At 36.4% G+C, this 144,179-nt stretch overlaps 3 protein-coding genes across 4 annotated transcripts; 2 read left to right on the top strand and 1 right to left on the bottom strand.

Annotated features, from left to right (window-relative positions):
• The first annotated feature begins 11,641 nt into the window (after positions 1–11,641).
• On the top strand, positions 11,642–40,349 carry e2f2 (E2F transcription factor 2). Of its 2 annotated transcripts, none has more exons than XM_030127078.1 (8): positions 11,642–11,906; positions 12,069–12,423; positions 28,181–28,280; positions 31,234–31,453; positions 34,028–34,189; positions 34,296–34,410; positions 36,509–36,704; positions 38,496–40,349. In XM_030127078.1, exons 2-8 carry the CDS (start codon positions 12,133–12,135, stop codon positions 38,768–38,770), a joined length of 1,359 nt encoding a protein of 452 aa, XP_029982938.1. In that variant the 5' UTR covers positions 11,642–11,906; positions 12,069–12,132; the 3' UTR covers positions 38,771–40,349. The 2 variants fall into 2 exon arrangements, with proteins under 2 accessions (XP_029982938.1, XP_029982937.1); XM_030127077.1 differs by having other exon boundaries at positions 11,647–11,906; positions 36,506–36,704.
• A 20,278-nt stretch (positions 40,350–60,627) lies between these two features.
• On the top strand, positions 60,628–115,914 carry asap3 (ArfGAP with SH3 domain, ankyrin repeat and PH domain 3). The gene is made up of 26 exons (XM_030127073.1): positions 60,628–60,978; positions 67,881–67,953; positions 71,201–71,346; positions 77,696–77,770; positions 78,427–78,476; positions 81,264–81,387; positions 86,116–86,201; positions 86,569–86,644; positions 89,854–89,940; positions 90,652–90,761; positions 94,912–94,981; positions 95,088–95,175; positions 98,529–98,577; positions 101,084–101,250; positions 102,455–102,588; positions 102,730–102,821; positions 103,262–103,442; positions 106,573–106,658; positions 107,413–107,528; positions 107,613–107,680; positions 109,137–109,244; positions 109,389–109,608; positions 111,323–111,605; positions 113,535–113,745; positions 114,928–115,059; positions 115,173–115,914. Exons 1-26 carry the CDS (start codon positions 60,853–60,855, stop codon positions 115,245–115,247), a joined length of 3,033 nt encoding a protein of 1,010 aa, XP_029982933.1. The 5' UTR covers positions 60,628–60,852; the 3' UTR covers positions 115,248–115,914.
• A 10,726-nt stretch (positions 115,915–126,640) lies between these two features.
• Positions 126,641–130,286, bottom strand: LOC115413940 (microtubule-associated protein RP/EB family member 1-like). Its single transcript, XM_030127079.1, has one exon. It carries the CDS (start codon positions 129,765–129,767, stop codon positions 129,150–129,152), a length of 618 nt encoding a protein of 205 aa, XP_029982939.1. The 5' UTR covers positions 129,768–130,286; the 3' UTR covers positions 126,641–129,149.
• Positions 130,287–144,179: the final 13,893 nt, after the last annotated feature.

The raw sequence follows: 144,179 nt of genomic DNA, 5'->3' as shown, positions 1-144,179 counted from the left end.
TTACTGATAAATTGTGTGAAAACTACAGGGAGGGCTTATGATTCTGGGGGTTTATGTTCAAGAGAGATCTACATAATGTTACCAATTCATGTCAGAAAAGATATGTGGTGTCTTAAAACTTTAATAAAGATATATGAAAAAAACAAAACAAAACAAAAAAAAATTTTTTTAAAAATGAAAAGAACAACATATCCATGAATATACAAGAGAACAGCTGTAGAATAGCTGTCCACCGTAGTGACCAGTATGCATGAAAGGGTTAAAAAATATATGTATATGTGTATATTATTTACAGTGGATTTTTATATTGTACTATGTACAGAAAGTGCAAATTGAAGTATTTATACAGTGAGTGGATATGTACAGGAATACAGTCTGTAAAAATATATGTTTATTTATATATATATAAATTGTTGTAGTGCAAATACAGTTTTTTACATAGTGCAAATTAGACAGTTTTATAAAGATCAATCCTATCACTACATAATTTGGGTAAAATGCAGTTTCCCAGCTTTTCAGCACCATCAGATATGACCCATTTGGACGTTCAGAGGCTCTGTAGTGAACATGAAAATGGTGTCTTTTTCTGCAACACTGATTCACTAATAAAACCAATGTAGTTTGACAAATGACAGTGGTTGTATCTGCTTGTTTTTACATTCAATTAATGATATATTTTGCTGAATTTATTTTTTTCTTTCTTCAGTTTGCATGTGAATGACACATGCAAACTGAAGAAAGAAAAAAATAAATTCAGCAAAATATATCATTAATTGAATGTAAAAACAAGCAGATACAACCACTGTCATTTGTCACTAATAATCTTTGAATTTTCTCTGATCACTTACAAACATCTACATGGCCAGTAAATGAAATATAGAAAAAGACACAATTGCAAAATGCAAAATGCAGTGGACTTTACTATAATAAATGGTGATAAATCACCTTGTAAAATGTAAAGAAAAAAATATTTGGAAGTTGCCACAAAAATAAAGTAGTTTTAGGGTTTAAGGGTTAATTAACATCCCAAACATAATATAGAAGATACTAAAGGCACAAATGGAGCAGAATTCACCGGAATTCATAAAATAAAGTGCTTGATACTTGATAGTTTTGGGGAAAACAATGTACACATGGGAGTAAATTACCAAAACACCAAGCAACATACAGAAGAAGACAGAACTAATGAAGAACAGCTTCAGAACACTGAGCTGTGTTTGTTATAATGACTCAATTCCCTTAGTGTCTCATTAAACTACCTCCCGAAACAAGGTGACGTTAAAGAAGTCTGGTTCAATCATATTTTTTTTTTGCTGTAATCCGCTCTTAATGAGAGGGAGGGGTCTTTAACCTGTCAGAGAAACAAAAAAAAAAAAAAAAAATCCCCAAAAATCTACAACTCCACGACATCTCAAGAAAATACTGAACTTTTTCACACCTTCACTACATTTGTCTGACAGCTTTAGAGGCTGTTTATAAAACTGATAAACCCTTAAAGACCCAAACAGCCACTGGCGACCAAAACCACCTACTGATCTAAACTGTTTAATACCTGTTGATCCACTAATCCTATCAATACATGTAAATAACTGGTGTAAAATACAGTTTGTCATCTTTTCATGGTAATCAGATATGACCCATTTGGACGTCCAGAGGCTCCGTAGTTACCATGGAAACACTGTCATCTTCTACAACATTGATTCACCAGTAAAACCCATGATTATTTAAATAGATGGAGTTATAAATGTGCGTTTTTTACTGTTTTTTACTGTTTTAGTTTTTATTAATATCTTTTTTTTATGATAACGTCAGCCTGCTTAGGGACTACAGGTGGAAATTAGCACTGCTAGAACCTGGCACACTACATCTCTCCTTTTTAAGGTTAATGTATATTATGCATTGTCCCTGTCTAAATATTTAAATAAAATGAAAATGAAAATGAAAAATTCAGTTATTGATATCTTTGCTGAAAAAGTCACTTCTTTTCAGGGTTTTATTTTTCTGATATAATAATCTTTGAATTTGCTCGAGTTTTTATGAACATACATGATCAGTGAATTAAATAGAGGAAAATATATGATTTACACTGAAAAAATGCAAAATACAGAGGATAATGATATCATAAATGGTGATAAATCACTTAAAAATGGTTAAATATAAAAAAATTCATTTGGAAACTGCCACAAAAGTAGCACTGAGTCTTTATGGGTTAAAATAAGAATAAATAAACCTGAAAATGTTCTTCTGTCATTCATTGCATTAAAACTGCAGATGTAATATTAACAGTGCATTATTGATAAAGAAAAACAAATTTTTGGCTTTGGAAATCGACACTGATTGGTGTGTTTTTCTCTTTCTGCTGGAAATATGGATTTATGACATCCAATAAAAACTCACACTACTGAAATAGTAAAAAAAAAATAAAAATTAATTAATTAACAAAGCACAGCACAAAAAAACAACAAAAACAACCCAATTTTCCATCTGAAATCTTAAAAAGCCACAAACATGAGTGTTTACTATTAGTTTATATTGATATTTGTGGATGTTCTCAACTTTATTTGTCAGTCTCAGAGAATTTATTAAAAAACTAAATGTCACATTAATGAAGAAACTATATTAGTTACATTATTTATTACGTTTCAGAAATGGAAAACAATAATCTATTACCTGTCACATTTGAACAGCAACCTTCCAAACACTGATTCTGATATTTATGTGTTGTATTCTTCATTTTTACTTAAAATTCATATGAAGTTTGTAATAAAACTGTAAGGAAACCTGACTTCCATCTGCTTGAACACATGTATTTCTATCCAAATCAAAAAGCGGAACACTATTGGACAATTTCGGCACAAAACAACTCTTCCTGGTTATATTGTTATTTCGGCACTTTTAATTTCTTTCATATCAATGTGCAAGATACGGTAAACATCAAATGTTAAATAAAGTTCTAAACAAATGTTTCAACGTGTGCTTTAGTTTAGAGTGCATCTTTATGTGTGCATTTATCATCTTTACATGTTATCAAACAACACTGAAAATGTATCTTACAAATAAAGAAGTGACAGCCTATAAAATTTTGGTATTTCTGCCTGAAATTTTTACATGTCGATGTACAGTTGCGGAAAAAATTATTAGACTACCCTTCGTTTTCTTCAATTTTTTGTTAATTTTAATGCCTGGTACAACTAAAGGTACATTTGTTTGGACAAATATAATGATAACAACAAAAATAGCTCATAAGAGTTTGATTTCAGAGCTGATATCTATCCATTTTCCATGTTTTCTTGATAATAACCAAAATCACTTCAGTTCTTACATCAATATCTGTGACATTGTACTGACAAAAACAGTGCTTTTAGACATTCCATGTTTGCTTTTCTGTCTGTTTTAGTCACATGATACACACAGGAGTTAGTACTGGACTGCATAACCATTGTTTCTAATGACTTTTGATGGTCTGATATTTTTAAGTTGTACTGGAAGCTGAGATGCAGGTGTAATGTCACTACTCACCACAAGATGGCAGTACTGTGCAGTGAAGCTTCTGTCCCTCTGACATTCCAGGAATGTTGACTGTCTAAACTCAAGTTAAGCCTGGCTTTGGTGTCACAATGGACTCCTGAAGGTCAAGTGCTGCTTTGATACAGAAAAGAAACTCTGTGACCGTATGACAAACCCCAATGGCTGTAATGCAGACAAAAAAATGTCAGGATTTCATTAGTAACACAATAAAACTGAACCATGGAGTCGATGTCAGGAGTCAGTTTTGATGAGTTAAAGGCCCGTCACTGCTATAGAAGTTTGTGTATGTTAATTTGACAGCACATTTTCTGTGTGTTTAGCTCTGTAAACTATCATGTGATGTGAGGCAGTGTTGCATAAAGTACTGGAAAGTCACACTTGAGTAGAAGTACAGGTCCCCTACCAAAAATGACTTTGGTAGAAGTTCAAGTCACCAACTGAAATACTACTGAAGTTAAAGTCTTTAAGTATCTAGTATTTACTGTACTTTAGTCTGTCGAGTAATCTACAATTAAATGTACTCAAGTAATGAAAGTAAAAGTACAAGTACAAGTACATGTTAATAACAACCAAAGGCAGTCAGAATTTGGAGTATTATAAAGTTTATCCAGGATTTTAAAACATGGTAAAGTACAAGACAAGCTGTCAAAATACTGAAAATGATGCCTACGTCGCACTCTTCAAAAACAAGGTTTCAAAAACCTAAACAGGAGTGGGATACTGATGGGATTAGAAGTGTCAGGATTTTGAAAAAGAAAAGAAAAGAAAAGAAAAAAGAAAAAAAAAAAAAACTATGAAGCTTATGCTGCACCTCAAAACATGGAGCCTACATTATACTTCGTAAACAAGGAATCCAAAGTCCAAACAGTTGACTTAAAACCAGCCTGTTTTTTGGCAGAGCTTCATTCAACTCTCCCTCACATCAGCAGATCGCCAACAAGTTGAGCGTGGACGGCCGTTTTGCACTTGTGCGTTACAGAATTAGGCCCAATGACAAATCATCTTCCTGACTTTGTTGCAGTCACATGTAATCTCACTCTGCTGAGGATGCTATATCCACTGCACTACACCTGACACTGAAACACTTGGAGAACAGACATGCACTGGTCCAGATGCTTTTTGTGGATTTACCATAATCCCACAGCACCTGATCAACAAACTGGGACCACCGGGACTGAACACTCCCCTGCAAAACTGGTTTCTAGACTAACAGGCCTCGATTTGCATGAGGAGGAAACAACAGATCTGATATAATTACACTTATGCCGCGTTTCCACTACGTGGTACTGGCTTGGCTCGGCTCGACTCGACTCAACCTTTTTGCGTTTCCATTATAAAAAAGGACCTGGAATCTGGTACCCGGTACTAGTTTTTTGGTATAACCTCCACCGAGGTTCCAGGACTGGGGACCAGATACTAAAATGTGATGTGTAAACACTGCAGACCACTGATTGGTCAGAGAGTCGTCTCTGTGACCCACTGTTTTACAAAAAACAGATGTGGAGGTTGACAGTAAATATAGCGGTAGGTGAATCCACATGATGACAGCCTGTAAAACTATACCATGGTCGGTTGAGATTCAGTCTTTGGTGGCAGACGTAAAAATTCAGCATGAGCTTGACAAGACAACATGCAATGAGTGAATTTATCAACAACTCTCTGAGCAGACGACACGGAAGTAACACGCTGCATCACTATGACGTCCAGGTACTGTAAAGTCGGTAGTATCCTGTAATGGAAACGGTCTCCTGGAATAGGACCTGGTACCCGAGTCGAGTCAAGCTGAGTTGAGTCGAGCTGGTTCCACATAGTGGAAACATGGCATTAGTACAGGTGTTCCACAGGGGTGTGTTCTCAGCCCCCTACTCTACACCCTGACGACCCACAACTGCTGTGCAAAGTACAAGATGAATCACATCATCAAGTATGCAGACAGCACAACAGTAGTGGGTCTCATCCATGACGGTGAGGTGGAGTACTACGGGGAGGAGGTGAAACTGTTTGAGGACTGGTGCAGAAATAACCTGATCCTGAATGTTGAGAAAACTAAAGAGTTGGCGACTGACTTCAAGAAAAAACAGCCCCATATACATCAAGGACTCTACCGCAGAGATTGTATCTCACACGACATTCCTGGGAGTTCACATGACTGACAACCTCACCTGGTCTCTACACACCTCCTCCACTGTAAAAAAGGCTCATCAGGGCCTCCACTTCCTAAGGAGACTTAAGAGAGCCCACCTCAGCCCACTGATCCTCACCACCTTCTAGAGGCGCCGTAGACAGTGTGCTAACCACTAGCATCCCTCTGTGGTATCAGAGCAGCAGTGCCTCTGATAAAAAGACACTAAGAACTGTGGTGAGGACGACTGAAAAGGTTATTGGGGTCACGCTGCCCCCCCTTTGGGATTTGGCAGAACAACGCTGCCTGTCTGAGGCTACGTTTAGATGGTAACAATATGAACCGAAAACACAGTTGCATTCTCACTTTTAATTTTGCATTTAGACGTTGTAATGTAGCAAGTCCATTACTGAATAAGAAGACAGGCACGTTATGTTTTAAAGTGTTAATTGTTCGTTGTGTCGCTCTTGGTGGCGATGTGGTCTGAAAACGGAGGAAAAAGAATAGGTAAATATGAAGATGGATGGGGTAATTGCATGAAATTAACTTACCTGTGTCTTTGTGTCTGGTCCCAGGTGTTTCAGCAAAAAAAGTCCCTGGGGGAGCCGGAGCACCTTTAAGAAGGTTCCGGGAGCAAGGTTATAATCGTTAACTAAAACTAACGAAATGACGAAAACTAGAATTGAAAAAACATTTTCGTTAACTGAAATAAATAAAAACTATAATTAAAAGAAAAAAAATGATAACAAACTGAAACTGTATTGTGAGCTTACAAAACTAACTAAAACGTATAAAAATTATGGATGAAATTCCCTTCGTTTTCGTCTTTGTTAATGTCGGATTGATACGAAAGCAATTTATTTTGCTCTAGCAATTTTAGCTAGCAGCACCATACGACACTTCACAGTCCGTCACTTGTGGTCACTTGTGGTTTACAGTCGTCTTCTGGTCCCCACTCTACCTGGAAACATGGAGACCAAAGTTGAGAGAAAACAGCAGAGTCCTGTCTGGGATTTATTTGAATAAGACTGAGAAGAAGATGAAAGATATAAAGAAACTAAAACTAAGCATTTAGAAAAAAAAGAAAACTAATAAAAACTAGCAAATCTGCTCTAAAAACAAATTAAAACAAACTGAATTAGAGAAAATAAGTCAAAACTAAATAAAACTAAACTATAATGAAAAATCCAAAACTATTATAACCTTGTCCGGGAGGGACCATTGGGGCAGGAATAGCAGGGGTGTTTTAATTGAATGACCTATTAAAATTATCTTTGGATATTTTAAAATTGTTCACTATTGATTTAATAAGTACATATTTTTACATGTTGTTAACGGGGTAAATATTGGAACTCTTGGGATATTTTTATCTTTAAATAATCAATTGGTTGGATGGGAAACCTATCTGTGTAGTCAGCATAGGGTAGGCTGGGGGATAGGGCAGCCTATAAAACGCTGCTCTTTTTCACTGTGTGGTGTGCATGGTGCCTGGACTGGACTCAGATGATGCTTTGCGCAGACAGTATATTTTAACTTCTTACCTGTCGCTTTTTGTAAATATTTTTTCCCCGCATTTGGTGAGACGAATAAAGGAAACTATGGTCTGCACCTGGACATGTTTCCTCAGCTCTGCTCTGTTCCTCCGTGCCACTAACCAATAGGCCTACCGACGACAGACGTGTGTTTTGGGGGCAAAATCTGCATGCAGACAAACATGCAAAAGTGTGTGAAATTTCCTATTTATCGATGTATGCATGCCAGATGGCTAGGTGACATCACCACAACCACAACCAAGCATCTACGTAGAACTTTTCTACGTCTCTTCCTGTTCTGTCCTAGCATGAAATATGACCCCAGAACAAGAAACAGAACATGGCGATGCAACACACAAAAACTGACAATTTTGTTTGGACAGACGAGGAGCTGGAGTAATTGCTTAACATCTCGTTAGATTAAAATAAATAATCTGACATGTTGTTGTTTTCCTGTGCTGGCGCGTGCCTGTGATGTAAACTCTATTCATCGAGAAAATGCAGTTTTGCGTTTTCAACCCTTTCGACAGTGACACAAGATTTCTAGTCTGGAAGGAGGTTTCACTTTTTTTGTTTTCAACTCCCAAAAACATGGTTGTTGTCTAAACGAAAGATACATTGGTTAAAATATTATGTTGTTTTCAGCCGATAGCGTTGTCGTGTAAACTGGGCCTAATGCACTGAGGATCATCAAGAACCCCACCCATCCCTGTCATGTACTGTTCTATCTTTTGCCCTCAGGAAGAAGATACAGAAGTCTAACAGATTCCAAAACAGTTTTGACCCAATGCCATCAGACTGTTAAATAAACTTACATAAGGTCAGAGATAAACAATACAATATACTGTCAACTCAGGCCATATTCAGTGCAATACATTTCAACATCAACTAGTATCGTTTTTTATTACAGATTTTATTATGTGCATTATTTATTTATGGATATTTATATACTTTTATGCTAACTATTTCATTTTGTCTGCAAGTGATTTGTCTACCAATGCATCGTCATTTCGTTTTTGCAGTACATCTATAATGTAATGTTTAAACGACAAATAAAAAATGTAAATCTGAAAGAATTTGGCAGAACATATCTTTCTTTCTTAGTGGAAATGACATATATGTATAATTTCTTAGATAAATAAATAGATTTCCTTTTTGAGCAGTACATGATGAATTTATTTTGTTATTACTAGTGTACATGGCAATTGCAACTTTGTCTCGATCATCTTTATTTATTAACGTATTTGCTCGGACATTAGTTCCTTGTACACAAAAAATGTTTTAATTTTTCTTCGGCTCAAAGCAAATAAATGAATGAGTGAAGCCCAGGGTAAAACATAACGCATCTTATAATGAATAGTAAAATAAAAATAGAATAGAATAAGTAAAAATAAAAGCAAGATAAAAATCATAATGCACATTACTCATATCCACAGCTCACTCACACGTTCATATCCATACGTCTTCAGTCATAACCTTATGGACCATTAACCCTTAAAGACCCAAACATACTCCATCGACCAAAATAATCTACTGATCTAAACGGTGTAATCTCTTCTGATCCATTAATCCTATTAATCCATGTAAATAATTGCTGTAAAATGCAGTGTGTCATCTTTTCATGGTCATCAGATATGATCCATTTGGATGTTCAGAGCGAGGCTCCATAGTTACTGTGGAAACACCATCATCTTCTACAACATTGATTCACCAGTAAAACCCATAGAGTTGGATCAATGACAGTGGTATGGAGACACTTGGTTTATATTCAGTTATTGATAGATTTGACAAAAAATGTCACATTTTCTTCAGTTTTCTCTGTTTCTGATTCTAACCCTCAACTTTAATCTGAGCTTTTATGAACATCTACATGATCAGTAAATTAAATATAGGAAAATACATGATTATCAGTGAAAAAACACAAAGCAAAGAGGATAATATTACAATAAATCGAAGAATAAATAGAGAAAAATTCATTTGGGAATGGCCACAAAAGTAGCACTGGGTCTTTATGGGTTAATGCACATATAATTACATTTCCAGGTAAAGTTAATTCAATGTTTATGTGGACTTGTGTTCAATATTGTGATGGCTTTTGAGTATAAACTGTTCATCAGTCTGGTCCTTCTGGTTTCTTGCAGGGTGAATTTATCTAATAGGTTAGTTTAGTGTCTCTTTTTTTGGTTATCCCTTTATCAGGCAAGTGACTATTTTTGGTAATTTCTGCAAACATTACAGGACAATGACAACAGCAGTTAAAGTGAGGACAGTGAGTCAACAATCTCAGGTCCAATGTGGTCTACAGGGTCTGTAAGGTCCACCTCTGCATGAACAGTGAGTGTACCTGCTTTGTTAGGTACCATGAAGTAATGGTACTAATGTAAGGAATGATGTTCAAAGGGATAATGTGGATGTGGACAGGTGTCTGGATCAGCACTTACGTTGGTCTAATGTTCTAAAATGCATGTTCCTTTCACCTTATGTATATTTTTCTTGTTTTTTTTTTTCTTTTCTGTATTTACTTATTAGATTTGTTGTTTTTTTTTCCACTTGATCTTGATTTTCTGCGTAACAATGACAAATTTTGAAAAATTTCACAAAATTCCTAAAGTAATAGTCGAGTTAAGTCCTCCAATAACACACTAAGGTTTGAATTTTGAATGTCAGAGTATGACCTATAAAGGGTTAAATGAGCTTATTACTGATCACTAACCCATTATGATCTGAAAAAAGACAGAAAATTGCATTATGAGGTAAAATATATGGCAAATGTCATTTAAACTCTTATTTTTGTTACAATTTTGTTACAATGCTGCATAAAACTCAATGGAGTTTTAAGTTACAAAAAAATAAACTCTTATTTTTGCATTGATTTTACAGATGTTTTTCATTGGGGTCATGGGACTTTAACTTTATGCAATATACAGATATATTGCACAACCGATCAAGCAACGTGAACAAATGAAACTAGTCGATTATGTAATATAACTGATCAGATGTTTTGCTCTGAACATAAAAGAGGAAGAACCAGTGGGTGGAGATGACTCTTTTACGTTAATGCCTGGTGTAATGATCATGTAACTGTTTCAGCTTGTTCTTCATTCTTTGATGAATTTAATATTCAAAGTGTCCAATAAGCATTATCTGAAATGAACATTAATTAACTCCTCTTTCATTCAGAGCCCAATAACATTTAACGATTCCACTTATAATGTTACTTGAATTGAGACACGACAATGGACCTTCTTTGGATGGGAGTTGCCCCGGCCGATGGGGGTCATGTCATATGGCTTGCGTCTGCTTGTAGCTGTGGATGGGGGGAGGGGTTGTTTTCTTTCAATATCTCCTCTGAGCCAATAAGCAAGAGTGGCACTGAATGAATCCAATTATCATCTGCACAACTACCCCAGGAACACCTTGCATCAGGCCTTTCAGCCCACAATAAACTCCAGGAATAAACAGCTGAATCCCATAGAAACAACAACACAGCTTTTCCCCTTTTATTCCAAAACAGCTTGTACACATATACGTATTATCAGTGTGTAGTTTTACCAATCATTTTTTTAACACTTTACTCAATATTTCATTTACATTAACATTTCTTACAGTTTGTTGCTTAAATATGACCTGTTATAGCCTTGATCTGTGGACAACAACCAAAATACATAATTTCTACACAAATTAATGAATAATAAATAATAATAATAATAGTAATAGTCCCAATTGTGGTTACAATATCTACACTGAACATGCCATTCAACATCATTGCAGCTCTTATTCATTACAAACCACTTCTTTAATATCAATATAATAATTTTTTAATGTACAGCATGGACGTTTTGCAAGTACTAATGTGTTTATATGAAGTTAAAGTTGGAGTTTTTCTATCATTTTTAGACATCAGTTAACACTATTACTGACCTAACAATTGTTTCAATGGCCACAGCCAGTATATTGATTTCAACTTGAAGGAAAATGCTTAGAATTGCTCCTGTACATCACCACAGATTTTGGTTTTTAGTTAAAAAAAAAAAAAAAACTACAAACACAAACTTCACATTTGTACAGAAATATACATAATTGTTCCTTATTACACTTTTAAATATGATCTTATGTGACACTTCAAAATGCTTTATATAGGTTGGATCACAATAATATGTATGTTCATCATAGTTTGGGATAATCACAAACAGTGTAGAAACCACCAATAAACTCCAATTATCAGAAAATTACAGCTGATTTCTTCTTATTCAAAGTACAAATGTTCATTGTTTCCAACTACAGATGGAAAATAAAAGAACATTATACTCCAGTATTACACTCCTGTCCCTTTAAGGAGACCGGTCCCATCCGCAAACAACTGTTTTATGCAAATAATGACAAGCCGAACGTGCCGGCAGCCAATCAGCGACGAGCTCGTACCGCGGGAGATCTAAATTTCGCGGGATGAAGTTTGGCGGCAAAAAAAGGCTGTTCTTAGCAGCAGCGGCTCTTGTGTGTCTGCTCTTGTATGGAAAAGCAGCAGCAGATAAGAGGTCTGAGCTGGACCCACTTATAACGGATCGGATTGTGGATCAGACGGACACAAAGATTCATTTCAACCCGGAACCAGACTTTCAATGAAACCGGGACGCCTCTTAGAGGGTTGTGTTGTATATTTGTTGCAGTTTTGCAGCTTTTAAGGCGAGTTTGTTGCACTTTGTAACCGGACAAAGACTATTTGTGTAAGTGACTGTGAAGTTCTGGGTCTGGGGTGGATTTTAACTCATGCATTTTGTATTTAAAAGCATCAGTTCCGTGCGTAACTCTTCTTTTTTTTAATTGCTTAATTGTATTTGTACACAAAAGCTGCAGCAGTTTGATAAACACACACACACTTTGCACAGTTTGACTCTTCAAAGCCCCAGCCTTCCAAACCGAACCGATCCGGTACCAGCTGATCCCAGGAAGATGATGCGTCTGCCTAAAGGCGTCTCTCCGGCTCCGGCTCGTCCTCCGGTGTCTCTGCAGCCCTGTTCCCACCACAAGATCAAGAACATGTCCGGGAACGGAGGCGGAGCGGCGGCCAAGACCGACTTCTTCAGCACCGGACTGTCAAGCCCTCCGATGAGCTCGGTACCGGCCGGATACTTCACCCAGATCTGCAACACGGCCGTGGCGGAACAAAGAGCCCACAGCCTGTACTCAACCCCCCACGGACCCGAGGCTAAACCCATCAGATCATCCTCCGGCAGACTCCCGGTAAATACACCCACGGATCAGAACACACACACACTTTATTCCAGGGATGTCAAAGTCATTGTAGTTCAGCTAAATTTGATCTGAAGTGGGCTGAAAAAGACAGATAATAACATAATAATATAAGAATGTCAACTCCAAAATGTTCTCAGTGTATTAGAATAAATAAAATTCAACAATGAAAGTGTTTACATCTACAAAGTATCTTTTCAAACAATGTGAATAACATGAACAAAGTCAAAAAAATAAGTGTAATTTTAACAATATTCTGCTTCAGTTGATCATTTTGGTGTGAGTGGATTAGAGTGTGGGCAGATGTGAAGTCTACATGAACTGGGATTGTGAGTGTGAAATTATGGATGCATTTAAGTTATCCACTCCTTTGGCCAAGTTAAAAAAAAAAGAGTACATTAAGTTTAAATTATTCAGAAATATTGAATTGAGATGGTAGATGTGTTTTTGTTGTTGATTTTTTTTTTAATTATTTGTTATTATGGTGTGAATGCTGGATGCTGTACACATTTAAGTTGATGTAAGCAGTGTATTAGTTGACAAGGATAGGCAAATAAATAAGCTTTTGCCTCTAGCCTATTCCTTTTTTGGTTTTTATGTTTATTAATTAATGTACTGAGTACAATGATTGATGTAAAACCGAAAATAAATTCATTCATTCATTCATTTTCACGTGTTCATTATAACTTACAGATCACAGCGGGTCTACAAATACACAAAATATTTAATATCAGGCGGAATATTGTTAAAATTGTACTTACTTCTCATAAAACACTTCAGGTTGTTCATATTTGTTCAGGTTATTCACATTTTTTGGTGAAATTATGCTTTGTTTTAGTGTAAATACATGAAAATATTTACATTTACAAAGATAAAAATTTGAAGTTGTGAGTATTTATAGATTATTATGATAGTATTTTACTGATCCGACCCACTTGAGATTGAATTGGTCTGAATGTGGAACCTGAACTGAAATGATTGTTAATATCTTAGTGTAATTTTTGCATTTCACAAATTCATCCCAAGGGCCGGACCGGACCCTTTGGTGGGCCGAATTTGGCCCCCGGGCCGCATGTTTGACACCTGTGCTTTATTCTGTCCACTACTGACTCTTTCGTGTGTGTGTGTGTAGAATAATGTGCTTTTTTACTTATGTTTTGATGTGATAAATCCACAGTGGAGTCCCTGACCCACTGTAAATCCCTTTCTCTGCCATATTAACTTGTGTGACATTTTTCCCCCGCAGTCCAGCTGTAGTTGTACACACAACCAGACCAGTGTGTGTTTGATTTTGATGGGTAAGGGTGAGGGGTGGGGGTGGGGGTGGGGGGGCAGTTGATACTGTTTGGGGCCCCTCTGTTGAAAAAGAAGAATGAGTGGCCCCCACAGTGAGAGCTAGAACACAATTAAACAATGCACAGACACAGGATGAGCAGGACAACACTGTAAACACAACACTAATGTCTTTTTTATTCACCAATCTGACTGGAAACTGTGTTTTATTAACCGATTATTAACTGTTATTCTGTTATTTTTCTATCGTATAAGTTATTTGACCAAAAATATTATTTTCTAAGACTCATGTTTGGGACGTAAACACAACATTTTTCACTAACCTGACTGGAAATGCGCTACAGGGCTCATATTTGTACTAAAACACCGTATTTTATTAACTGATTATTAACTGTTATTCTGAGATTCATATTTGTAATAATATTTTATACGTTTTTTGACAAAAAAATAATCTGCTAAGACTCATGTTTAGGATGTAAACACAACATTTTTCACTAATGTGACAGGAAGCGCTCTGCAGGGCTCATATTTGTACTACAACACAGTATTTTATTAACTGATTATTAACTTTTATTCCAAGATTCATACATGTAGTAATATTTTGTAAGTTATTTGACAAAAAAAACATCTGCTCAGGTTCATGTTTAGGATGCAAACACAACATTTTTCAGTTTTATTCCCTAATTTGACAGGAAAAGCTCTGCAAGACATATATTTGTACTAAATCACAGTATTTTATTAACTGTTATTCTGTCATTCTTCTGTTTTATAAGTTATTTGGCAAAAGACTAAAACTCATGTTTAGGACATAAACACAACCTTTTTCACTAATCTGACTGGAAATGCACAGCAAGACTCATATTTGTACTAAAACACAGTATTTTATTAACTGATTATGAACTGTTATTCTGTTATTTTTCTATTGTATAAGTTATTTGACTAAAAAATAATTTGCTCAGACTCATGTTTAGGATGTAAACACAACATTTTTCACTAATGTGACAGGAAGCGCTCTGCAGGGCTCATATTTGTACTACAACGCAGTATTTTATTACCTGATTATTAACTTTTATTCCAAGATTCATGCATGTAGTAATATTTTGTAAGTTATTTGACAAAAAAAAATATCTGCTCAGATTCATGTTTAGGACGCAAACACAACATTTTTCAGTTTTATTCACAGCGCTTTCTCTATTTCTTATCGACTGCCTTCAAGACTCAATGAATCACAGTTCTTTTTATATTTTATAAACTATTTGATATGGAATTGGACAAGAGATCATCTAATACACATGTTTAGGATGTAAACACAGCATTTTATTGAAAATGTGATTAACTAATATGACAGGAAACAGTATTTCATTCTATTTTTTTTTGACAATTTATTAACAAAAAAGGACTAGAAATGTTACTCTGAGACTCATTTTTGTAATAAATGACAGCACTTTTTCTATTTTATTGGAAATTTCAGTAACTAATATGACATGAATTCCTCTGGCATGACCAGAGGTCATGTCAATTCACAGCATTTTTCTGTTCTATTTACCAACTTGACAGGAAATACTCAGCAGAAATTCATTTTTTAATAATTATACAGCATTTTTATTAACTATTTATTAACTGATTTGATAAAAAAAATACTCAACCAAGACTAGAATTTGTCATGAAACACAGCATTTTTCTATTTTACTGTCAAATTTGACTAAAAATCTAAAGCTAAAATGTATCTATCTATTTGCGTTTTCCTATTTTATTAACAGTTTTATTCACTAATTTCATTCAGGACTCATGTTTCTATTCAAACACAGTATTTGTTCTGTTTTATTACCAATGTATTAAGTCATTTAACAGGAAATGCTCTCCTGAAGCTCATTTTTCTGAGGAAACAAAGCATTTCTATTCTGTTTCATTGACTGATTTGAACGGAAATGCTAAAACGTCATGTTAGGACAGCTTTTTTCGTCATTACACCCATGTGACAGCTGCTTCAAGTTAGCACCTGTCATTATAGCAATTCAGAACCTGCGTAACCTGTTCGTATCCCTGTAGGAAAGAGGCAGAGGTCAGAGGTCATTACCAGACTGCAGGGGAAAACACAGTGAGAAACATGATAAAACACAGCCAACGGTAACGTCATGTTGCAGAATTCTGTCCGAGCAGCATTCTGACATTCACCTCCTGAAGGATTATTTGAAAAGCTCGATGATCTGAGAGGATTGGATCACACAGTGGACAGTGTTTAGTGCTTCACACCTGCTGTTGTTTCTGATATTGGTCTTCTCTTCTTTTTTTCTTCGAACCTGCCAGCGCTTGCACTCTTGTAGATTTAGTGAAGTGCAGTAAAGGGGCTAAAGGGGTTAGAGTGCGTTCAGGGTCTCCAAATCTCAGGTTAACCCCCTGCCCTTGTGCCTGTATTCGCTAATAGGTCCTACAAGAGGATTACATGGATATAAGCAAAAATAAGCTACCACCTGGCCCATGCCCAGATAAACTTTATTACCAATACAGAGCAACACTGTAATTGTGTTTATTATGGCAGTCTACTTCTTTTTTATTCATTGATTTGATATGACCTTAACCCATAAAAACCCAGTGTTACTTTTGTGGCAGTTCCAAAATATTTTTTTTCTTTATATTTGACATTTCTTAATTGATTTATCACAATTTATCAAAATTCAGTGTCGATTTCAGAAGCTGAAATTGACTTTTTTGACTGATGATGTGCTGTTAATATTACATTTGGGTATTTTAATGCAATGAATGAGAGAGGGACATTTTTACTTTTATTCATTCTTATTTTAACCCATAAAGAGCCAGTGCTACTTTTGGGCAGTTCCCAAATGATTTTTTTCTTCATATTTAACCATTTTTAGGTAATTTATTACCATTTATGACATTATCCTCTGTATTTTGCACTTTTTTCAGTATAAATCAGGTACTTCCCTATATTTAATTTACTGATCATGTAGATCTTCACAAAAGCTCAGATTGAAGTTGAGGGCTATTATATCAAAAACAGAGAAAACTGAAGAAAAAGTGAGTTTTTCAGCAAAATGTATCATTAACTGAACGTAAACCCAGTGTCTCCATCCACTGTCATTGATCCAACTCCATGGGTTTTACTGGTGATTTAATGTTGTAGAAGATGACGGTCTTTCCATGTTCACTACGGAGCCTCTGAACGTCCAAATGGGTCATATCTGATGACCATGAAAAGATGACAAACTGTATTTTACACCAATTATTTACATGGATTTGTAGGTTTAGTGGTTCAGAAGTTGGGTGCTTCTATGAAACTGGGTTCATTTTGGTAAATAGACCCAATAATAAAAGAGAAATGTAGACATATTTCCCCCCAGGATGTACCTAATGATGACCTCAGATAAATGCACAAAAAAAAAAAAAAAAAATTAGACTCTTGTTTTGAGCCATCCCAAAATTAATGAATTTTTAATCAAATATTGGGGCCAAAAACAGGACCAAAATTGGGACGGGAAAAGCTACCTAGTTGTCAATGCATTTAATTTGGTAAACATGTCTGGAAATGGTTTTATATACCACTATAAATAAAGACACTGTGTTAAATTTGATGATCCTAGTGGTTTTTCTAATCCAGACATGTGGGTTTTTCATGAATTTCAGTCTCATTCCAGGTTTCATGTGTAACCCATTGTGTCCACTCGCGTTACATGCAGAACCTGCCCATTAAAACACTGGTTTAAATGCAACGGCGGTCATTTTTATGAAACACTCTGCCTTGCATAATTAAATTTACCTGTGAGAGAATAAAAAGGTATTTGAAAAAATAGCAGCGCGTAATTTTCGTCTCCTTTAAACTGTGTTACATGCGGATTTTTATATTAAAAAAATTTAATAATTTAAAACTGTTTTATCTAAAAAATAGTTTCTCTTTTATCTCAGTAAATGTTTATTTTTAAAACAAACCCAAAGAGCTTCCAAACTTGCTTCATAACATTAGTCTACATCTTGTTTGAATTTGTAGCCCCCATGTCCTGTTTTGAGGGACCAGTTTCATAGAATCATCCAGTTGTTATTAAACATTTTAGATCAGTAGATGGTTTTGGTTTCAGTGGCTGTTTGGGTCTTTATGGGTTAAAACCAATGTCTGTCTCAGGCTACAATAAATGAATACGGACTGATTCATTACACATACACACACTGTATATTATCTTTTAAAGATGGCAACAGCAGGTAATAGGACCATTCCACTATAACAGGATTGATATAAATAAAACTGACTCTAATAATGGCTCAGAGTAAGGTGAAATAATCGCTCAAAATGACCACTAGAATGACAATAATCATCACTATTGTATCTGCCCTTAAAACTGGCCGCTCTCTAGCAGATAAGAAGCCGTTATACTGAGTGTGATTACACAAAAAATACAGATATTCTTCACCAAAATGGGAGCTTGATGAAGGTGAGAGTAATGATGCACCTTTAGAAATTACAGAGCAGGTTTCAAAACCCCCAAGGTCCCACGATTATGAAACTTCCTCTGCACATTTCAGTAAATTGGGTAAGATTTCCAGACAAGGGGGAAAAAGCAATTTAGCTATTATTACTCTACAGAAATATACGGGGGCTGAGCTGTGTGAAGCAGCTTTTAGCTTCAACTGGGGTTTATAGGGGTGGACGCATACTTTCAATCACTCAGCATCACAGCACAAAATACATGTAGATGTAAATGTAACATCACTGCATATTCAATAAAGAACCTGTCAGACAGATTTATTCACTGTAGCATTAGTTTTACAGAACTGACTATGCTAGCTTAGTTCTTACTTTCATGTATTATGAGGAAAGGGCTAATTTATAGAAACTGGAAAAAGGTCAAACAGAAGAAAACGACAACAAACATGAACAAAAGTCACACATCAGTTTATTATAGGAAAAATAAAAGCAAAACTGGTTTAAAAAATCCAATCCAACTTTATTTATAACACACTTTAAAACTACTACAGTGGACCAAAGTGCTGTACAGAAGAATAAAAGCTAAATACAAATTAATAAAAGCATCAAAATCATTAAAGAAATGGAAAAAATCTAAATCTTACCAAGTGTATTTTTCTCATTTCTAGTCAAAATATCTCATCACACTTAAAATAAGACATAATCACCTAAAGAGTAACTTTTCAGTGAGATATAAGAACTTATTTTTAGACAATAGATCTTGAAAACCTTATATCAAGAAAGATTTATTTACTATAGCATTAGTATTACAGAATTGACTATGCTAGCTTAGTTCTTACTTTCATGCATTATGAGGAAAGTGCTGATTTATAGAAACTGGAAAAAGGTTAAACAGAAGAAAACACAAACTATATATGGAATTGGACAAAAAATCATCCTCTAATACACATATTTGGGATGTAAACACAACATTTTTCTATTTTATTGCAAATTTTATTCACGAATTTGACAGGAAACAGTATTTTATTCTATTTTATTAACCATATATTGACTAAAAGGACTAGAAATTTTACTCTGAGACTCATATTTGTAATAAAAGACTACTTTTTCAGTACTTTTTTCTATTTTTTTGGAAAACTTCATCTGCTAAGGCTCATGTTTAGGACACAACACAACATTTTTAAATTTTATTCACTAATGTGACTTGAAATGCTCTGCAAGACTCATATTTGTACTAAAACACCATGACAACAAACATGAACTAAAGTCACACATCAGTTTATTATGGGAAAAATAAAACCAAAACTGGATGAAATCAAAATCTTACCAAGTGTATTTTTCTCATGTTTACTCAAAATATCTCATCACACTTAAAATAAGACATTATCACCTAAAGAGTAACTTTTCAGTGAGATATAAGAACTTATTTTTAAGACAATAGATCTTGAAAATCTTATTTGAAGAAATCTTGCCAAGATGATTTTCACTTGTTCCATTGGCAGATTTTTTTTGCTTAATTCAAGCAAAAAATATCTTGTATAAATTTTTATTTAGAACTTGTTTTTAGAGGGGCATTTTTTTCAGTGTGTTTTGTTTTGGTTCAAGCTACAGTGTTAAATGGAGATTTTATTAAGTTTTTGTGTGTTCAAAAACCTGTTTTATTCATAATATTTTCAATAATGAAATGTAATAACCCCAGTACATGAACAAATACAGAAATTAGAATGCAACTAAAAGAGGGAATTAAAAGAAAATAGAAAGTACATGGGATTGTTGCAGAACATATGTGCAGACTATTCAATTGGCAGGTTAGATTTCAAGTAACTTCAACATCTGAAATTATTACCAAACTTGAAATACTAATCTTGAAGCTGTTGCTGATGCAGCACGTTCAGTCTTCTGTCTCTAAAATAGAGGAAGTGACTTTCAGCCCCATCATCTACTGCTCACTTCCTTTAACAAAACCACATTCTTTTTTTTTTTTAAGGATGTTTTTCAATCCTCAAGATGTGATTTCATGAAATGATGCCAAACTCTGCGACAGAGTCCGACCGACACCACATGGGGAAGGTCTTACCAATGTGACACATGTTGTGAAAGGGTTAACTGTTACCTTCAGCTGCAGGGTTTTTACTTATTAATCATCGTAACTGTAGTAAAAGACGATGAGTCCATGATTGGCAGGAGAGTTTTTACCAGGATGTGTAAACTACTGATAATGTTGTGTTTCCTTGATAGTAAGGACTTTAACCTCAATCCAAAGTCCAGGAAGTTCTTTTCCTGTGTGACAACTTCTGTCACATCAATCAACCAGGTCCTTAACAAGTCTTATATTCAGTTTTAGGAATATTAACATTTAGGAGCCACGAAGTAGTCCTCAAGGTGAATTTGTTGAGTCTTAATTACTCAAAACATTTGATATAATGTCATTTATCACATCTTAATTTCTTTTTATCAATGTAAGTTAATGTCCTCTGTGTGAATGTACATATTTCTTATGTTTCAAAGTGTTAAAGCCACCAAAAACTTGACATGAAGCTTTAAAACAGGATATGACGGTATAATATCTAAAGATGAGAATCCACAAACATCTAAATAAAAATAGACATCCATAATATAATTCTAATCACATCTAATTAGCTGTTAGCATTAGCTACACCATCACCCAGGCTAAACTAGTCAACAAATTCCAACTGTGAGCTAATAGTAAATATAGTTTAATAATATACTGATGAAACAGTTACACATTTGTACAGTAAATATCATATTATTTTACTGTGTCAGTGGTTAGGTACTGTTTTTATGGTAGGGATGTAGCATGTAAATGGAGACAGAGTGCAGTGTTAGTGAGAACAAAACCATGAAATAAAAGTAATAAAATGTTTTCGGATTGTTTCACAATATTTATGCTCTAAGTCATTGTGGATGTTAAATTCAGTGATAAACAAACAGGCATAATTCTGCATTTAGCTTAGCACTTAGCTAGCGAGATAGTTAGCTAGGAGCTACACTGACTGAAATATTTTTTAGGATTGATCCAGAAATATATTGCATATAAAAGTCCAATGTACCGACAGCTATTTGAGACCCAGTCACAGAATGTTTACATAAACTTGAATCACATTGTGAATTTCAGTTAAAGCTAGTTTCAGATACTTGTTGATACTTGCTATTATGGCATTAAACTACAGTTAGACTTAGTTATTGTGGCTTTAAAACTAACCAACCAAATGTTGTCATTTTTTCCTCACACTTCCATCTAAGTGTTGGCAAAACATGGCTTAACATAACTCCTAATATTCTAATATAAACCCTACTTTTATAAAGAGTTAGGGTTACTGACCGCATACACTACTTATATTTATATTTAACCTCCTAAGACAAAGCTATGGGTTTTCTGCGCACATTTGTGGACAAGAGTTTCACAACTTTATACAAAAAAAAAAAAAGAAAACTTTCCACCACAAAGGACATTCCCTAAAAATTTAAAAACTGCATCTGCAAAAACTGTTGCATCATGATGTTTCCAATAGAGGCACTTATTTAATAAAAAACAAAAAAACCTTGTACTTTGCTGATATTTCCTGGGTTTTAGGAGGTTAAATGCAAAGACTGAAATGATTATTGGTCCAAAAATCTGTGTTAACCCTTTCATGCATACTGGTCACTGCAGTGGACAGCTATTCTACAGCTGTTCTCTTGTATATTCATGGGTTTTGTTGTTTTAATTCCATATCAGCCAACACAGTGGACACTTATGCATATGTAACTTTGCTGTTCTTGATAAACCTGATCTGCAGTAACATGTTTGAGTGTAAATCAATTGTTATTAGCCTGTAATTATCATTTTTTTCTTTAACAAAATGTTTTTTTTTGGTATATTATCTCCATGAGGTGAGTAATAACTAATATTAAAGTATATTTAAATATGAGAAAACATCAGATTAGCAGCATTAAAAGTGTTTATATTTCATAGTTTTCACTCTATATCAGTAAATACATGTTTCTTTGCTTCAAAAATTAAACGCATCATATCCATTTGAGTGGACATTTTTGCAGCTCCATGAAAAACAGGTTCATAAAAAGCTGTCAATTGCATTTTTTTTCATGCCTAAAGAGGAATAAAAACAGGGGGGATAAAATCATGATTAAGGTTCTCATAATTCATGCATGAAAGGGTTAAACTTGGTTACAAATAATCATGTAATGTTCTTAAAAACATAACATTTAATCAAAGTCTATCTGGAAATGTCTATTCACATTCTGGTGACAAACACAAAGCTTTTTGAGAATTACTGCAAGGTCCATCTGCATGATGTTGACCAGAAACAAAGTCCCACTTATTCTCTGCTTATGTCACATGTACGTCTTCACAGACTTGTATGGAATGTGCGCAATCTGCCAAAACTGTGGACATTAATACCAGCTTTAGACCGACTCTCGATGCAGATACAATACTTCTTAATGCAGCTCTGTAGGGAGAAACAAAACCCTCTTCTACTAGCTCCTTTCAAACCCCTCCTTGGGATTTCCTCCTGCTTTAGGAGGTCTGTCGGAGCCCCTGTGGTGATCTTCCCTTTCACACTCATGCCACTTGAATGTGACGTGGACCAAATTGCCAACTGTATGGCTTCACTTCACTACCACACTTCACTGTCCCTTCTCCTTCACCTTATTTTACCCCAGGCCAGACTCGACCCTGGAGCCCAATATCCTCAATAGGGGGATTTTTGCATTTCAAAGCAGTCCGCAACCCCCCCCCCCCCCCCCCCCCCCCCCCTCCTCATTCTCTCTACATCATCAACCCAAATGGGCAGATCCACCCTTGTCTTTTACCTCTTGAGGGACACACATTGACATTCTCATCATCGACACAGACATTGCTTTTGTTTGACTTCCCCAGGGTGTGGTATTGAGGGGTTTGTGTACAGAGGAGTTATTTGCAGGCGTACTGTAACTTGCCCTTGGCTCGGATGGAATCTGAGTCCCACGGTAGCCTGATCGACAGGGTTTTGTTATTTCCAGGAGTGGCTCAACTGCAGAAGTCCTTCACGTGACTATTTTGTGTGTGAAATGCCACTGTGTAGATTGCACCGCTGCCTAGACGGCGGGAATCAGGCAAAGAATGTGAAGCAAACAGAAGAGGCCACGTGTAGTGTAGATGTTGGGTGTAACTGGGCAGGCAGGCAGGGTGAGGTTATAGTAAACGTGAGTGGAATGATACAGCAAGTCCTCGAGATAAAAAGCAATAGGAGTGTAGCTGACTGAGGCCTTTCTTGTTTCCTCCCACTGCTGTAATCCTACACAGTGGTTGGCCACAGCAGCAAAACCTTGTGTTTAAAATGCTGCTTACTCACCGTTATAGCACACACAAAATGATCAGATGTGGTCTTTTAAGCATAGTTTCTTCATCCTTTTGTTTCCGCTAACATGCCGGTATGTTAACATAACCCGTGCATGCACAAGCACATGTAGTGAAAGAAAGGCTGATGAAGTTTTGTTTGTGTAACATGGTTGACTCACCAGAGAAATCCCTCATGCAAAAAAAAAAAAAAAAAAAAAGAGGGCATGAATCCCCCGCCCTGACCCATACAGCTGCAGGGTGAAACCGTTGTTCCCCTGTGAAAAGGTGTCATGTCTGTGGCTGTAATCTGTGAGTGTAGCTCTTCAAGCCTCAAGTAGGTTGCATTCAGCTTAAACTGCACTACTGTGACAATTCTGAAAATGGTTTATATGCAGCAATTTATGGTGGACAGAGGGTCTTTTGTGTTGGGTTTAAACCCCTGACAGGTAGATAGTAGTGTTGTGTAGAAGTGTCTTACATAAAACCACTGACAGTTTCAAATGGCCCCTATACTAACTGTCAGGAGTCATTATAGGTTTATTTATTCAATTTCATTCAAAAAACAAAACAAAGACAAATCTGCTTTTACATGTCAGTAACATGACCACACCATGAATGAAAAGGAACAGAAAGAAAACCAATCTGTTTTCTGTTCCTCTTTAACAACTACTTGCACAGTTACAGTGGCAATAAAAAAAATTTAAAAAAAAATAGAAAAATAAATCAACCTTTTAATATAGTACCTTTCATTCAACTTTGTCTCAAACCATGACTTAAATTTCCTTTAGCATAATTTATGATCCTCTCACTTTATTTGGACACTGTAATCAATCTACTGGTCATTCTGTTCTAGATTAATCACCTGTTAGTAATATTTTATTTTAGCATGAAGAGAATCTTTGACATCTATAGGGGATTGATTGCCTGCGAAGTCTGAGCTTCTTGAGACACAGAAGTAATGTTCATAGTGCTGTTCCTTCCTGAGTGCTGTATATGTTATCTAAAAGTGGAAAAAGTGGTAGTAGTGGTAGTAGTAGTAGTATTTAAAACCCTACTTGGTTTGTCTAATAGTAGTAGTAGTAGTAGTAGTAGTAATAGTAGTACTATGGAAAACCCAACTTGGTTTATCTAGTAGAAGTTGTAGTAGTAGTAGTAATAGTAGTACTATGGAAAACCCCACTTGGCTTGTCTAGTAGTAGTAGTTGTTGTTGTAGTAGTAATAATCGTAGTAGTTGTAGTAGTAATAGTAGTAGTAGAATGGAAAGCCCTACTTTGTTTAATAGTAGTAGTAGTAGTAGGAGTAGTAGTAGTAGTAGCGTTTAAAACCCTACTTGGTTTGTCTAATAGAAGTAGTAGTAGTAATAGTAGTACTATGGAAAACCCAACTTGGTTTGTCTAGTAGCAGTAGTAGTAGTAGTAGTAGTAGTAATAATCGTAGTAGTTGTAGTAGTAATAGTAGTAGTAGAATGGAAAGCCCTACTTTGTTTGTCTAATAGTAGTAGTAGTAGTAGTAGTAGTTTTTAAAACCCTACTTGGTTTGTCTAATAGTAGTAGTAGTAGTAGTAGTAATAGTAGTACTATGGAAAACCCCACTTGGCTTGTCTCGTAGTCATAGTAGTAGTAGTTTGGAAAGCCCTACTTGGTTTGTCTATTAGTAGTAGTAGTAGTAGTAGTAGTAGTGGTAGTAGTATTAGTAGTAGTTGTAGTGGTAGTGGTTGTAGTAGTAGTAGTAGTAGTAGTAATAATAGTAGTAGTAGTTGTAGAATGGAAAGCCCTACTTGGTTTGTCTAATAGTAGTAGTAGTAGTAGTAGTAGTGGTAGTAGTCGTAGTGGTATTAGTAGTATTAGTAGTAGTTGTAGTGGTAGTGGTCGTAGTAGTAGTAGTGGTGGTGGTAGTAATAGTGGTAGTAGAAGTAGAATGGAAAGCCCTACTTGGTTTGTCTAATAATAGTAGTAGTAGTAGTAGTAGTAGTGGTAGTAGTCGTAGTGGTATTAGTAGTATTAGTAGTAGTTGTAGTGGTAGTGGTCGTAGTAGTAGTAGTAGTAGTAGTGGTGGTGGTAGTAATAGTGGTAGTAGTAGTAGAATGGAAAGCCCTACTTGGTTTGCCTAATAGTAGTAGTAGTTGTTGTAGTAGTAGTAGTAGTAGTAGAATGGAAAGCCCTACTTGGTTTGTCTAATAGTAGTAGTAGTAGTAGTAGTAGTAGTAGTAGTAGTAGTAGTGGTAGTGGTAGTAGTAGTGGTCTTTTGCTTTAGGTAGTTAATACCGATGCCTCAAACCACCCACTAACCCACTAAAATTGTCTTGATCATTAATTAAAATGTAGTTAAATGCCCATCCCTTAAACAACCTGTTGAATTATTATCCCTATTTCATGTCCCCAGGTTCTTGTCAATACTCCATGATATTTACTCCACCTCCTAAGTCCAAATATTTGAACAGTTTTTAAATACAGGACTTGAATAAAACCATCTCGTCAGTCGTCGGTGGACCGTCTGACCACTAAATCTTTCTCCTTAAGCTCTGGCAGGACTTTTAGAGCCAACAGAAACCCATTTTTTAATCCACTAACAGCCATTCAGAAGCAGCCATGGCTGTTCTGAGGTTGTGCACGCCTGTCTGTGTGCTGTAGGGATTATAGAAACAACCCAAAGGACAGCACATTCACATGGTGCACTGCTCCAGATGTCGCGAGTCAACAGGTGGACATGTCAGGGAACACACTGGGACAATGGCACCTTTCACCGTCCCCACGCTTACACAAGCACTTCCACACGTGGTTAGGGCAGTTCAGTAACACCGAAGGAGATTTACCACTAACACATATTAGAACAAGAAAAGAAAGAGGCTGTGAGACGATATGCAAATGAAGTTTAATAAAAGGCAGTGTATTTATGTGGCCTGGTTACTGGGTTCGTATGGGTGCTTGAAATCCTTGAAAATACTTGAATTTCAGTGTTGTGTTTCAGGGGCGCCACTACCATTTGTTGGCCCCATGAAAGCATAAATGTTGTGGACCCTTCATAAATTCAGTATCTTCTCAATCTGTTGGACTGGATTGGATGCTAGCGTTAAACGAACCAAACTGAAACATGCTTTAAGCGTCCGACTCCCAACATTATACAGCGGACCTTACACCAAATTTTCACAACTTCTTACCTGTGTCCACTGGACCCCCTCCACTTCTCTATGGGGCCCCCACAAATCCTGGGCCCCATGAATTTGTCACCTTCACACACACCCCTTATCGGCGCCCCAGTGTGTTTTCAAGGTCTGAAAAGTGCTTGGAATTTAGTTTAAGTTCTCGAAAGTGCTTGCAATTCTAACTCTAATGTGATTTATTTATTTATTTTTAATATTAACTCAGCCAGTGGTATAGTACAGTTTGAAGAAATGGTGCCAGGCACAACAAACCCCACCCCTCGCACGTATTTTGGCAATTGTAAGTAAATGGGAAGGTTTTAAAAAAAATCGTAAAAAATTTGAACTTTGACCTACCTTTCCCAAAATGTAATGACATCTGTTTTGGGTCACTGGTAATCTATAAACCCAGTTTGGTATGAATTCAACCAATAGTTTTGCTGCTGATGTGTTAGCAAAGAAACAAACTGAACCAAAAACAATACCCCTAGCCTCTCCTTTCGGGGGGTGGGGTAAAAATAAAAAAAATTCGTGTCAAAAAAGAAAATTAGCAGGTGTTCTCAGGTCGACTCCAGGTAAATTTTTATCTTAATCTTTGTCTCAGTTCAAGTGGGTCTGAAGAAAACCAAGTGGCTTCCCTTTTTTTTTTTTTTGATAAAACTTGTCTTTTTCTTTAATTTCTAAAAGTTTTGCTATTATGACGCATAATTTAAATTAAAAAAAAGTTAATTCACAAATACTTTTGTTTGTTCTCCGCCATGTTTCTTTGACGTGCACAAGTTTTCATTTCTCACTTCCCCATCCATTTCTCAATCCTGAGGGGGAGGGTGTCTTCTTCTGACTTTTGCTTTTGTTATGTTAGGCTGATGTAGGTCATTGAAAGTGTAATGGAAAGTGAAAGAGTAATGCTCACATAAAGACATTAAGTTTACACTGGAGTCCGAAGGTTGTGGGTGTGATGGATGGAGGCTGTGGCGTATGATGCATTAAAGTCCTGGTCAGGTAGTCGTCACTTTTAGCGTGGAAAGCCCAAGTGTGTGTGTAGAAGAAAGAAACAGAGTGAGAAAGAGAGAGAGACGTCGAGAAAGGCTTGAAAAGGGGGAGGAGAGGTCATTGAGCGATTCCAGGGATTTCCTGGCGTTTTGCATGCAGTGGGTTGAGAAGTGATTACCCCCCTCTCCTATCCACCCTCAAACACACACACACACACACACACACACACAATCAGACCTTCTTGAAGTGCTTGGGAAAGTGTGAGGGGGGTGTTTTGTTCCTGCACTTGAGGGCTGTTGGCACATTTACGACACGACACTTTTCAACAACCCCCTATTTAGCGCTTTCGCCTGCATTGATGTCACAGTTTTATGAATAAACTCAACCCATCTTACTCACCTCAATAATATTATTTCACTTATTTACAGTTAGTTGGGTTTATTCAACATGTAAGATAAAGACTTCAGTTGGTTGCTGATATCAGAATGGGTTATAACTGTACAAACAATTGATTTTTATTAAAAGTTTTTTTTTGTTTTCAAGGCTAAAAGGAAGCTGGATCTAGAGGACCCTCTGTACCTGCCAGAGTTCCGTACACCAAAGGGCAAAGGCAGCATCGGAGCCAGGATACCAAGTCCAAGAAGTGAGTAAACTACCACAAAAAAAAAAGAAAAATTGTGGGTAGATAATGAAGGTAGTGTTTAGAACCAAACTCATTACTCAGATGGGTCAGAAGTTTTAGTCTGGGATCAAATTAGGCATAACTTGGACCAAGACGTGCCTTAATTCCACTAAAAAATACCCATAAATATCAGTGTGGGAACTCTAGTCCTGCAGGATCTTTCCTCAGGAGCTCAGAACCTTTTGAAGAACTCAGTGTGATTCCACTGCAGGGATCACGGTCTCAATTTATTTTACCCACAAAAAGGTCCCTGCTCAGGGGTCGGACTTTCTAATAGCTCCAGAACTTCAGGGACAGGTCTTGCAGCGTTGAAACTTTCTGATTGGTCAGTATTTGGGCCATTTTTGTTCCAGCTGCCATTTTTGTTAAAAAGCTCTAACGGCATACAGTGTTTTATTGTCCCTTAACACTTTACCAGAAAACATGTGACAGATGGACTAACACTTGCAGATTTTATAGTATAGTCAAGCACAATGAGTGTAAAAATTCTCACCTTTTATTACATCCACAACATAGCAACTAATTTACCAAATAGTCATTGATTTTCAGGCATTGGTGGAAAAACACTTGCAAAGCTGAAACATGAGAAGCAGCAGTTTTTGCTTCATTTTTGCTCAAAACTATACAACAAATACACAATAAGGCCTGGACTTTGTCATTAGTCCATCTGGCACTTACTCTTTTTTATAAGTCCTTGATGATGTGTCGAACCACAGCTAACCCATAAAGACCCTTTGCTACTTTTGTGTCAGTTCCCAAATACTTTTTTCTCTGTATTTTAACCTTTCTTAAGCGATTTATCATCATTTATTATAATATTATCCTCTATATTTTGCACTGTAAATCATGTCTTTTCCTATATTTAATTTCCTTTATTTAATTTATATGTTCACAAAAACTCAAAGTAGATCCAAAGGTTACATCAAAACAGATAAACCTGAAGAAAACTCTTTATTTATGTGGATAAAGCCCCATGTCTGACTATTAAATTACCAGAGAATATTGGAAAATGCTGACTACAATAGGACTCAGGAAAAGGAAATGAAATGAAACATCATTAGACAGATAGGTAAATATTTTAAAATATGTTTGTCGTTATTTAGAACATTTTAATTTATTAAAGATTATAATATAAATCGTGTCTCTCATCACATGTCAAAGGGGACCCATTTATAAACTAAGGACTGCTTCTGGGGTGTTCTATTACAAAATGTATCTTGTAAATGAAGAAAAAGTGACTTTTTCAGCAAAATATATCAATAACAAAACATAAATCCAGTGTGTCCATCCACTGTCATTGATCCAGTTCCTCTGGTTTTACTGGTGAATCAGTGTTGTAGAAGATGACGGTGTTTCCATGGTGACTACGGAGCCTCTGAACGTCCAAATGGGTCATATCTGATGACCATGAAAAGATGACAAACTGTATTTTACGCCAATTATTTACATAGATTGATAGGATTAGTTGATCATAAGATATTAAACATTTTATATCAGTAGATGCTGTTGGTCACCAGTGGATGTTTGGGTCTTTATGGGTTAAAATATGCATACAAACCTACAGCTTTTAATAAAAAATGGAGGCTAAACAGACTAACCAATCTGATTTTTTTATCACCAGTTAAGTAAACTACCAAAATTACTTCCCTCCGAGAAGGGACTTTGTTGGGGAAAAGAAAGTCCCCAGAACTAAATTTAGACCTTGGCCTTCCTCCAATGACTCGTAGTTCCTGAAGTGGAAATGCAGTTTCTCTTATCTTGGCGTTGGTCCCTTAGAAGGAAAAAACAGTAAGAAAGACTGACCTTGTAGAAAACGGCCGACGAATGAAAATACTCATTTTCATACACCACTAGGTTGTCATTAAGAGCAGTTTGATTATATAAGGGTCTGAATATAAATAAAAGGAGTGGGAGAGTGGAGCAGATGCATTGGGAGTGAAGGAGGGTAAGTGGAGGAGTGTGTTTGGTTAATTCTCGGTGGTTGTAAGAGGCATCTCGGTGGGATGGGGGGCAGGGTGACTCATAACAAGCAGCAGGCCCAGAGATGAGAGCAGCATATTGGAATGTATCAACACAATCTGGAAAAAACACCTAAAGAGTCCAGGAATGAAATGAACCAAAATATTCAGATCAATCAATCAATTTATTACGAAATTTTTACAAACAGTCAAAATCGACAATTCATTTACAAGATACATTTTGTAATAGGACACCCCAGAAGCAGTCCTCAGCTTATAAATATAAAATTTGACATGTGATGAGAGACACAATTTAAATTATTATCTTTAATAAATTGGAATGTTCTAAATAAATACAAACATATTTCAAAATTACCTATTTACCCATAGACATGTGATGAGAAACACAATGTACATTATAATCTTTAATAAATTAAGATGTTCTAAATAACTACAAACATATTTTCAAATATTTACCTATCTATCTAACGATGTTTCATTTCCTTTTCCTGAGTCCTTTTCCAATATTCTCAGATAATTTAATAGTTAGATATGGGGCTTTATCCACATAAATAAAGAGTTTACAGGATTTTTGAATCAGCTATGCAGGGTTTTGGGTCAGGCATATTTTTAAAGTAGCTCTGTTTGTTTATGTTTCATTTTTTTGTGTGTGTGTGCTTTATTAAACCGTGTGGGATAACACTAAGCATAAAGCAGCAACAGTTTTTGCTTAAGACACTTTTAAAATATATTAAAAGAAAGAGATTGTTTTATAGAGGTTTCAGTCTCATTCCAGACCTCCGCACCCCTGCACGCTACACTTCAGTTTACGCATTTTCCCTCTTAACAATGATTTTCTTTTAGTATTATGTTCATGAGACAACCAAGAAATATAAAATGATGTGTTTATGGAACATATGATACTTACATTGGTTTGTCTCTGTCTTAATATCCAGCTCCAAAGTCTCCAGGTGAGCGGACACGATACGACACATCGTTGGGCCTGTTGACGAAAAAGTTTGTCGGTCTGATCGCCGAGTCTCCCGATGGAGTTCTGGATCTGAACTGGGCCACCGAGGTTCTGGAGGTCCAGAAGAGACGCATCTATGACATCACTAATGTCCTGGAGGGAGTCCAGCTCATCCGAAAGAAGTCCAAAAATAACATCCAGTGGCTGTGAGTGTCTCATACAGAAGAGAAGGGATAATGATGGGAAAAGTCCAGATAACAGAGAATAGATATTAGGATGGGCAGGTTTCAGAAATCACAAAAAACGTTCTGGATAAGTGAGATATACATGTCTAAAATAAAATGTGTATCAGTTAAAGGAGGAGTCATTTTACACAAGTGCAATGTTTCGACTGAATTAACAGAAAAAATATATGGTAACATTATTGAAGATTAAAAAAAAATGGACAATCACATAAAAAACAGCAGGAAAACAGATGTTCCTGTTCGAATCAATGACAGTTTCTTTGTTGAAAATGAATGAAATGATAGAAATTCAACCACATCATAAAACTCAAGTCAGTTAAATCAGTGACTTAACTTTCTTAAACATACTTAATACATTTCTAAAAGGCAGCCATTGCAAAAAATTAAGCCTTCTCTAATGTAAGTTTAAATTTAAGAATAACATACTGTTCAGATTTTTATGCAGTTCTATTTAATCGAAGTTTAAAGTAGCTGACATGTATTTATCAGCTACTATATACAGTCGCAGAAAAAATTATTAGACCATCAAAAACAATGGTTATGCAATCAAGTACTAACTCCTGCGTGTATCATGTGACTAAAACAGACAGAAAAGAAAACATGGAATTCCCAAAAGCACTATTTTTGTCAGTACAATGCCATAGATATTGATGTAAGAACTGAAGTGATTTTGGTTATTATCAAGAAAACATGGAAAATGGAGATATCAGCTCTGAAATTAAACTCTTATGAGCTTTTTTTGTTGTTATCATTATATTTGTCCAAACAAATGTACTTTTAGTTGTACCAGGCATTAAAATGAACAAGAAATTGAAGAAAACAGTGTTCTAATAATTGTTTCCGTAACTGTATCTCGTCCAAATGTTTGAAAAATGGAAAACATCCCTATATTTATTATTGCTGTTAATTTTAACTGTCCCCACAGTATGATGATGATTGTTTCCTCATATATCAGAATGTGTTTTCAGTTTTCTATATTACTACACATGCTTACTTATGTATTGTTTAATGCAAGCATTCAAAGCAGAGATACCATGTATGAGTAAAATGTCAAGAGCGTGTGATCACAAAGGAAATGGTTCAAAAGAACAGTATGAATATTAATACTCATATGCTACTGTACTGTATATAACAAGAGAACTAATTCAGCTTTGTCCTTTACATTGGTATGTGCATATTGAAGCATATTAGAATAATATTTCAGAGTAAAATGTTCCAGTACAACAGCACTTTAATGTCACAGTCTGAAATCACTAGTGTGTTAATGTAAATTCTTCTCAATGGCTGCTGCTTTTCAGACCCACTTACACTGATCTGCCACCTAGTGGCACTAAGGAAGGAATGTAACCTCTTTAGAAAACGTCTCATCATTTTCTCCATGTAGTACTGATGAATTGAACTGCTTAACACTTATTTATGATTTATTTGACCTCAAACTAATTCATTTAGTAGTAAAACTCCTCTATTTGCACATATCATTTTATACATGCCCTGTATTTCATATGATGTCTGTGTATAATATATGTATGTTTGGTTGTTACAGTGTCTATGAGGTGGTTAACTGCTACCTGTCTTATTTACTGAGTGAATGGTTGGATGTGAATGAATATTTTATATAGATGGAGTTATAGAAATGCATTTTTTACTGTTTTTTAATATTTTAGTTTCTATTAATGTCTGTTTTTTTTTTTTTTTTTTTTAATGATAACATCAGCCTGCCCAGGGACTCCGGGTGGAAATTAGCACTAGTGCTCCAACCTGGTACAATACATCTCTCCTTTTTAAGGTTAATGTATATTGTGCATTGTCCCTGTCTAAATAAATAAATAAAATGATAATATTTCATTAACTGTTATTTAACCAGGAAAAAAATGATTCTTTGCAAACTAAAAATCTCTTTTGAAAGTGTCCTGACCAAGACAGCGGTGGCAGAAGTAGAAAGTAGAAATTTCAGCCATACATCCACACTAAAAATGTACATAAAACACAAATCCATACATAAAACACCATACTAAAAACAAACATATAGAACACCACCAATAATTTAAAATGCACCAAAAGTATACAACTATGTTCCTTCAAAGTAGAACCTAATTCAATCAAAAAACAAACAGAAGATTTTTTGCCTCATTAAGTCTTTCCTGGTTAAATAAAGGTTGAATAAAATAGAAATAAAGCTTGATTAATGACATTCAACAACCAGTATGTTTTCATTTTAATTCATTTGAGCTCTCTTATATCTCCATGTTGTCAACTTCCCCTTGTGGATCAGTGAAGTTCACCTGTATCTGGGTCAAAACACAGTAATGTCCCATCAGAGAGCGAACTTTAATTGATTGCCATTTCAACATTTATTTCAATATAAAGTATAGTTCCTTGTTTGGGATAATCCCTTATGGTCCAACTAAAGCAAAAATGAATTTAAAAGTAAAAATGTGGGTCATTTAGCAAAACTAATCTGTCAAATTGTCTCTAAAATGTCCCATCAGAGTGATTTTGAATACCGTGTTTTGACCCATCTGTGTGTTCTTGTAGGGTTGGCGATGTGTTCGAGGGCAGTGCGGGTGGAGGTGAGAAGGCCTGTGCCCTGAGGAAAGAGCTCGGAGACCTGGAGAGAGCAGAGAGGTCCCTGGATGACCTGATCCACTCCAGCAGTGCCCAGCTCAAACAGCTCACCGAATACAAAGACAACCAGAGATATCCTTCACTCACAGCCTCCCTCTATGATACTTTTCTGTTATAATCTCTTTTTTGTGTAAATACCTGCTTATTTTCCGTTGTTTCCTTAACCGCATCGCTGTACATTGGGCTATGTGACGTACCAAGATATCCGCTCCATCGCCAGCCTCCGGGACCAGACAGTCATTGCTGTCAAAGCCCCCGCAGAGACCAAGTTGGAGGTTCCAGACACAGCAGGGGTGAGAAAATGTGTTTGGATCACAGAGTTTGCCCTTCTTGTTTTTCACCTCAGATTTAGACGGCTGCAATTATGTGGATAATTTTGTGTTGTTGCTCCTGTCAGTTCACTGAACCTGTGCAATGTCTTTACAAGCAAATTACTTAGATAACAATAAGTTGATAAATAGTTGTGTAAACTGCCTAAACATAAAAACTGTAACCTTAATAGATAGTATTTTTCTATTACTGTTTACTACTATTATGGTTTATCGTAGTGAATGGCATCAGAATTGTGTACAGTGTCATCCATTTGCAGATTTTTTTTTCCGTTACTTTACAGGGTGGGGAAGCAAAATTTACAATATTTTGAGGCAGGGATTGAAAGACAGTGTATGACCAATTAGTTTATTGAAAGTCATGAGAATTTATTTGCCACAAGAAAATTTACATAATAGAAAATGTTTTTATTCTGTGTCCTCCTTCTTTCTCAATAATTGCCTTCACACGCTTCCTGAAACTTGCGCAAGTGTTCCTCAAATATTGGGGTGACAACTTCTCCCATTCTTCTTTAATAGTATCTTCCAGACTTTCTCGTAATAGTTTTGCTCATGGTCATTCTCTGCTTTCCATTATAAATAGTCTTTATGGACACTCCAACTATTTTTGAAATCTCCTTTGGTGTGACGAGTGCATTCAGCAAATCACACACTCTTTGACGTTTGCTTTCCTGATTACTCATATGGGCAAAAGTTTCTGAAAAGGTATGGATAATAGTGTTAGGTATGATTATGACATCAATATATGTTTGGTTTCAAAACAATTGATGTAGTGCCTGCTGAGAAAAAACAACTACATGTTCATTGTAAATTTTGTTTCCCCAAAAAATTTTGTTTATTGTTTTGGATTTTGCACAAGACAAACATAAGGGGCATTTGGGATACATTGACCATGAAAAACCTTTATGACTAACAACTGGTTTTAGTAATGTGACATTTAAATCAAAATTATCCATTTCTCTCATTTATCTCTTTTTGAGTCCTCAGTCTATGGGTCACAATCTCCATCTCAAATATTCCATTCACAGTTTGTATCCAGTCTTTAGTTGTAGGTGGTTCTAATCTGCACCATTTTTTGGTAATAGCCTTTTTACAGGCTGCTAATAGTATTTTAAACAAATATCTATAATTTTTGATTACATTATTACCAATAATACATCTGAAATATATCACCAAACATGTTTTAGGGATTTCATAACTCAATATCTTAACTATTGTTAAATATACATTATCCCAGAATGATGCAAGTTTAGGGCATAACCTAAAGACATGTGCATGATTTACATTAACATCTCCACATTCTCTCCAACAAGGTTGAACTCTGGACACATATTTAGCTGTAATTTTAGGAGTAATGAAAAATCGAATTATATTTTTCCAGCAAAGTTCCCTCCATATTCTTGAAGAGATGGTTGACTGTTGAGTTCTCCACATATTGACCCATTCCTCCTCTGAGACAGCAATTCCTAGTTCTTTTTCCCATTTCTGTTTCACATCCAAAGTGTTACAACCATTAGCAGATTTGATGTCTTTTTTCCATCTATTTCGTATAGATTCTCGTAATAAAGGTAGAGAATCTTCCAAAATATATACTTTTTACAGATGAAAATTAGCCCTGTTGGCAAATTCTGGCTCATTTACAGTTTAAAATTGTTTTGTTGATGAATGAACACTGTCCCAGCCAAATAAAGGAATAAATACATTACAGATAACAAAGAAGAAGAAGCCATCCCAGCCCCAAAGCTCTACATAAAGCAAACTTTAAATGCTCAAAATAGAATTCTAATAATTATGAATACGCTTTTCACTAGCATTTCGCCAAGTAGTATAAATGTATTAAAGGTGGAATTTGTTAGACATCTCATGTAATTCTTTTTTTTTTTTTCCATTTTTTTGATGAAACAACAAAAAATTACCATAAAGAGACATGAATTCACATGCATAGATTTTTACATGTACAACTCTGTGGTCATTTTCGATTAAATCATCATAACGGGGTCAGAATATGTGTTTGTAGTGATATTAAAATATATGTGTTTTGGTGTGTTTCTCCTTGCAGCAGGGGTCGTTACAGATCTACCTGAAGAGTAAAAACGGCCCCATCGAGGTCTATCTGTGTCCGGAGGAGGGTCTTGAAGATGCCAGTCCTGTTAAAAGCATGGTCACCCCTAAAAAGGAGTTCCCTCCACCCCTCGGCCCCCCAGCTGCTCCCACAATGACACCACATACCTTCAGCATCAAGGAGGAGCAGAATGACAGTAAGTGGGAGATATTTTCACAATGGAAGCTGATTTGTTTGTGGGTCGTCTTATTCTACCTGTAATGGCATTTTGTATTGTTTAAAGAGTAATGCTTTTGACAACTGATTATTATTTGATCTAAAAAAAACCCCCTGAAAAATCCATCGATCTTTCCTTTATATATTAAGCTAATAATTTTTTGTTTCTTTTGTAAATTCTGGCCCTGTTGCTAATATTTTAACTTCTGTTAATGAATAAAGCATTGTAGTTGTGCATAAAACATTACACTAACAAGATTTACACAAACAAGTATTTTTACACAAATATTTCCTGTAATAGAGAGCCAAAGTCCCATCCCTTATTATACCCTATGGGGTATAATCAGAAAGGAAAATAAATTTGTAATACATTTTTTCATTACAGTCAATAGGGACAAGTATTTGATTTATGCATTAACACATATGATGTTTGTCAATTTAAACAAACATTTTGCAAGTCAAAAAAGTCAGTTTGCTGTAAAATTGTTGAATTATGATATAATGTAAAAACTACACACCTAAAAGTCATGGATGTGATGCCATTGAATTGCTTAAATTTTCTCTGCAGCTTCAACATGACTGGACCTGCAGTGATTTTCACCTCTTGTAGTAGAGATGCAATACATGAAGTTGTTAAACACAAAAATAGATGTTATTTTATTATCTTTGCCACCAACTGCAACTTTCTTGGCTCATAAAAATAACTTTTCATTTCATTCATTCATTCATTCATTTAATTGTTTTGAGCAGAAGAAAAAAACCCCACAACTTTTAGGTGTACAAGGAACCAATAGCAGAGCAAATACATTAATAAATAATGGTAATCAAGACAATATAGCAATTGCCATGTACACTAGTAATAACAAAAAGGAGTGCGAAGAAGAAAACTTATTCATATCACCTCCATCTCACACTTATACAACATAACACATTACTTTTGCGTCAGATGACACATAATGTATTAAAAAAAAAATTAGAAAGGAGGCAGTTTAACAATTAAACTAATATAAAATTAATGCTAACATTAGCTAATGTAGCGTGCATACTTGCATAACTAAGTAGACAAACATAGAATGAGGAAATAATGACACAGTTCAAAAGGAATAAGAAGTTAGTTGTTTGTAGCCACTGACAACTGTATATTTTTTTCTGAAGTTAGCTAACATTGGGCACAACTGGAAGGTCATTGCTACATTAGCTAATGTTAGCATTAATTTTGTATTAGTTTATTTGTTAACCTGCCTCCTTTCTGTTTTTTTTATACATTTTTATATGTCATTATCTGACACAACTTTATGTTAAGCAAGTAGCTGAAATTACTCAGTGGCATTTAGCAACAATCTTAGCAGTATAATGTAGGTGTTTGGAGTAAGTTAGCAGTAGCATTAGATTAGCGTGTTTCATATGTCCACCTTCTTCTCCAAATATGTCCACTTCTGTCTCCAAAAAACCATAAAAGTGAGAGAGAAGAATAAACTTAAAGCAGTAGTCGAGTAAATGATGTCACTCTTTTATACAGTCTGACAAATGCTAAATTTTGTCACTTTAGCCACTTTAACATACATGTTTATATTTATATAGATTATTTTCTATTGTATTGACGCATGCTGTCTTGCACTGCTGTACACCCTTGAATTTCCCCCTTAAGGGATCAATAAAGTTTATCTTATCTTATCTTATCTTAACTTAATATTTCCACAGCAGAGGTTCTTATTGAGTCTGCTGCAGTTACACTCTCTGTAACATTGTTTTCTCACTGTGTTCCAAACAGACAGTGTGTCCACAGCCCCCCCCACCGCCTCCTCAGCTGCCACATCCAGCTCCTCACTCCTGGATGTGGAAGGTCTGCTGGGTTTACCCCCCAGTCTGCTTCAGATCACAGAGGACCAACTTCCTGGCACCTCTTTTGTCCCAGATCCCAACACCCCCTTTGTCAGCTTCTCCCCACCTTTGGACCATGATGATTACCTCTGGAGTTTGGAGGACGGAGAGGGAGTGTCGGATTTCTTCGACACCTATGACCTGGGTGATCTGTTGAAAAGCTGAGGTTTCGATGAAGGAGAAATTGGGGGGGGGGGGGGGGGGTAATTTAAAGAAATGCCTTCTTGGGAGAAGGAATCATTACACTATGAAGCCATCACTATGTTTTTGACATGCCTGTTTTAATGCCAGCAATTCCAAAGGAGGATTTAACCCCTTTGTTTATCTGAAAGAATCATTTGTAGATTTTGCAGAAGTCAAACTTTGACAGAGGAGTAGCTCTTTACAGTGAAAAACTGATTAAAAGCAGGGATTTTGGGGATTTTCTGTCACACTTTTTTGGTTTTTGCAACAGTAACAAAAAGTCTTATTTCATACAAACCCAGGAAATATTATGTATATCATATCACAAGCTAAGCAGTGTTTACAGTGTGACAACTCAGGATCTACTTTCTTTCCAAAGTGTAAGTATGTGTGCCACTGTTTGGCCCATAGGGGGCAGCCTTGTATTATGCCAGCTTTAACTGCCATGCAGCTTTACAGGATACAGTCACTGGATGAGAGTAAGCTAAAGCCATCAGGAACAACACACAGGGTATATTTTAAGGAATCTTACCAAATTAAGCTGTGAATAACAGGATTTGAGCCACATGTGTTTACATCTTTAATGCAGCTGTTTCTAAGGTGCTCACATTTCTTTCGTCTGATCAGGTTTGCTCTCATGCCTTAAGCTTTATGCCAGGTCTCGTGCCTGTTTGGCGATGCATTTTGTGCCAAAATGTGCAGATTCTGACAACTCATCACAGACCCAGAGTCAGTTTGAGTTTTTAACTGATAATGTGTCGTCACATACAATCTCAGACAAGGCAAGATGACTTCAGTGTCTCTTGTGAGTTTGGCAGCTTTTTTCCAAATCCACTTGGTTCCTTTGCTGACGTTTGCATGATTTTATTTGGTAATTTTATATGAATTTCTGGTTGATTAATGTAAATTTGCTGTTGTATTTCTAAGGAAATAACATAAAAGGATTTAATGCAGCATCTTTGTTGCTTCATTAATTGATATAGTAAGATTTATAGAAATTAAAAGTAATTTTTTTCTAATTTTGTTCTGAAATTAATGAAGCTTTTTGATGCAACACAAACAAAAACTGATTGATTCTACTGTTCAGTACTTCCATACATGTCAAAGGGTGCATCCCAGAGCCGCTGGTGTTCATCTGTTAAATGTTATTTTTGACGTTGTAGACATTTGGAAAATTTGGATTTCATGCTGACGTATTTTGGGCTTTTCCTCTACTCTGCAGAGATAAGCTACCTGTCCTGTCCTAACAAAACTTGAAAACTGTGTGTTTGTGTGTATTTGACAGTTTGTGGGAATTGGGTGCTGAGTTTGTGTTTTTTACAGCGTAGTTTAGACGATGTGAATTCAGAGTTTGTAGTTTTTTTTTTTAATGAGCATTATTTTTCTGGTATTGTACATAAATTGACTTGTATTTATACCTATTGTTCTGAATGTTTTGGAAGTTGATGCTTGCCTTTGTACAGATTCATACCTGTTTTTGTATGACATGCAGCACTTAATATTTTTGTAATATTGTGTGGTCTGTTTGAAATGATTAAATAAATACAGAAGCCATTGTTAACATGTTGTGATGTCAAGTTTGTCTTTCATTTATGTTAGTCATGACTAAAACAAAAAATACACATGGGGCTGCACATGTCGCCTACATCTCTCATTATTTAAGTCAGTACATTCCCTTAGGCCTCTAAAGTTAATGTAGCTTAATGTTTTATTTGACAGGAACAGTACTCTTTAATACACAGAAACACAAACAACTAAATGAACCAGTTAGCCAACAAGGCTTATTTTTCATCAGTTAGCCATGAATGGCGTAGGCAACCTGAAAAGAGAACCAATCTGGTAAAGAAAAATAATAAAAAGGTTTTATTTTGTGTAACACAGCTAGTTATCCTTGCAGGTTTCCACAAATCTTTAAAAAACCCAAGTAAGTCACCTCAGTAAATGTATATTAGCATTAGCTAATGCTAATGAATGTACGTCACTAACTATGGCGAGAATAAAATTTTATTGGTTTGGTATTTACGCAAATTTCGTCTGAACCTATATGTGGGTTTCCATTGAGCCTAATGCTAACTTTAAGTGAATTTTCAGAAAATCAGCCAAAGAAAGTCCAAATATATTCATATTTCCATCCAGTACTGTAAAGTTGGTTTGTTATGAGGGCTTAAAATGAATAAATTAGAAAATATTTAACAGAAAATATTATACACTGTTTCAGCTGTGGATTGAGGATCTTAAAGAAATAAAAAGTATGCTGTCCATAATAATAAAATAAAATAAATACTGAAACTGACGTTTATCCCCTGACTGATTGTTTACATTAACAAACTTCATTTCTAAGGTAAGAATAGCAGACATTGAACACTGTTCCTGCTGTTGAAGAGCTGAAGAGAGGTTTTACAGAACTCCCTTATGGTGACATCTAACATGCAGAAAAAGAAATGCCTTGTTAGAGCCTGAGTTTGGATTGTCTGTCTTCTGTGAATAACATTTTGTGTGGGGTTTTTTTTGTCCATACTCCAGCATAGGTGGCAGTAGTGTGCCTTAACACTGGATGAGGCCATATAAGATGGAAAAAAGAAGAAAAAGTGTGATTCTGGCTTCTGTGCCACATGGAAGGAGACATGAGTAAATACAAGGCTCATTCTAAGGTAATGAAAACACAGTGATTCTTATTTTTATGTGATTATACCAGTGGTTCCCAGCCTTTTTTGGCTCGTGACCCCATTTTAACATCACACATTTCTGGCAACCCCAGACATTCAAAACTGAGCCTTTTTTTTGCTGAAACTAATTTGTTTTTGACCATGTAATAGTTTGCTATACTACGTTGCAAATAAATGTTAATTTTCGACGACATTTAGTCTATATAATGTATATTATTATGGACGGAGGCAGAAAAGCCAGGTGTAGATTACTGCACAAAGTGACAATTTGATTTTCCTTGGTCAGGATATGTACAGTCAGTCCAGCTTGGATTTCCAAGGCTGACAATTAATGCTGAACAAACAAGAACTCAAACTATGAATTATGAAAGAGCTGCAGCATCTGAAACCGACCACAATGAACATTTGACAGATAAACAGTACCACAGTGCTTCAGTTTCAGCTTCAGTTTGTCATGTCTGTTATGGATTGGGATTGTCTCTCTCAACTCACCATATATTTTTTATTAGTAAGTTTTTATTTTTATCAATTACTAGAAATTCCAGGCGACCCTACGTGGTGTCCCGATCCCAAGATTGAAAAACACTGGATTATACACTAATGAAAATAATAGGAATATTACTTTTTCCTGCAATTTGAGTTTCCTAATCTTGCTCATGGAGCCTTTAAGTTGGATTCATGACAGTCTTAAAAATGGCCTTAAATTTAACTGAAATCTGAAGAAACCCTCCTGACTCCAGAAGCTCATGTCCAGCTCTTATGTGGAAGAAGGCGTGTTTTCTGTCTGAACAGCCAGTCGTCAGCTATTGAAACGACTGACTTAACATGAAGTGACATTCCCCAAGGAGAGAGAATGGGTCGACACGAACAAAGACAATGACACCGTCTGAGCCATAAACACATTCAGACAGTTCGACAGAAACTCAACGTCATCCTTTGAGATGGTTGCTTTGGAAACAAGCTCACAAAAGAGAGCGGATACTCCAAAGGTCAAAGTTCAGTAGGTCACATTGGATTTCTACAAATGCAAATTCTAAAGGGATGCAATGGTGAACATTTCTTAAAAAAAAAAAAAAAAAACTACATTTTTGCAGGTTTGCATGTGTTTCTTACCCTGCAAAAATCAAAATCTTACCAAGTGTATTTTTCTCATTTCTAGTCAAAATATCTCATCACACTTAAAATACGACAATCACCTAAAGAGTAACTTTTCAGTCAGATATAAGAACTTATTTTTAGACAATAGAGTTTGAAAATCTTATATGAAGAAATCTTACCAAGATAATTTTCACTTGTTCCATTGGCAGATTTTTTTTGCTTAATTCAAGTAAAAATATCTTGTATTTTTTTTTTTTTTTAACTTGTTTTTAGAGGGGCATTTTTTCCAGTGTGTTTTCTTGTGGTTCATGCTAGTGCTATGGAGATTTTATTAAGTTTTTGTGTGTTTGAAAACCTGTTTTACTCATAATATTATCACTAATCAAATGTAAAAGCCCCAGTACGTGAACAAATACAGAAATTAGAATGCAACTAAAAGAGGGAATTAAAAGAAAATAGAAAGTACATGTGTTTGTTGCAGAACATGTGTGCAAACTATTCAATTGGCAGGTTAGATATCAAGTAACTTAAGCACTTATTTTTAGACAATAGATCTTGAATATCTTATGTCAAGAAATCTTACCAAGATAATTTCCACTTGTTCCATTGGTTGATTGTTTTGCTTGAATTAAGCAAAAAAAAAAAAATCTTGAATTAAGAAAAAAAAAAATCTGCCAATGGAACAAGTGAAAATCATCTTGGTAAGATTTCTTGAAATCTGATTTTCAAGATCTATTGTCTAAAAATAAGTTTGTGTATCTCCCTGAAAAGTTGCTCTTTAGGTGATTATGTCTTATTTTAAGTGTGATGAGATATTTTGACTAGCAATAAGAAAAATACACCTGGTAAGATTTGGATTTTTTGCAGTGTACTTTGTGGCTTCCTATCAGTGCTTCCAAAACCACTGTGACCCAGTTCACAAAAGGCCTTACCTATAAACCGTGAGAAGTAAATAATCATGTTAATGTTGTCATGACACAGCAGTGAATATAGAGATTTATGGGAAGGAATGTGTTTGAGAAATCACAGCTTTGTTTTATATGTGTGTGAAAAAACATACATCTTATATAGCTACTGTGTAAAGGGAACAGGCTGGTTTTAGTTCCTTACATATATAAAGCAATTTATATTTTAGATACTTTATAATTTAGTAAAGAAAAAGTACAGTCAACCACTTTATTTTATTTTTTTTCTACATTTACTTTTTTTTTTTTTTTTTTTTTTTTTACATTAGTCATACCTAATTTGTGTGAATATTTTACTGGTAATAGTTGCATATTTCAGTATTTTTACATACTTCTGAATGCATCTGTCCAGAGCTGTCAACATGCTGTACATTTTATTGGTTCCTTGAGAAAAAGAGGAATGTCTTGGCAGTGTTTATTTAGTTATGAACTCCTGGATCTGTTCCTTCTACTTCACTGAAACTGTAACTGAGCCTCAACTCAAGGTCTACTTACATTATTACACGCAAAAACTAATTCAATGAAAAGCACTGTTGTATATAGAGCTATTCCTTTATGGAACACTCGTCCTTTAAATATTAGAAACATTTCAAGTAAGAAAGCATTTAAAAAACATGTAAAGTTGCTATTCAGGCTTGAGAGTTACTAGTCGTTTTATGTTACCATTTTGTGAATTGTTTTTTTTTTTTTTTTGTCTGTTTTCTTTTCTTTCTCTCCTTTCTTTTTACTGTAACTGGATCTGTGTATTGTGATTTTGCATCCTGAACCTTTTCATTTTTTAGCGGACCCCAGGAAGACTAGCCTGGCGTTTGTGCGTTGGCTAATGGGGATCCTCAATAAAGAATAAACAATAAACAACTGTAACCGTCAATTACCAAAAATCAGCTCTCTACCAGCTTAAAATGTAAACAGAGTTAAGAGTTTTGTGTCCCAAAAAGACCAACAGAAGCTCGTCCACGCCTTTGTCTCCAATAGTCGATTACTGTACTGATCTGTAATGGAGTTAAAAAGTATAAAACAGCTGCAGCTCATCTAGGAGCAGGACGAAAAGAACTGAACACATTACACCAGTTCTTAGTCACAGAATAGATGTTAAGTGCTGCTACTACTCAACAAATCAGTGATTTAGGCCCAGACTACAATAAGAATATGCTTATATGAATATGGTCTTTTGTCAGTTCCCAGAGTCAGAACCAGACATGGAGAAACTGCATTCACCTTCTATGCTCCACATTCTGGAACCAACTCCTAGAAAGCCTCAGATCAACTGAAACACTCGGTTTATTTAAATCCAGGTAAAAGACCCACCTGTTCTCAGCTGCATTTGAATAAAGTTTTTATTCAGAAGTTCAGATCTGTATGGAAGCAAATCCGTGTCATCAGATTTTGAATTATAAAAGAAGATTTGTAGCTGAAGAAAAGTTTGGAACACACGTAAAAAAAAAAAAAAAAAAAAAAAAAAGAGGTTGTAAAAATAATTTGTGCAAGTGTAGACCATATTTGTATCATTGGGAATGTTTTGTTCACGTGTATAACTAGAAGCACTCGGAGAGCGCAGACCTCCGCCAAGGCTGATCAGTGGCCCCCCCCGTTGGCCCCCCCACCCCCGATCACCACCAAAATTTAATCATTTCTTCCTTATCCCATTTCCAACAAACCCTGAAAATTTCATCCAAATCTGTCCATAACTTTTTGAGTTATGTTGCACACTAACGGACAGACAAACAAACAAATAAACAAGCAAACAGACAAACAAACAAACCCTGGCAAAAACATAACCTCCTTGGCGGAGGTAACTAAATCTGACAGAGGCACAACTCTGCCATCCTCAGGTACAGCGCTGAAGTTACGAGTTTCAAAACTGAAGTTACGAGTTACGAAACTGAAGTTACGGATCACCAAATACAAGTTACGAACTAGAAGCACTCGGAGAGCGCAGACCTCCGCCAAGGCCGATCAGTGGGCCCCCCCGTGGGCCCCCCCACCCCCGATCACCACCAAAATTTAATCATTTCTTTCTTATCCCATTTCCAACAAACCCTGAAAATTTCATCCAAATCTGTCCATAACTTTTTGAGTTATGTTGCACACTAACGGACAGACAAACAAACAAACAAACAAACAGACAAACCCTGGCAAAAACATAACCTCCTTGGCGGAGGTAATTACGAGTTTTGGCCTTGTTCTGATGTCCGAGCGAATAACCAATCAGAGCGTTATTCACTGACCTGCCAATCAACATTACCCCACCTATATGCAAATTTCCACCCAATCAAATAGTAGCGGCAAATTTCCCGCACACACTTGAATATCAAATATAAACTCGGCGGCACTAAGGTACCGAGAAAAAGGGGGCGTTCCCGTATATCGCATATTTTTAAAAAAAGGGCTCGAACTCGTCCATTCGATCCCCTCAGTTCAACAAGCACGACACCAACACTATAACCATTAGCCTAGGACAACATTTAGAGTCTAATAATAAGATCATCTAGGCCTATTATTGATCGATCACAGCCTCGTTGGTTAGATTAGACTCTTTTTTTTTTTTTTTTTTTTTTTTTACGCGTGTTCAAAACTTTTCTTCAGCTACAAATCTTCTTTTATAATTCAAAATCTGATGACACGGATTTGCTTCCATAGATCTGCACTGTTTGTTTTAAGCTTAATGTTTTTATGTTTGATCTATTTATCTGTTTGTTTGTTTGTTTTTTTCTCATGCTTATGCTTTTTATTGCTTCCCTGCTGTAATGCTTCAAATGTTTTATGTAAAGCACTTTGAATTGTCTTGTACATGAAATGTGCTATATAAATAAACCTGCCTTGCCTTGCTTAGTTAACCCATAAAAACCCAAACATCCATCACAGACCAAAAGCATCTACTGATCTAAAATGTGTAATACTGTTAATCCACTAATCCTATCAATACATGTAAATATTTGGTGTAAAATGCAGTTTGTCATCTTCTCATGGTCATCAGATATGACCCATTTGGACGTTTAGGAGCTCCGTAGTTACCGTAGAAACACCGTCATCTTCTACAACATTGATTCACCAGTAAAACCCATGGAGTTGGATCAATAACAGTGGAAAAAAATGCTTGGTTTACATTCAGTTAATGATATATTTTACTGAAAAAGTCACTTTTTCTTCAGGTTTCTTTGTTTTTGATATAATAATACTGACCTTTAAATGTGAGCTTTTATGAACATCTTCATGATGAGTAAACTAAATATAGGAAAATACCTGAACTCATACTGATAAAATACAAAATACAGAAGATAATGTTGTAATAAATGGTGATAAATCACTTAAGAAAGGTTAGTTATAGAGAAAATTTCACTTGGGAATTGATGCAAAAGTAGCACTGGGTCTTTATGGGTTAAACATGAAGAAGCAGCATTTCACTGTTGTGCTGCAAACTGGAACAAACTGCCAGCAGAGCTTAGGTTTGTAGACATTTTTAATTGCAGGTTGAAAACATTTCTCTTTTCATGTGCCTATGAATGAACTCTATAACATATGCTAACTTTTTAATGACTTAATTTGCTCTTTTTGCAATGTAAATCTAGTGGACTCTATTAGAAACCTGAGCAGCAAAGACTTATGATCATCTTCCTGTTTTTATTCTAATATTATTTATTGCATTCACATTATTTATTGTTTTTAACAGTGGGTTTTATGACTTCATGGTCCTATGTTTTTATGGTTTATCAGTGCAATAATATTGATGCAATAGTGGCAATAATAACAGATCTGCATTATGTAGCTTGTGAAATATCTGGTCAAACACTTGTTCTCCACCCATGGGCCACTGCTTACATTTTTATTTGTTTACTACTGGTTGCAGAATACAATATGCCCTAGGAAAATTCCTCCAATGGGACAATAAAGTATATCATATTGTATCATACTGTATATTTAAAAAAACAACAAAAAAAAAAACAAAACTTATTTTATAATAGAATTCATAAAAAATATATCAGTCCTTTCCATTATTGTTTATATATATTGTGATCTTTTTAATATTTAAACACTTTTTATTTTCCACTTTTCTTTATGTAAAGCTCAGTGAATTGCCTTTGTGAATGAAATGTGCTTTTAACCTTTGTGTGGTGTTTATATTTGTGTTATTCAGCCAGTGTTCGTGGGTGTGGTGGACCCACTGCATTTGTGAGTTTTCAATTCAACATAATCAAACAATTTTACATTAAAATACTCAACAGATGTTGACTTCATCCCAATTACAAGCAACATAAAAAGCATATATGCTGAATATTTGCCTTTTGCCTTTGCTAGATCACATTTAAGAATCAAAGCTACTCGTTTGTAGCTTGTTTTTTTAAATTAATGTAATATATTCAAGATATGAGAGGAAAAAATTCCTAAAAAAAAATAATGACTTATCTTTTTTTTTTTTTTTATATAAAAAATAAAAACGGTTCCCACAGACCCAAACACTATACAAGGGTTAAATGAAGCTGCCTTGCCTATTAATTACAACAGCAAAATATATGGATAAAATGAGTGTATAAAATGAAAATGAAAACAGCCAGTGAACAGAAGCACATTGTTTAGCCAGAGTCAGTTTAAGGCTTTTATAAAGTGAGTGACCACTGATCGCTCCATCCCTCAATTATAATAATAAGTCTGTTATGTTTCCCATTAGCGGCTGAGGCCCTAAACCACAGGCTGGGGCTGCTCATTAACCTGCTGTCGTTTCATTTATGATGAACCAACACAGGGAGGCATTCATGTTTTAGCATCCAACTAACAGTATTTACGTGTCACAACAATTCGTCTGGAGGTGCGATGCAACAGCGTCAAGGTGGCCTTATGTTTTGATAGCACATAAACCACATAGTGAAAGCTTGTGTGTGTGTGTGTGTGTGTGTGTGTGTGTGTGTGTGTGTGTGTGTGTGTGTGCAGTCTGACTTTTCGGTTTATGACCTCTTATTAAACACATGAGCTGATTTGTGCAACATCTGTTAATAGTCACTCAGTGTTAACAGGCACCTGGTGTTGTGGGTGTTTGCAGTAAAATGGTTCTGGTGACGAAGTTCACGAAAAAACAGTTTATTCCAAAAGGCTGCAAACATACACGTCAACAAATCAACTGTTTTTTGGCTCCTTATTTGACCTCTGTTTGCATCCAGAAAAGATATGTGGATTTTCTGTTGCCATTTGCACATTTAAAACTCCGTGGGTGATTAACTTTTAGATCTATGCAAAATTACTTCAGGAACAACTAATCTGGCAAACATCTGCATTACATTTTAAAATAATTACAATATGTTACTTTTCCTCTGTATTTTGGTAAACAAAACCTAAACTATGTGCTTTATCTGACCACATTTGAAAAAAACACAAATATAATTTCATTGTTCTGGTCAGAAATCCAATCCCATCCAATCCAACTTTAATTGTAAAGCACTTTAAAACAACCACAGCAGACCGAAGTGCTGTACAGAAGAATAAATAAAATCTTCAATGAAAGAATAAAATACAAGAATAGATTAAAAACATAAAAAGCTGCACAGAAATGACAGATACACCATTTATTAAGGATTTGTTCTCCTTCCTCTGCTCTGTAAAACACAATTGTTTTAATATATTTTGTGTTGGCAATAAAATGTACAACTGTTATTACTAAAAAAAAAAAAGAAAAAAAAAAAAGAAAAGAAAAACTGTTTCCATCCTTCCGTGTTTTGTTTGTATCGTTATTGTTTTTAATCATTTTGATATAAATTAGAGCTGCAACCGATTAATCGATTAGGTGCTTGAAGCGAATGCAAAAATTCACGATTCGATTAATCGACTCAAATTGATTGAAGGGAAATATCCTCTTGCAGTTTTCCTGAATTGAAGCTTCTTTGTGCGTCACAATAAATGTCCGTGTGAAACGTAACAGTGGAACCAATGTTTAACAGCAGAGAAATGAAGGAAACAAAACTTTGATTCAGGAGAATTGTGGTTGAATGATTTTTTTGGATCACTTTGAGTCGATTAATCGGTTGCAGCTCTAATATAAATATTAATAATGAAACCTGAAAACTAAATTAAGTGCTTTTACATATGCTGACTCAAGGGCCAAAGATTATGACTTGAAAGTGAAGCTAATGTAGTAATAATAATAATAATAATAACTATAATAATAACTAGCACATTGACCAGTGGAGATCCATTGGTTCCAGATGTGGTAGTTTTTATACTGTTGTGTATTCATGCATGCTGTACCACATTTGTCCAGCAGTCACTGCCAAAGTGGTCTGGGCATAGCAACATGATTGTAAAGCTATTGTATTTCAAAATTACTAATATCTCCCCAAATATTGGTCCTACCAACTTGCCATTTTTGCTACTGTCTTCCTTGACCAAGTATGCCAAACTGCAGCAGTCAGCTCTTTCCGAATTTTGTGTGATTCCTGAGACACACATACATACACACAGAGGCCACTTAGCTTTTATAATAATAAAAATTATTATTATTATTATTACTACAGAGAGCTAAACAATTAAAATAGTACATAAAGCTAATAAGTAATAGTTTATATAATTGTAAGTGTAATACAACTGGTGGCCACTAGATGCTGGCTACAGAAAGCCATAGACATGGACCACTTTCCACTGACTGTTTCGGCTTAACTTGACTCTACTCCATCAAATACTATTTCTGGGATCACCTTTGCAGAGGGAGATAACGGTAGATAAAGTGATGCTAAACATGATATAAAATCATGTAGGTCACAGACTGGTTGATCCAGAATTGTTACTGCATTAATACTGATGTGTGTCATCATGCTGCAACATGATCCAAGATAACAGGAAATATCAGAAAATGCCATGTAATTTTCTAGTATGCTCTGTCACAGATTTACAGTCTAAACAGCCATATTCTTAACTGAAAAGTCCTAGAGTAATGTTTTTCCCAGTTAGTTTCATCGTCCTCCTTTATTGTATTGCTTATAGTTGCAGTCATGCCAAAGACAAAATAATACAATAGAAAATGCCGTGTCACTATTAAGATCAGACATGCTGACGAAATACAGTGGAAACCAATACACTTACAGGGAAATAGAAGTAAGACGTGCCCAGTTGAGTTGAACTGATACAATCGAAAAGCGGCAAGAGCTACGTTAATGATATGAACATTTTCTTATTTTTTATTTTATTGTTGTCATTGTTGTGTGGGTCCTATTATTTGGACCCTCTAATAAGTGTTCTGGTGGTCCATCTTTAAATTTCTCCTTCAGATTTTTTTTTTCTTGCTTCAGTTTGAGAACACTTGTAGGTAGTAAGTTAAACTAACAAGACCGTAAAATGAATGTATTTGCTTTATGAAGTTTACATTTATACTGTATTAGCATGCTAGCATTTAGCATTAGCTTGCCCATCACCACTTGCAGTCTAAAGGGCAGAGATGGTGACAGACAAAATACAAACTCCTGCCTTCACAGTTGGTGTTCAAAAACCAATAACACATCCCATTGGCCATTGTCAAGGTACGATTTGAGTCTCCGGATGATGTGAGTCGCGCATGCGTAGAGGCATTTATCTCTGTTGGCCATCTTTTAGGACTCGCTATGCAACCTCGTTAGGACAAATCACTGTTGTATGAGTCAAATTATGATAAAGTACAGAGACTTGACTTTACTGGGAAGGAGGATCTTTCTAGCAATCAGAAGTGATTTTGAGAGTCAATTTATATGCCTACTGTACTTTTGGGACTATTGGCCGCACCTGACTATAAGCCGCACCCACCCCATCTCCAACGTTTTCACACACATTTTGGTTATATAATGTTAACACTGTCGGATGAGTTCATTCTAATTTGGTATAGGCCTATTTTGTTCATTGTTCTGGCTTGAAGTCAAAGGACAGGAGTGAGTATTTAAAACGTTATGTTAAGTTGTTTGATGATGAGAATGGTGGTGGGATTAAATAAGTTTTTTTTCTTCCCACTCCTTTTCAAGTGTAGATGAATGATTTTGGAATTTTGAATTTGCATGTATTCTGTAAATGCTCGAAATAAACAATGAATGAATGAATGAAATTAAACATCTCCCCATCGATTCACTGATGCCAAGTTTACGTGCAGCACCTCTATTTCCTTCAACAGCCGGATCGATCGTTAGCCCAGAAAACATAAATTAGCCGCATCATTTTTGAGCCGCGGATTCACAGCATGTGGAAAAAAAGTAACGGCTTATAGAACGGAAATTACAGTACTTTCGGTGTCTTTCACAGCTGAGAGCCTATCCAGCTGAGAAACGTTTTGATCTAAATCTGGGGGAAACTGAGCAGTGGAGGGTAATAGTGGCTCTATGCCAATGATAGGACCTAGCAAGGTTGCCGTAGAAAGTAGTTTGACCTAGTGATGTTGCTGTAGAGAGTCATAAAAGATGTCCGATAGACATAATTGCTTCTATGTGCGCGCGACTCACATCGTCCAGCGACTCAAATCGTCCTTTGACAGCCAAGTTAACAACAAAATGGAGGGAAAAAATAGCTCCTCCCAGAGTCATAGTTGAAAACACAACATTTTTGGATGCATTTCTGTCATTCTTTAGTTACCTCTCATATGTACTCTGTTTTTCCTTGTTTCATTTTGAGAGCAGTTGTGGGTAATAAGTTACACTAACATGACCGTAAATGAACTTATTTGTCTTTTGAAGTTGATATTTATACTGTATTAGCACGCTAATATTTAGCATTAGCTCACCATCACCCCTTGCACTTTAAAGAGCCAAGATGGTGACAAACAAAATGTAAACTCCTGCCTTCAAATCAATGATACATTGCAGTGGTTAAGACCATCAGAAAATGAAAACAAAATCTCCTCCCACAACATTTTTGGATGCATTTTTATCATTCTTTCCTTACCTCTCATATATACTCACTGAGTAACACTAAAACACTTGGAATTCTACATAATTTTACATATATCATGACTCATCTGACCACTTGTTGACATACTGACTCAAAAACAAGTACAAGAGGTAGTGGGCAGGGCTTATGGACAGGTTGCTAGTTTAGACCAAACCACAGAAGACCTGAATGATGATGCAGTGATACTAATACTGTAAAGTCAATGAGTCAAGGATGATGTATTTTTCCAAAACAGTAGCTGTCACTAAATGTCAAAGCTCTTATTGCAGCAGATGTGGTTGCCAGTATTATTTTTGGTGCAGTTGCGCAGGTTGTTGGGGCAGTTTTTGACATAAGCCCTGCCCTGTTTCAAGGCACTTCATATGCTGGTATCGCCAGAAGACTGAAGTCATACATTAAATGGTGAATTAAGCTGGCTGGTTCCCTCTTTCTCCCTTCAGTCCTCCCATTTTCAGTGATCCGTGTCGACCAGAAAAGGGGTATTTTACGGAAAGCCTGGGCCTCCTGCTTTGACAGGGGTAGTAAATTGATAGCAGGACTCGTGGAGCTGAGTCAACAAGCAGAGCGGAGAGTAGGGGAGATGTTTTTTGGTAAGAGGGGGGAGTGTGCTAGTCTTCTGGGCTGCTGGGAAGCGGCGAGAAAATCTGGCAGCCAAAATCTTTACTGGAAGATGTCGCTGCGACCTCTCACTACTGACTGCCTGTGTGCGTCAGAGAGAAATAAAAGGGGGAAATTGCATTTGGTTTTGGTTTCCTCGTAGACTTAATTTCACTGCTGCTAAAAGACTGAATTCACCGTGCTCCAAAACAAGACACGGCGTGTTTGACACAAATGAGGAAGAAACTCCTGTTGTGTATACTGTATATATATATGATATGAGCAGTGAGCAGAGATTCTACAAATAGTGACAGATGGAAAGTATGCTGATAGAGGAAATTACAAAGAATAGGTACGTGATGCAAAGGAGGGAAAAGGGAGGAGAAAAGGAGGGAAAGCAGCAGACTGACAGTTCTTATTCAGTCCGTCTTGGTCTTTGCTTGTCTTACTCGCTCTATCAGTCGTGTAATATAACCACAAATCCAATGCTTTTGTGCTTTCTATTTCCATTTTATGAGGCAAATATTGAACTGTGCTCCACTATATTCATCTAACAGCTGTAGTTACTGCACATTAGAGCTCAGTCTTCATCTTATCTTACCCATGACTGTATCTTTACTCTCTATCTCTGTCAGGGTTTTATGTGAAGACCATAAATGCAGCAGTAACTGTAATGTAAAGATGCACTGTTTGACTTACTAATGTTATTACTTTGATTTGATGCAATCAGTAACTTGGCTCATCAATACTTTGTGCTAATTTTGACTTTGGTGTATATAATGTTTTATTCAGTCTAACCCTAATGCTTGAGACATTAGCCAAATCCTCTTTGCAAGCTAACAGTAGCTAGTGTTGCACACTGTTGCTGCTGTAGAGGAGCAGAAGAGGAATTCAACTCCTTTACAGAGAAAACAGCATACATAGATGTAATATCAAGAATGTGTAGCTAAGGTAATTAGCTCAGAAAGGAAGTTTATTGACCCACACAAACTTCATCTCAAACTTTCAATTCCTGTATATAGTAATTATACATTCTAATTTATATAATTTTGTATTAGTATTAATCAACCAAAGGAAAAATACTGTATATGTATAAAGTACAATATAATGCTAATAAATAAGATAAGATAAGATATGTCTTTATTAGTACCACAAGGGGAAATTCCAGTTTTACAGCAGCAAAAGTACAAAAACACACAAGAGCAGAAGAAGTGCCAAATCAAGATAAACACAAATCAAGAATATACACTATATATACTATTTAGAGTTGTACACATGCTGAATACTTGAGTAAAGAACAAGTCCCTCATATTTCTTTATATCTATATTCTATAATATTCTTCCCATGGTTGTTTGCTTGGAATGTAATTCCACCTCTGGATGGACTTAAGCAACTGGAGGTCAAAAGTCAACCCAAACATCCCATTAGCGCATGTGCAAATTTCACATATTAACCCTTTAAAGACAGCAGTAACATGTAACATGTGTATTAAATCAGCAGTAAAATGGACCCAAACACATCCTATCTAATATAAAGACAGTGAAAAGGACCATTTTACTGCACAATGGCTACTTTTACTTTTCGTGCATCATGTTTATTTCATTGATAATATTTACATACTTTCATTTAGCATTTCTTTACGCACTTTTAATACATTTACTACTGTTACTACAGATCTGAATGCATTATCCACCTTCCAATACTATCCCCCTCTGTTGAGTTCTGCTTTGCTGCCTATCTCCCTCCTTTCTGTCATCACGTTGGTGTTTTCCACCATAAACTGCATCGCTTGAACAGACCGGTTTGCTCAGTTTTACAAAAGGGCCCAGGAAGGCTGGAAGGCTGGCAGACGCACAAAGGCTCTGCTTCTTATAGAGGCTCTGCAAAGAAACTGAAGAAGGGTATTGTTGGGACGCAGCATTACATCAGCCCTGCTATGTATGCATGCAAAAATGACTGCATGAGAAATGAGCAAGCACACAAACACATATGTTGGATACAGAGAACAATAATAATCAGATAAATGTTTTTATGCTAGCCGTTTATGTCCATCCCTTTCCTCTTTTCCCCTATAGTGTCCTCTGATGAACACACAGGCATTCCACAGAAACAATGAGTGAATGAATGAGGCCCTGTAAACTGGGTCAGCAAAGCTTTTTGTTTAGCCGAGGCATTGTTTAGAGTTTGTCGCGTGCCCTCACTTCCTTATATGAGGAGTGATTCCTTAATGATTAATAGGTTAAAGAGAGATTTTCCTTTGACCTATGTGTGCATTTAGTGCCTTCGTGTGTATGGAAAAACACAACACTTGCAGTTTCACTTTGTTTTCAGTGGAACGTGTTTGATAACCACTCCCTTAAGCCTCTACTTTAAAGGCGTTGTGTGTTTACATGTGCATCTGCGCCCAAGTACAACGCAACAATGGTATCAAATGCTGTGTTTGGTGCGTCTAAGTGAAGACAGCAGCAGCACAAAAAGGAGTTTGTCTATCCTTGTGAATATAAACATAGAGCTACTATGAGTGTGCACAGGCGCCCATTCTGCACTATTCACAGACTGGTTATAAGTGCTTACAGAGACTTACAGATAACACACTTATACAACAAAGCAAGTCTATTTCTGTGGAGTGAAGTATGGTCAAGATAACCTCAAGCTGCAGATAGAGATGGGACTAATTCACTGTTTCCTTTTTAAAAAGCTAATGTAGGCAAATATGTGGTTTTGTGGTAAAACCAAAGGGAGTCATTGTATTTGATATGGCTTCCTAAAACCACCCATCTGCATTTGATAGTGTATTCTATCTATCGCTTTTCTCCCTGAGGCAAGGTTGAGTGATACACCTCTTTTCTTTGAGCTGACAGCCTGAACAATGCCAGGCATGCAGGACTGATGTTCTATACACAGCTGTTGCAGCTTTTCCCACCTCTCCTATGCATTTGCTCTCCTTTTTCAGAGGTGATTTCATTGGGAAGAGACTTCAAAAATCCAGGCTCACCATTGTCTTTGTCTGAGATGAGAAGGGGAAGAGGGAGAAGCAGCAGCTTTAGAGGCTCAGCCAAGAGGATCAGGTTGCAAATACCTAATGAGGCGTTACACGTCCTAAACGCCTGATTAAAAGGCAGCACATATATAAAAGTATCTTCTTGCCTTTCAGAGCAGGCAATTATCAAAGCCTCGATGAGATCTTCTAAATGTGAGGGTGCGTCGGTGTTTTGTGCAAAAAGAGGCTTCTTGACACCTCCCGTTTATAGCTATTTTGATTTTATTTTGATATTTGCATAAGTAAAAGCACTAACAGCACACAGTGAAAATGCTCTACTAGTAAAGGTTATGTATTCAAAGTCTTACTGAAAGGAGATTTACATATGTTTGTGTGTTTACATCACCTCAGTGTTGTGCTAAGACCCGGTTGTTTGTTGATATTAGCTTAACACAAAGCTAACACTTGCTTCTAGTAGAAGATTTTTGGATTTCTGCAGAAAATCCGGCCAATTTCCTTCACATAGAAATTAATCTCCAGTTTGTTTTTGTGTTTGGTTACTATAATATAGTGAGTTACTTTTACATTTATATGTATTTCCTCCTTTAGGGTATGTTTTTTGTTGGTTTGTTTAATTGCTATTGCACGACCTCATGGACAGTTCTCGCATTTTGCTGTTCATATCATGAGCATATGAAAAATCTTGAATCTGTTATCATGAACATAGGCAACTGAGAAGGTTAAGGAAGTTCCTTATTTGTTACGTGATAAAAAATCTGTTCACACACTGGCAATGGAAAAGCAATTAATATATCAGTGTTTAGTGCAAAAAAAAGGCTTATTGACACCTCCTATTCATAGCTATTTTGATTTTATTTTGATATTTGCATAAATAAAAGCACTAACAGAACACAGTGAAAATGCTCTACAAGTAAAGGTTATGTGTGCAAAGTCTTACTGAAAGGAGATTTACATATGTTTGTGTGCTTACATAAACTCTGTTATGCTAAGAGTCAGTTGTTTGTTGATGTTAGCTTAACACAAAGTTAACTCTAGCTAGCGTTGCATACTGCTGCTGCTGTAGAAGAGCTGCAGAGGCATCCAGGCATTTTGGATTCAGCAGAAACATTACCTTTTGGATTTCTGCAGAAAATTCAGCCCATTTCATTTACATACAAATCAGTCCAGAGTTTGTTTTTGTGTTTGGTTACTGTAATATAGTGAGTTAGTTTAATATTTATATTTAGAGTATTTAGACTAAGTTAAGACTAATTTTTTTTGTATGTTTGTTTAATTTCTATTGCATGGCCTCGTGGACAGTTCTTGCATTTTACCGTTCATATCATGAGCATGTGAAAAATATTGAATCTGTTATCATGAATGTAGGGAACTGAGAAGGATAAGGAAGTTTCTTATTTGTTGCCATGTGATAAAAATCTGTTCATACACTGGCAATGAAGAATCTATTAATATATGTAAATCTATTCACAGTTGTTATATATTGTGCCTTTAAATGAAAATGTGTAGGTATTATCAACAAAATGCACTTAACCCTTTATAGGTAACTCATAGAAATAATCTGAAATTCAACATTTCAACCTTAATGTGTTATTGGAGTACATAACAAGACTTTATTACTTTTATGAATTGAACATTTGAACATTTTTTAATGTTATGTGGAAAATCCAGGTCAGTGAAGTTACCATATTTGGTTCCTTACCTGTAAGTATAAAAAATTAGTGGAAATAACCAAAAATAGTCACTTGCCCCATATAAAGGGTTAAAATATGAGCATATTTTACTTCTACATTTGATATATTTGGACTCATATTACTGCTGCGTGTGTAGACTGCTGTAGATTTGAAGGCTGAGCTAATGTGAGGTACTTTAAGCTGTTGGTTGTTTAATCTACAACAGTTTTTATTCTATTCTATAAGGCTATCATATGTTTGGAGCATTGCGTCCTGTCCGATACTACATATCTCTAAGGTTTACACATCGGCTCCCTCGTGTCTGACCTTTTAATTCCCATCAAGGTCCCTCATGTCGTTTTAGCGTCACTTCTGGTTGTTTCTCAGTCCATGTTTTCTCAGTTGAGGAACAAACTGCACCATAACATCAGATCTGCTCCATCTAGTGTGTCACTTGAAGCTCAAGGCTCACATGAAGGTTGTTTTATTTGTCTCTACATTAGTCACTGGTTTTTAATCTTGTTTTTACATTATTTACTGATTATATCTGAAGCCTAGGTTGTGCATGGCTTGAATTGTCTGTGGTGAAAAGCAGTCATGTCAACTAATGTTAAATGTGCCATAAAAACACATCTGGCTTGGCTACAAATTCAACTATTCATGAGCTCAGAAAACTAGGCTTGTTTTCAGCTTTGTGGCAGCGTATTTTCTATCACATCCAAGAGTTAATTTAGCTAAAGAATGGCCAGAAATTTAAAAAATATTTTTAATTTATATGACATGGATAATACATACAAGTATAATAGTAGGCAATTTGTAGACCTTTTACCTGGCTCTTAAGAAACACAACTAAAACAAACATAATTATTAAAATCAGCAAAGACTAAACAGATCAGAAAACAAACAACAGTGCAAGTTTAAAAAAAAAAACAAAAAACAAGTTTAACTGATACAACAGCCAAGAGACTATCAACAGTTTAACTTTTGCATAAATCAGTACTGGATATGACTCAGTGTTCACACATTTGTCTTTGTTTAAGCTTTAGTTTTGCGTGATTGTCGGAAAAATATTAAATTAGTTAATGTTAACACTTTGGATGACAAAGTATTCCAGATCAGAGGACCTTTAATCAAGAAAGAGGACTAATTTAATGTAGTTTTGCATTTTCCTGGTTTGCAGTCACCTATCACTTAAAGAAGAAGCATAAATGTGAAGTTTATAAAATTATATAACAAACTGCATTATTTTCAGCCCATACAGAAGCATAGATAGATAGATAGATAGATAGATAGATAGATAGATAGATAGATAGATAGATAGATAGATAGATAGATAGATAGATAGATAGATAGATAGATAGTAGGGCTGTACGATATTGGCAAAACTTGCGATATGGGTGTACACCATTGCGATACTTCTCGTTCACCTAAAGAAATACCAATTTCATCTACTAAGAAAAATGTTCCTTAACAATGTTAAAATGAGCCAATTGTTTGTATGCTGACTCAATTATTTATAATTTAAGACAAAATACTGTACTACTACCACAATCAGTTACACAATTCTGTCTAAGAACCTGGTGATGCTGATACCATAGACCTTCAGACACAAACAGAGTCAAATATTTTGTCATTTTATTCACATATAACAATGTGTAAATAACATGGATGTATTTCATAATAATAAAAGTACCATAGTAATGCCATGTAAGAGCTTCAACAAAACACTATTCCATTGCTTGCCTGGTTCGGCAAATACTGCATATAGGAATAAAATCTTTAAATATAAGTGTTCAGGCCTTGTCCAAAGTTGTGCTCTGAAAATATTCACATCTTTTTAAGATTAATAACATGTAAACTTGAATTCAACCAGCAGCAGTAGCATTATTTCAATTTTTTTTGCCAGAAAAATGTGTATGTTAGAGTGATAGAGAAAACCACTCTGGTACCCCATGGTGTGTAAAACAGAAAGTTAATGAAAAAAAAAAAAAAAGAATTGCACATCTTTGCGATATGAATACGGCACACTGTTATCGTGATAATGATAGTTTTTCATTATATTGTGCAGCACTAATAGATATCTAAATACAGTTCACTTCTTTAATGAGTTTGTAAAGGAAATGTTTCACATGTCATTTAACATAGATAGATAGATAGATAGATATTTCCTTTTCTTAAAGATCCTTAAAAGAATTAACTCCTTTTCCATTTGTCTGACAAGAAAAGGACGTGTATAAGTTCTAGTAGACAGTATGAACCTGGATGGATGGATAGATAGATGGACAGATAGATGGATGGATAGACTTTATTGTCATGGCTGTAAGACAAAGTTTAAGAACTACACTCGGGCATTAAAAACACCCCAACATCATTTTTTTTTTTTTTTTTAAATGATAGAATTTCTTATTTGGGGGGGAAATGAAAAGAATATTGTGCATTTGAGGTGTATTTGAGTATTAGTATTAAATGGAAATATTCAAGTAAAGTAGGTACAAGTAAAAGTCCCTTCTTATGTTCCAGCACTGCAAGCAACAGTGTGTCATTTTTATATGCAAAAAAATAGTTACTTGATACCTTATTTCAACTAGATTGCGTAATTACTTGATTAAACTCAATGAAAACTCTCTGAATCTTCAGTTGTGCTCCTGCCTCCCTGCAGAGATGTCCCTCACTCCCATCTTCTTCCCATGCATTGACATTCCTCTCCTTCAGCTCGGTGTGAATGAGTCCTTCTGCATATCCATGGAGACCACACCGAAGCCTCTCTGGAGTGTGAATAGAAATGAGAAAAAGTGAGGAAGAAAGCCCAAAGACACACAATCTCTTTTCTTTCGCTCTCTGTAGTATGCCAGAAAGCACAAACATTCCCACGTGATGATGGAGTTAGTTCCCTCCCTAACTTGGCGCACATTAACGCGCCGGCGCACCTCCACGCGCACATACACACACTCGGACTCGGAGCAGAGCAGTTTTCATTTCACAGACTGAGTTTCCACCTAGAAGAGGCTGGTTTAAGGAAGCACCCTGCGGAACAGAGTCCTCTTTGAGCAGTTTTCTGTTTCCACACGATGGATGAGTGAACGCGTTTGTTCATAAACTTTCCTCAAATGGGATTTACATGCGCGCGTGAAAACTTTGGCTGACTTTGATCCTCAGTGATTTACCTTTGGTTTTCACACAATGCCTGAGCGGATAAGCATTTCAGACTTTGTGGTCCTGACAAACGAGGATTTATCTTCGCCGGGGACGTCAAGTTTTCAGTCCAAAATGAGCGACTGTCGGAACACGGTCACCACAGTGGAGGAGGTGAGACAGAGCGCGAGCTGTGGGCGCGCGCAGACACGCACCTTTGTCTGTTTACCTGTTCATGTTCCACTAAACCCACCTATTGAATAGCACTATTTACTTTAGAGATAAATATAACACGGTTTATTGGAAAGTTGGCGCAATGCATATGAAATCTCTCTGTTTCCTTCAACATTTCAGCTTCATTTCCAGGTTAAAAAAATGGCTGAAACGTAAACCATAAACACTGAGACTTTGCCCCTGAATATGAGGAAAACTATTTACATTCCAAGCACTCATTCATTTTCTGATCAGCTGCAATATCCAGAAATATACAGTTTCATAATTATTTGCAAACAAAATCACAGTCAGAGCATGATCCAGATGGTATCAATAACATTTACCAACAATGATAAAGGAACATTTCAACTTAAAACAGCCACTTATTTGCTCTTTACTGACTGTTGTACTTGGTTTACTGTGTCTACTCCAGTGGATCCCAACCTTTTTTGGCTTGTGACCCCATTTTAACATCACAAATTTCAGGTGACCCCAGAACGGAGACATTTATTAGCTGATATTAATTTGTTTCTGATCATGTAATAGTTTGCTTTTCTATGTTGCAAATAAATGTTAATTTTAGACGACATTTAGTCTATATAATGTATATTATTATGGACGGAGGCAGAAAAGCCAGGTGTAGATTACTGCACAAAGTGAGAATTGGATTTTCCTTGGTGAGGATATGTACAGTAAGTCCAGCTTGTATTTACGAGGCTGACGATTAATACTGAACAAACAAGAACTCAAACTATGAATTATGAAAGAACTGCAGCATCTGAAACTGACCACAATGAACATTTGAAAGATAAACAGTACCACAGTGCTTCAGTTTCAGCTTCACAGTTTGTCATGTCTCTCTCAATTCACCATATAATTTTTATTAGTAAGTTGTTGTTTTTTTAATAAATTACTAGAAATTTCGGCGACCCCACATGGGGTCCCGACCCCAAGGTTGAAAAACACTGGTTTACTATGTCTAGACTGACTGTGCTTATGCAGTTTGGTATGATAGACCGATTTTATGTGCTTTTACAATGTATTATGAATGCATTTGTAGAAAGTCAGCTAATACTGCATATGCAAAACAGTCATGCATGTTGTATCCTGTTTTTTTGTGTGGCCTTGCTGCTGTCAAAGTATATAAGTAAGTACAATGTATTTATATAGCACTTATCACAGGGAAAACCTCTCAAAGTGCTTAACAGATTAAAAAGATACAAGACAGCAACTCACAAAGAAAAGTGCAAAAATATGAAGTTCTAAAATATCTGATAAAATCAAGGAATACCAATATTGGATTGAAGAGTTTCAGAGCTTAATGTGTCTGAAACAGAAAATATGTCTATAATACTTGCCAATCTGTGCCTGGAACTTGGGAGTACTGCATTTGTGTCGTCTTCTTGAAAGGCTTGATATCAGCAGATCATGTGCAGCTTGGCCAAGATCAGCAAAAAAACTAAAGGTTACATGAGGTACTGTCTTATTTTCTGTCTCTCAGGAGTCTGACATGCACACATTATGCCTCTGCTGTGCCAGAAAGAAACCTGTGAAAATCTTTTGAGAAAAGTGGGATTATGTTGGAGTATGTGTGCACATTTGTTCATCTGTTTGATTTGGTTCTTTGGCTCGGTGCCAGTTTGAGGGTCTCTGTGTGCACGTTTGTGTTTGTTTGAAATCTGTTCTCCAAAGCTCTCCAGGGCAAGAGGAAGAAACAGGGCGGCTGCCATGAACTCTGGTATAAAACAAATAATCCAAGTGTGCACACAAGTCGATCCTTCCTTGTCTGTCTTCCTAGTGACAAACGTTAGATTTACTGTTATGCAGCGGTGCAGGATGGGTATCCGTTTTCAGCAGGAGTTCACACCAGTTTGCTGTTACAAACTGAAAGCTGTGGAGAGTTATAACAATACGAGGCATACATGTGGAAACAGTTATGTAGTTTTTAATGCGATGGTTGCAGAGTCTATAACCCCATTGTGCTGATATTTTACATTATCAAATAAGGGAAAGCAATTGATACTTTGCTCATGGTGTCTTTTATGAAGCCGATGAGAGGTGAATGTGTTCATTAGGACACATGCAGAGTCCACAGTTTACAAAGGGAACACTTTTTGTCTGAAGTTTTTATCTTGAGCTAATGTTCGTATTTATGGCTGTGACACGCTGGAAAAAACATAGCTGGAATAGCTTCTCTGGGGAGGGACATGTTGGAATCCTACACATGTGCACAGACAGACAGACGCACACACAGATGTAAATATGTGTCCGTCATATTATCATGTTTAGTCTGTGAAACAGGGGTAAGCTTTATTAATGGCTTGGGTAATGTGTGGGCATGTGTGTGTGGTTTATGGCAGTAAACAGGCAGACAGACACACCATTTACCCCCCCCACCCCCACCCACACACACACACATATACACCTCTGATTGTTACTTATAGGTCCTGATTACAGACAGTAGTTAAGTGAAAATGACAGGGAATCCCTATAAGCAATAAAGTCACTTTCCTGTCTCATTCCCAGCTTTATTTATATAAAACATTAAAGGTACAATATATAATTTTTTTTTTTTTTCCCCAGTACAATATTTAAAAACAACTTGATCTTGGATATATATTCTGTTGACTTGTATATTTATATCACTACTCACAGAAAGTCACAGAAATCTATCATTTTAATTAGCGTAATGATTTTATTTAGTTGACATCATATCCTTTTGCAGAGAAACATCCAGCGAACAATAATTAGTAAATGTAATTCAACAGAATTTCAGCTTGACTGCAATTTTTTTTATCGTGTGTACACTATTTTCAAACATAAATCCAGGACAAAGTTATTTTATTGATATATTTCAATATAAAGCTTGCTTAACATGATGTACAACTAGGGCTAACCCTAACCCTAGCTACCAAACTAATGTTTACGTTGACCTCATGTTAGTAATTCACTTATTTAAAGGTTCAATATAGAATATTTTTTCGCTTGTGTAATGTATTTGTTGGAGTTTTGTGCTGAGAGTTAGTTGCTTGTTGAAGTTAGTGAATGCAAATATAAGCTAAGTTGTGTTAATTTCTCTGTATTCAATCTGCTGAGTCCACAAAACACCTTCAATGTAATGATAAAAAGCAGCAGAAATGGATGAAGTTTATGAGTAAAGTTCTTTTAATGTGGAAAAAAAGTTTGAAGTCAGTGCTTTAGCTAATGTTATTTTCCTTTGCATCTGTCAAACTGTCTCTTTATGGATTCCCCTGATACAGAACAAGGCTTTGATGAGGTGTTTTAAGTCTTCACACTTAGTGGTTTGTTTGTCAGCCCTTTGTTTGTGCTGTCCAGTTCAGAGGGAAAAAAGTAAGAACTGATGTCAACACACACAACCGTTAACGGACCAGGAGCATATAACACTTAATTCAAAAAGGCTCTGCTGGTGTTGACTCTTTGCACCTGGAAATGACTTGTACAGCACCATGACGTCAGAGAAGTGGATAGTGGCAAGACAATAGTGCAAGACTAGCTACCATTAGAGTCAGCGAATGTCAACAAACTGCTCCACCATGGACTTTACATAAGCACATGTAAAGCTTACTTATTTAACCTTTAAGTTAGCATTTAACATTATGATTCCTAACATTATTTGATGTTTCATTACCTTGTTTTCATTGGGGTTTGTTTGTTTGTCTGTTATCAAGATAACTCAAAAAGTTATGGAAGGATTTTGATGAAATTTTCAGGAAATGTTGATATGGCACAAAGAACAAATGATTAAATTTTGGTGGTGATTGGCGGGGGGAGGTACTGATCTGCCTTGGAGGTCTGTGCTCTCATTTATTATAAAAAAGACAAAAAAAAAGCACAAACTTTGCATACTGTGAATGACATTAATACATTACCTTGGTCAAAACATGATTTCTGCCTGAGTCGCATCAGATACGTTTTCATCTCCCACTCCAATAATCCCAAACTACTTTTGTTATCGTGTTAATTGCAGGTGGTAGAAATTACATGCTGTGCATTTGTTGGTGAACCCTCAGATTTCCCTACAGCAAAGTGTGTCATCATGCCTTTTATTTCAGCGCCCGTCGAGCAGGTGCACACAACCTCTTCTACAGGCAAAATAAGACACTTAAAAACAAACACTCACCACATGTGCAGGTGAAACTCTTTCCAAAAGGGATAATGTGTGTTTTTGTTAGATGATCTGTCAGTCCTGACTGATACATTGCCTGTTTTTCTGTTTGTGTGCCCATTTATTTTATAAAATCCAACAAACGCAACCTGTTTCATTGACTTGCACCAGCTTGTTTCCACTGTTTATCCTCTGCCAACCAACTTAGAAAAGGAAACTATAGCAACAACAGGAGCAGTCAGCAACTCCTGTCTACTGTCTACTCAACTAAATCACTTTCCCCATTCATTGTCTGCAGAGTCACATTACACAACGACGCCTTTTAATTAGTGAACTAACACTTAAGGGAGTGGACTTGCCCAGGAAGGACAGGGTCGGGTAAACAACACCATCTAACAAGACAGAGTCTCTGTTAAGTCTACATTATACTGCCTCATTAAAGCTATTTCTGGTGGCAGTAGGTGGAGTACTGCATGTCTAGTTGGAAACAAGTGGCCTGTGTGAAGAGAATAAACAGGATGTTTCAGACCTTGTTGGTTTGGAATAGTTTAATTATGTGAATATAATGAAATTAATTCACTGTCTGCCTCCTGTCTGTGTCATACTCTCTTTTTTTTTTTTTCCCTAATGCTAGCGTCATTCTGGTCTCAATGAAGGAAAAGTTACTTCAACCTGAAAAGTGACAGTCAGTCAGACAGGTAGAATAAAAGCAGTGACATCATTAAGGGTTGTACACAACACTGTTAGACAGATGATCGTCTGACAGGCATGTGCTGACTCACAGCTTCACCTTAGTCACACACCGTGAGAAAATTCCACTGTGCACTTACAGAAATGGAAATCACATACAAATCACACGTGGGCGATGCCAATTAGTCCTATATGTTTGTAAACGCAAGAATAAAAAAAGAACTGGCTAATATGATTATCTATAAATAAATAAATAAAAACTCAACCGTCACAGATTTTTCAGAACTGTTTATATCAAGGTTTTTTTCTCCAGTGAGATAAAAAAAATATAGGCTTATGTATTGAATGTAATATAATATAAATATATATGTACAGGGTGGGGAAGCAAAATTTACAATGAACATTTAGTTGTTTTTTCTCAGCAGTTGTTTTGAAACCAAACATATATTGATGTCATAATCATACCTAACACTATTATCCATACCTTTTCAGAAACTTTTGCCCATATGAGTAATCAGGAAAGCAAACGTCATAGAGTGTGTGATTTGCTGAATGCACTCGTCACACCAAAGGAGATTTCAAAAATAGTTGGAGTGTCCATAAAGACTGTTTATAATGGAAAGAAGAGAATGACTATGAGCAAAACTATTACGAGAAAGTCTGGAAGATACTATTAAAGAAGAATGGGAGAAGTTGTCACCCCAATATTTGAGGAACACTTGCGCAAGTTTCAGGAAGTGTGTGAAGGCAGTTATTGAGAAAGAAGGAGGACACATAGAATAAAAACATTTTCTATTATGTAAATTTTCTTGTTGCAAATAAATTCTCATGACTTTCAATAAACTAATTGGTCATATACTGTCTTTCAGTCCCTGCCTCAAAATATTGTAAATTTTGCTTCCCCACCCTGTATATATATAAAAACATTTTGCATCAACTGTGGACCTTGGATTATCTTTAGCTACTTTTACACAGAGACCCTGGAAAAAAGGTGAGATGGTGATCCCACCTTTTTTACACCTTTAACTGATTTCCACAGCCAAGACAAAGGAGTAACAGAGGTGAGACAGGCTGGACTTTCACACAGCAGACGTGGTGACGCAGCGCCGCGTATAGTGTGACGTATAACTTGCACCTCGGAAATACCCAGAGCATAGCGGTGTTTGCTCTCAAAACAACAATGGAGGACGAACAAAGTTTGCATGGTTAGAGTCCTCCGCCCGAAGTGACAACAGCTTGTGGATCTTGGCGTCTCCCCAGTTTGACATCTTCCTGGTCACGTTCATATGTTTGATTACTGTACATGGCCCACACTCATTTTTAAATCCCCCCGGCGTGGGGTCGCACACGCAATACGTCATCAAAATGTCACACCTTGTTCCTTTTACATAGCGTTCTGGAATCACGATTCCACGTTTATCACGGCTCTGTTACTACCTTCAGAGCCGTTACAGAGCCATGACAGGTGGGAGCAAATGATCCACCATTTTGTTTATACAGACGTCATTCTGGAATAAAGGTGAAAGATTCCTGGAACAGAAGTGCTGTGTAAAAGGGGCTTTAAACATTAATACATCGTAGGAAAAGCAGTAAATGTATCATGTCTCAACATAACTGACAATATGATATTCTTGGAGAGTATAATCCCCTGTCCACACCTATATATATTTTTGCAAAACAGATATTTTTCTCTACATTTGTGCATCTTGTTCATACATTTATATCACAAAAACTGACAGTTTTACAAACTCTGGTTTGTGTGTATCTGTATGTACAGGGCTTATAAAGTAGTCACCTCCCATTTTGCTCATGTCTGTTATTGGTTTGTGTAATGAAGCTGCACCTGAAACATCATATCCAAGTGTACACATCAGCAGAGACCAGTGTTTAGGCCAAATTGCCATAATATAGAGAATACACATAAACAACTCCCACCAACACTTAAATATACAACTTATCTTGTTGCAGTTCATCATCATGACAGATTAAAGCCTGTGTGTTTTGATTAAGTGATTTCACATACTTATTTTTGTCTGTTTTATTACAGTCCCTGGAGATGGACCTCACAACTTTGCAGAGGATGAAGAAGATGATTAAAGCTATTCACACCTCTGGACTCAGTAAGTGTCAATTAATTGTAAATTAAAGTGTCATCTCACCATATGGCTCATCCTTCATTTGTACATTCATCAGTTTCTATGGAAATTAATACGTTAATATGCAAGATTGGTAGCTGCTAGTTCATTAAACTAATCTCATTGAAGATTAGAGCTGATGTCAGTAGCTTGATTACGTGCATCATGGTTGGATTGTTATGTTTCAAATTGTATTTGACTGCACAGATGGTATATGTGATCCTCAACAATAAGCTACTTTGCAACCCATACCCCTGTTACATCAAATATGACAATATTGCAAATGGTTACATAAACGGTTTTATTACCCTGCCCCTCGAAGGGGGGGGGGGGGGGGGGGGAATAAATTTCTTTGTTTGTTTGTTAACACTCTAGTAGCAAAACTGTCAGTTGAATTCATGCTAAACTGAGTTTATAGATTGCCAGTGACCCAGAATAGATCTGATTACAGTTTTGGAACTGTAGGTCAAAGTTACAATTTTTCATGAATTTTTAAAATCTTTTTTTTGCCCATTTACTTATAATGGGAAAAATTTCACATGTCTGTAGCAGCAAAATTATTGGTTGAATTCATACCAAATGGGGTTTATAGATTGCCAGTGACCCAGAATAGATGTGGTTACATTTTGGGAAAAGTAGGTCAAAGTTAAATTTTTTTATGAATTTGATAAATCTTTTTTTTCTCCCATTTACTTATAATGGGTGAAATTTCAAATGTCTATACAAACATCAATTTGTTTCTATTTACTTCAAACTTGGCACATATAGAGGCAATTGATATGCTGACATCAGCACATGCATAGACATGATGACATCAGCTGGATCAATACATGCAAGGGGCGGGGTTTGTTGTGCCTGGAACCTCTTGATATGTATTGCATTTGACTCTTCTGAAGTAGGTGTTTTTCTGAATGAAGTATTTTTTGATGAAAATGCTGATATTATTCCTCTCCCAGGAGCGGTCTTTGAACATTTTTTACAATCAGCTGTGTGCATTGTACACAAACCAAACAGTTAACAAGATGGGGGTGGGGGTGCATGGACAAGAGAAAAGCCAAAAAAACATAAAAACCATGCAGCAACAGGTTTTTTGATGTGTACAAATATTGCAGTGCTGACCTTTTCAAGACATTGACACAAGGAATGAAGCTCAGGCAAATGAACTGGTGAAAAAACAACATGGTACACTTTATTTACATGCACGACTACTCATAAACAGGAATACTGGTGTAATATTGATTTTATCAGCCATGTAAACAGTTTAGTTGGAATCTTTTTTTGAATAACGGTAAAATCTGGGATATTTTGTGTAGGTAAAATTTCATTGTGTGTATCCAGTAGAAAGTTATTATACGATATATGATAGTTTTGAAACCTAGATCTGACAATAGGGCCATCTGCACAGCATGTGTGAATGTTAATATTATACATGGAGAAGAAAGTCCAACCCTGTGTATGTAAGCTCAGCAGCCAGTTTTTAAATAAAGGTCAAAGCTATTATTGCAGGATGAGCTGTTCAGTGCACAGGGGAGCATGAACATAATTCATTGTACAAGCCTGGTTCAGATGACCTCAACAGGCTCATGTGGGCAGGGGTGTTTATGAGAGAGGCCCCTTGTTATAGGGCTAGCCTGTGTGGGAAGATGGGATGACTCTGTATAGATTGTGTTTACATTTATATAGTGTGTATGGGTTTGTGGTGTGTGTCTTTGCTAAGGTAAATGGCATGTGTGGGTTTGCCAACCACGAGGTGCTCATTTGGCAGTGACCCCAGCCCAGGGGTCAGCGACTGCATGTTTTTGCACTTCTGAATGCGTCATGTCGGTCTACGTCACCGTGTCATGCCTCGGATCTGTCGGCGAACGAGATGAGTGTTCACCTCAAAAATGTGCGGGAGATTCAGTGGAACTCGCTGCATAACATATCCCCAAGTTGTTTTTCAAGGCTCGCTTACAAGCCTGCTTCCCATTTCGAGGCTCATAGTTTTGAGTCAAAATGAGTCACAGACCCAGCTGCCCTGAATTAGGCAACCAGATATGGTCAGCAGCAGCAAAGTGTTTGCAACGAGGTGCTCAATGACCACCAGGAGTTTTTTTTTGTTTGTTTTTCCCTTCTCCTTCTCGATTCCTGTTTATCTAAGTAGATTCATATGGGTTAGTTCCAGTAATATGAGGGCTTCATTATGTTGTTGAACCCCTTAATCAGCCTCCATGTTCGCTGTGGACCAACAGCCTGACTCATCACCACCCAGAAACAGTTGTACACACACTCCCCCTTCTCCACGTTGCCATGTCGCACATGCAACAACACACACACACACGCACATGCTGTGATATTCCCTGCTTTCATTCTCTTCCCATAAACTGCTAAGTGCCAATTCTTTGCCAAGATGCCGTGGCCTGCAAAGTCAGTGTGTGTCCTGGCAGAAAAGGGAAAGAGTTGGTAGTTAAATGTCAGCTGCATAATCATCCTCTGAGCTCCTCCGAGGCTCAGCTATTCGTTTTCTGATAGCTGTGTGTTTGTTGTCTTTTATAATACCTTGTTTTTTCATGAACACACAGCCAAAAATGCTAAATTTCTTCCCTCATTTCACCTTTTCCAGCCTGCAATGTGAACACTCTTTCCATAAATTCACAAGTTTTTTTTTCCACACAAGATATTCTGTTGTTTTTAAAGGAAAATTGAGCAAAATAGGTGACCTGAGTTTACCTTTTCCCTTGTTATTTCTGCTTGTAACTGTTTAGTCTGCCGTCAGCAGGTGTGTAAAACCTGCTGGAATTTCCCTCAAGTCAGCAGTTTCTATAACAGAAGTGGATGCAGTTTATTCACACATTCCCACTGTTCATAAAGTTTATAATTAGATTGTTGATTTGCTTAAATTCTAGCAATTATTTCCTGGTGAAAGCTTTTTGTTTCAACAGCCAGTGTAATCCAAATTGGTGCCATTCAGACTGTGTCTTTCCTTTTTTTTTCATGCAAACTCAAAAAGACTGAGAAAATTATGAGCCATGAGAAAGTGAACTTTTAAACAAGACACAGTAGAGTCTGACCAGGATCAGCAGAAAACCAGAACTAATTTATCCCACATGCTTGTCTAGTTAAAATAGTTCTGCATAGAAAGGCAAAGTCAATGTGCCTTTTCTAATTTTCTGCACTAGCAACTTAACTCGGAGTCACTCTTTACAACCGGGGTCTCTGCTAAATCACTGTGTGCTGTCTGTTGTTTTTTCAGCCCATGCGGAAAACAAGGAGCAGTATATCGAAGTGTTGGAGAACTTGGGGAATAGCCACCTGACCCAGGACAACAATGAGGTCTCCACGGGTTTCCTCAACCTGGCAGTATTCACCAGAGAGGTCACAGCGCTCTTCAAAAATCTGGTGAGAAAAGAGGAAGTGAGGTTGGGGGAGGAGGGGGTGGAGGAGAGGTTCACGTAAAATTGCTGACCTGCTAGTGTCCAAACCACAGCCTCGACACAAGACCTTAAAGGAATAATAAAAAAGGGTTGATGGAATAGTGATGAAATGAAAAGAGGAAGGTGAATGACCATGAGAATGACCATGGCTTGACATTGAAGACAGTGATGAAGTATGTAATAGTGTAATACAAGGACTCCTTCTGGTCTCAGCCTCTGTATTTGAATCCTCTAATGCAGGGGTGTCAAACTCATTTTCTTCCTGGGGCCACATTCAGCCCAATTTAATCTGAAGTGGGCCGGAGCAGTAAAATAATAGCATGATAGCCAATAAATAATGACAACTTCAAATTGTTTTAATGCAAAAAATAATTTTCAGTTAAGCCAGTATTTACATTTACAAACTATCCAAACCTAAAGTATGTGAAAAACCTGGAAAAAAAAAAAAAAAGAAATTTGTTCAGAAATATAAGTGCAATTTTATCAATATTATGCCTCGACTTATCATTTTTTATACATATGCATTACAGATCAGATCTACAAAGGCACAAAACATTTAGTAACAGGCAGAATATTGTTAAAATGGCACTTAATTTTCTTTAGACATTTCAGGTTGTTCATATTTGTTCATGTTACTCACATTGTATTGTTAAAGGATAGTTTGTTAATGTAAACATTTTCATAATTTAATGTTTTTTGCACTAAATCAAAGAGAAAAATTGGTGTTGTCATTATTTATAGGTTATTATGATATTATTTTTGAGTTTGCCCTAACTTGCACTTTGCAAATTCATCTTGCAGGGCGTATTGGAACCTTTGTGCTCTAATGCAAAGATGTCAAACTCCTTTTAGTTCAAGGGGCCACATTCAGCCCAATCTGACCTCAAACCACTTGTAACGGTAAAATAATAGCATAACAACTCATAAATAATGACAACTCATGTTTTCGTGCAAAAAAAAAAAAAAAGTTAAATTACAGTATGAAAATATTTACATTTGGAAACTATCCTTTCAGAAAAATGTGAATAACCTGAACATCCATGAACAACCTGAACTTTCTTCAGAAAAATACATGCAATTTTAACAATATTATACCTAAGCGTTTCATTTACACATGTGTATTACAACTCACACATCACAGTCGATCCGCAAAGGCACAAAATATGCAATTTATACAAAAGCAATTTAATGTGCATTGTAACAAATAATTGGGGCATCCAGAGGAAAATGAAGTCACATTGAGAAAAGAAAGACGGGAAGCATCATTTACATAAAATAATAGTTACAGAGTAATACAATTAAAGATTAACTGAAATTTTTAAGAGCATAGTTTTTCAATCTTCAGTATCATACAATGCAATAAGAATAAAGTTCAGTCATTTTCTCATAAACACGGAAATGTTTTTCATTTGATTGATAAATATCTACATTTGGATAAAGTTGAGTATGTTCTATGCTGCAACAAAACAGATGCTGCTTCACTGTTATTATGTATTTATTAGTTTTCTCCTGAATACTACTATCATGTGTCCATGCATCACTGACTGATTTGTAGGTGAGACATTTTCTTCATTTCTATTTCATTATTGGTTCGTCTGGTTTATGAGGGAAGTAACTACCAAGGAAGGATTCTTTACTTAGACAGTCAAAGAGACTAGAGGAGGATAAACTTTTGTTCTTTCCCAGAAATGGTTTGAGTCTAAAATGGTAGAAAGAAGCTCTGTTGCAAGACTAAACTGTAATGCAACAATATATTAGGTTTCACTTCTTGTCACCATGAGTTCTCACAGATTTAACTCGTAAAGACCAAAACTACCACCAGACCAAAAGCATCAGCTGATCTAAAATGTTTAGTAACTGCTGAACCACAAATCCATGTAAATACATGTAAATAATTCAGGTAAAATGCAGCTTGTCATCTTTTCATGGTCATCAGATCTGACCCATTTGAACGTTCAGAGGCTCTGTAGTAAACATGGAAACACCGTCATCTTCTGCAGCGTTGATTCACTAATAAAACTCATATAGTTTGCCAAATGATAGCGGTAATAGACGCTTGTTTATTTGTCCAGGTAATGATGTATTTTGCTGTAAAAGTCACTTTTTCTTAATTTCTCTCAGTTTTGATGTAATGACCTTTGAATTTACTCTGAATTTTTATGAACATCTACATGATCAATGAATCAAATACAGGAAAATTGCTGATTTATACTGAATAATTCAAAATGCAGAGGATAATCTGTTAATAAATGGTGATAAATCATTTAAGAAACCATGGCTTGACATTGAAGACAGTGATGAGGTATGTTATAGTGTAATACAAGGACTCCTTCTGGTCTCAGCCCCTGTATGTAGATCCTCTAATGTATAGATGTCAAACTCATTTTAGTTCAAGAGGCCACATTCAGCCCAGTTTGACCTTAAACAGACTGTAAAAGTAAAATAATAGCATAGCAACTCATTAATGATGACAACTCTGAAATTTTCTCTGTGTTTTAGAGCAAAAAAGTAAAATTACAGTATGAAAATATCTTCAATTGCGTGCTTCTATGAAACTGGCCCCTAAAAGCAGGAACAGAGAGGCTAAAAATTCAAACCAGATGTAGACTAATGCTATGAAGCTTCATTTTTCTCTGTTTTGATGTAATGACCTTTGAATTTACTCTGAACTTTTATGAACAGCTACATGATCAGTGAATCAAATACAGGAAAATACCTGATTTACACTGAATAATTCCAAATGCAGAGGATAATCTTGTAATAAATGGTGATGAATCATTTAAGAAAGGTTAGATTTAGAGAAAAAATCATTTGGAAATCGATGTAATGATAATTCATAAAAAGCTTCGTATCATGTTCTGAAATCCTTATTCTACAGTATAAAGCAGAAGCAGTTCTCTAATTTGACTCCAAGACACAAAACAAAAGATAAAAACATGACTCAGCTGCAGGTAGAAGTCTGGTATTTGGTAAAGTTCATTGTGCCAGAGTGGAAACGGGTGTTCCCTCATGCAGAGCTCCTCAAAGCCATGTGGGTCAGCATGAATGCATTGAAGGCATTGAGGTCCTCAACAGCTGCACGGTCAAGCCATTTGACTCCGGAACCCTCCCACTGATAGTTTCTATGGCGATGATAATTCATCCCAGACCTCCGTGTGAGTCAACACACACACACACCTTCTCACAAACTGCCTCCCATGTGTCAATCAAGGTCTCAGAGGGTTGAATAGGCCCCACAGATGTGAAGAGGAAGTCTGAAGGACTATCAGGAGGGTGATTTAAGGGGTTTTACTGCAACCTGAGTGACTCCCATAATCCCACGTGCCTGTCCTACTGTCTAGATGTTGATTCATTTGTGAAACCTCAGTGTGTTGACACTTTGGGAGTTGGTATTTCCCTGTGTCAGAGCTCCATGTATTATCTATTAGTTACCTCAGCTTTTTGGATGCCAACCAAAACAGTCCTACCAGTCTCCAGGGCGCTGTGTCAATATATCAAGGTCGGTTCACGGAAGCAGTCTGCCATTATTTATGTTAAGAGCAAGGTTGTAATCCACTGTGATCCAAGGCTGGTGACATATGCAAACAGACTTTGAGAATTTGCACACTAGTGGTCAACTCTACATTAAATTCCTTGTATTAACTCCTAATTAATAGTTAATGTTATTATATATTAAAATAGCCCTATTTACACAGGTCTGGTACAACATGAGACCTGTGGTGATTTAGACATTAACCCCCCCATGTCTGTGCATTCTCACGGGATCAATGAAGTCTGTTTTTGTATGTAATGACATTATTCACTGGTTCTGATGTCAAGGCTCACCACTAATGGATAACGGCTGAAAAATAATTGTTTTTTAATGTAGCTGTCATGGATGTCATCGATCTCATCTTTTCTGAAGGATCTAAGTTTGCTCCTTCAGTGAATACCCATGCTATATAGTGCACACGCATAAGTGTTTTTATACATAGGTCCTTTTATTATTATGATTATTATACAAAGATCTTTTTTATGTATATACTGTTTATATACATATATAGATTTTATTGGGCTAAATCTGGGGCCTCGGGTACCAAATTTCATCCCATCTAATGTGCAAAGGTGTGCTGGTATGACAAAGTTCCTTGAATCTTGACATGAGACTACTGAATTTGACACTTAGTTTTTATTAGTTATATATCATTTTGTCATACAGAACATAAACAACAATCTGCAACGGAGAGTAGTCACAATCTAATAGGAACGATAATTTAGGTTATAGTTACGAAATAGCAATCAAGTTACCTAATTAATTGAATTTTTAGAGCAGCAGTTTATATAGGATTTCACAAGACTGTCACAAACCATACAGTAATTGTATTTAAAGAAATTAATCCATTTGCCCCATCTTATTATGTAAAGTTCAACCTGCAGCCTCAGCATAAATGTTAATGTCACCCTCAAAACACTTTTAAAACTTTTATCATCACCAGTTAGCTTCCATAGTGCTTAACCAAGACGCAGAATAGAATAGAATAGAATAGAATAGAATAGAATAGAATAGGATAGAATAGAGTACAGAAGAACAGAATAGAGTACAGTAGAATAGAGTACAGTAGAACAGAACAGAATAGAGTACAATAGAATAGAATACAGTAGAATAGAATAGAATACAATAGAATAGATTAGAATAGAATAGAGTACAATAGAATAGAATAGAGTACAGTAGCATAGAATAGAATGGACTACAATAGAATAGAATAGAGTACAGTAGAATACTATATAATATAATAGACTACAGTAGAATAGAATACAATACAATAGAATAGAATAAAGTAGAATAGAATACAAAAGAATAGAATAGACTACAGTAGAATAGAATAGAGTATAGTAGAAAAGATCAGAATAGAGTACAATAGAATAGAATAGAGTACAGTAGCATAGAATAGAATGGACTACAGTAGAATAGAGTAGAATAGAATAGAATACAGTACAGTAGAATAGAATAGAGTACAGTAGCATAGAATACAATAGAATGGACTACAATAGAGTAGAATAGAGTACAGTAGAATACAATATAATATAATAGACTACAGTAGAATAGAATACAATACAATAGAACAGAATACACCACAGTAGAATAGAATAAAGTAGAATAGAATAGAATAGACTACAGGACAATAGAATAGAATAGAGTGCAGTAGAATAGAACAGAATAGAATAGAGTACAAAAGACTAGAACAGAGTACAATAGAATAGAGTAGATCTTTATTGTAACTGTCACAGGAACTATGAAGTTTAGCAGCAAAAACAATTAGTGCAAAAATGACTGAATAAAATATCACACAAAATACTGAAAAATGTAAGCAACGAGATAAACAAGACAAAATATTAGATACACATGTACGTGAAGTACTGAAGTACTACAAAAACTGCTGAAATACACAAAAAACTAACTCTATACTACAGATAACCAATATGTGCAACAAATAAGATATATACAGGTAATTTAGGATATATACAAGGTACGATTAAGAAAAACAAGGTGCATGTGTTGTGATTATTGCACTGAGGTCGAATGAACTAGGCAGAATAAATGTGTGGGGGAAAGAAAAAACGTTGCAAGTTCCACCAAATCACAGAGATCTGGATGTGCATGGCACTATCATGGGACCTGTGTATTTACTGAAATGGTGTAGGTCGTTTGTGGTGAAATATTTACTTATGTTTGACACCCCTGTTTTAGAATGTCATAAATATCTTATTGCAATATCTTGTATAAGTTCATAAGAGGGTGTTTAGGGTGTTTTGCGCACTTATTATTAACTATTTATATTCTCTTAACACACATCTTATTAATATAAACTGTTACCAGACAGCGGTGTCACGGTTACAGTACAAGTACAGTGTTTCTCCATTCAGGAAGTTAGTAATACACATTTTTACTGTAACGGTTGATAGGATTATAGTAGTTGTTGAATGATTCATACTTCCTACTTTCAAGATAAACAACATCTCTACCAAATGTCAAATTAATTTCCACTTACACGTTACACAAATACTTAAAAAAAAGCATTGCATCATCCTTCCTCTTGAATTCCCAAATGTTAATGGTGCAGTCTGTTTTGTCCGCTGTTTCCTTTAATGATTCACCAGTCCAAAATGATTTAATCACCACTTGTTTTGGGTTATCCATTCTGTTTCCCAGAAATACAGGTCCATAGGGAGGTCTAGTGTGTAGGCTGGTGTGTGCATATGAATGTTTACTCAATCTGCTGGAGATAAAAACCATGTGTATGATATTTCTTTGTCTTTTTTTTTTTATCTTTCAGGTGCAGAATCTCAACAACATCATGGCATTTCCTTTAGAAAATGTGCTAAAGTCAGAGCTCCGTGACAGCAGACTAGTGAGTCTAGATTTGATACTGTACTTTTGTATGACAATAACAATGACTCCTCTATGAGATATGAAATCTGTTTTAGTATGTGTGCTCCTTAAGCAGATAATGCTGTCTGTCTCTCAGTGATGTAGACACTGCTGAGCCTGTTGAGATATTGGATAAGATAAAACTGTTTATGCAGATTAGACTGTAAGACAAAGCTATGTTTCAGTGCTGCCTTGCCTTGTATTTTGCCTATTCATTTGTCATACCAACAGACTAGTGAGTAATAACAGGCTAAAGCTTCTGTAAGCTCCTGTCACTGCCCTACTGACTGTGTTGAAATCCTGTTTAGTCAGTTAGCTAGACTAGTTAACCCAACCTGAGTAAGGCAGTCATAATAAATTAACTGTCTGGTCTTACTCAGATATTGGAAATAACATAAGAAAGTAGGCTACTGTTAAATCCTGCTGCACCAGACTGTCTGTCTGACAGTGTCTGGCTATGTTTACATCAACGTTCCTGTGGTGATTTCACTGTTCGTTAAAATTTACTTGCTTGTTCTGTTCATAAACCCATGCTTTGTACAGTGGAAAAGAGCTTTTTTTATTGTTTATACTGTATCTATTAATACAATGTCCATGCACAAAGAACTGTTAAACTGAATCTCCTCCCTTCTACAGGAACTTAAGAAGCAAATGGAGAAGAGTTGGAAGGACTACGATGTAAAAATGTAAGAAACCACATTTTTACATTTATTACAGCGTTGCCTGTAATTTATATGGATGTATATTTTGGGGCTGTAGTCCTTTTTTTTTTTTTTTTTTTTTTTTTTTTTTTTTAGAGCTGAAAAGTTTCAAACAGATGCGCCTGTGTTACAGAGTCACTTCACACATCTACAGTACTTTACTGGGTCGGAGTAGTTGGTGTAACTGTAAAGGTTAATGTGGTAATAGTTTATTCCCCACAGACATCCTCCATTACATCGCTGTGTAATAAAACCTAGGCACTTTGTAGCATTCATTTGATCTGATTCTGACAGTGGTTTAAAGTGGTTTATAATGTTGTAAGGAGATTTCAGTGCTTCCTTATTGCCTTTAATTCAACTTCTTTCCCCACCCTAAGAGAAAGGTGAAGAAATGAACGGGAAAAGAAAATGGATGCACGCTTAAAATGCACATGCTGTAAAGTATTATCGAAAGAAAGATGATCAGAAATGACAAAGACATGTAATGCATGTTGCATATATGATAGAAAATTAGGTAAAACTTTATATTAAATCAGGTGTATTCATTATTAACTAGTTGCTTATTAACATACATATTAATTGCATATTGGCTAATTACAGTTAGGTTGTGGTAGCAGTGGTTCAAAAGATCAGAATCAGTTTTATTCTTTGTCCCAAACGGGCAATTTGTTTGCAGCAGGACCACACACATACTATACAACAAAGACATAACAATACACACTGACAGAAAGATCTGCACAATAAACATAATAAATGGGTCAAAACTAAGTCATTTAAAATCAAGGTGCAGTCACAATAAATATGAGATAGGTGTAAAAAGAGGTAGTGGGATGGGGATGAGGATGAGGGGGGGGTCACTAAATGGGCATGGCTATTTCCTGATGCGTGCATTATGTGTAAATATGACACTTGCATGCTTTTGTGAAGTTTGTGTTTTGTGCAGAGAGTGTTTCTTGTTGATGTTATGTAACTAATATCTGAACTAATACCCGTCTAGGCTGCCTCCATTTGTTATAGCCAGTACACTGATCTCTATGTAGAGGATAAAACCACAGATCCTGTGCATAAATGGTGCAATGACACATTGTAATTCATACCAAGTACCTTACTTACTTCCATTAAACAATAATTTGGAGGTTATTTAAGGTAAACTCTTGATATTTAAGCAGTTGTTGAATATCATCAGGCAGAAGTGCTTCATAATGGCTTAAAAAACGTTCTATTTGTGTAAAACCAGCTATTTCATGATAAATATACGTGCTTAGATGGATAAATGTGATTTGTGTTTGCATGCTAAAATGTTGTGTTGCCTTTTGCTCACTCAATGCTCTTCAGTTCTTTTCTTCTGTTCCGCTATATAAAGATGGCTAACATCAGCATAAACATGGGAACTTAAGTTAACTAATGGCTGGCTCCGAGCACAAAACAGACTCCAACATATTGGACATATTTAACCATTAATAACACTTAGTATGTAGCCAGAACCCAGAGAGGTTCCCTGAGCCAAAGCTGCTGGAGATTTTCGTGAGTAATTTTTCATCAAATCTGCAAAACCTCAGTCATATCCTCAGTATCACGAATCTGCAAGTGTTTCTGTGATTACTCACCTGAATCTCTTGCATTATGGTGAAAAATTTTGAAGTGCCATCCATCATAAACAAACACCATGTGTTTACGTTCAGAACCCGGAGGTAACTTGGGCGTCTTCGGAATTTTTTGTCGCAACGTGCATTGTGGGAAACGGAGGCTTGCGCTGCCGCTGCAGGGAAGTTCACGCAGCCGCCTGCAGCGGCAGCACGAGCCTCCGTTTCCCACAATGCACTTACAGACTTACAGATTTGTGATACTTAGGCTATGACTGAGGTTTTGCAGATTTGATGAAAAATTGCTCACGGAAATCTCCAGCACCTTTAAACTTTTTCAGTCATTATAGCATAAAACACATACTGTAGGTTATAACAAATGCCTTACTTCAAATCATCAGTAATTTGGAGGTTGATGAAGGTAAACTATTAATGGTCTAGTATTTGTTGAATATGGCCATGCAGGGTAATTTAGTAATACTGTAAGTGCTTCATCATGGCTTAAAAAAGGCCAATATGTGTATAAGCAACTAGTTATTTATGAATATGCATGTTTTGATGGATAAAGGAGATCTGCACTAATGCTTACTCTTAGTTTTTCAGTTGTCTTTTTCTAGTCCACAGCAATAACAGCTAGCTTGCTAATATAAAGTAAGACATTGCACCTAAAGCCAACAAAATACTATAGTTGCGGAAAAAATTATTAGATCACCCTTGTGTTTTTCAATTTCTTGTTCATTTTAATGCCTGGTACAACTAAAGGTACATTTGTTTGGACAAACATAATGATAACAACAAAAATAGCTCATAAGAGTTTAATTTCAGAGCTAATATCTATCCATTTTCCATGTTTTCTTGATAATAATCAAAATCACTTCAGTTCTTACATCAATAGCTATGGCATTGTACTGACAAAAACAGTGCTTTTAGGCATTCCATGTTTTCTTCTCTGTCTGTTTTAGTCACATGATACACACAGGAGTTAGTACTTTAATTGCATAACCATTGTTTTTGATGACTTTTGATGGTCTAATAATTTTTTCCGTGACTGTAGCTCTCAGCACAAAACAGACTCTGACACAAACTTCACATGAGCAAACAAACCCATATGACCCCCACATGTTGAGCCTTTACTATAAATTGCGATGTTTTTGTCCTTTATTTATCTGCCACTCCCTTCCCCCACTAGAGGAAAGCTGGAGAAGGAGAGGAGGGAGAAGAGCAGGCAGCTGGCGTTGATCAGGACGGAGGGTTCAGACGGAGGGGAGGACATGGACAGAGAGAGGAGGACCTTTCAGCTGCAGATGTGTGAGGTGGGGGATTAGTGCCAGTCAAAATATAAGACCCAGACAGACACCTTTCACATACCTGAGGTGGGCTTGATTTAGTTCACATGGGTGGTCTGCATGCTGGATTCTGGATCCCATGCATGGCTGATGGACGGTCGGCCAAGGTTAATGTCTTTTGTGTTTCTTCAGCAATTCCAGTAATGGAAACTCTACGCTTTAGTAAGTCAGGAAAGATTATAAATGCTGAGTTCTTGCACAGCTGCAGACGAGGTGTAGTATATTTAAAGGAGGGATATTTTGCTTTTTTTAAATGGAATTATGCATTTTAAAACCTTTCCCTGTGGTCTACATAACTGTAAATGTCTGAATTCTTCATTAACCCTTTCATGCATACTGGTCACTACAGTGGACAGTTATTCTACAGCTGTTCTCTTGTATATTCATGGGTTTTGTTGTTTTAGTTCCATATCAGCCAAAAAAGTGGACGCTTATGCATCATCCCATACACTGCAATGCATACATTTACTGTAACTTTGCTGTTGTTGATAAACCTGATCTGCAGTAACATGTTTGAGTGTACATCAATTGCTAGTTTCTATTAGACTGTAATTAACAGTTTTCTTAAACAAAAACTTCTTTTTTTTTTTTTTGCATTTTATCTCCATGAAGTGAGTAATCACTAGTATTAGAGTGTGTTAAAATGTGAGAAAACATCAGATTAGTTGCATTAAAAATGTTTTTATTTCATAGTTTTCACACAGTATATCACTTTCTGGTACAGGCATTTTAAATACATGTTTGTTTGCTTCAAAAATTAAACACATGGTGTCCAGCTAAACAGACATTTTTGTAACTCCACTAAAATAAGTTCATTAAAAAATTTCAGTCACATTGTTTTGGTTTTTTTTGTTTTTTTTTTTTAATATAAGTCTTTTTATTAGATTTTCATACACACATGGTAATATATGGCATGTACAATATTTCCAAGGTAGTAGACAGTTGTCTTTGTACAATGTATCCTGGGAGTAACAATTTTAACCTAACCTAAATGGCTTCTATGAAAGAACTATAATAAGCCATTATCCCTTCCCACCCACCTTGAAAGAAAAGACAGAATAAAACAAAACAAAACACGCATCTAGTCATTCTCTTGGTGAATAGTAATTCTATCTAAATACTCTAAAAAGGGCTGCCAGGTTTTGTTGAAAACATTACTAGAACCTACAGTAGACATTCTAACCTTCTCAAGTTTGATATGAGTTAAGACTTCTCTAAGCCAGCTATTGTGTGAAGGAGGAAGAGCATGTTTCCTCTTAAACAAAATAAGGCTGCATTGTTTTTTTCATGCCTAAAGAGGAATGAAAACACTCAGGAAAAAAAACAAATGTTGACTACGGTCCTCGTAATTCATGCATGAAAGGGTTAATTCAACTCCACAGGTCCATTTTCAGCCCTATTCCTGAGTAATGACACCAGAAGGGTCGTTTTGAGTGCTGGCCCTTTAAATGCAAATGAACCACTTCACGCCCAGCCCCCTCCACGTTGTTGACTCTCCACTCTGTCTCGTTCAGCCACTTGTGTTCGTTAATACAACCAACAACTGAACATTTTAGGTAATCCCCTCGAAGTTTGGACATATTTTCAGTATGGACTACAACCGCTGCTGCTGACAAATAATTATGTCATACTCTGAGACATGTTCATTAGAAGTCTTGACCTTATATGTGCAAATGTCCTGATGTAACTAATTATAAAACTTAACAAACTAGAAGCACTCGGAGAGCGCAGACCTTTGCCAAGGCTGATCAGTGGCCCCCCCCCGTGGGCCTCCCCACCCACCGATCACCACCAAAATTTAATCATTTCTTCCTTATCCCATTTCCAACAAACCCTGAAAATTTCATCCAAATCTGTCCATAAGCTTTTGAGTTATGTTGCACACTAACGGACAGACAAACAAACAAACAAACAAACAAACCCTGGCAAAAACATAACCTCCTTGGCGGAGGTAATTAAGCGGGAATTAAAATGGGTTGTAGAAATTCACTGGATTTTTGCCAAAATGAATATAAAGATAGCTTTGCAGCACCTGGAGGGTTCAAATTCAAACTGTATGAACTATTAGGGTCCAAATACACAAATAAATGAACCAAAGACTAATAAAAGTGGGTTCAGCAAAATATAACCACTTTAAGAAAAAAATAGAATCCAAAGGCAGATGAAAATGCTTTATGAAACACACATGAAAACAAAATCTAGTGGAGATGGTTGTAAAAATGCACTGGCAGCATTATTAAATACAGGTGGTATAATGTCAGCTGAGAAAAGCCTGAGAAAAACTGTTCTAATCCTGACTAAGACCAGCTGTTGGGTCGAAAGGAGAGGCAGGGAAATGGAATTTCCACTTGTCGCAAGCTGTTCCACCCCTTTTTCTGTCCGTCTGTCTGCCTGTCTGTCTGCATACATACAAACACTTACTTAGAGAAACGTATAGAAACACTTCAGCGAGCCTCTCTCTGCCTCAGCTGCAGAGACACATGGATTCAGACAGAAGTTTTATGAAGCAAAGACAATGTGGTCATTCCTTCCACATGAACTTGTTCCTAAAGCCTTTTTCCATCTTAAAAATACAGCGTTAGACTTGGACTAGGATGGAAATATTCCCCCAAAAATCCACCACCGTATGTTATTGATACTTCTGAATGGGGACCTTTTCCATGTCTTTCCAGTCTTAGCAAAGTTCACTGACTGTGTTGAAATAAGAACTATGAACTTTGACACAATCTGGAACAGTGACCTAGAAACCAGTCAGATACTATAAAAGATAATAGTAACAAATATTCTGCCTCTGTGCTTTACTTTCATACTTTGATGTTGTGTTTTGGTGTTTTTATCTGCTCTTTTCCATTCATAACTGCCAGATCTTTAGCTTCTTTTTTTTTTTTTTTTAATATCTTTTTATTATTTTCTGGCAGTATTATTTTATCAGCATTTTACATCATGTATATAACTTTTATGTATGTAAAGAAAAACAAAAAACAAAAGCATGCTCATACAGGGAAAGCAATGACAGAAATAGCAAAAATATACACAGTAACCTAAAATAGAGTTAACGGGAAATAACAAGTATTTTATTATTCCAGAAACCCTTTTCCCCTGTATAAGATTAACACCGAACATTTAAAGTGTCTTATCCAGTAAAATCAGCTCTTAATAGTGTTACAAAATCAACCCAGTTTTTCCAATAATTGGTAAATTTGTCTGAATCAAGTCTGACAGAGGAAGTCAACGTCTCCATCCTATAGATTTCACCTATAACCTCTATCCAGTCCTCCATTTTTGGTGCATCCTTTTTTCAGCCACTTAGATCTTGAACTATTTTAAAGGTAGGGTAGGAGATCCTGGAAAAATAGTTTGAGCAAGCTACATTTTGAAAATACATAATTGAAAAGTCCAAACCCCTTTTTTCAGACTTCCCCCTGAAGCCACGCCTCCAGAGTAGCGGAACGTGCAATGCTTGTTCCTGAGGGTTCATGAGCACTGCACAGCAACAATCCCCCCCCCCCCCCCCTTGAGGATCCATGCATACCTCATTTAGTCTCCTGCAACAACAACCCCCCCTCCCCCCTTACAGATTTGTGCATCCCTTTGAATTCAGCTCTGCAGGTGCGCCTGTTCATCAGTATATTAAAAAATAAAAGTTGGACTTTTCATTTATTTTGATACGTGTTTTAAGTAATCTCGGGCTGGTAAGAACAGCTGATTGCAGTCAGACTGATGTCAGACTAACAGCCCACTAAAGTTTGCTCTGAACACTGTCATCTGTCCATTTCACTATTATGTTTGTCGGCAGAACAGCCTCAATTCATACCTGTCTGGCTAATGTTACATAGTGATTTATGTTTTATTTATTTTGTTTATTTATTTTGTTTATTTGTCTCAAACTTTGAAAAAAAAGAAAAAAGAACTAAACAAAACAATAAAATCAAGAAGTCAGTTACATATGCTGTAACCATTAATCAATGGTCATTAATCACAGAAAAGTAACGAAATACAATAAATTTAACTTAAGTGTACATATGAATGAAGTCATGAACACAGTGTAAGAAGACACAGAAAGAAGCAAAGGCTTATCTAGTCCTGCCCCTTCCTTACTTTCAGTGTCAAATTCATAACCAAATATATTTCTTTCGTTGGATATTGATCACATTAAATTAGAGAACAAGGAATAACTAGTCGGAGCACTTTTATATTGGATCTATCATCATTTAGACAAAGGGGTGAGAGCTAATAAGATATGCTTCTTCTAACTCCTTTTCGAATATGACTTTTTTTTTCTTTTTTTTGTGTGTATTTTTAATTTTTGCAAAACAGTTTGCCGATTAACTTTACATCCTAATAGTTAATATAGCCAAGCTCTGGCTCTGGATTTGCTTCCTGTACAAGTGCTCCAAGCCTCTGAAAATGCACAAAGAGGGGTTCATGCAGATGGGGGAGGGGGGGAGGGACAAATGTCAGTTGAGTTTGACAGACATATCACCATTCAGTCATTTCAATGGGTCGGTTAAAGTGATTGGATGGTGTTTTTTCAGTCCTGTCCGTTCCACAGGTGACTAAAACTTTTATTTTTGTGTTGGAGCATTTAATTAATTGGTTGTAATCGGGGTGTGAAGGGGATTTTAAGCAATATAGTAAAAAAAAAAAAATGATCCAGGAAAATATCTCTTTAACTGTCATTGTTTATGTTTTCAGTATCTTCTGAAGATCCAGGAGCTCAAGGTGCGACAGGGTCCTGATCTTCTCCAGAGCCTCATTAAATATTTCCAGGCCCAGCTCAGGTCAGTCTCAGCCAACATGACCTTTTTTTTTGTTCCTATTCTGATGTAGGTGTGAAACAATAAATACTGTCCCTCTCACAGCAAAAATGTAAATGTAGAAATCTGAACTTCACCTTTTTTGTAAAACCATATGGATTTGATTCTACCTCAGTGTTTCAGGGAGTATTTTTTGCATAATAGTTGAAGTTCTTTGGTTTTTATTTCCTCTACATGCTCTTACTGTTGTTAACCATTTACCCAGTAGTTTTATGTGGGAACAGAGTTGCTTATACAGCTTCAGCATGTGATGTTTTGGTTGGTGTGTGAACTAGGATGTTTGGACTAAAGCGCCGCCATGACTCAGCAGTTGTTCTTTTTTTGGTCTCAGTTTCTTTCAGGATGGGCTGAAAGCTGCAGAAAACCTCACTCCCTTCATCGAGAAGTTGGCCACTTCTGTTCACACGGTAAATACTCTGAAACTGATGCTGTAGTCTGTTTAAAGGTGTAAATGTAAGCCGTCAATTTGATATTATCACAAAACAATTATTCTATTCAAAACCCCCTGAATCCTGCTATTATATATTATTTTTACATAAAACATCAGTGTCTGTTACTCAGCAGAAGTGGCAAAAGAATACATATTATTTACTCAAGTAGAAGTACAGGTGACGTGTATAAAAGCTATTGTATTTCTAAGTAAACATACAGGCTTTAACCCATAAAGACCCAGTGTTACTTTTGTGTTAGTTCCCGATGAAAATTTTTCTATATCTAACCTTTTTAAGTGATTTATCAGCATGTATTACAATATTATCCTCTGTATTTTGCATTTTTTTCAGGATAAGTCAGGTATTTTCCTGTATTTAATTAACTGGTCATGTAGATGTTCATAAAAGCTCAGGTTAAAGTTGAGGGTTATTATATCAAAAACCGAGAAAAACTGCAGAAAAAGTGACTTTTTCAGTAAAATGCATCATTAACTGAACATAAACCAAGCATTTCTTTCAACTGTTTTTTATCAAACTATTCAATCTCATCTTATTTATAAGAGGTTACAGGGCATGTTGATATTAATGTGGATGTTTTTGTAACAACTCATTAACCCATATAGACCCAGTGCTTCTTCTGTGTCAGTTCACAAATGAATTTTTCTATCTATTTAGTCATTCTTTATCGATTTATCACCATTTATGATAATATTATTTTATGTATTTTGTGTTTTTTCAGTATGGATTATGTATTTTCCTATATTTAATTTACTGATTATGTCAATGTTCATAAAAGCTCAGATTAAAGTTGTGTTTTATTACATCAGAAACAGAGAAAACTGAAGAAAGAGGGACGTTTTCAACAAAATATATCATTAATTTAACATAAAATGAGCATTTCCTTTTACTGTCATTGATCCAACTCCATGGGTTTTACTGGTGAATCAATGTTGTAGAAGATGACAGTGTTTCCATGGTAACTACGGAGCCTCTGAATGTCCAAATGGGTCATATCTGATGACCATGAAAAGACGACAAACTGCATTTTGCACCAATTATTTACATGTTTTGATAGGATTAATGGATCAACAGGTATTAAACAGTTGATGATTTAGGTCGGTGATGGACGTTTGGGTCTTTATGGGTTAAAATGTACTCATGCTACAAAAATTAGTCAAGGTTTGAAGGATATTTCAACCAGCTCCAACAGCATATTAATAAAATGTAAAGATTGTTAAACCATTCTAACTTCCATTTAGAAAAGCACACAGTATGTACATACAGTTCTGTGTAGAAGTCTTGGTTTTTCAGGTTTGAAATGAGCATACAAATTTATTTCTCATTCTCTTTTCTTCAGGTGCAACAAGAAAGTACAGGAAAAATGTGCGCAGCCTTAAAAGACACACAAAAAACTGAATTAGATGGGCTGTAAAGGTTAAAGTCACGATTTAGTGTGACCTTTGACCCCATGTCAAGGAGCAGCACAAACAGAAACATCTGACATGTATTAAATGAAATTGATATGAAACATCAGGAAATTAATGCAATAAATCTCATGTTGTATTAAAAAAAGAGTTCCAGCAGTCACACTAAATACTAACCCGTTAGTTTATAGAAGCTGTTTTTTTTTCCCCTGTAACTTTAGTTTTTACTGTTCTACATACTTCCCATATATCCAGATTGGATCTTAATACAGAGACTGAGAAGTGCATATGTGTGGTCATTAGAACTGTACCAAACCAACAAACCTAATATAAAGGAAAATAAACACCAGCACTACAAAAATCTAAATCTTACCAAGTGTATTCTTCTCATTTCCAGTCCAAATATCTAATCACACTTAAAATAAGACATAATCTCCTAAAGCGTAACTTTTCAGAGAGATATAAGGACTTATTTTCAGACAATAGATCTTGAAAATCTTATTTCAAGAAATGTTACTAAGATAATTTTCACTCCTTCCTGTGGCAGATTTTTTGCTTGTATTAAGCAAAAAAAATCTGGAATTCAGCAAAAAAATCTTGAATTAAGCAAAAAATCTTGAATTAAGCAAAAAAAAATCTGGAATTAAGCAAAACAAAATCTTGAATTAAGCAAAAAAAAATTCTGTCAATGAAACAAGTGAAAATCATCTTGGTGAGACTTCTTGAAATAAGATTTTCCAGGTCTATTGTCTAAAAATAAGTTCTTATATCTCACTGACAAGTTACTCTTTAGGTGATTATGTCTTATTTTAAGTGTGATGAGATATTTTGACTAGAAATGAGAAAAATACACTTGATGAGATTTAGATTTTTGCAGTGAGTAAAGTACAAATACCTGTAAACTTTAGTTAAGTACAGTAACGAAGTATTTGTACTTCATCATTTGCCACCTTTGTTGATTAGTCAAAACAGAACTCTCCCCCAGTGCCTTACATGTCATTTCAATAACTCCTATAGCACATTTTCACTGTTATTCTTCCACAACAGCCAAAACCTCAGCCCCTTTCCCCCTCTGAAACTTCCTCCAGCTAAACCCACAGCCACAGTCTGTTATTTGGAGTCTATTCCCAGAAATACCCTCCCTTTTTTTTTTTTTTTTTTTTTTCCAAAGATGAAACTGTAAGCATCCATCCCTCATTTTCATTCTTTCCTGTGTGCAACACCTATATCTTCAACCACTCGGACTGGTTTCCACTTTGCACAAACGTTGCCTTCTCTCCCTCTGGATAGAGCCCTGGAAACAGGCTGTTAACTGTAAAAGTGGGAACGTTAGAAGTTTTTCTGGTTCGGCATGGGCAGAGTGGTACTCGTTCAGACATGCCAGACCTCAGCATCAACGAGGCAACATGAGACGAAATTTGCATTATGATCCCTGGGAGAAAACGCTGAAATATTTAAGTTAATATGACCTATGCAGTACACAAGAGTGGTATTTTTCAGCTTTTGCACAAAAAGCAGAGGCCCCTAGGAGAACACACCCCAGTTTTGAGCTCTGTTGTGCATTATTTAGACCATTACACATAGTTCTGATGTATTGTAATTCCACACCCGATTCTAGGCATGAGATCAGATACAGAGCATGTGATCTAATGGAAATTGCAGGACTCGGAACAAGCTGTCTAGTTTTATTGTATTTATTTATTGCTGCATTTGGATAAACTGGATCTGTGTCGTATATGTGTGTGTGTGTGTATATCATAGGTTCGTGTTGACCAAGATGAGGAGGTGAAGCAACTCACCCAGTTGCGAGATTCTCTCCGATTGCTTCTGCAAGTGGAAGCAAAAGAGGTAATCCTGCAGAATTATAATGCAGCACAATAAATCTGGCATACAGTTGTGGAAAATATTATTAGACCACCCCTTGTTTTCTTCCAATTTCTTGTTCATTTTAATGCCTGGTACAACTAAAGGTGCATTTGTTTGGACAAATGTAATAATAACAACAAAAATAGCTCATAAGAGTTTAATTTCAGAGCTGATATCTATCCATTTTCCATGGTTCAGATTCAGAAAACTTTATATACCTCATACAGGCAGTTCATTTGCAGCTTACCACAGACATCAGCCCACATCCAAAGTGCAATGTGACAAACGTAAATAGATCGGTGTACAAATACAAGAACATTGAAGCAACTACAAATAAATGCATATAAATAATCAACAATAAATAATCAATAAATACCAATGAAGACTAAAAGACCCTATTGGTTTTGCTAACATAAAAAAAAATCTCATATAAAATCTAGCATTTTCCATGTTTTCTTGATAATAACCAAAATCACTTCAGTTCTTACGTCAATATCTATGGCATTGTACTGACAAAAACAGTGCTTTTAGGCATTCCATGTTTTCTTTTCTGTCTGTTTTAGTCACATGATACACACATGAGTTAGTACTGGATTGCATAACCATTGTTTTTGGTGACTTTTGATGGTCTAATAATTTTTTCCGCGACTGTATATCATAATCATCTGACCTTTGTGTACTGCTGTATCTCAGGAATACCTAAACAGAAAGAACTCTGGAAATGGATACAGCATCCACCAACCACAGGGCAACAAGAAGTACGGTACGGAGAAATCTGGCTTCCTGCTCAAGAAGAGTGACGGGTGGGTAAAAAGTAAAACATTAGGTTGAGTTTCTTATACTGTTAGAAATGATAATGCACAGATAAAATAATACTGAAGTATGTTTTTTTTCCCCTTTCTAACCCATAAAAACCCAAACAGCCACTGGTGACCAAAACATCTACTGATCTAAACTATTTAATACCTGTTGATCCACTAATCCAATCAATCCATGTAAATAATTGGTGTAAAATACAGTTTGTCATCTTTTCATGATCATGTGGACGTTCAGAGACTCCGTAGTTACCATGGAAACACCATCATCTTCTACACCATTGATTCACCAGTAAAACCCATGGAGTTGGATCAATGACAGTGGATGGACACACTAGGTTTATGTTCAGTTATTGATATATTTTGTTGAAAAAGTGACCCTTTCTTTAGTTTTCTCTGTTTCTGATATAATAAAACAACTTTAATCTGAGCTTTTATCAACATCTACATGATCAGAAAATGAAATATAGGAAAATACATGATGACATCCTGAAAAAACACAAAATACAGAGGATAATATTATCATAAATGGTGATAAATCAACTAAGAATGATTAAATGAAAAAATTCACTGCAACAGGTCTTTATGGGTTAACGAGTTGTTACAAAAGTATGCATATTAACATCAACACGTCCTGCAACCTCTTATAAATAAGATGAGATTGACTAGAGCGAAAATCATAGAGTAACTCGTAATATGATACAATAATGAAACACTGGTCATATTAACAAACTAACACATTAAAATGATTAAAGTGATTCTGTGACACTTGATACAATGCAAAACATTTAGCTATGATGCAGTGCAATATCTATAACCACATAAAAGAGCTAAAAGCAGGAATTATGCTTGATTTGAATGCAATGAGATGAAACAACAACAACTTGTACGTCTGTGTTTGCCATCACTCTAAGAAGAATTGACTCTAGTAGATCCAATTTACAGGAGAATCTCTTAGTGTAGCCCCTATATTTTTGGTAAAATACTTATATTTGTCACCAGTGTAGTATTATACACTGTGTGCAGAAATGGGCAAGTGTTTCTGATGAGTCCTAACATTGCTGTCGTTAACACATGCTTTCCACCCAAACCAAAATGATAACAATAACGAGCGGCGCCAGGCACAACAAACCCCGCCCCTCAAACGTATTGTAGCTTATTTTGACATAGATCTAGCTGATGTCATCATGTCTATGCATGTGGTGATGTCAGCATATCAATTACCTCTATATATGTGCCAAGTTTGAACTAAACTGAAACAAAATTGATGTTTTTATAGACCCATTATAAGTAAATGGGAGAAAAAAAAGATTTTAAAAATTCATTAAAAATGTGGACTTTGACCTACTGTTCCCAAAATGTAATGAGATCTATTCTGGATCACTGGCAATATATAAACCCAATTCGGTATAAATTCAACCAGTAGTTTTGCTGCTAGAGTGTTAACAAACAAAGAAACAAACTAGACTATTTGACTATTCCAATCTATACTGAGCATATGCAGCACACAGGGCCATAAACATTAATTCCACATCTTTATGAAGTAGAAGATAAAGTAAGAATTAGTGGATTCTTAAAAAAAAAAAAAAGAATATTATGTATTATTCATCAAAATAAATGTGTATAATAATGATAGTTGGGTGTATGTTTCACCATTGTATGTTGTGGGAAGGAGTTTTTGTGATGTGGAACTTGAGCTGTTAGCTTTTCATTTCCTGTAAACTACAAATTATGTTCAAACCGATCAGTCACTCAAGGATGAACTGATAATCCAAAAGGTGAATTGCTGTGGCCTCAGCAGATATTATAAAATTACATAAATAAAGTGGGGCGACACGGTGGTGCAGTGGTTAGCACTCGTGCCTCACAGCAAGAAGGTCCTGGGTTCGATTCCAACACCATTCGACGGGGGGTGGAACCTTTCTGTGTGGAGTTTGCATGTTCTCCCTGTGTCTGCGTGGGTTCTCTCCGGGTACTCCGGCTTCCTCCCACCATCCAAAGACATGCACTAATAGGTTAATTGGTTAATCTAAATTGCCCATAGGTGTGAATGTGAGAGTGATTGTTTGTCTCTATATGTTCAGCCCTGCGATGAACTGGCGACTTGTCCAGGGTGTACCCCGCCTTCGCCCCTATGTAGCTGGGATAGGCTCCAAGCGACCCCCGTGACCCTAGTGAGGATAAAGCGGGTTCAGAAAATGAATGAATGAATAAATAAAAATGTGTAACAGGGTTAAAATTAAATAACTTTTTGCATCAAATAGGTGAAGTCTCAACTTAATTGTGATGCCGTAATGTTCCACAAAGGCTGTTTTCCGTCCATTATTCAACACCAGATTCCTCTGTGAAAGTCGTCTCGAGGTAAAGCTCAAATTTCTCACTGGAATCATAAATGTCAATATAGTGAGAACTCCCATTTCACAAAAAACACCATTTATCAAACAATTTCAAGTCTTTACTGCATATGCTGTCTAGTTATTTGTCATTGTGTTGTCATTATTTGTCCTCATTTAGCACACTGAAGCTAATTCTAAGTTGTATAACAGTATTAGGTCTTTGAGGGGGAGGGGGAGACTGAGGAGAAGAACTCAGAGGGTGAACTCAAACTCTGCAAATAAGTTCCACGGGAGGGGCCCCGGCTTGAATCTTCATCTCACAGTAATGAAGACCAGCTGGTGGAGACAGAGCGGTGAACTGAGCACATCCAACTTTTGCGTCATACACACACACACAGACTCACATAAACACACACACATCTAGATTGCAGTGTGATATGGAGGGGATGTGGTTCAGTAGGGCGAACTGGAGACCGGAGGCTAAACTCTTCTCATGCTGCTGACACAAAACAGAACACGTTCTCAGCTATTTTACCTGATTCGATCAAGATAATGACGTTGGGAATGAAACCCTGTGAAACGGGTCAGCGTGGTGTGTGATGCTGCTCAGTCCAAGACAGGTTAACCCATAAAGACCCAGTGCTGCTTCTGTGGCAGTCCCCACATGAATTTTTCAATCCGTTTAACCATTCTTAACTGATTTATCACCAATTATTATAATATTCTGTATTTTGTGGGGGGGTTTTCAGTGTAAATCAAGTATTTTTATTTATTTATTTATTTATTAGTGGTAGTTAACAAGACATTGTGGACAGAAAAACAACACATAAACTAAGGGAAAAATCAATCAAATAAACAAACCAAAAACAACAGCAACACAGTAATGACAAACAACAGCAATGACAACATCATCGTACTATGAAAAAGATCATAAATGTAAAGAGCAACTAAACACTATAGTTTGGTTAGGGGCGATAGGGAAAAGGGGAAGAGGGGAGTGGGAATTAATGTTAGACAGAGAGAGGAGGGAGTGAGGGGTAAAATAATAATTGTTGTAATAATACAAAAATATAATAATAATAATACCAGTAGTCTAATTTGCTAGTATTATTATGGTGGCGGTAGCGGCCACAATACCACAATGAGTTAAATAATTTAATATTTGTAATAATGTATTTGTATCAATTACTGTCTGTTTGAGTTTATATGAATTAATTTAAGTTAATATGGGTATGGGGGGAGAGCACACAGCGCCTGAGGAGGGGAGGACACCATCAACCCCCCACACAGCCTCTAGCACCCCCTATATATTTTATTTTCTGATCGTGCACATGTTCATAAAAGCACAGATTAAAGTTGTGTTTTATTACATCAGAAACAGAGAAAACTGCAGAAAAAGTGAGGTTTTCAACAAAATGTATAATTAATTTAATATAAAACAAGTGTCTCCATCCACTGTCATTGATCCAACTCCATGGGTTTTACTGGTGAGTCAATGTTGTAGAAGATGACGGTGTTTCCACGGTAACTACGGAGCCTCTGAACGTCCAAATGGGTCATATCTGATGACCATGAAAAAATGATAAACCGCATTTTCCACCAATTATTTACATGTATTGATAGGATGAGTGGATCAACGGTTATTAAACAGTTTATATCAGTAGGTGGTTTGGGTCTTTAAGGGTTAACACTGTTACCAACTCAGCACTACATAAATTATCAGTGTTGTCATTGTTCTATCTGAAGGATGTTTTTTGTTCTCAAGTTGTGCGCATCTCCTTTGTTGGCGTGTCATCCTGTAGGATCAGGAAGGTGTGGCAGAAAAGGAAGTGTGGAGTCAAATTTGGCTGCTTGACCATTTCCCACAGTACGGTGAGGATGAAATGAGTAACAATAGTCTTTATAACAATGCATGTGTTATGGCTAAACCTGAGATCACATTGTCTATTTAATGATACAAACATGTGTCTGTCTTCAGATTAATCGACCTCCAGCCAAGTTGAACCTCCTGACCTGTCAAGTGCGACCGAACCCCGAGGACAGAAGGACCTTTGACCTGGTCACACGTAGGTTCACACACCGTATTCTGACCCTCACACTTCACACACCTCAACATATCATTATTAAAGTCTCCCAGGAGTCATCTCCACTACAGCTGTGCGGAGAATTCCCTATTTACCACCCATGTGGAAACTAAGAACAGACTGAAGTTTATTAAACTCTGGAGATTCTTTAGGATAAATGTAAAATGTGAAGTGAACTCCGTCAAATCAACTCAAAATATGTTTTAGACTGATGTTATGAACTTTGACTATTGTCTGAACTTTGCTCTGACTGTGGACAAAAGATGATATTAGGCCTCTCAAGAGGATTAAACTATTTGTGGTTCATTTAACCCATAAAGACCCAAACATCCACTGGCAACTAAAAGCATCTACTGATCTAAACAGTTTAATACCTGTTGATCCACTCATCCTATCAATACATGTAAATAATTAGTGTAAAATGCAGTTTGTCATCTTTTCATGGTCATCAGATATGACCCATTTGGACGTTCAGAGGCTCTGTAGTTACCGTGGAAACACCGTCATCTTCTACAACATTGATTCACCGGTAAAACCCATGGAGTTGGATCAATGACAGTGAATGAAGATGCTCATTTTATATTCAATTAATGATATATTTTGTTGAAAATGTCACTTTTTCTGCAGTTTTCTCTGTTTTGGATGTAATAAAACACAACTTTAATCTGAGCTGTTATGAACATCTACATGAACAGAAAATAAAATAAAGATTCACCAGTAAAACCCATGGGATAGGATTAATGACAGTGGATGGAGACACTGGGTTTATGTTCAGTTATTGACAGATTTACTGAAAAAGTAACTTTTTCTTTGTTTTGATATAATAACCTTTGAAATTACTCTGAGTTTTCATGAAAATCTATATTAAATATAGAAAATTAAATAGAGGAAAATAAAGGATTTACAGTGAAAAATGCAAAATGCATAAGATAATATCATAATAAATGGAGATGAATCACTTATGAAAGGTTAAATAGAGAGAAAAAAATCATTTAATAATAATAATAATAACAATAATAATAATACGTCACACTTATATAGTGCTTTTTTGGCTACTCAAAGACGCTTCACAAACAAAACAAAAGAACAAAGGGGCTCAAGAAAATGCAAGTTTGAACAGGTGAGTTTTAAGGAGTGATTTTGAAGTTTTGTTTTGAGTCTGAGTTCCTGATGTTATGTGGGAGTTAGTTCCATAGGGTGGGGGTGGGGGTGGGGGCGGCTGCAGCGAAGGCTCGGTTTTGGGAACTGACACAAGAGTAGCACCGGGTCTTTCTGGGTTAATGTTCCGTTCCAGATGTGTGGATCAATTGCTTTGAGCCTGAGGTTTAGTCACAGAACTTCATTCACTGATTTACTCTTTTAGGTGTTCATTACACTAGCCCCTTTTCCACCGCAGGAACTTTGCCAGGAACTTTTATATTACCCAGAACTTTGGAAAACCTCAGTGCATTTCCACTGAAATTACTTTCCCTTGACCCCAAACTTTCCCTGAAAAAAGTTCCTAGTATTTGAGGGCTGGAGTTGCTGTGAATGTTGGTGGAAAATGAGGTTTGACTGACATTTTCAGTTCGACAGCGATATTTTTTCTGTATTGGCTTGGCTATGTTGGCTATGAAGATTTATTTTGACCAAACAAATACATACATTTCCAATTACTGGTACCAAATTGGTTGAACTTTACTTTGGTTATAAGAGCCTCCCTTAGCAGCTGTAAGTTTTCCACAGTCTAACCATCATCTGGACAGTTAGTTTCTCCAAACATTCAGCTAAAATACTTATATAGCTCTCATAAAACTTGTTAAAGGTGTTCGTGTTTAGTTGGATGTTCCTCTCTTACTTCATCCAGTTCATCCCAGATCAGTTCAACATGATCAGGTCAGGTTCGGACACTTCAGCCGACTGTTTTCTCTCTAAATAATCCCTCACATAGTTTAGACATCTGTTTCAGGTCATCTTTATGTTGTAAGTAAGGTTGGAGGTGGTAGCCCTGTAGCATTATACACTGACCTGTATCAATTGTGAACCATCAAACTGTCTTTCATGCATTGCACTCAGTCTACAGAGTATTTAACCTACTTGTATATAATGTGTTACCATGTTCTCCGAACCTGTTGTGACCATAAACTTGTAAAGTGGAACGACTCATAGCTACATGTGTATATCCTGAATCTACTGTTATTGTCTGAAGTGACAGTTTTTTGTACTGATATCGGTACATGTATGCATTTATTTGGTCAAAAAAAAAAATCATACTGTTTGATGACGTAGTTTTTTGTATGTAAACAAAGGAACATGCATCAATGTTAAGCCCTTTATAGGTCACTCATAGAAATAGTCTGAAATTCAACATTTCAAACTTAGTGTGTAATTGCAGGACATAAGATTTTTTTTTTATTGAGGTTTTTTTTTTGAGTTTTTTTCTTTGAGTTTTTTTTTTTGTTTGTTTTTAACTTTATTTTTCTTATTTTACTACAGACATGGTTAACATACATAACACAAACAGCAGGATCAGGGAGTCATAACTTACATAGGAAACATAATAAATGAATACATAAATACATATGCATACTCACACAGTGTAAATGTGTATAAGTTACACCTGCTTAGGAAGGTTTAAGCATTTTTGAAGTTACTGAGCTAAGAGGAGGGTCCACTTTTTCCAATCTCCTTCTCCTACATCCTTTTGGAGCCTCAGATTATAAGTGATCTGTTCTGTATACATAACAAGACTTTATTACTTCTTTTTTTTTTTGGACACTTTTTATTTATAAACATTTTAATTTTACAAAACAAGAACAAAAAAGTGGGGTTGGGGGCTATTTATTTATTATAATTATTATTGCCAGTCAACAACCAGGAGGGGGCGGGGCATGAAGTGGCTCATTTACATTTCAAGACGACAAAACGACCTTTCTGGTGTCATTACTCAGAAATATTGTTGAAGATGGACCTGTGGAGTTGAATTAATGAAGAATTCAGACCCAAGCATAGCATTTACAGTTTATGTAGACCACAGGGAAATCCTACTATAATGGACGTTCTGTGTCCAGCGCGTCTTTGTCCGACGTGTGTCCCGATGTTGCAGCACGGGAGCACGTACAGGTGCATGCCGCTGTTGCAACACAGGAGGGCGCTATCATACAATGGCACCACGGATACAATGCCGCTAGTGTTTTAAAATGCCTAATTCCATTTTAAAAAAAGCAAAATACAAGTCCTTAAATGGCTGTTTACTTGCAACAGTAGTATTTTTTTTTACTCTTCAAGTCACATGTCTCTTATTTCTTTCTCTTATTGTTTTCAACTCCTTCCTGATATCATTTTTCCTTTTCCAGATAATCGGACATACCATTTCCAGGCAGAAGACGAACAGGAATGTGTGATGTAAGTATCGACCGCACATTGTGTCTTTGCGCTTCCTGATGTGTGTATTATCGAATTGTGGAAGCAAGTTGGTTCATGCCACATGGAGTAAAAAGAGTCTCAGCTGTGTTGTCTTAGAAATGAGGAAAAAAAGATGCCCTAATGGGAAGGAGTTTCAGCAGAGTACAGAAACGCTGCAATGTGATGATGTTTGCAGGAAGAGCTAAGCAAGGGAGAGAAATTAAAGGCCGAAGCAATAAGATATGTCCTCTGAGGAGCCCCCTGGTCCAGCTGCTGTTGGGTGGGACTTTACTTTAAGCCACAGACAGAAGGCGAGGGCGCTGTGATGTGGGGATGCAGGGGGTGTGTGTGGAGCGTTTTCTTTTGCTTGCCCTTCCTTTGTGTGCGGGCCTTTAAGCCGATTCTTTGAAGTTATGCTCTGTGGAGCTTCAGAAAAAAAGGAGGAAGTGGTTTTTAGAAGAAAAATGTTTTGAAATGGCCTCAGAAATGACAGACGTGAGGTTCAGTCTGAGTCTGGATGACGGAGAAGTCGTGAAGCCGAGAAAGCGAAAGTGACTTATGACTAGACAGCAGGGCCAGAAAACACATGCAGAACACATGGTGGACCACGTTTGATCTTCAGTGGGAAAACACTGAAGTGATCGATTCTGTGGTTTTCTCTTGGTGCCACAACGCTCTGGATTCCCCCTCCAAGCTAGCCATTTTTCTTTTTTTTTTTCCAAATTTAAATTTTATCTTTTTTTACTTTATTTTTATTGTTTAATTTCTGTACATTACAAAACAAAATAAACATAAGAGATATTATTAAGATACATTGACCATAAAAAACGTTTGTGACTAACAATTGGTTTTAGTATTGTGACGTTTAAATGAAAATTGTCCATTTCTTCTATTTATCTTGACACTGTTCTTCTTGAGTCCTCAGAATCTCCGTCTCAAATATTCCATTCACAATTCGTATCCAGTCGTTAGTTGTAGGTGGTTCTAATCTGCACCATTTTTTGGTAATAGTCTTTTTACAGGCTGTTAATAGTATTTTAAACAAATATCTATCATTTTTTCTTACATTATTACCAATAATACATCTGAAATATGTCACCAAACATGTTTTAGGGATTGCATAACTCAATATCTTAACAATCATTGAATATACATTATCCCAAAATGATGCAAGTTTAGGACAAAACCTAAAGACGTGTATGATTTACGTTGACATCTCCACATTCTCTCCAACAAGGCTGAACTGTGAACATATATTTAGCTGTAACTTCTGGAGTTTTGAAAAATCATATTATATTTTTCCAGAAATGTTCCCTCCATGTTCTTGAAGAAGTAGTTGACTGTTGAGTTCTCCACATATTGACCCATTCCTCCTCTGAGATGCACATTCCTAGTTCTTTTTCCCATTTCTGTTTCACATCCAAAGTGTTAAAACCTCTCCTCCCCATTAAATGTTTGTAAAGAAAAGATATAATTTTGTACTTTTAGAATGATATTTAAATTGTATCTTTATTTGGAATAAACAGGTAAATTTACCAGCATATCGACATTGGTTAAAAAAAAAAAAGACAAATGTCATTCCAGTTTTTTTTGTTTGTTTGTTTTTTTGAGTCCAGGAGATGCACTTCACCAGCCCATAAGGCAAACGAGTCCCAAAAATTAAAATGAAATTTATGACATGGAAAGACTGACCTTCTCATTAAGACTCACTACTGATAAATATAAAAAATATTGGGGAAAAATGGAAAGTAATCCAAGAAATCCTTGAACCTGTATAATCTTATACTAATTTGTCCTGAACTTGTCTGTATTTTGTTTGTCTGGAGTTGGAGTTTGTTTTTTTTTTGGTTTTTTTGTTTATTTTGTCTATCATAAAATGTGGAGATAAAAATAAAGTATATAAAAAAAAAGCCTTGAATCGTGGAAAAACTTCGTTCATCCTTGTAGTGATCATTCTCCTTCAATATCTTAAATTTGACAGCAATTGTACTCAGGTGACCACAATGGATATACTGTACATTATCCTCCAAAGGATGATCTGGTTTGCTCAGAATAAACATAGCCAGATGGGACTTTTATACTCACTTAAAAAAAAAAAAACACTGATACAACTTAATTAAAGATTGAACAACTCATACGGAACTGTATATAGAAAAGTGTCGGGGGGGTCATCTGCTTTTGCTGTCATAGAAATGATCAGAAATTAAATAAGAATGTTACAAAGAAAAAAAATATTGCCAGTGAGATCAAATAAAGTCTGCTCTCGTGGGGGCTATGAATAAAATCCAGTTGTTCCAAATTTAGTCAAATTTGTCTTTTTGGATTCTTAATTGATCAATTTTTCCATCCTGTATATCTCTAGAATAATTCCAGTCCCATCCTCTAAGGTAGGCAGAATCGGGCTTAACCATCTCCTTGTAAGTTAGCCATTTCTAAAGTGGAAACTAGAATAAGTAAAGGGCTTTTTCCACTCACTGTGTTGAATGTGTGTGTGTGTGTGTTTCAGCTGGATGTCTGTGCTACAGAACAGTAAGGAGGAGGCTCTGAATACAGCCTTAGGAGGAGATCAGCTGCACCTCCAGGACAGCGGCCTCCAGGAATTATCCCGAGCCATCATCGCTGAACTTCGACACATGCCTGGAAATGAGGCCTGTGCCGACTGCGGAGCCCCAGGTTAGCCAAAGGGATGATAATTACACACACCGTGGACAAAAGTTTCAACAATGGCACAAACTTTGATGTCTCAGTTCTTTAACCTTTTTTTTTTTTACGATTTATTTCTGAGGTACATTGAAGAACAATTTTAAGCTTTTTGTAAGTTTGGCAAATAAAGTACATTTATGCAAAAGATAAGTTTGTGTACCTGCCAAATCTTTTGACTATGTCGGTAAAATTAAAGGCCCAATTACAACTCCAGAGTTTCAGCAAAATGAAGTTAAATCCACACCTTTCTTTATTAGTATATATTAATGGTATGATATGTAGCAGGCGGCTGTGACTCAGTTGGTAGAGTGGGTCGTCCAATGACCAAAGGATCAGCGGTTCGAATCCTGGCTGCGACTGTCCACATGTCGAAGTGTCATTGGGCAAGACACTGAACCCTAATTCCCCCCAGTAGTGCAGGGCCTATTGGGGGGAATTTAAGGCTTTGTAAAGTGCTTTGGGCACCATGAAGGTATAGAAAATGTGCTATATAAGTGCAGTCCATTTACCATTTGTAGCATTTCTGCATTAAAATGTATATCTTCTTTATGGGGAAACGGTAATTTCTAGATAGAAATTTGAGATTAACTCATCTGGTCTCATTTCACTTCAACAGTAATACAGGCTGTATTACATACATGTACATTTCATCCAGAATCTACTCAGTTTGATGAATATTAACTGTTAAAACACAAAGTATAAGAGTACAGTACAAAATACTGCAATGCAATAAAGACTGATGATCACAATCTGTATGGAAATCTTTAAAATATTGGCCATTATGCATAATTTGGGGTTTTTTGTCAGTTATCCAAAAGGACTATAGTTTATTAATATATTTGAATATTGATCTGACTTAACTACAACATGTGACCGGTGTGTTATGCTAGTCATTAAGCTAATGTGACAATAATATAATGTTAACCGCTAATTTAGCTAATTCATCTAATTCTAAATCTGGATTAAATATTATCTTGTCTATAAACATGTTTTCAAGTCACAGAAAATAGATTTTCATATGCAAGGGTAGTGACATCAACTCCCATGATGCCTTGCAATGACATCAAACTACTTCTTCAACTAGGGGACCTCTATCAGCAGAAATTATGTTTTATTTCAATGCATTGTGTTTGAACCTGAACCAGCATTTGACATCCTGTTTTGTTCGTCTCAGATCCAACATGGCTGTCCACCAATCTGGGCATCCTGACCTGCATAGAGTGTTCTGGGATTCACAGAGAGCTGGGTGTGCACTACTCTAGGATCCAGTCGCTGACTTTGGACTTCCTTAGCACCTCTGAGCTCCTGGTATACACAGTCAAACATTCCAATTTGCTGCGATCTTTTGTATTGTCAGGGATTGCTAAATAAAACATTATGTAACCGTTGTGGTTTTATTGCACTGACTTTACGTCCCATCTTTGTGGCTGCATGTGTGTCTCATCACAGCTGGCAGTCAGCATTGGAAACACCAGATTCAATGACATCATGGAGGCGGGTCTTCCAAACGATTCGGTCAAACCGCTGCCACAGAGCGACATGTGAGTTTAATTGCTTTTAACCCTTCGTGAATGTTTTCCACATTTGCGGACGATCCATTTGACTCTAGGGAGTTCATTTATCATGATAGAGTTGGGTGAATATTGGCACATTGTAGGATTACTTTGAGTTTTGTTTTTGTACCTTCTGTTCTCTATTCTATTTAAATTAGCTCACATTATAATTAAACAGATAATAGACATGATGATGACAAATTGCTTCATTAAATTTCAGCTTTACACATGTATATGTTTCTGCATCCGGTATTTAACAAACAACAAAATGTGTTTGGATGTTAATATGTTTACAACTGAGATGATTCAACATGAACTTAGAATAAGACAAAAAAGTGAGAAAAAAGTTTGTCTCTAAATACAGCTGAAAACAAAGTGATTTTTTTTATGTCTTACTTTACATAAAACTGTGTTCCCTTCACATCCAGGAATGCTAGAAAGGAGTACATCGTGGCAAAGTACGCTGAGCGCCGATACGTCATCCGTAGGGAAGAGACCGACCCGAGCCGGCTGTTCGACGCCGTCAGGAGTCGAGACCTGACCTCCCTTCTGCAGCTGTACGCCGAGGGAGCAGATCTGGCCAAACCACTCACCCCGTCTGATGGACAGGTGAATACGACCGGGCTTTATATCCGGTATTTCCTTCTTTAACCCTTTATTTATAGGGCACTCGTAGAAATACTCTGATATTCAAAATGTCAAACTTAGTGTGTTATTGGAGGAAATAACAAAACTTTATTAGTTTTGTGAAATGATAAAAAAAAACAAAAAACATTTATTGTCATGTAGAAAAGGTCAGTGAAAATAAATAAATAAAAATTCCAAGATGTGTCTGTCTAAATTGAAGATGTCCAGGATGTTCCCTGGAGTGAACCCCCTTTAGGATGGTTGCGGCCAGAGCTTATCGTCACTGTCACACATGTTTTGGACATGTCCCAACATCACTACCTATTGGACTGAAACTTTAGAGACTGTCTCTAAGATTTTTAAGAGACAGATCCCTCCAGACCCAATAACAACTAGAAAAGCACTCGGAGAGCACAGACCTCCACCAAGGCAGACCAGGCCCCCACCCTTCCGTTCCTTCTGCCAATATCAACATTTCCTGAAAATTTCATCACCCCCCCACCCCCACCCCCACCCCCCAGTCACCACCAAAATGTTATCATTTGTTCCTTGTGCCAGTAATCGACATTTCCTGAAAATTTCACCAAATCCGTCTAGAACTTTTTGAGTTATCTTGCTAACAGACAAACAAAACAAAAATCTGCCATAAGTTACCATATTTGGTTCCTTGCCCCTAAGTGGCAAAAAAAAAAATGCAAAAAGTATACATAGAAAATACAAGAAAAACACATGTAATGTCAAAGGAACATGCATTTTAGAACATTAGACCAACGTAAGTGCTGATCCAGACACCTGTCCACATCCACATTCTCCCTTTGAAAATCATTCCTTACATTAGTACCATTACTTCATGGTACCTAACAAAGCAGGTACACTCACTGTTCATGCAGAGGTGGGCCTTACAGACCCTGTAGACCACATTGGACCTGAGATTGTTCCCTCACTGTCCTCACTGTAACTGCTGCTGTCACTGTCTTGTAATGTGAGCGGAAATGACCAAAAATAGTCACTTACCTGATAAAGGGTTAACCATATGACTGTTCAAACACAAAGTAATAGAGTGAAAAATAAAACATCCAACAACTGCTGCAATACAAAACCCTTCACTGTGATCAAGATACCTGAGATTGACAACTACAGTCTTAACAAAAATCTTTTCAATAAGTAGTATTTTGTTTTACACTTCAAGTCACATGTCTCTTATTTCTTCTTATTTCTTCCTCTTATTGTTTTCATTACACTGGACCTTAGATTGTTGCCTCACTGTCCTCACTGTAACTGTTGCTGTCAGTAATGGCTTTTCCATTGGCCATCTGCGCAAAACTTTACCGATATTTACTAAATGTCGAAAAAAACAGAAGTGCCTAATGTCGGTTTTTCCATTAAATCACAAATGCGATGATTTGTTTATTTATTATCGCGAGATGACACGAGAAGTCATTCCATAAACATGGCGACAAATGTAAATATGGTGTTGATTTACAGATATATTCATTGTTATTATTATTATATATTACCCCTCTATTTCGTACTAAATTAAAAAATGATCGGGTTTCCTGGTGTGTCCACACATGCCGCGGCATATTTCTTCTTCTTCTTCTTCACTTGTTGTAACGTCCGTCAACATCCATTTTTTTAATTCACCTGACTCTAGTTGCGAAAAAAGGTCTTTCCATTGCAGTTTTGTGTGATATACCATTTGTGCTACACATGAAAAAACACCTCTTGCCAGTACAAAAACTTTTAATTGAAACATGAGACTTTTGGTGAAATTGTCGTTTTTCCATTATACGCAAGTTATATTTGCGCAATTTGAGGGTCAATGGAAAAGCGACTACTGTCTTGTAATGTGAGCGGAAATGACCAAATATAGTCACTTGCCCAATAGATAACGGGTTAAGTGTCCTATTTGGGCCAGTGGGGAGGAGGTGACTCTTCTAAACCCATTTTATCCCATGACCCATTTAAACATTCCTCCAGATGTCATGCATTTGGGCTGAGTGACACTTACATCCTGACACAGTGCCCACCCACCTTGTTTAGGCCGAGCGTACACAACATTTGCGCTTTGTCTGAAAAGTCACAAAACTTGCCCCTTAAAGTGCAGCACAAGTGGCTAAAAATAAGCACAAATGCTCACAGTGTCAAAGGAAATGGTGACATATAGTACGTAGGAGGTGTGTGTGGTTACAGTATGTAAAATATGTGTTAATTGTCCTCTAGAGTGCATGCTTTGTGTGGGTTTATAAGTCGGGTCAGGGTTCCCTCCCATCTCTTTCAGCCTCTAATCCAATCTTTCCCTGTTTTTTTCCTCTCTTCGCCTTCTCATCTTGTTTTCTCCGCCTCCTCTGTCTTGAAAGTCTTCCTCTCCAACGCCTCATCTTCTTGTCTTTAATCATGCTCTCCCCTCCAGTCGTACACTTCCTGCACACCATAAGCCCTAAGTGTGTGTATCGCCGCTGACATCAGTGAGCGTGTGTGTGTTTGTTTGTGTGGATCAGCTCTCGTTTATTATTTCAGCTTTTAGGTCAGAGCTCACGTCTCTCGAGAGCATCTGAGAGGAGCTCATTCAATTACACAGCCACTTCTTTGTCTTTCTTCAACCCTTCTTTTTGCACTCCACATAAACTAATAACACTTAGAGCTGAGGACGTCTTTTCACTTCTCAGGATGTAAAACAAATATACCTTTAAGTGCTAACTTCTCCGTCACTAATATATTATAACTGATTGCCAGTTGGGTGCTTCAGTGAAACTGTTTTTTTTTTTTTTTTGGTATCTGTCACTTTGCCTTTTTTTTTTTTTTTTTTTAAATAATTTATTTTTTATTGCCATTCAGTGCGAGACATTCACATTCAGTACATCATATGTACATATAGCATACATTTGTTTTTTTTGTTTTTTTTTTTATGATATTATGATGGTAACAAGAACCAGAACCAGAACTGAGTAAACTGGGCAGAAGAGAGAGTAAAAACAAAAAAAAAAGCAAACAAACAAAATTACACTTAAATAAAATACACAAGACCTATTAAATGAGGATCTGTAAGAAGTTAAAAAGGATGTAAAATCACTTTCATGGTTAAATATTTGTCTCCTGTTTCCTGTTTCAGGGCATCAAAGAGACAGCCCTCCATCTCGCTGTGCGTCTGGAGGAAAGAAGCTCTTTGGCGCTGGTGGATTTCCTTTGTCAGAACAGGTCAGAACTGACTTTGCACAAACACTTAATCTGTACTCATTTAGGCATTTACAAGGTTTGTATTGACCCTTAGGAAGTTTAAAATACAATGTGAATTGCAGGCTTTAAAATGTCCTGAAAAGCCCAGTTTAGTCACGTTATCAGACATGAAAAATACTCAACACTCCTACTTTGATCATTATCTAGTTTGAGTTATCACATTAAACAGCATAATCTGATATGATTTATAATTATGAGACATTGGATTAACACACCTGGATTTCTCCCCAGTACTCTGAGTCATCATGCACTTGGAGAGTGCAAGCCTGCGCCGACGCAGATCAGCACCCCCCCCCCAATCACCACCAAAATTGAATCATTTGTTCCTTGTGCCAGTATCAACATTTCCTGAAAATTTCATCCAAATCCGTCCATAACTTTCTGAGTTATCTTGCACACAGACAGACAGACAAACAGACGCAGATGAAAACATAACATCCGTTTCTGTGTTTCTGGGGAAATCTGCTTAGTAACAAAACTACAAAACCAACATAGAATTAAAAAAAAAAAATAAAAAAAAAACAAAACACTTGGACACACATGTTGCCACTCTTTATTGATCTGCATTCACATTCAGGAGCTTCAAAAGTCAGACATGAAAAACAGGGTTAAATTGCTTTCATTACGGTCTTAAACTGAACATGTTGAAACCTGGTTCAAAACATTAAACATGTGTGAGTAAAGTGTGAACGTTAATATGTGTGTTCATGTACAGCACCTGTCTGGAGAAGAGAACAGCAGAAGGAAACACAGCTCTGCACTACAGCGTCCTCTTTCACAAACCTGAATCTCTAAAGCTGCTGCTGAAAGCCAAAGCAGCTCTACACACAGGTACAGTTTCTCTCTTTTCTCTGTATTCGTCTTCCCGGTTGTGCTTTCATTGTAAACTGACCCTTTTCTGAATCTGTACCACAGTGAATGCGGCAGGGGAGACAGCCCTGGACATGGCCAGGAGGCTGCAGCACATCCAGTGCATCGAACTGGTGAGACCTCACTCATATTTCACAGAATATAAGGGCGGCACCAGTAATCAGAGGGTCGGCGGTTTGAATCCTGCCGTTATGTCCTTGGGCAAAACACTTCACTCACCTTGCTTCCAGTGCTATTCATACTGGTGTATGAATATTTGGTGGTGGTCAGTCTGCCCCAGGTGTAGGTCACCACCACCAGTGTGTGATAGGGAATAATGGATTCAGTGTAAGTGCTTTAAGTACGTAGAATAGAAAAACCAAGTGTGTTATAAGTTTTTTTTCTTTCTTTCTTCTTTTTTGCTTTTTTTGCTTTTTTTTTCTCCCTCTCTATAATAAGTTTTATTACAACAAATTCATGAGGTCACTTTGACATCAGAATTGAATATTGAAATATCTACCAGAAATGAAACACATCTTCAACAGATAGAAATTTAACCCTTTATAGATCACTCACAGAAATACTGTGATTTAAAATTTCAACCTTAGTGTGTTATTGGTGGACATGACAAGACTTTATTACTTTGGTGAAATTTTTTTTCTCTTTTTTTTTATTGTCATGTAGAAAATCAGGGTCAGTGAATTCACCAGGTTGGTTTGCCATCGGAATTTAAGACCAAATTTACAAAGGAATCTAATTTAAGAACGAATTTAGGAACAGATTTAAGAAGGAATTTAAGAACAAATACATGTCTAATATTTACAGTTTGAACAAATACTTTGTGTTGGAGCTAGTGAGTGTGAAATTTGAGTGGGAATACAGTTAAGAACAAATTTAAGAACTAATTTAAGAATTAATTGAACAAATTTAAGAGCAATTGTAAGAAAGAATTCAATAACAAATATAAGAAGGAATTTAAGAATAAATAAAAGAACAGTACTTACTCATGCTTTGAACAAACACTGTGTTTGTGTGTTACAGTTGGAAGTAGGACAGAGTGGAAAGTTTGAGTGGGACTGAGATTGGTTTTGGAATTTAAGAAGGAATTAAGATCAAATGGAAAAGGGAATGCAAGAACAAAATCAAGAAGGAATTTGAGAGACTTAAAAACAAATTTAGACAATCCCTAAAACATGTTTGGTGATGTATTTCAGATGTATTATTGGTAATGTAAGAAAAAATGATAGATATTTGGTGCAGATTAGAACCACCTACAACTAACGACTGGATACAAATAGTGAATGGAAGATTCTGACCCATAGACTGAGGACTCTAGAAGAACAGTGTCAAGATAAATGGAAGAAATGGACAATTTTCATTTCACCATCACATTACTAAAACCACTTATGGTCAGTGTATCCCAAATGTCCTTCATGTTTGTTTTGCAATATACAGAAATCAAACTATAAAACTAAAGTTTAAAAAAGAACAAATTTAGGAAGAAATTCAAGACGGAATTTAAGAAGAAACTTTGTAGCCAATTTAGGAACAATATTTCATTAGACTAAACGCTGTGTTTGTATGTTACAGTTGGAACTAGCCCAGAGTGGGAAGTTTAACTCTCAGATCCATGTGGAGTTCATGTGGGAAACCCAGTCTCAGGAGTTCTATGACAGCGAGGATGACCTGGATGAGAGGGTAACAACACACACTGTCGGAAAAAACAGCCTGTACAAACTTAGACGTATAATGCAGGGATTTTCCACATCAGCTCCATCTTTCAATGTGGAAAAAACCCACAAAGGAACGTCTGCGAATGAACTCCGTGCTGCTGTCTTTCAGGTGAGCCCACAGACCAAGAACCACCGCTCTCCTCTTCCTTCAAACGGGGGAGGGGCCTTCACCCGCTGGAGTGTGGCTAATGGTGCCAATGCTACGGCGGGAAGCAGACCCTGTCAGACCTATGAGAACCTGGACTTTCTCTATAGGAATCCTCCAACCAACAGCGCCCCCTCTGGACCATGTATGCCACCACCACTGCCAGCTAAATCTATTCAGAGAGGTACGCTACTCTGACAGGCAGACAGAAATAAGTAGATAATAATAAGTCGATTATTTTGGCTATTACCATATTACAATAGTAATTAGTTACAAGGAAAATTAGATTTATTCTACTGTGACATTCTTTAAATGCAGACAGTTATGCAGGCCAAGGACACCGACAACTGGAGAGAAAACAGGACATTAGTGAGGCCGTCACGCACACTTAGAACCAATATAGTTCTAATAGTTTAGGATTTTTCATTATAGTTTAGTTTTATTTAGTTTTGACTTTTTTTCTGTAATTCAGTTAGTTTTAATTCGTTTTTAGAACAGGTCTCCTAGTTTTTATTAGTTTTCATTTTTTTTCTAAATGCTTAGTTTTAGTTTAGTTTTAGTTTGTTTTTGTTTTTTTTATATCTTTTATCGTCTTCTCCATCGTATTCAAATAAATCCCATACAGGACTCTACTGCTTTCTCCCAACTTTAGTCTCCATGTTTCCAGGTAGAGAGGGGACCAGAAGACGACTATAAACCACAAGTGACGGACCGTTAAATATCATATGGTGCCAGCAGCTAAAATAGATTGAGGGAAATAAATCGATTTCAAATCAATCCGACATTGACAAAGACGAAAACGAAGGGAATTTTAACCGTAATTTTTATATGTTTTAGTTAGTTTTGTAAGCATACAATACAGTTTCAGTTAGTTATTGCTTTTTTCTTTTAATTATAGTTTTTATTTATTTCAGTTAACGAAAATGTTTTTACAATTCTAGTTTTCGTCATTTTGTTAGTTTTCATTAATGATAATAACCTTGTTGGGAAGGCACTGTGTCCATCGTCTTCAGTGTCATCTTTGTTAGCAATTTCTTCATCTTCTCTGAGTAAACTACTGGTCAGATTCATTTCACATGTTTTAAGTCTCTTCCTTGGGACAATGTCTATAAAGTTTGTTCACAATTTTAAGAAATTGAGATTTTTTGTATTTTTCTACAAATTTTTTAAGTATTAAATATTTGCCTTTACTTATAAAGGGTCATATTTTGGTGGTTTATAACATGGAAGTGGTTACAGATATCAATATAGTTCCTATTTATCACTGATAGAAGTCATATATGGACTTTGACTGAATGTGTTGAGTTCCCCTCCAGTGAAAGTACCACCCACTTCTATTTAGAGATCTCCTGCATCCACACCACAGGACTCTAATATAGAACAGAACCTGACAACCTCACACATTCAATTTGTTAGTGATAGGTATATTATTTTATTTTTTATTTTATTTAACTATACCTAGCTTAAAGATAGGGCAAATTATATCAGTTTCCTATAATTTCTTTCCTCTTCTATTTTCTATTGCAGTTTCATTAGATTTATTTTTATTATTATTTAGTCTTAGTTTTTTGTCAAGAGAAAAAATATGAAACATCTAGATAAGACTCTTCGTGGGTATTTCTGAAATGTATTTGTATTTGGGCTATGTAATATATTGAATTAACCTGTTTAATCGAGGTTCTGCTTTCTGAATGTTATGAAAAATCACGAAATCCAGATAATTTTTCTAGATACCTGTCTTACTCAAAAACTCCAAATGGCAGTGAACATGACAGTGAACAATCCATAAAAAGAAACAGCTTTATAATAACTCCATTCACTCAGTAACTGACTGAAGTTTTAGTCATATTTTGCTCCATAATCGTCCCACTTCAGTCGTACCTTTTATCCCTACGCAGGTCGCTCGGACCCTCAGATCTCGGTGACCACTCAGGAGGTCAACCCCATCCCCAGACGCTGCTCCAACCCGGCCTCCCACTCCTGCAGTCCGCAGACTCAGCCCAGACACAGCCCTCCCTCTCCAAATACCGACAATCACAACCACGGAGGGAGACCGCCCAAGTCCCCCCATGGACAGACCGGTCTGCTCCGGGGACAAAAGCAAACCTGGGACAGCCAGTCTGGGGCCGGTTCTGGGTCTCAAACACCAGTGTCGCCTCAGAACCACATAGGGCCTGTAAGGTGAGACAGACTGGTAACACAGTGTGAAAATAAAATTAAAAGCTGATATCCCATAAAACTATTGTAAGAACTACCTGAACTTCTAAAGTGTGTTTTACAGCATCATATTTTTAAAGTTTTGGTGCAGCAGAATTAAAGTCTTCACACATTGGAAGTGTTTTTTTGTGCAATTTATCTTATCTTATATTTTTAAAGTATTTTCACCCAGAACATAAATGTTACACAGTGAAAAAGCAACATTTTTTTTCTGATATTTCACAACACAAATAAAGGTGAGACGGATAAAAAAAAATGGTGAAGATAATGAAGCAGATAATGTCAGAACAGTGAGGACTTTCTATATCCTGGTCGTCACAAGAGTCAAATATGTCTAATAATACTGAACATTCTCATTTTTTATCGAGCAAATATCATTGCTGATATGAATAGTTTTGATGCGGGTGAGTATTTTGTTTTAGTTGAGTTTATTATTTTATCTAACAGGCCATGCACAACTCTTCTTTTGAGCCAGTGTTAGCGATAAGCTAATGTGCATCTGTGTTCCCTGAGCTGGAGAGGACACATTAAAACACACCTAGACCGTAGAGAGATAATGTATAACACAAGACAATCTAAAATGCAATATTTCAACACATGGCATACAAATTTATTAACAAAACAGAATCAAATTTCCTTAAAAATAACATCAAGAGGCCAGTCAGTGATCACAGGTTTGGTTTGTTTTCAGACATATTTTCAGTGTCTTTTTAAAGATAGTCAGGATGGAGGAGTCTCCAATACTTTTGCACAATGGACTTTTTTAAAAATTTCTTTATTATTTAACCTTTATTTAACCAGGAAAAAAATTCATTGAGTTTAAAAATCTCTTTTTCAAGAGTGTCCTGGCCAAAACAGCAGCAGCGGAAGTTACACTAAATAGAAATCACAGTCATGTCAATTTTAATGTGCATATATATGCACATTGAAATTGACATGAAACACAAAAGTCAGTTCTAAAACCATACATAAAACACTAAACTAACAACATGCAAATAGAACTCCATCGGTAATTTAAACAGTTTTGGGGAAGCTACTTTGGAAGCATAGCTTGTAAAACTACAAGTAGTTCAGCATGGGCAGTAGTTCAACAAACTACATTTCTACCCCTGGAGAAATGTAAAACTACGGCTAGAAAAAGTAGTTTTAGCAACTGCTTTTTATTTTCAGCATTAAATTGAGAATGTACATGTGGTGTATATGAAAACATGGCCATGGTTGGGGCGGCATCTCACTATCAGGGGTGGCGCTGGTGGGAGGGTTGTCCATGGTGGTGACACCCACACAACGTTAGTAATGATAAATGCACATGTGCGAAGCATTCAAGTGATGCCAGGGCAAACCAATCAGAGGCAGCGTTGGCTGTGATGTCATGACATGATCACGCCTTCAAAGCAATTCAGGAAGAAAGAAAAAGGGACTGTCTTGCGTTCAATGGTGAAATACAATTTATATTACAAAAAATAAATCTTAAAAAAAAAAAAAACGACTTAATTTTATGTTGTTGCCCAAAATTGTAGTTTGCAAAATGAGTAGTTAAACTACAAAATTACCCAAAAAAAACTTGAACTATTTGACACAGCACAAAATATGAATGTAGTTTAACTACCAGCAAGTTACAGCAAAATGTAGTTTAACTACATGTAGTTTAAGTCTCCACAACACTGAATTTAAAAGGTAGTAAAAGTATACAACAATGTTCCTTAAAAGCATCTCAAAGCAGAAGCCGATTCAACAGTTAAACTTTTGCATCATTTATGCTTCCTGCTCCTGGTGTGTAAAGGCCTTAAAAATGAAAAGTAAACTGACTGGAGTTCCTCTTAGTTTTAATGATGATTTAATCAGGCTTGAAATGAAACCTCCATATGATAGACATCATGTGTCTTGTTCCAGTTCAGAGAAGACCACGTCGTACCGCCGCACCAGCAGCGGAGGAGGAAACCAGGGGAAGTGTGGGGTGTTGTCTCCCACCTGTGTGGGCAGTCAGGAGGAGCTGTACTGCAGCTTAGTGGGAAACGGTCCTGGACTCAGCCCGTCTCCAGCTCCAGCGTCTTCATCCTCACCCGCAGTGACCTCTGCCCCACGACCGCGGAGGAACGCCATGGTACGACCACAAAGGCACTTCAGTCTGTTTATGGATTTAAGATTCCTTTTATTGTCATATACAACGAAATTCTGATGCACTTGTAAAAAATGGTAATATAAGGAAATATACAATGCAAAAAATGTAAATGTTAAAAGCAGTGGAAAAAAAAAAAAAAAAAAAAAAGACACATTTCACCCCTCTCCCATTCTGTCAAGTCACACATTCATACCTAGTTAAAGAGCAGAGGACAATGAGAGGTAAATACAGTAGATATTGCACATTTTAGATATGCATTATTGCACATTGTTGATTATTACTTCAACAATCAGGTTATGTTTTAGCTAGCGTTGGTTTGTTTGTTTGTCTGTCTGTGTGCAAGATAACTCAAAAGGTTATGGACGGATTTGGATGAAAATTTCAGGAAATGTTGATACTGGCACAAGGAACAAATTATTAAATTTTGGTGGTGATTGGAGGGGGGGGGGGGCACTGATCTGCCTTGGTGGAGGTCTGCGCTCTCTGAGTGCGTTTCTACAGGGTGTCCCATAAGTCTCCATACATAGGAAAAATAAATGTTTCTTGACATAAACCATTTTTATTTATATAATATGCTCTATATGGCTGCCATTTTGTCGGGAACACATTTCAATGTGTGTCTGCTGAAGAACTATAAAGAAGAAATATAAAGAAATACATGTTAGAACCATATATATGTATGGAATGTATTATGTCTCCTATGTATGGAGACTTATGGGACACCCTGTAGTTATTGCATGTTTTTATTTATTGCAGAGTTCAGTGTAATGATTGCTCTGGCGTAGAAGCTGTTTGCTAGTCTTGTCGTCTGTGCTCTGATGGTCCTGTATGAGGGGGAAGATCAAACGGTTTATTAATTTATCATTTATCTAAGTGTATTGACTGAGAGTTCTGCAGATTACACTGGACTAAACAAAAACTTTCCATAAACTGTTACTAGCCTGGCAATAATGATGCTTAAAGCTGCCTCATATTATAAAAAATACCATTACTATTTGTCTTAAAAACACTGATATGTGATTTTTTTTTTCCTTATTGCTCTCCCACCATCCTCATATTTGCTTTTCTCTGGAAAATCCAAAAAGCCTGTGAGATTTCACAGTGGATATAAATTTGCTGGAGACTCACTGAGAAATATACGACACCTATACATGTCTCCTGCAGGTTTCTGGCAGCCGGCCTCATCACAAACGTGTCAAGGCATTAGTGGACTGCAGAGCCGTCAGTGCAGAACAACTGGCCTTTTTCAAAGATGAGATCATTGTGGTCACAGCCACTAATGACCCCCACTGGTGGGTAAGTGTAACTACAACTGCTTCCACTCAAGACACCATTTCATTTAGTCTTTGGGTAGAAAATGAAAAATGTTACACGTTCATATTGTAAATTATGTATTTTTTTCTTAACAGGTTGGTCACATAGAAGGCGACTCATCTAGGAGCGGGACTTTTCCTGTCAACTACGTCCACAAACTGACAGACTAAAGGGAAATGGAAATATTCAAGTACTTATGGAGCTAGAGGACGCATGAAATGCTTACAGGAGCCTCATCCTTCTCACATAGTGGAATATATCTACAGGAGAGGACAGTGTCATCCACCTGAATCTAACCTGGATCTACTTAAACCACAAAGTTTCAATTTATGAACATTACAACAGGATACATGGGGATAAATTGCACTTTTAAGACTTTTTAACTCCTGGAAATCAAGAGGGGAACTGAGAACTTTCATCACCTCTCAGCCCAAGGACAATATTTCCCCTGTTGATCTACCTTTAACATGATGTTCCAGCTTTTTTTTGTTGTTGTTTTTGTATCCATGAACCACTACACATTGGTACGAATGCTTGTTTTTCACATTGAATTTCTAATGTACATTTAAAGTTTAGCGACAAATAGTTTTGCAGCTGTTTAACTTGTCTACACTGATCTAGGATCTGTGCTTTGAATCAAAATCTAGCTGCAGGGCAAAACACTATAAAGCACTTTAAACTAATACGAACTAATCTGGTAACACTGATAATAAGGGTGCATTCATTAAAATTAATAACGCAGTAATAAACATCTATTAATATTTATTATTACTAAAGTTCATGTTAACTTAGGTGTTAACAACATAGAGTAAGATTCAATCATTAAACATTAATATAAGAAAATTGTATGATAAGGGATGTAGAGACATATTCACCATCTTATTCCACATGTGGAATTCATGCCCTTTGAGTTAAAAAAATAAGGCTGGACTGTTGATCAGTTACAAGAAATAGACTAAAATTAGCATTTAAACAGACAAGCAGTTCTAAATCGACTGTTTAGTGTTTGACAAAGACACAACATGAGATTTCCACAACATGTCCCTGTTTCACAATAAGAAATGAAGGAATTCTGTCCATTAAAACAGGGCCTTTAATTTGAAAGGGTGACAGGAAGTGTTGTTTGATTAATTTGGTTAATTCTTTCGAGAAATTCAGGAATTTCTGCAGGGCTATAGACATTTACTGAGTCTAGTTTCATATAAATATATGTCAAAGCATGTCATGGCCAAAAATAATTCACTGTTTAACTTCAGCAAACAGGAAAATGAAATTAATGTAGTATGTGAACACTTATTAACTTCTTACATTAGTACTTTAACATGTAAACTATGAAATGTTAAAAAGATCCATTTAACCTTTATTGTAAGTTCTACTTAAAGGGGTCATATTTTGCTAAACCCACTTTTATTAGTCTTTGGTTCATTTATTTGTGTATTTGGACCCTAATAGTTCAGAAAGTTTGAATTTGAACCCTCCAGGTGCTGCAAAGCTATCTTTATATTCATTTTGGCAAAAATTGAGTGGATTTCTACAACATGTTTTAATTCCTTTTTAATTTATGTTTTATTACTTGTTACATCATGATATTTGCACATATAAGATCAAGACTTCCGACGAACATTTCTCTGAGTACGACATAATTGTTTACCAGCAGTAGTGGTTGTAGTCCATACTGAAAATATGTCCAAATTTTGAGCCGATTACCTAAAATGTTCAGTTGTCGGTTGTATTAATGAACACAGAACAGCAGTCAACAACCTGGAGGGGGTGGGGTCATGTGCATTTAAAGGGCCAGCGCTCAAAACGACCTTTCTCGTGTCATAAATCAAAAATATTGTTGAAGATGGACCTGAGGAGTTGAATTAATGAAGAATTCAGATCCAAGCATAGCATTTACAGTTTATGGAGACCACAGGGAAATGTTAAAAAATGCATAATTCCATTTAAAATTAAGCAAAATATCACTCCTTTAATGCAAATTCATGTAAATGGTGAATAAATCAATACCTTAGTTAACATGAACACAATAATAAATGATAATAGACACAATTGCTGATTAACTGGTTGGTACTTATGTTAATTAATATTCCTTTATTACAAAGTGTTACCATAAATCTTCTGAAATGTGGCAGATTTTCTAAGGTGTCTGTTGCCAGCTCCTGCACCAGGAGGTACATGATGTTTGTTCCAAATAAAAACTGTCTAGTCCTCAGTGGCTCAGTGCCGACCAGTCTGTCTCCAGCAGAACGGCAGGCGTCTGGACGGCCTGTGGCGAGATACGAGACTTTAGATCAGCCATGTTGAATGTGGGCGCAGTGCAACGGCTGCACAGAGAGCGGAGGATCCAGTTTCCTGTGGCTCCAGGCTTCTGTCTCTGGAGAAACCTGGAATAATGACCGTGTGCGGGAAGAAAAAAAGACCCTCTGTTCTACCAGGAAATGGCACTCAAAGAGGGCTTGTGGGTAACAGCTCCCCGATGCAGTAATTTGTTCTGTGAACACACACTCACTGTGGGCACGTGTGCATCACACCAGCTACACACACACACACACACACACACACACACACACACACACACACATACACACACACAGAGCTGCCAGTGGGATTTATGGACATAGAGGGAAGAAAGGAAAGGTGTTACCTGAATGTAACACATGTCGGCAAACACAAGATCCTGTACATACTTATCTGAACATGTCCACTGTATATATGTACTTTTGTCTTATTGCTTCTACATTATAAACATTGTATTATTACACTGTTACCTATGTTTCTTATTTGATGTGGTTGTTTTTTGTTCATTTTTTTTGTGAATAGCTCAGAGGGAATTAAGAGATGATGCATATAATACATCATCGGTGATAAATGGACTCTGGACATTTCTGAGACAATCCACACAGCAGGTTTTTTTCCCTTTCAATCATTCCTACACTGCAAAAAATGTCTAGAAATCAGCCTAATATATCTGGTCATATTGGCTTATAGCAGTGGTTCGCAACCTTTTTTGACTCCTGACCCCAGACATTCAAAATGGAGACATTTTTCTGCTAAAATTAATTTGTTTTTGATCATGTAATAGTTTGCTATACTATGTTGGAAATAAACGTTAATTTTAGACGACATTTAGTCTATATAATGTATATTATTATGGACGGAGGCAGAAAAGCCAGGTGTAGATTACTCCACAAAGTGAGAATTTGATTTTCCTATGTACAGTCAGTCCAGCTTGGATTTACAAGGCTGACAGTTAACCCTTTCATGCACACTGGTCACTACAGTGGACAGCTGTTCAAAAGTGTTCTCTTGTATATTCATGAATTTTGTGGTTTTAGTTCCATATCAGCCAACACAGTGGACGCTTATGCATCATCCCAGACACTGCAATTCATACCATTACTGTAACTTTGTTGTTTTAGATAAACCTGATCTGCAGTAATCTTACTTGAGAGGAAAAAAGGTAAAAAAAAAAAAAAAAAAGTGCTTATTGTTATTAGACTGTAATTAACAGGTTTTTTTGCATTTTATGTCCATGCAGGTATGTTAAAATGTGAGAAAACATCAGATTAGCAGCATTAAAAATGTTTTTATTTCATAGTTTTCACACAGTTTACAAGTTTCTTTGGTTCTAAAACAAAACGCATGGTGTCCAGCTGAGTGGACATTTTTGTAACTCCATAAAAATAGGCAAAAAAACCCAATAGAATTGTTATTTTTATGCCTAAAGAGGGATAAAAACATTCAGGAAAAAAATCTTGATTAAGGTTCTCATAATTCATGCGTGAAAGGGTTAATACTGAAAAAAAACAAGAACTCAAACTATGAATTATGAAAGAGCTGCAGCATCTGAAACTGACCACAATGAACATTTGACAGATAAACAGTACCACAGTGCTTCAGTTTCAGCTTCACAGTTTGTCATGTCTGTCACCATATATATATATTTTTTAATTAGTTTTTATTCTCATCAATTACTAGAAATTTCAGGCGACCCCATTTGAATTCCAGGTGACTCCTCGTGGGGTCCCGACCCCAAGGTTGAAAAACACTGGCCTATAGGGACAAAATACGGTATTCAAAATCTGACAGGACATTTTAGAGACAATTTAGTGTTGCTAAATGACCCACATTTTTACTTTTAAATTCATTTTTGCTTTAGTTGGACCATAAGGGATTATCCAAAACAAGAAGCGACTTTATATTGAAATAAATGTTGGAATGGCAATCAATAAAGTTCACTCTCTGACGGGACATTACTGTGTTTTGACCCTATATTGACCAAAAAAATCTGCCAAAAAATTGGGGGCTAGAATTCTTTAAACAAGCAAAAAAGGTCTGTCAACTAAAAAATCATAGTATGCCTTAAAATTAGAGAAAAATGCTAGAATTTTAGCAAACAGTGCTTAGTACAAGAAATAAAATCAGTCATTTAAGACAATTACTTTAAATGAGGAATTTTAGTCTCTGGCTGAGCTGGATGTACGAATTTAAGTCTGAAAATAAGAGGAACAGTTAAAAAAAAAAAAAAAGGTTCTTGTCATTTCTTAAGATTTTAAAATTGACAAGTTGTGCAAGTGGTTTCAGTCTGAAAATAAGGAAAACAATCTGGATCCTTTGATGGGATCATTTGCCAAATATTGCCAGATCTTGTTACTAGTAAAATCTGGCTTGACATGAGCTGGAAAACCTTATTAAAGAAAAGTTAGATGTATTTTTTTTTAACATTTTTCGTACCAATTTCTTAGCAAGCTTTTTTCTATTTAGATGAAAAACAAGACAAAAAATAAAAAATAAGGCTTTTTTCACTTTCGTAGAAACCACTTTTTGCAGTGTAAATGTATAAAAATCGATGTGTCCGTTCACTCGTCCCTGTTTGTGCTGAGATTCTCATGATAAAAAAAAGTTGTCAGAGGATTGTAAATGTAAACAATAGAAAACCGGTTCATTTTATTATGAGTCCGTTTGTAAGCACGTCAAATAAAACATCTTTTTAGTCAAATTTTAGGTGATTTTTTTTTTTTTTATCCAGAATGAGAAGGGTGGCTGTTGTTACTGGCTGCAATCCAGATACAGACCAAAGGTACAGAGTTCTTTACGGCCACTTCTAGCACATATTGCTTGAATTATTTAGTTAGTGTGAGGACGTATAAAAGCACTTCCAAGTAATGTGTTACAGGCACAGAATGAAACTGGTGGTTTTTGCTGCCCTTTGCACAGCGTTTGGACAAATGGAAATGGTTGAATGCTCTCACTTTGTATTTTTGTAAATTTAGATTTCCACTACAATGGTCTTACTGGTAACTAAAACCATTTTTACTAAAATATTTGTCAGTTCTGTTGCTCTAAATGTTAATGTCAGTGTGCTAATTTTCTAAATGGTAACTCATATTTTCATTGTCACTGCAGTTTGTCTGAGCAATAAACACAACAAAAATAAAACCTGAAATGTGATGAATTACAAAACATATACGTTACATCTTTGGATTTTCTGTACATATGAAAAGAGTACAGGCTGTTATTATGGGTGTGGACAACTGAGATATTGTCCACATTGCATTCACACTGGAAATCAAATATAATTAACCCATAAAGACCCAAACATCCACTGGTAACCAAAAGCATCTACTGATCTAAACTGTTTAATACCTGTTGATCCACTAATCATTATCATTATATGTAAATAATTGGTGTAAAATGCAGTTAGTCGTCTTTTCACAGTCATCAGAGGTGTTTCTGTAGTTACCATGGAAACACCGTCATCTTCTACAACATTGATTCACCAGTAAAACCCATAAAGTTGGATCAATGACAGTGGCTGGACACACTATATTTATGTTCAGTTATTATTATATTTGCTGAAAAAATCACTTTTTCTACAGTTTTTGATATAAAGTTTTAATATAATAACCTTTGAATTTCCAAAGTTATCATGAACATCAGCTATAAAAATATAGGAAAATACATCATTTACAGTGAAAATGAAAAAAATACAAAATGCAGAGGATAATGATATAATAAATGATGGTAAATCACTTAAGAAAGGTTAAATAGAGAGAAAAAACATTTGGGAATGACCAGAAAAGTAACATGGGTTCATGCATTTCTTCACATTTTTCCACATCCATGCACATGCATGATGTTAAAGTGTCTTATTTATGTCCTTGCAGGTTTTGGTGCTTCAGGGGTCCAGCGGCCCCATGCCCAAAGCCGTGATCAGTGCACTACATGCAAAACAAAAAGGAAAATAAGTGCTTTAACTAAAAACAAAAAACAGACACACAATTCCAAACTAGGTGCACGCTAGCCCTAACCCTAACCCACATACATGGAAATGTATGTGCAAACTGACAATAGAAAAAAAAAATCAATATATAAAAAAAGACTGATAGGGAAAAATAAAAATCCTAAAAAGGATTTCATGGGAAAAATAAACCCCCCCCAAAAAATTACTGGGAAAAATAAAAACCATAAAAAAGATTTACTGGGGGAAAAAAAACAAAAAACAAAAAAACATAGAAAAGATATACTGGGAAAATAAGAAACCATAAAAAAAGATTTACTGGGAAAAATAAAAACCATCAAAAAAAATTTAATGGAAAAAATAAAAACCATAAAAAAGATTTACTGGAAAAATAAAAACCATAAAAAAGATTTACTGGGGGAAAATAAAAAACCATAAAAAGACCGAGTGGTAAAAATAAAAATCATGAAAGAGATTTAATGGGAAAAAAAAAAAAAAAAAAAAGATTTATCGGGAAAAATAAAACCATAAAAAAGATTTAATGGGAAAAATAAAAAACAACAAATAAGATTTACTACTATACTATACTATATTAGACTAGACTAGACTAGATTAGACTAGACTAGCTCCAGCTGTTCTACTGGTTAACAGTTCTAGTTCAGTTCTTTGTGCATCCATTTGTCTCCCCTTACTTCCCCCTTCTTCCCCTCTCCTCCAATCTCTCTCTCTCTCTCTCTCTCTCTCTCTCTCTCTCTCTCTCTCTCTCTCTCTCTCTCTCTCTCTCTCTCTCTCTCTCTCTCTCTCTCTCTCTCTCTCTCTTCTCTACCTCCACCTGCTCTCTTTAACCCCTCTTCTCTTTCTTTAACCCCAACTGGTCAAGGCAAATTATCATCCTACTGATGACCCCCACCAAAATGGTTTTAAATACCTTACATATCATTAAGTGCCTTTGGGATTAGTAATACCTGTTTTTAAGTTAATTAAATAATTGGACCAAATGATGATAGGTTAGGGTTTGAGCTAGGGTTAAGGCTAGGGTTAGGGTTAGGGTTAGGGCTAGGGTTAGGGCTAGGATTAGGGCTAGGGCTAGGATTAGGGTTAGGGCTAGGGTTAGGGCTAGGATTAGGGCTAGGGCTAGGATTAGGGTTAGGGCTAGGGTTAGGGTTAGGGTTAGGGTTAGGGCTAGGGTTAGTGTTAGGGTTAGGGCTAGGGTTAGGGTTAGGGTTAGGGCTAGAGCTAGGATTAGGGTTAGGGCAAGGGTTAGGGCTAGGGTTAGGGTTAGGGCTAGGGCTGGGGTTGGGGTTAGGGTTAGGGCTAGGGTTAGGGCTAGGATTAGGGCTAGGATTAGGGCTAGGGTTAGGGTTAGGGCTAGGGTTAGGGTTAGGGCTAGGGTTAGGGTTAGGGCTAGGGCTAGGGTTAGGGGTAGGATTAGGGTTAGGTTTAGGGCTAGGGTTAGGGGAAGGGTTAGGGTTATGATGATGGTAATTTATTGATCCGTCCCATTTAAGATTAAAATTAGATTTAAAATTAATCTAAAATTAATTTTACATCCATGATTGTTAATATTTCCAGTGTAATTTTTGCATTTCATAAATTCATCCCATGGCTCAGATATGACCCTTTGACAGTCCAGCTGTGGCTTGTGGGCCGTATGTTTGACATCACTGTTCTGTGAGAACAAACCTAACATATGTTCCATTTTCTACTCAACATTCACTGTCCTTTTGGAGTTACAGGGTTTACACAGATCAATTCCAAAACAGAAACTGGGTAAATATAAGAGTAAAAACAGAAGCTTTAGAAAAACAAACCCTGTATTTTTGCATTTTTCCGTGTCACATAGGCATGTTTCCATCCTCATCCTCCTGACCTATTTTCTATGTCACTGTTAAAACTCCGTCTCCATCCATCTTCCGTGCCAATCCGTCCTGCCTCATCCGGATGTTTAGCCCTGACCGTCCGCCCTGCAGGCAGGATGATGAAACTCCAACCTGTCACTTATGTAACCGGCCACCTCACCATCCGTCAGAGTAAATGATGCTGCATGTTACGTCCTTTTCTCCTCTGCCCGCTGACTGACACACACACACACACACACACTAGGGCACTAATACAACTTATACAACAAACATTCTCAGAAATATGGTTAGAAAACATACAGTAACTATATTTATCCACTAATGGATGCAGACACTATGCAGCTATAATTTAATGAAATGTACACACCGTATAGGATCATCCATAAAAGCTTTCACTAATCTCTGGATTTATCTGGTTTCAAGTGAAAAAGAAATGTGTTGTGGCGCCATTATTAGCATTTTTTGTATACGTTTGTCTGCATATGGGTTCTCTAATCTCTCAAATAAAATATAATAGAGGATGTTGTAACTTTCTAATGCCCTACATGCTCACATCTGTCTGTCTAAAACCTTTCTGCGTGGATAATGCTTTTCATGAAGAGAGCAACAGCAAAAACATCAGCTTAATGCAACTTCACAAATCCTGTCTTTGAATGAGTAGCGCTTGGAAATAGGATCCATTTCCAGTCATTTCTGCACTTTCTATCTGAGTGGATGGTTATCTAACTTCCGTGCGACCAGATAATCAACCAGGGATGGAGAAATGAATGAAAAAAAAAAAAACATGGAGTAAGGTTTGATAAATGTGTGTACCTTTTTTCACAGTTTGTTCTTTTCCTGCATGCGGCTTTTTCTTGCATCAAGGAGCCGTGTTCTGCTGATGGAGCACTATGCCGCTGTGCTGCTGTGGGATGCTTCAAGGTGACCCTAATACTTCCTAGACCACCCACACAAACTGCAGAAGATGTAGAGATGTGGTGCAGAGTTTCTTTTTAATGAGACACTTTGGCCTGAATGTGTCAGTAAGAAAAAAAAAAAAAAAAAAACTGCAATGTTCCAGTTATTTAATCCATTTATTCTAGTAATTCAGCCTATTTTACAAAATCTAATAATGCTTCAAATTAAACCTAACTTTGAATATTTACATAGTACATTGTCGCTCTGTGCTCAAGTAAGTGATAGTGTCAAGAAAATTACACACATGGTAGCAAATAGAAGCAGAAAACAGCAGGACATTCATTCTTTCACCGCGCGGCAGAAAAGCAAAAGCATTTCAAGCACGATAAAGAGGTTTAGAGACAAACCACTTCCATTTAATCCAACTTTTTTGTTTCTTTCTGAACAAAATCTAATAGCCATAAATAGTGCGGCTGCAATTTTTGCACATTTCCGTTTTGTTTCACACTTGAATGTGAAAGCGAATTGTCTCCAAACCTCCTGTCAGCACAGATTTATATAAGATAAACCTTACATTCATACTAAAGTAGAATATACAGCATTCAGTCACCGAAAAAGCATGATCAGCCAGCGGATAAAGGTAATAAACACACCTGATTGAAGGTAAAATAAACCTCCTGTGCTTTTTCCACCAAAATATCTATAGTAACATAGGACACATAAACACAAAGTATTAAAACATTCAAAGGAGAGTCAAAAATCCAAAAGTTTGGACCTATTGTTGGAGAATTGAGTCAGTAAAAGCTCGCTGGAGTTGGACTAGTTTAGTCATTGCACCAAGTATTACTGCAGGGACAAAAAATGGAAGTAAGTCTCATATTTCAAGAAAAATGTCATATTGTTATGACTGTAATTCTGAATATTCTGAGAATAATATTGTAACATTGACTCTGTCCCTACCTCATAGCCAATCATTTCAATTATATTCAGTTATTTTATCAACATTATTATTTTTGTCCCCTTTTTCTCTTGGTTTTTAGCCTTAGATTTTGCATATTCATATTTACAATTCACAAACTTACTCTCACACATATCTGCATCATTGTTTTTCAAATGTTTCTTTATTGCTGTTTTTAATTATGCCTTGCATTATTATTATTATTATTATTATTATTATTATTATTATTAAGTTTATATTTTAAGAAAACGTTATCATATTACAGGAATAAAGTTGCAACATTTTGAGATTTTTTTTTATCCCACCTCTGAAGGGGAGGCAAGGGGTATTGTTTTTGGTTTGTATGGTTCTTTGTTTCTTTGTTGTTTGTTTGTTAACACTCTAACAGCAAAACTATTGGTTGAATTAATACCATATTGGGTTTATAGATTGCCAGTGACGAAGCATAGACGTCTAAAAATGCACTTTTTCTCATTGGCTTTTAGTTTAAGGAGTGAGATTTTTTAAATATTTCTTATGTTGTTTTTACCAGATTTTAAGTGGCGGAGGTTATGTTTTCATCGGGGTTTGTCTGTCTGTCTGTTTGTTTGTTTGTTTGTTCTTCTGTCTGTTAGCAAGATAACTCAAAAAGTTATGGACAGATTTGGATGAAATTTTCAGGAAATGTTAATACTGGCACAAAGAACAAATGATTAAATTTTGGTGGTGATCGGGGGGACTGGTCTGCGCTCTCCGAGTGTTTTTCTAGTTTGTCTTTGTTTTTATGACGGTTGTATTTTGTTTTTCTCAGCTCGCTTTGCACCCTGTGTTATTACTGTTTTGACAAATTTATTTCCTTGTTTTATGATTTGTGTACGGCACTTTGGCCAGCTGTAAAGTTCTTAAAGTGCTTTATAAATAAAGTTAGTATGGTATGGTAACATGGGAAAAGTAGGTCCAAGTGTCAATTTTCTAAAGAATTTTTAAAATCTTGTTTTTCTCCCATTTACTTATAACAGGCAAAATTTCACATGTCTGTAAAAACATCAATTTTGTTTCAATTTACTTCAAACTTGGCACATATATAGAGGCAATTGATATGCTGACATCAGCACATGCATAGACATGATGACATCAGCTGGATCGATGCCAAAATAAGCTACGATACGTGTGAGGGGCGGGGTTTGTTGTGCCATTTTATTTCTAGTATATGTCTTTAAAAGTTTACTAAAACTATTATGAATACCATCTACACCAAAACGCAGCAGCAGCAGCTCCTGTTTATATTTCATAACTTCCTATTCCTATTGAGACATGTCATACAAATAAAATTATGACTATTGTTGAAATATCAGATCTAGCTCCTCTAACATACATATCTTGGTTTGGATTTAAAAGTTAAAATCCCTCGTATCGAACTCATGGACCTCAAAATGCACGAGTTTTACCACCAACAACAGGTTCAAACAGCTGGATTACACTGTACATTCAGTGCTAAGAAAAAAACAGAAACACTTTAGTAACAATTAACTTTACATTCATTCTGCAAGTGGGCCCAGAGATCTTTGGGAAATGTAGTTCTGTTAGTCATTCATAGAAAAACACAAACGTACTGTGTATTTTTTTTCTGTTCAATGATAGTTCTGGATGAGGTTTATGATGGTCATGAGTTCACCAGTTTATCATCACCGTCACCTCAGGTATCATCGTTATATAATCGCTGCCAATGCACAAACACTGCATAAGGCATATGAGAAGCGTTGGATAAGTGAACAGTATATGTAACTATATACTGCACGTAGGACCATGAATACACGTTTAAGGCCTGTAAGACCATTTAGTTCTGCACAAGCATCCTGTTTGCCTACTGGATATTGTTTGGTATGCACAAAGACGGCAAAGCTGTGGTTCCCTTGGCCATTTGGAATGCTCCTAAAGTCAACATTCAACGAAGAGGTCGTCATGGCTATCATGTATCTAAAAGCTGATAATGTCAGTTACGCTCAAGCTTTGATTTTTGCTCCCAATGAACTCAAAGTGATCATTTAAGCCCTTGTTAAATTTACTAGATAACTCTCTCTCTCACCTCTATGCAATTAGCATCAATGTGCATAATTAATCTTCAGTCCTTCACATCTCATTGAACATGTTTTTGTCTCCTTTTTAGGGTTCGTGATGCAAGCAGCCGGTTCTCAGAGCAAAAATTCATCAATGGATTTTTCTCAGTAGAGACGAACAGACATATGCATTTGTAATTCATCTTAAATGATGCATTTAAGTGCCCCGGTCTTTCCAACCGTGGAGCGAATATCTAGAGTAAGTGATGACTTTATGGAAATCAGAGCGTTTTTACAGGCAAAGCATGTGCCTCTCTAATAAACATCCTCGTTCTTATTTGTTCTCCAGGAGCGAACAAAGCACCATCAGGGATTCTACTCTTGAAAGAAATCCCCTTTCAGTTTTTTTTTTTGGGAAAGTAGCACACAAAGATGGAATCTGACATGCATTCATACGTTGTCGTAACCTACAACGAACGCTGAGCTGAGCTGAGCTGAGATCGCACGCCATAACCTTCGAATGCCAAAAATAGATATATCCCTGGTGTACTGGCTATGCTTCGTACAAACACACAGACACAGAAACAGCAGAAGCAAGGGATTGGTGGAGCAGATGAATACGAGAGAGGCAAGTCACTACTAATCCAAAAAAAAGAAGAGAAAAGAGGGAGAAGAATTAGGCCAAAAATTAGCCAGATCTATATGTGGAAATCAGGTCACGGACAAACTGCATGTGAAGGGTGACGACACTATTACTGATCGATGTAGGAGGCAAATACAATCATTGGAGTGGAAAAGATGCTGGAATTCAGATAGATGCATGTTGTTATGGTTGTGAATAACAATTTCTGCCACTGTGTAGAGAAAAAAAGGTTTAAATAATACATTAGTATGCCCAAATAACGACCATATCTCAAATGTTCTCACAATAATGACACACTATTTTGAGATACTAAATCATTATTATTAGATCTTTTTCTCAACACTGTGGGCAGTAAACCAGCACAGCTGTTATCTGCACATTACAGTGGTGTCACCTCTTGCTAATAGTGTTGACACATGCACAGTGTACCGACACCAAGTCACAACCAGGAAAACAGCTTTTCGTGCATGGCTTTTAACCTACATCATCCAAATCAAAAGGCAAAAGCATCTCTATCTGCACCCACATAGCCAGTTATCGTACGTCATATGCACATTTTCTGCAGAAATAGTCGTTCCTAGATCCTTCAGCTCTCTAGGAGGGCTCTTCTGCTGGAGGTTATAGTGGAAGCAGATTGAGGAGTGGGAGATCGGTGGTTGCTAGGTGACTGGATTGAAAAAGAGGCCACAGGTGGAATTGTCCCAGTATGAACTCCCCTTCTCCTCTCTCCTTTTCCTTGTTTATTACACTGCCCGAAAAAAAGAGGTTGTTGTACGTGGACACAGGGTTTACAAAGAGGCCAAGGCACGTTTCTAAACTCTCCTTTTGTGCATCGTCTTTTCACGGAATTCTGCTCGGTCCTTGATTTTACATAACAATGCACCACTTCCTGTCATACTGCAGATTCACTGTTTCTTCTTATTTAGTTCAGAGGCAGCCTGTCTTGTTTCTTACTTCTTCTTCTTCTTCCCTCTAGCTCCTCATTTACTCCTGTATAAGCTCTTGTTACCTTGCACACGAGTCTCAACCTCTCCTCTCACATCACCTGAAAATGACTCATCTATGCAGCAAGGATTTTATATCAGAGAAACAATCAACCAAAGTCCCAAGCCATTAAAATTTGTAAGCAGCAAAGCATTTGTGGAAAAAAAAATGAAGACATGATATCCTACACATCAGACACAGTACTGAGTGGTTTGATCATGTTGGTAGCCAAAGAATTTCCTCAGAGATACACTGTTTGAGCTCCTTACTAGTATATGTGATTTTTTTTTTTTTTTTTCGTAGGCACTCTAAAGACCTGTAGGGCCAGCCTCAGGATACAAGAGCAGAAAGGTGGAAACCAGAGAGCAGCTGTGTCAATAAATGATAGCTAAAAGATGGAAGAGAATCCTTCCATAGCACATTTCTACAGCAAAAGCAGAAATGTGAGAATCTATTTGAGCTTCACGGGCCACGGGAGGCACGTACGGAGTCCGAGCATGGAGGAGAACACGATGGTGGGTCGGTGTTTCTTAAACCTCAGGCCTTTCTTCAGGCGCTGGGTACTTTCTGCTACGTACAGCTCCCCCTGTTGGGCTGAAGTGGATATCCTCGAAACAATCTCCCCGTGTACCACCACCTCCTGCTCGGAGCGAACGAACACCTCCCTGAGCTCCTCCAGCCGCCGTTCCATCTCTCGGATGACACGCTGGCGCTCCTCTACCTCTAGGAGACGCCGCCGGGCTGCCTCGAACTCCATGCTGGAGCTGGGGGTTACAAGCTTGGAGGAGGGGGCGGTGGCAGATGTGGATGGGGGTTCAGATGTGGCTAGCAGAGCCCCTGTTACCCTCCGGAAGTCTCCCATGGAAATGGAACGTCTGGTAGTCGGAGAGGGCAGCCCCAGGAGAGCAGAGGCGGATGTAGATGGTGGAAGTGGGGCAAGAGGAGATGAGGAGGAGGAGGAGGAGGAAGGAGAAGGTGCATCCGGTGGTTGGGGATATTCAATAGCTGGAGCCATGTCCTCGCTGGTGTCCTCCTGATGAGTGTCTGTTCGTCGACCCTTCATTGCCATTGCCAGCTTTGGTCCTGTATAATTCCTGATGTATCGCTGCTGTCCGTTCTGCCACTGTTAATGTGTTTTTTCCCAGTCTTCCTGTATCGCAGCCAAGCAGAGTGTGCGGAGATGTGCAGTGATGCAGCCTGGGAACTGCTCCATTCATTAATAAGAGATCTGAGCTGGGCTTCTATCTCGGCTGCCTCTGCGTCTGAGCAGGTTGTGATGGGGAGGAGCCTCCTGGCAGCTCATTGGCTGTCAAACTCAGCTGATGATTGGCCAGCAGCCTGCCGCTCCGCTGCTGCTGATGCTGGCAGCCTGTCGTGTCCTCCGTTCGACTGTTTTGCTTCAGCTGTGCTTTGATCAGCTGAGCTCACAGAAGCCAAGGAAAGCGAGGGCAGAGGTATCAGGTCTCCCTCCTGTTTGCTGATGCTGTTTCATTCTCCCAGGCTGCCGTGTCTCATACCAGCTGGTCTATCCATATTCCTCTTTCTCTGGTTGCCCCTAGCAACACTGTCTCGACATCAGATGGCAGAAGCAGGAGGGAGGGGATGATGCTTTCATTTCTCTCTCTCTCTTCATCACCTTCCTACTCAGCATTATCACTCTCTCCCAGTACACCTGTTCTCCCACAATCCCTCCTGTTTTTGACCCAAAAGCCTCTTTGTGCAAATTCTATGTCCTTCCATGAATTACAACCTACCAACCAGGGTGCACCTGACTTCACCCATGGATGGGTGGATGGATGGATGGATGGATGGATGGATGGATGGATGGATGGATGGATGGATGGATGGATGGATATTGTAATTCAAGTGGGCTGAGACTTCTGAACATATTTCTTTTTTCTGTTTTTTGGGCTGTAGAAATTCTACTTTTTCACATGTTGATTTTGGCTCATCACAGTGGTTTACAAACAGGGGGTTAAAGCCATGAGTGACAGAAGTAATTATGGATCACTGAACAGATTCAGTCACACGTGACCTAGACATGAGTCTAGCGCTCTACTCTGTGTGTGTGTGTGTGTGTGATTCCTGCTTCTAAATTAAGAATAACATAAATAAAACACACAGAGTGTAAATTTATGAATTAATCACATGCACTCACTTAGTACTGTGATGTTAGGTTTCTAATTTTGTCAATGTTCTGCCCAAAAGAAGAACAATGTGTTCAGCTTTGAAAAAAATTAAAGGTCCAGTTTGTAAGATTTGTGTGTGCTCACACAATCTTTGTGTAGGTGTCTGTTTTATTGATGTTAGCATTTCTAAGTAAACATTAGCTCATATTGGACACTGTTGCTGGGAATCACCCACAGGCCTGTTTTTCAGTTTTAATTTGTTGCTTTGGTTTGATTGTACAGCCTGAACCATTAAATCATTGACAGAAAATTCCAGTTCTTTAAAACCGGAGCCTTTATTGGTCCTTCTGAACATCATATTTGATACTCAATGCTCAAATATTATTATTTTTAAACAAATAAAAACATAATATAACACAAACATGTCTAACTAATTGGTAATTCCTTTATAAAATTGGAAAAGTTCAGCCTCCTTCCTCATTAATGACAATCTTGTAGTGTCAGTGGAAAGGCCTCTGGTGAATGAATTCCTCCCCCCGGTGGATTATCTAATTATTGCATGTATCTAATTGTATACATTGGGTTTTTCAAGATAAAAAAAATCACACTGATCATGTAGAGACCTTCAGAACTCATGTATCAAATATGAAATGTTTGGTGTTATAGGGTTAAGTAAAGAGAGAAGCTTAAATCTAACAGCTCATTGCTCGGTGGTTTATGGGCTTCTTCTTTTTTCTATTTTTAAGTTTGCTGTTTGTTATTTGGAATTAATTTAGGCTTTTCTCTCTGCAGTTCAGTGTGCTAGCATCTTTTTGAGGCTCAAGTTTTAGAACCTAATTGTGTGTACAACTGATAAAGTTATTAGCTAAGAAATGAAGTTGATAGTTTTAATTAACAACCTGCACAAAATAGACTATAAGCACACAGGTATGCACAGTTTTTTTTAACTTTTCATGCAAAGGTCCAGAACTGATAAACCAAAAACCAGTTCTAATAAAAAAATGTTTTAACAGTCACCGTAGGGGAGGGTGAGGCAGGGATGTTCACTTGGTTGCAATCTGAAACTTTACCAATAAATGCCACTAAATATAATACATTGAACGTTTAAAAACAGTATAAATCTAAAAACTAAGAATCTGATTTTTTAGAACACTGACTACAAATTAATACAAAGTATGCAATTTTCCTGGAGATTCCTGAGTACTGATAATTTTAGCTGCAATATCACTCTATTATTGCAGCACTATAACATTAAAAAACTAAATGCTATTTCCAAATCAGTCTGGACCTGGCTGTACTGATTGGTTTTTGTTACACCAAGATGATATAAGTACAGCTTTTGTCTTCGTCTCCCATTACATTAATCTTCCCCTTCTCTGTCTAGACAGATATTGATATTTGTGTTTCAGTTGCTCTGCAGAGGAGATATGATCAGACTATGAAGTAAGACAGGATAGTTTCACTCACATCCAAATGATAAGAGTAACACTGATGCATTTGGAGTGGTAAGATGTTCTAAATGACTGCCTGTAGCTGGAGTGAATCAAAACAAACGGAGCTTTTAGCAGGTCAAAGGTGTGTGTGTGTGTGTGTGTGTGTGTGTGTGTGTGTGTGTGGTTTTGCATAATTGAGCATTCGCTGAGCTCTTTGCTTTTATCTCAGAACTGGTATTGCATTAGCAGTAACACTTACTTCTCTCCTCCTGCTTTTAGCTAAACTGATCTCCAGAGAGAAAAGAGACAGAGAAGCAAAAGGAATACCAGAAGTATGGCATACTTTATGTTCCTATAGGAGGTGGGAGCATGAATAAAAGACAGGAAACATTAAAAGGTGCTCTTCATTCTTTCTTCTATTCAAAAAAGCCACAAAAGGAAGGATTTCAGGGAACTCAAGGACGTGAGAACTGAGCAAATAAGACCACAAGTTTCTTAAAAAGTATGTTTTAACTATTCTGTTCTCTTGAAATATTAAACAGTTAATGGATAAATGGATTTTTTTTTTTTTTGCGGTAATATCACTGAAAGCTACACATGAACAATAGTAAAAGAAGTACATAGATCTTTTACTTAAGGAAATTTAGCAATACCACAAAAATAATCTAAAAGCCCTGCATTCAAAACTCTTCTTACCTGAAGAATAGTCAGCTGTCCCACTTTTCATCCATAAATCCTTTGTGGGACTTTCACCATGTAACCTATATGTTGGACTGAAATACCCTCCAATACTCACTTTACTCTGTGTGATTTTTTTTTTTTTTTTTGATCAATTTTTTTATTTATTTACATTGCACATCTCCAACAGTACAATACAAAAAAAGAAAGAAATTCACATTTTATGATATAAAATTTTCTGACACAGAAAGTATAACCCCCCCCCCCCCCCCCCCCCAAGAACCAATGGCAACCCCCATACCTACCCAACCTGGATCTCAAATTATGAAAGCCATTAATAAAAACAAATACACGTATATAGATGAAAGAGAATGTAATTGACAGCTATAAACAGGTGATCAGGATTGTCATAGACCAGTGTTTTTCAACCTTGGGGTCAGGACCCCACATGGGGTCCCCTGGAATTCAAATGGGGGCACCTGAAATTTCTAGAAATTTATAAAAATAAAAACTTACTAATAAAAAATATATGGTGAGCAAGGTTATAATAGTTTTGGAGTTTTAATTATAGTTTAGTTTTATTTAGTTTTGACCTTTTTTTTTTCTCTCATTCAGTTATTTTTAATTAGTTTTTAGAGCATGTTTGCTAGTTTTTATTAGTTATCGTTTTTTTCTGAATGCTTAGTTTTAGTTTAGTTTAGTTTTAGTTATTTCATATATTTTATCTTCCTCACCATCCTATTCAAAGAAATTAGTGAGGCACGGATCAGTGGGTTACCCTGGACACTTTATTTGGGGGTCGGGTTAGGGCGGCTCACTGACTGAGCAGAGACACAAACACATGTACAGTGCAATGTAGAAATTCCCTCTAGCCGGTTGGGGAGGGTGCGATCCATACACAATGTCACTTATGTGAAAACAATGCGAAGATATGCAAAGCGTGAGAGGAGATGCACAAAGCAGCCAGCAGTAAACCAGATAGAAACATATATAAACCAGCTAACCAGCAGTATACCACATACAAACATATATAAACCATATAGAAACATATATAAACCACTTATAAACATATATAACCCAGTCCATCATCAGTAAACCACACCTTAGCAGATATGTCATATCTTAATCATCTCCAGTTCCATTATTAGCCAACTTTGCTTCATTTCAGTTCAGCTAGCTGTAGCTAGTAACATCCAATGTTTTTTAACATTATAACAGGTTCCATACCTCTGTAATTGGATTAGTTTTCATCCTTCTCTTTTCTCCTCTTCTAAACTGTGCAGTTAAGGCCTTGGAAGGCCTTTTCATGGTGATAAACTCTCCAACCTTTACCTGGATACTAGTTCAAATACATGTATGTCTCTGTCACTCACGCACACAGTGAGAAAAAAAAAACAAAAAACAATAACCCCACGCATCACTAAAGTAAATCCCAGACAGGACTCTTCTGCTTTGTCCCAGCTTTAGTCTGTATGTTCCAGGTAGAGTGGGGACCAGAAGACGACTGGAAACCACAGTGACCAGACATGACAGACTGTGAAGTGTCCTATTGTGCTGCTAGCTAAAACTGCTGGAGTGGAATAAATCAATTTGATATCAATCCGACATTGACAAAGACAAAAACGAAGGGAATTTTGTCCAAAATTTTTATACGTTTTAGTTAGTTTTGTAAGCTCACAATACAGTTTCAGTTAGTTATTGTTTTTTTTTTCTTTTAATTAGAGTTTTTATTTATTTCAGTTAACGACAATGTTTTTTCAATTTTAATTTTCATCATTTCATTCATTTTTGTTAATGATTATAACCTTGATAGTGAGTTGAAAGAAATAATCCCAATCCATAGAAGACATGACAAACTGAAGCTGAAACTGAAGCACTGTGGTACTGTTTATCTTTCAAATGTTCATTGTGGTCAGTTTCAGATGCTGCAGCTCTTTCATAATTCATAGTTTGAGTTCTTGTTTGTTCAGTATTAATTGTCAGCCTTGGAAATCCAAGCTGGTCTGACTGTACATATCCTGACCAAGGAAATAAAATTCTCACTTTGTGCAGCAGTCTACACCTGGCTTTTCTGCCTCCGTCCATAATAATATACATTATATAGCCTAAATGTCGTCTAAAATGAACATTTATTTCCAACATAGTATAGCAAACTATTACATGATCAAAAACAAAATAATTTCAGCCAAAAAAAAAAAAAGCCTCCATTTTGAATATCTGGGGTCAGCAGAAATTTGTGATGTTAAAATGGCGTCACGAGCCAAAAAAGGTTGGGAACCATTGTCATAGACAATTATGTTGCACTCTTTCTTTAACCATAATGTAAACACCCACATACTAAGGGTTTTTCCACTGGCTGCATGCATCCGGGCCACTGACCTCTCCATCATAACTATAAATAGTATGAGGCACTATAAAGTATGAGGCAGATGCTATCTCAATGCTAGCATTTTCACAGCTGCAGTGAGGGCAGCCCATATTATAAACTTCTGCTGAAGAGAAAATTCTAAGGTCGAGTCATCTTTAAGCAGAAGTAAAGATGGTCTGTGTGTGATGTTTCAAGTGTTAGAGCGTTATTCTGAACTTGAAAATCTGCTGGTTTCATGCATCAAAATATAGAATTATCTATAACACACACTAAAAATTGACACTACTTGCTTTTCCATTGACCCTCAAATATAACTTGCGCATAAAAATGTACCTAATGGAAAAATGACAATTTCACCAAAAGTCTCATTTTTCGATTAAAAGTTTTTGCGCTTACAAGAGTGTTAAAATATGTCCAAACTTCGAGCTGATTACCTAAAATGTTCAGTTGTTGGTTGTATTAATGAACACAAGTGGCTTAACGAGACAGAAAGCACAGTCAACAGCCTGGAGGGGTGTGTGTGTGTGTGTGTGAAGTGTCTCATTTGCATTTAAAGGGCCAGTGCTCAAAACGACCTTTCTGGTGTCATTACTCAGAAATAGTGTTGAAGATGGACCTGTGGAGTTGAACTAATAAAGAATTCAGACCCAAGCATAGCATTTACAGTTTATGTAGACCACAGGGAAATGTTTTAAAATGCAAAATTCCTTTAAAAAAAAAAAAAAAAAAAAGCAAAATATGACCCCTTTAACCCTTTCATGCATGATGTCCACATTTGTGGACACATAGTTTAAGCTCACTTTTCAAAGGGTTATTAAGGCAATATTCTCCAAAACACATGTGGACAATTTCTATAGACCCTATGCAATACTGTGAAAAAAGTATCATCTTAGTTTTAGAATTCTGACTGCGCTGTGATCTCATAAAGTTAACCTCCGAAGACCCAGCTATGGGTTTTCTGTCCATGTTTGTGGACAAGAGTTTCACAGCTTTATAAAAAAAAACAAAACAAAAAAAAACTGTCTACCGCAAAGGACATTACATAAAAATTTTTAAAAATACATCTTAAAAAATGATTTAAAGAAAAAAAGCCGAAACTTGTGCTTTCCTGGGTCTCAGGAGGCTAAATATCCTCTGAATAAAACCATATTTTTAAAAGAAAATTGAAAATGCATTTCAACTGTAGCCTAATTTTGAGTAGTAAAATCAATCTAAAAAAAAATCTAGATACCTTTTTTCATAATTCATGCATGAAAGGGTTAAAGTACATTAATATGAACATCCAAATCATTCCTATTGAACCTTTATGTAAAGTACTGGAATAAAAGCATCAGCGATGTCATCAGAATGAACACACACTCTCTTGCAAAATGCTGTAACTGTAATGAAGGGGTTTTATGCATGTGCTGCACAATTTAACTTAGGTTTATCATGTTGTGCAACATAAACATAAGTGCTTGAGTAAGTCCGATTTTTGGGATCAAGACAAGAAGCCTCAGTGTGTGTTTTCTTCACATGATGCCCGTTTTTGGAAGATTCTGTTGGTTGCGCAATATCTCGCACAAAAACACTCCCTCTTGCCTAATCCCACATGATGCCCACAGTACTGCATGTGCACAGATTGTCATTATCTTTGGCAAACATTTTGAGCAGCAGGACCTGGCATTGGGAGGCTGAACTAAAAACTGGTTTTGTTTTAGCAAAGTGAAACACTCATACAAGCAGACACGGCAACAAACCGGACAAATTTTCTAAAATCTCTTGCCCTACAATCTAGAATTAAGTGTTTAAATGCCTAATCCTTAAAAATACAATTATCTCTCATCCTATTCGACCACCCATTCCTGTTTATTTCTTTCTTTGATGGAAATGAAAGCCTGGTCTCAATCTGTCATAGTGCACCCTCTGTTCCAGATTAATTTAATCTCTGCAGTGTGTGTGTGCATGTGTGTGTGTGTGTGTGTGTGTGTGCACACATGGGTGTAAACTGTGAGCATTTTCTGTTTTTGGGTTAAAAGGGCTGAGTATTTCGGGTGTTCCTGAGATATTTCTCTTTATTATCAGAGCTGAACAGTGTGCGGAACTGTTGAAACTTGGCAGCAGTTCTGGTTATTAAAGGATTACATCATCTGATCTGAGTTCAGTAAATAATGTCTGATCTGCAGAGGTGAAACATCTGCAGCTCACAAAAATTCTGGCAGAAAGGCAGAGAAATACATTGTAATATGGACTGTAGAGAAGAAACTGTACAACAAACAGCATGCATTCAGTTCAATCCAATCCAACTTCATTTGTAAAGTACTTTAACCCTTTGATGCATGAATTATGAAAACCTTAATCAAGATATTTTTCCCCGAGTCTTTTTATTCCTCTTTAGGCATGAAAAAAAAAATGTCATTGAAATTTTTTACGAACCTGTTTTTTATGGGGTTTCAAAAATGTCTACTCAGCTGGACAGCATGCATTTAATTTTTGAAGAAAAGAAACACGTATTTAAAATACAATATCCGAAAGTGACTGTGTGAAAACCATGAAATATTTTTTTAAATGTAGCTAATCTGATGTTTTCTCATATTTTATCATACTCTAATACAAGTTATTACTCACTTCATGGACATAATATTTTTTAAAACTTTTTATTTAAGAAAACTGTTAATTACAGTCTAATAACAAATAGCAATTGATTTACTCTCAAACATGTTACTGCAGGTCAGGTTTATCAAGTATTTATCAGTAACTGCAGTGTATGAGATGATGCATAAGCGTCGACTGTGTTGTCTGGTATGCAACTAAAACAACAAAACCCATGAATATACAAGAGAACAGCTGTAGAATAACTGTCCACTGTAGTGACCAGTATGCAAGAAAGGGTTAAAAACAACCGCAGTGGACCAAAGTACTGTACAGAAGAATAATTAAAACCAAAATAGAAGAATAAAATACAGAATAGATTTAAAGACATAAAACTGAACAAAAAAGAAAACAGTGCTGTACAGAAGAATAAATAAAATCCAAATAAAAGAATAAAATACAAGAATAGATAAAACAAACAAACAAACTTAAAAAAAAAACCATACAATTAAAAACAACAAAAAAATAAATACATAAATAAGAACAATAAACTACTAAATAAAAACAATAGAATCAAAATAATACCATGATTAGTTAACACTTTACCCCTGATGTGTCTGTGGTGAGCATTCTGAATGTATGATTTATTTTATATATTCATAAAAATTCAACTGTTTGCTCAATAGGAAAAAATTCAAAGTGTGCTGATAAAATTGTACTTTTCATAGACATCTGAGCATGCTCAGTGGACCCCCAAAACACAGAGCAATGAGACCGACTTGCTATAAAAATAGACGGTTTAGGCTTTTTTTTTTTACACCACTTCCAGGGTTGTTTTTTTGTTTTTACTGTTGTTGAAATTGTTGTGGTGATTTTCCTTTTTTTTTTTTTTTTTTTTACTGTGTTTTTACCGCATTTTGACCTTGTAACTGCTTTTTGGAGTTCAACCAGGTGCTAAAAAGCATCTGTACTGATTTAGAAAAAAAAAAAACACACTAAAAAAAAAAAAACTACTGGGCCTGTTATTGTTCAGTGTGTTCCAGTTCACAGTTCATGTTCAACATCCTAAATCTCTTATTGATGCACATTCTGGGTGCCTTATTTAGTAAAAACATAGTAAAAGTTCAATTCCTCCCTTTGTCCTTTTCTGTTTTTGACCCTAAAACACACAGTAAAAACAAAACCACTGAAGAAAAGGAACACAAATACATTCTTACAGCAGCTTTTATGAACCTGAAACAGACACAAATTCACAGCAGCACGTTTACTTGGAATAATGTCTCAGGGGTTAAAGGGTTAAAATGCATCAATATCTACAGAACACATGCTCAACACAACAGATTAATATACAATATACACATACACACACTTAAAGGGGTCATATTTTGCTAAACCCACTTTTATTAGTCTTAGGTTCATTTATTTGTGTATTTGGACCCTAATAGTTCATAAAGTTTGAATTTGAACCCTCCAGGTGCTGCAAAGCTACCTTTATATTCATTTTGGCAAAAATCGAGTGGATTTTTACAAGCTATTTTAATTCCTGCTTAGTTTGTTACGTCTACAACTTGTTACATCACGACATTTGCACATAAAAGGTCAAGACTTCCGATGAACATTTCTCAGAGTACGACATAATTATTTGTCAGCAGCAGCGGTTGTAGTAAAAACTGAAAATATGTCCAAACTTCGAGCCGATTACCTAAAATGTTCTGTTGTTGGGACAGAGCACACAGTCAACAACCTGGAGGGGGTGGGGCCTGAAGTGGCTCATTTGCATTTAAAGGGCCAGCGCTCAAAACGACCTTTCTGGTGTCATTACTCAGAAATAGTGTTGAAGATGGACCTGTGGAGTTGAATTAATGAAGAATTCAGACCCAAGCAGAGCATTTACAGTTTATGTAGACCACAGGGAAATGTTTTAAAATGAATAATTCCATGTAAACAAGCAAAATATCACTCCTTTAAAGATTCCTCACTATATCAGGAAACTCTCTTATATACACATTTTGACACAACTTTCAATTCTAGAGCTGTTTTCTTAATACATTTGTGAACATCACTGTTTTCTTCTGCTTGTTCTGGTGAATTGATGTGGGTTCGGAGTGCTGGTAAGTACAACATAATACTGATGGAGTCTATTCTTTGGAAATGGAAGATTTCACTCACATGACTTGACTCATATTAGACTCAAAGTGCTTCTATTTGTTATTGTTCTTCCAAACTCTCAACCACAGGAAGAAGTTGCAAAACAGAACACACTTACGATGATCAAAACCACTAACAAACCAACACTATGTATCCACAGACTGAATTATTTATAAAGCTCATTGTTTACACACATCTGTATTATAGTATCATCAAGTTTTCTTCTTCAAACTACAACTCATTTTCACTTATTTTGACAGTCAGTCCAAATAACACCGTGTCTTTTAATCTTCACAAATCAGCTGACAGTTTACATTATAGCTCTGTTAGCTTAGCTCTGCATAGCCATATTAAAACCACAAATCACCTCTGTTTTCTGTACAGTTTGTGTTGTCAGTAGCTGTGGATCAACAAATAGCCAAGTTAGCCAAGATAATAATATCAGATAATAACTTTACACCTTCATAAGCCTCATAATAAAAAAAAAAATGCTATGATTTCAGTGTCAAACTCCATTCTTTTCATTTAGAACTGTGTCTAGTGGTGAAAGGACCTGTGGCATTAGTTTTCGTCACCATCGGAGACCGACAGAATGACTCACTACTCCCTCTAGTGGTCACAGAAATCAATCGGATCATTGGTACGAATAGATTTCATTCATCTTAATCTCTCTCTGGTATAACCTCAGAGCTCTTACGATAATTTTGATCATTTTTTATAAGCAGAAACACTACATAAAGCCCCTTTAACACTGTTTTTAGGAAATGAGACTTCTATGACTAACACTGATATAAGGTCTGACTTGTGGCACTTTATATGACTTGACTTGAAACATTATTATGCATTTGTGTCCATCCCTGTAAAGATTTGCGATGATTTTCCTACTTGTTAGAAGCAGCCAAGCAAAACTTGTATGATATAAGTTGCAGCCAAAAAGGATCTCACAATCAAGCCAGTGAATTAAACTAACAACCAAAAGGGAAATAAAAGAAAGTGCATCAAAACTGGTAAAAGAATAAAAATTCTATAGAGATGGAAATTCTATATGTTACAACAGTGACTGTGGGTTTTATATAGATAACCTTCATAGTGGATGCATTATTTATCATATGTACCACCTATATATTAAACCATAAAGACCCAGTGGTACTTTTGTGGTAGTTCCCAAATGAATTTTTTTTCTAGATTTAACCTTTCTTAAATTATTTATCTCCATTTATCATAATATTTTCCTCTCCATTTTGCTTTTTTTTAAAAGAGAAAATCTGGTATTTTCTGATAATTAATTTACTGATCAAGTACTGTAATCACCATGCTGAGATTAGAGAAAACTTAAAAAAAAAGTGACTTTTTCAGTAAAATTTATCATTAACTGAACATAAACCCAATGTGTCCTTCCACTGTCATTGATCCAACTCTATGGGTTTTACTGGTGAATCAGTGCTGTAGAAGATGACGGTGTTTCCACGGTAACTATGAAGCCTCTGAACGTCCAGATTGGTCATATCTGATGACCATGAAAAGATGATAAACTGTATTTTGCACCAATTATTTACATGGATTAATAGGATTAATGGATAAACAGTGATTCTCCTTTTTATATCAGTAGATAATTTTGGTCACTGGTGGATATTTGGGTCTTTATAGGTTAAAAGGGAAGTGGACTCTGTTTGTATGTGTGTGTCTTGGGCATCACACAAAATCTGTACAGAGTTGACTGCTGCAGTTTGGCATACTTATGCATATTTGGTCAAGGAAGAGACTAGCGAAAACAGCAAGTTCATAGGACCAATATTTCGGGAGATATTAGTAATTTTTGAACACAACAGTCTTACAATCATGTTGCTATGCCCATGATGGTTGACGGGAGGCACAGTATCAGTACCACGCTGCATGATGGGAAATGAAGTTAAAAACAGGAATGACGCATTTGCGAACTTCAGTCCCAAGATATCGGCATTAATATATTAACTGTTTAAATTTTAAAGAATGACTTACCAAACCATTTTTATGTCATGGACGGCCATGGCTCAGGAGGTAGAGCAGGTCATCCAATAACCGAAGTCCAGTGGTGTAGTCCAGTCCTAGTCAGTCCATTGTGTCCTTCAAGGTCAAGGACAAGGTCACTTTATTTATACCCGTAGGTAGATTTGTTTTGCAGTGTAGGTGATTGCCTTGGCATCACAACAACACATACATTGAACGTGCAAGACAGGCACTTGATCACGCTTACAGACAGGACAAAAAGTGTTCAGTGTTCCACCATTCATTGGTATAGCAGCATGGATAAGTAAAAGAATAAAATAAATAAGATCAAATAAATAAAAACAAGATGCAATAAAACACAATTAAAACCAGAAAAGATAAAAACCAGGACAAGACACTTCACCCTCCTTGCCTCCAGTGTCACTCACACCAGTGTTTGAATACGTATGAATGTTTGGTGGTGGTCAGAGGGGCTGTAGGTGCAAATTGGCAGCCATGCTTCTGTCAGCCTGCCCCAGGGCTGCTGTGGATACAGGTGTAGTTTACCACCACCAGAGGGGGAATGTGAGAGCGAATGAATAATGGATCAATAATGGAAAGCACTTTGAGTGTCCAAAAACGTGCTATAGAAATCTAATCCATTATTATTATTATTATTATTATTATTGTTATTATTATTATTATTATTATTATTATTATTATTATTATACATCTTCTCCCAACAGTCAGCTCTTCCCAGCATAAAAACTATCACATCTAGAACCCATACAGGGTGGGGAAGCAAAATTTACAATGAACATTTAGTTGTTTTTTCTCAGCAGGCACTACGTCAATTGTTTTGAAACCAAACATATATTGATGTCATAATCATACCTAACACTATTATCCATACCTTTTCAGAAACTTTTGCCCATATGAGTAATCAGGAAAGCAGACGTCAAAGAGTGTGTGATTTGCTGAATGCACTCGTCACACCAAAGGAGATTTCAAAAATAGTTGGAGTGTCCATAAAGACTGTTTATAATGGAAAGAAGAGAATGACTATGAGCAAAACTATTACGAGAAAGTCTGGAAGATACTATTAAAGAAGAATGGGAGAAGTTGTCACCCGAATATTAGAGGAACACTTGCGCAAGTTTCAGGAAGCGTGTGAAGGCAGTTATTGAGAAAGAAGGAGGACACATAGAATAAAAACATTTTCTATTATGTCCATTTTCTTGTGTCAAATAAATTGTCATGACTTTCAATAAACTAATTGGTCATACACTGTCTTTCAATCCCTGCCTCAAAATATTGTAAATTTTGCTTCCCCACCCTGTAGTTCCCCTCAGGTCAGCGTGCTTGTGTCCAATATAACATGTACACAGCTGATTGATGACTGTTGTTTTCCTTGTGTAAATCCCAGCCTGCATTATATGTGTGATTGGATTCTGTATATAACATGGAGCTGGAATAAGACACGACATGATGCCTCTATATAAATGATCTATTACCTCCTGAGACGTGCAGTGACAGTGAAAGCAAGATAAAGTGTCAATCACCGATTTTTCTGCTTGCATATGCAATTTAGTCGACCCAGGGGAAACGCTGTAAGCAGCACTCTACAACAGTAACTCACATCAGCCAGAGCCAATTAAAGAAATGAGTTTAGAGAGGGGTAAAGGAATAGAATCAGCCCTGGATAGTGTTTTTATTTTGGGCTGGACAGACGAGCACACTGGAAGACCGGATAAGTGGAGTTGCCTTAAAACATTTAAGTAATGAGTAATGAAAACTTGAGTGTATTAAACGCTTGATGTGAATGGAATTGCTATTTTAAGTACAACACACTAAATGCCAAGTTACTTTAACTTAAAATTTGTTGCAATGTCAATTGGTTTATATAATCATTAGACTTAATATCATCCGGTCATTGTACTCATTTCTAAGTTGATTTGAATTAAAATGTTTTGCAATATAATTTGTTTATGAAAGCATTCATCTTGATGTATTGTTGCGTGGATGGAAGTTAGCTCAGTGTGATTTTCCAGTACAGTAAGTGCTTTTAATTTGGCAAGGCAGAAAAATTTACATGAATAATAAACGATTACAGATGAACAGTAAATCCATTGTTCTTCCTATGGCTCTCACTCATGGTGCAGCTCTACAAAAATACAAAAACAAACACA

The sequence above is a fragment of the Sphaeramia orbicularis genome, chromosome 22 (genome assembly GCF_902148855.1).
Source record: "Sphaeramia orbicularis chromosome 22, fSphaOr1.1, whole genome shotgun sequence".
Taxonomy (NCBI): domain Eukaryota; kingdom Metazoa; phylum Chordata; class Actinopteri; order Kurtiformes; family Apogonidae; genus Sphaeramia; species Sphaeramia orbicularis.
The sequence above is the reverse complement of the archived record's forward strand: the minus strand, read 5'-3'. Positions and strand labels throughout refer to the sequence as shown.

What these genes read in the sequence shown, in the direction of transcription:
- LOC115413940 (XM_030127079.1), bottom strand. Translation starts at nt 129,767, where the DNA reads ATGGCAATGAAGGGTCGACGAACAGACACTCATCAGGAGGACACCAGC.
- asap3 (XM_030127073.1), top strand. Translation starts at nt 60,853, where the DNA reads ATGCCTGAGCGGATAAGCATTTCAGACTTTGTGGTCCTGACAAACGAG. An exon ending in TGACCATTTCCCACAGTACG is followed by an intron (nt 94,982 to 95,087) that starts GTGAGGATGAAA and finishes GTCTGTCTTCAG; the next exon opens with ATTAATCGACCTCCAGCCAA. An exon ending in GACCTTTGACCTGGTCACAC is followed by an intron (nt 95,176 to 98,528) that starts GTAGGTTCACAC and finishes TTCCTTTTCCAG; the next exon opens with ATAATCGGACATACCATTTC.
- e2f2 (XM_030127077.1), top strand. Translation starts at nt 12,133, where the DNA reads ATGATGCGTCTGCCTAAAGGCGTCTCTCCGGCTCCGGCTCGTCCTCCG. An exon ending in AGGTTCCAGACACAGCAGGG is followed by an intron (nt 34,411 to 36,505) that starts GTGAGAAAATGT and finishes TTCTCCTTGCAG; the next exon opens with CAGGGGTCGTTACAGATCTA. An exon ending in CAAGGAGGAGCAGAATGACA is followed by an intron (nt 36,705 to 38,495) that starts GTAAGTGGGAGA and finishes TGTTCCAAACAG; the next exon opens with ACAGTGTGTCCACAGCCCCC.